This window comes from Ranitomeya variabilis, chromosome 3 (genome assembly GCF_051348905.1).
Source record: "Ranitomeya variabilis isolate aRanVar5 chromosome 3, aRanVar5.hap1, whole genome shotgun sequence".
NCBI lineage: Eukaryota > Metazoa > Chordata > Amphibia > Anura > Dendrobatidae > Ranitomeya > Ranitomeya variabilis.
Genome location: NC_135234.1, coordinates 659,477,128 through 659,621,306, shown reverse-complemented (window position 1 = coordinate 659,621,306; position 144,179 = coordinate 659,477,128). Strand labels below are relative to the sequence as shown.

Genomic DNA, 144,179 nt, shown 5'->3' with positions numbered 1-144,179 from the left:
CGGGAATGGTCTTCCAACAATCTTGAAGGAGTTTGCAGAGATGCTTACCACTTGTTGGCCCTTTTGCCTTCACTCTGCGGTCCAGCTCTGTTGTGAATTCCATTTCTCGGACTCCCTCCTGTGGTCATGAATGGTACTTAGTTCTGCTCTTGGACTCCCTCTGGTGGCTTTGAGCGGAACTGCTGGTCTCTGAGGTTTGCTTTCTCAGCTGCCCTCGTTTATTGTTAGGCTGGCTTCCCTATTTAACTCTACTCAGATCGTTACTTCATGCCAGCTGTCAATGTATCAGTATTGGTTCAGATCTCTCTTGGACTTCTCTGAGGACCTGTCTACTCCAGCAGAAGCTAAGTCCCTGCTAGTTCATTTGTTGTTACTGCTGCCTGAATATATTTCTTAGTACTGCTAAATTCTAGTCCAGCTTGCTATCATGATATTTCCTTGCTAGCTGGAAGCTTTGGGGTGCAGTGTTGCACCTCCACACCGTGAGTCGGTGTGGGGGTCTTTTTGCATACTCTGCGTGGTTTTTGTAGTTTTTTGTGCTGACCGCATAGTTTCCTTTTCTATCCTCTGACTATTTAGTAAGTCTGGCCTCCTTTGCTAAAACCTGTTTCATTCCTGTGTTTGTGACTTTCCTCTTAACTCACAGTCAATATATGTGGGGGGCTGCCTTTACCTTTGGGGAATTTCTCTGAGGCAAGGTTAGGCTTCTATTTCTATCTTTAGGGGTAGTTAGCTCTTAGGCTGTGAAGAGGCGTCTAGGGAGAGTTAGGTACGCTCCACGGCTATTTCTAGTGTGTGTGATAGGAGTAGGGTTTGCGGTCAGCAGAGTTCCCACTTTCCCAGAGCTTGTTCCGATTACTAGTTTACTCATCAGGTCATTCCGGGTGCTCCTAACCACCAGGTCCATAACAGTACAGCTGGCCATCAAAGTGTTAATGCATCTCAAAAGAGGGATAAGAGAAGTTCTGAACCCATTTTTTTTTCTTTGCAGTGTGTTTTGTCTCTCTTTTCCCCTTAATCTCTGGGTGGTTCAGGACTCAGGTGTAGATATGGATATTCAGGGTCTGTCTTCTTGTGTGGATCAACTCACTGCAAGGGTCCAAAGCATTCAAGATTATGTAGTTCAGAATCCGATGTTAGAGCCTAGAATTCCAATTCCTGATTTGTTTTCTGGGGATAGATCTAAGTTTCTGAATTTCAAAAATAATTGTAGACTGTTTCTTGCTTTGAAACCCCGCTCCTCTGGTGACCCCAATCAGCAAGTAAAAATTATTATTTCTTTGTTACATGGCGATGTTCCGATGATGTCAATTTCTTCATCCACTCCTTCTGATGTCCCTGAGTTTCTGTCGGATTACCGGGATGTATTTGATGAGCCCAAATCCAGTATCCTACCCCCTCATAGGGATTGTGATTGTGCTATAAATTTGATCCCTGGTAGTAAGTTTCCTAAGGGCCGACTTTTCAATTTATCCGTGCCAGAACACGCCGCTATGCGGAGTTATATAAAGGAGTCTGTTGTGTATCCGCTTTTTGGGCTCCCCTGGTGGTTGCTGGTGGTACTGGTGACTTGTTTGCACTTTGCTGCTTCTGTTCACCTGCTTCCATCAGTGTTTGGGAGTTTCCTATTTAGCCTTGCTCTCCAGTCATTTCCTTGCCGGTCATCATTGTAACCAGAGCCTTCGGTTGCATGTTCCTGCTACTAGTCTGCTGATCAGCTAAGTGGACTTTGTCCTTTTGTTTTGTACCTTTTGTCCAGTTTGCAGTTTTTGTAATTCTCTGTAGCTGGAAGCTCTTGCGGGCTGAAATTGCCACTCCTGTGTCATGAGTTGACACAGGAGTCTTAAAGTAATTTCAGGATGGTTTTTTGAAAGGGTTTTCAGTTGACCGTGAAGTCCTCTTTTGTATCCTTCTGCTATCTAGTAAGTGGACCTCTCTTTGCTAAATCTACTTTCATACTGTATATGTCTTTTCCTCTTAATTCACCGTTATTACATGTGGGGGGCTGCTATCATCTTTTGGGGTATTTCCCTAGAGGTAAGCCAGGTCTGTTTCTTCCTCTACCAGGCGTAGTTAGTCCTCCGGCTGGCGCGTGGCATCTAGGAAGCCGTAGGTATGCTCCCTGGCTACTGTTAGTTGTGTGGTAGATTTAGCTCACGGTCAACTTGAGTTTCCATCACCCGAGAGCTCGTTCGTTACTTATATGTTTCTTACGTTCCCTTGCCATTGGGAACCATGACAGTATGACCGGCCAGTGTTAAACTTATTGGCAGAAGAAAGGAGAGAAAGAAGAAGTCTGTAATTTTTTTTTTTTTTTTTTTGTTTCCCCTATGCTTGCTCCATAGTTGGATCAGTTGTATTTCAGCTCTAATTACTGCCTTTGCCTTTCTCTCCTTATAATCCTTGAATGGCTCTGAGCTCACCTGTTTAAAGATGGATCCTCAGAGTTTGGCTGCAGGTTTAAATAATCTTGCTACGAAGGTTCAAAATTTACAAGATTTTGTTATGCATACTCCTATTTCTGAACCTAAAATCCCTACACCAGAGGTGTTTTCCGGAGATAGATCTCGGTTTCTGAATTTCAAATATAATTGTAAATTATTCCTTTCTCTCAGACCTCACTCCTCAGGAGATCCTGTCCAGCAGGTTAAGATTGTAATTTCTTTGCTGCGAGGTGACCCTCAAAATTGGGCATTTTCATTGGCACCAGGGGATCCTGCGTTGCTCAATGTGGATGCGTTTTTCCTGGCTTTAGGGTTGCTTTATGAGGAACCTAATTTGGAGATTCAAGCTGAAAAAGCTTTGATAGCCCTATCTCAAGGGCAAGATGAAGCTGAGATATACTGCCAAAAATTTCGTAAATGGTCTGTGCTTACTCAGTGGAATGAGTGCGCCTTAGCGGCAAATTTCAGAGAGGGCCTTTCTGATGCCATTAAAGATGTTATGGTCGGGTTCCCTGCGCCTACAGGTCTGAATGAGTCCATGACAATGGCAATTCAGATTGATCGGCGTTTGCGGGAGCGCAAACCCGTGCACCATTTGGCGGTATCTTCTGAAGAGACGCCAGAGAAAATGCAATGTGACAGAATTATGTCCAGAAGCGAGCGGCAGAATTATAGGCGTAAAAATGGGTTATGCTTCTATTGTGGTGATTCTGCTCATGTTATATCGGCATGCTCTAAACGTACTAGGAAGGTTGACAAGTCTATTTCAATTGGCACTTTACAGTCCAAATTTATTTTGTCTGTAACCTTGATTTGTTCATTATCAGTTATTACCGTGGATGCCTATGTGGACTCTGGCGCCGCTCTGAGTCTTATGGACTGGTCCTTTGCCAGGCGCTGTGGGTTTGATTTAGAGCCTCTGGAAGTCCCTATACCTCTGAAGGGTATTGATTCTACACCTTTGGCTTGTAATAAACCACAGTTCTGGACGCAAGTGACTATGCGTATGACTCCAGACCATCAGGAGGTGATTCGCTTCCTTGTGTTGTACAATTTACATGATGTTTTGGTGCTTGGATTACCATGGTTACAGTCTCATAACCCAGTCCTTGACTGGAAAGCTATGTCTGTGGTAAGCTGGGGATGTCGGGGGGCTCATGGGGACACTCCTTTGGTGTCCATTTCGTCATCTATTCCATCTGAGATTCCGGCATTTTTGTCTGATTATCGTGATATTTTTGAAGAGCCTAAAATTGGTTCACTCCCTCCTCACAGGGATTGTGATTGCGCCATAGATCTGATTCCTGGCAGTAAATTTCCAAAGGGTCGTTTGTTTAACCTATCTGTACCTGAACATGCTGCTATGCGCGAGTATATTAAGGAGTCCCTGGAAAAGGGACATATTCGTCCTTCTTCATCACCTTTAGGAGCCAGTTTTTTCTTTGTCTCTAAAAAGGATGGCTCTCTGAGGCCTTGTATTGATTATCGACTCCTGAATAAAATTACAGTCAAATATAGTATCCGTTGCCTTTGCTGACTGATTTGTTTGCTCGCATAAGGGGGGCTAAGTGGTTCTCTAAGATTGATCTTCGTGGGGCGTATAATTTGGTGCGAATTAAGCAGGGGGATGAGTGGAAAACCGCATTTAATACGCCTGAGGGCCATTTTGAGTATTTGGTAATGCCTTTCGGCCTTTCTAATGCACCTTCTGTCTTTCAGTCCTTAATGCATGATATTTTCCGTGAATATTTGGATAAATTTATGATTGTGTACTTGGATGATATTTTGATTTTTTCTGATGACTGGGAGTCTCATGTTCAGCAGGTCAGGAGGGTTTTTCAGGTTTTGCGGGAGAATTCTTTGTGTGTAAAGGGTTCAAAGTGTGTTTTTGGGGTTCAAAAAATTTCCTTTTTGGGCTACATTTTTTCCCCTTCTTCTATTGAGATGGACCCTGTCAAGGTTCGGGCTATTTACGACTGGACGCAGCCTACTTCTCTGAAAAGTCTTCAGAAATTCTTGGGCTTTGCTAATTTTTATCGTCGATTTATAGCTGGTTTTTCTGGCGTTGCTAAACCTCTGACGGATTTGACTAAAAAGGGTGCTGATGTTGCCAATTGGTCCCCTGCTGCTGTGGAGGCCTTTCGGGAGCTTAAGCGCCGCTTTTTGTCTGCCCCTGTGTTGCGCCAGCCTGATGTTTCTCTTCCCTTTCAGGTTGAGGTCGATGCTTCCGAGATTGGAGCGGGGGCGGTTTTGTCGCAGAGAAGTTCCGACTGCTCAGTGATGAGACCTTGTGCGTTCTTTTCGCGAAAATTTTCGGCCGCCGAGCGAAACTATGATGTTGGTAATCGGGAGCTTTTGGCCATGAAGTGGGCATTTGAGGAGTGGCGTCATTGGCTTGAGGGTGCCAGACATCAGGTGGTAGTTTTGACTGATCACAAGAATTTAATTTATTTGGAGTCTGCCAGGCGCCTGAATCCTAGACAGGCACGTTGGTCGTTGTTCTTTTCCCAGTTTAATTTTGTGGTCTCGTACTTACCGGGTTCTAGGAATGTGAAGGCAGATGCTCTTTCTAGGAGTTTTGAGCCTGACTCTCCTGGGAATTCTGAACCTGCTGGTGTCCTTAAGGATGGGGTGGTTTTGTCTGCTGTCTCTCCAGATCTGCGACGTGCTTTGCAAGAATTTCAGGCGGATAGACCTGATCGTTGTCCGTCTGGTAGACTGTTTGTTCCTGACGATTGGACCACTAGAGTCATCTCGGAAGTTCATTCTTCTACTCTGGCAGGTCATCCGGGAATTTTTGGCACCAGAGATTTGGTGGCTAGATCCTTCTGGTGGCCTTCCCTGTCTCGAGATGTGCGTGTTTTTGTGCAGTCTTGCGATGTGTGTGCTCGGGCCAAGCCTTGTTGTTCTAGGGCTAGTGGGTTGTTGTTGCCCTTGCCTATTCCTAAGAGGCCTTGGACGCACATCTCTATGGACTTTATCTCGGATCTCCCTGTTTCTCAGAAGATGTCTGTCATCTGGGTGGTGTGTGACCGTTTTTCTAAAATGGTTCATTTGGTGCCATTGCCTAAGTTGCCTTCCTCATCTGAGTTGGTCCTTCTGTTTTTTCAAAATGTGGTTCGCTTGCATGGTATTCCGGAAAACATCGTTTCTGACAGGGGTACCCAGTTCGTGTCTAAATTTTGGCGGGCAGTCTGTGCCAGGTTGGGCATTGATTTGTCCTTTTCGTCTGCATTCCATCCTCAGACCAATGGCCAGACGGAGCGAACTAATCAAACTTTGGAGACTTATTTGAGGTGTTTTGTGTCTGCGGATCAGGATGATTGGGTTGCCTTTCTGCCGTTGGCGGAGTTTGCTCTTAATAATCGGGCTAGTTCTGCCACTTTGGTTTCTCCTTTCTTTTGCAATTCAGGGTTTCATCCGCGTTTTTCATCTGGTCAGGTTGAATCTTCGGATTGTCCTGGAGTGGATGCGGTGGTGGATCGGTTGCATCGGATTTGGGGACAAGTGGTGGATAATTTGGAATTGTCCCAGGAGAGGACTCAGCAGTTTGCTAACCGTCGTCGTCGTGTTGGTCCCCACCTTCGCGTTGGGGACTTGGTGTGGTTGTCTTCCCGTTTTGTCCCTATGAGGGTTTCTTCTCCCAAATTTAAGCCTCGGTTCATCGGTCCTTATAGGATTTTGGAGATTCTTAACCCTGTTTCCTTTCGTTTGGACCTCCCGGCATCTTTTGCTATCCATAATGTGTTCCATCGGTCGTTGTTGCGGAGATATGAGGTACCGGTGGTTCCTTCTACTGAACCTCCTGCTCCTGTGCTGGTGGAGGGTGAATTGGAGTACGTCGTAGAAAAGATCTTGGACTCCCGTATTTCCAGACGGAGACTTCAATATCTGGTTAAATGGAAAGGCTATGGTCAGGAAGATAATTCTTGGGTAACTGCCTCTGATGTTCATGCCTCGGATTTGGTTCGTGCCTTTCATAGGGCTCATCCAGATCGCCCTGGCGGTTCTTGTGAGGGTTCGGTGCCCTGTTGTGGATTCTGTTTGTGGGCTCCCTCTGGTGGTTACTGCTGGTACTGGGTGACTTTGGTGGGTTGCGGCCTTTGGTTTCCACCTGTCCATCAGTGGCTGGGTGTTTCCTATTTTACCTGGCCTTTCTGTCATTTCCCTTGCCGGCTATCAATGTATTCAGATGTGCTCTGTTTGGTTCCTGCCTACCTTCTCCCAGATCTTTCAGGATAAGCTAAGTGCTGATTTTCAGTTGTTTGGTTTTTTGTCCAGCTTGCTTATTATGTCTCTATGCTAGCTGGTAGCTCTAGTGGACTGAGGTTCTCCCCATGTGCCATGAGTTGGCACATGGGTTCTTGTAATCTCAGGATGGTTTTTTTGATTAGGGTTTTTTGCTGACCGCTCAGTCCCCTTTTGTATCGTTCTGCTTTCTAGTTTACAGCGGGCCTCAATTTGCTAAAACTATATATATCATCTCTATGTGTGTGCCTTCCTCTCATTTCACCGTCAATACATGTGGGGGGCAACTATATCTTTTGGGGTTCATTCCGCTGGAGGCAAGTGAGGTCTTTATTTTCTCTGCAGTGCTAGTTAGCTCTTAGGCTGGTGCGTGGCGTCTAGAACCAACGTAGGCACGCTCCCTGGCTATCTCTAGTTGCGTTTGTCAGGCGTAGGGCAGCGGTCAGCCCAGGTTCCATCACCCTAGAGCTCGTCCGTAATATATTTGTACTTTGCTTGTCCTGTGCTATCCCTAGCCATTGGGATTCATGACAGTATAGCCGGCCCACAAAGTGTTAATTGTTTGGGCTGAAGCAGGAGAAAGAGAAGTGTTTAAGGGAAATTTTTTTTTTTTTTTTTTTTCCCTTCAGAGTTTTGCTGCCTAGCCCTTAATTGCTGTCTAGCTGCTTCTTACCTCCTCTTAACCCTTGAATGGCTCTGATCTTAGCTGTTTAACATGGATGTCCAGAGTTTGGCTTCCAGCCTGAGTAATCTCGCGGCAAAAGTTCAAAACATACAGGATTTTGTTGTTCACACTCCCATGTCTGAACCTAGAATTCCTATTCCAGAGTTCTTTTCTGGAGATAGATCTACCTTCCTGAATTTCAGGACCAATTGTAAATTGTTTCTTTCTTTAAAATCTCGCTCCTCTGGAGACCCTGCTCAACAGGTCAAGATTGTAATATCTTTTCTGCAGGGCGACCCTCAGAATTGGGCATTTGCATTGGCACCAGGGGATCCTGCATTGCTCAGTGTGGATGCGTTTTTTCTGGCATTGGGATTGCTCTATGAGGAACCTAACCTGGAGATTCAGGCTGAAAAGGCTTTATTAGCCCTCTCTCAGGGGCATGATGAAGCGGAGATATACTGTCAGAAGTTTCGGAAATGGTCGGTGCTTACTCAGTGGAATGAGTGCGCCCTGGCTGCAAACTTCAGAAATGGTCTTTCTGAGGCCATTAAGGATATTATGGTGGGGTTCCCTACGCCTACAGGTCTGAATGAGTCTATGGCTATGGCCATTCAGATTGATCGGCGTTTACGGGAGCGCAAACCCGTGCACCAGTTGGCGGTGTCTTCTGAACAGGCACCTGAGACTATGCAATGTGATAGAATTCAGTCCAGAAGTGAACGGCAAAATTATAGGCGGAAAAATGGATTGTGTTTCTATTGTGGTGATTCAGCTCATGTTATATCAGCATGCTCTAAACGCACAAAAAGGGTTGATAAATCTTTTGCCATTGGTACTCTGCAGCCTAAGTTCATTTTGTCTGTGACTCTGATTTTTTCACTGTTTTCCATTTTTGTCGATGCCTATGTGGATTCGGGCGCTGCCCTGAGTCTTATGGATTGGTCATTTGCTAAACGCTGCGGTTTTAGTCTGGAACCTCTGGAAGTTCCTATTCCTCTGAAGGGAATTGACTCTACACCATTGGCTATGAATAAACCGCAGTATTGGACACAAGTGACCATGCGCATGACTCCCGTTCATCAGGAGGTGATTCGCTTCCTTGTACTTTATAATTTACATGATGTACTAGTGCTTGGTCTGCCATGGTTACAAACTCATAATCCTGTCCTGGACTGGAAAACAATGTCTGTGTTAAGCTGGGGATGTCAGGGGGTTCATGATGATGCACCTCCGATTTCAATCGCTTCATCTACTCCTTCTGAGATCCCTGCGTTTTTGTCTGATTATAGGGATGTTTTTGAGGAGCCTAAGCTCAATTCGCTCCCTCCGCATAGAGATTGTGACTGTGCTATAGAATTGATTCCTGGCAGTAAGTTCCCTAAGGGTCGTTTATTTAATCTGTCACTGCCAGAGCATACTGCTATGCGGAATTATATTAAGGAGTCCTTGGAAAAGGGACATATTCGTCCATCTTCGTCCCCTCTGGGAGCAGGTTTTTTTTTTGTGGCAAAAAAAGATGGTTCCCTGAGGCCTTGTATAGATTATCGCCTTCTGAATAAGATTACAGTCAAGTATCAGTATCCATTGCCATTATTGACTGATTTGTTTGCTCGCATTAAGGGGGCTAGGTGGTTCACTAAGATAGATCTTCGCGGTGCGTATAATCTGGTGCGGATAAAACAGGGTGATGAGTGGAAAACCGCATTTAATACGCCTGAGGGCCATTTTGAGTATTTGGTAATGCCTTTTGGACTCTCCAATGCTCCGTCAGTCTTTCAGTCCTTTATGCACAATATTTTCCGTGAATATCTGGATAAGTTTATGATTGTGTATTTGGATGATATTTTGGTGTTTTCTGATGACTGGGAGTCTCATGTTCTACAGGTCAGGAAGGTGTTTCAGGTTCTGCGGGCCAATTCTCTGTTTGTGAAGGGCTCAAAGTGTCTCTTCGGAGTCCAGAAGATTTCTTTTTTGGGGTACATTTTTTCTCCTTCTACTATTGAGATGGATCCCGTCAAGGTTCAGGCGATTTGTGACTGGACACAACCTACATCTGTTAAGAGCCTTCAGAAGTTCTTGGGGTTTGCTAATTTTTATCGTCGGTTCATTGCTAATTTTTCCAGTATTGTTAAACCTTTGACTGATTTGACTAAAAAGGGTGCTGATGTTGCTGATTGGTCTCCTGCGGCCGTGGAGGCCTTTCAGGAACTTAAGCGCCGGTTTTCTTCTGCTCCTGTGTTGTGTCAACCAGATGTTTCACTTCCTTTTCAGGTTGAGGTTGATGCTTCCGAGATTGGAGCGGGGGCGGTTTTGTCACAGAGAAGTTCTAATGGCTCGGTGATGAAGCCATGTGCATTCTTCTCTAGAAAATTCTCGCCTGCCGAGCGCAATTATGATGTGGGTAATCGGGAGCTTTTGGCCATGAAGTGGGCATTTGAGGAGTGGCGTCATTGGCTTGAGGGTGCTAAACATCGTGTGGTGGTCTTGACTGATCACAAGAATCTCATTTACCTTGAGTCTGCCAGGCGTTTAAATCCTAGACAGGCTCATTGGTCGTTGTTTTTTTCTCGTTTCAATTTCATGGTTTCATACCTGCCAGGTTCAAAGAATGTGAAGGCAGATGCTCTTTCCAGGAGTTTTGTGCCTGACTCTCCTGGAGACTCTGGGCCTACTGGTATCCTTAGGGATGGGGTAATATTGTCCGCCGTATCCCCAGACTTGCGACGTGCATTGCAGGAGTTTCAGGTGGGTAAACCGGATCGTTGTCCACCAGAAAGACTGTTTGTTCCGGATGATTGGACCAGTAGAGTCATCTCCGAGGTCCATTCTTCTGTGTTGGCTGGTCATCCTGGAATATTTGGTACTAGAGACTTGGTGGCCAGGTCTTTTTGGTGGCCTTCCTTGTCTAGGGATGTGCGTACCTTTGTGCAGTCTTGTGAAGTGTGTGCTCGAGCTAAGCCTTGCTGTTCTCAGGCCAGTGGGTTGTTGTTATCCTTGCCCATCCCGAAGAGGCCTTGGACGCACATTTCCATGGATTTTATTTCTGATCTCCCGGTTTCACAGAAAATGTCCGTTATCTGGGTTGTGTGTGACCACTTTTCTAAGATGGTTCATTTGGTGCCCTTGCCTAAGTTGCCTTCCTCCTCTGAGTTGGTCCCTTTATTTTTTCAGAACGTGGTTCGTTTGCATGGGATTCCGGAGAATATCGTTTCTGACAGGGGATCCCAGTTTGTGTCTAGATTTTGGCGGACGTTTTGTGCCAAGATGGGCATTGATTTGTCTTTCTCGTCTGCATTCCATCCTCAGACGAATGGCCAGACGGAGCGAACTAATCAGACCTTGGAAACTTATTTGAGGTGTTTTGTTTCTGCTGATCAAGATGACTGGGTTGCTTTTTTGCCACTGGCCGAATTTGCTCTTAATAATCGGGCTAGTTCGGCCACGTTGGTCTCTCCTTTTTTTTGTAATTCGGGGTTTCATCCTCGTTTTTCCTCTGGTCAGGTGGAGCCTTCGGATTGTCCTGGAGTGGACGTGGTGGTGGACAGGCTACATCAGATTTGGAATCAGGTGGTGGACAATTTGAAGTTATCTCAGGAGAAGACTCAGCAGTTTGCTAATCGCCGTCGCCGCGTGGGTCCCCGACTTCTTGTTGGGGATTTGGTGTGGTTGTCTTCTCGTTTTGTCCCTATGAAGGTCTCTTCTCCTAAGTTCAAGCCTCGGTTCATCGGTCCTTATAGGATCTCGGAGATTCTTAACCCTGTATCTTTTCGTTTGGATCTCCCAGCATCGTTTGCTATTCATAATGTGTTCCATCGGTCGTTGTTGCGGAGGTATGAGGTGCCCGTTGTTCCTTCGGTTGAGCCTCCTGCTCCGGTGCTGGTGGAGGGAGAATTGGAGTATGTTGTTGAGAAGATCTTGGATTCTCGTGTTTCCAGACGCAAACTCCAGTATTTGGTTAAGTGGAAGGGTTATGGTCAGGAGGATAATTCCTGGGTGGTCGCCTCCGATGTTCATGCGACTGATTTGGTCCGCGCCTTCCATAGAGCTCACCCTGATCGCCCTGGGGGTTCTCGTGAGGGTTCGGTGACCCCTCCTCAAGGGGGGGGTACTGTTGTGGATTCTGTTTGTGGGCTCCCTCTGGTGGTTACTGCTGGTACTGGGTGACTTTGGTGGGTTGCGGCCTTTGGTTTCCACCTGTCCATCAGTGGCTGGGTGTTTCCTATTTTACCTGGCCTTTCTGTCATTTCCCTTGCCGGCTATCAATGTATTCAGATGTGCTCTGTTTGGTTCCTGCCTACCTTCTCCCAGATCTTTCAGGATAAGCTAAGTGCTGATTTTCAGTTGTTTGGTTTTTTGTCCAGCTTGCTTATTATGTCTCTATGCTAGCTGGTAGCTCTAGTGGACTGAGGTTCTCCCCATGTGCCATGAGTTGGCACATGGGTTCTTGTAATCTCAGGATGGTTTTTTTGATTAGGGTTTTTTGCTGACCGCTCAGTCCCCTTTTGTATCGTTCTGCTTTCTAGTTTACGCGGGCCTCAATTTGCTAAAACTATATATATCATCTCTATGTGTGTGCCTTCCTCTCATTTCACCGTCAATACATGTGGGGGGCAACTATATCTTTTGGGGTTCATTCCGCTGGAGGCAAGTGAGGTCTTTATTTTCTCTGCAGTGCTAGTTAGCTCTTAGGCTGGTGCGTGGCGTCTAGAACCAACGTAGGCACGCTCCCTGGCTATCTCTAGTTGTGTTTGTCAGGCGTAGGGCAGCGGTCAGCCCAGGTTCCATCACCCTAGAGCTCGTCCGTAATATATTTGTACTTTGCTTGTCCTGTGCTACCCCTAGCCATTGGGATTCATGACAGTGCCCCCTCCTTAAGGGGAGGGTACTGTTGTGTATCCGCTTTTTGGGCTCCCCTGGTGGTTGCTGGTGGTACTGGTGACTTGTTTGCACTTTGCTGCTTCTGTTCACCTGCTTCCATCAGTGTTTGGGAGTTTCCTATTTAGCCTTGCTCTCCAGTCATTTCCTTGCCGGTCATCATTGTAACCAGAGCCTTCGGTTGCATGTTCCTGCTACTAGTCTGCTGATCAGCTAAGTGGACTTTGTCCTTTTGTTTTGTACCTTTTGTCCAGTTTGCAGTTTTTGTAATTCTCTGTAGCTGGAAGCTCTTGCGGGCTGAAATTGCCACTCCTGTGTCATGAGTTGACACAGGAGTCTTAAAGTAATTTCAGGATGGTTTTTTGAAAGGGTTTTCAGTTGACCGTGAAGTCCTCTTTTGTATCCTTCTGCTATCTAGTAAGTGGACCTCTCTTTGCTAAATCTACTTTCATACTGTATATGTCTTTTCCTCTTAATTCACCGTTATTACATGTGGGGGGCTGCTATCATCTTTTGGGGTATTTCCCTAGAGGTAAGCCAGGTCTGTTTCTTCCTCTACCAGGCGTAGTTAGTCCTCCGGCTGGCGCGTGGCATCTAGGAAGCCGTAGGTATGCTCCCTGGCTACTGTTAGTTGTGTGGTAGATTTAGCTCACGGTCAACTTGAGTTTCCATCACCCGAGAGCTCGTTCGTTACTTATATGTTTCTTACGTTCCCTTGCCATTGGGAACCATGACAGGAGTCCTTGGAGAAAGGGCATATTCGCCCGTCTTCATCACTGTTGGGAGCAGGGTTCTTTTTTGTGGCCAAGAAGGATGGTTCTCTGAGACCCTGTATAGACTACCGCCTTCTCAATAAAATCACGGTCAAATTTCAGTACCCTTTGCCTCTGCTGTCTGATTTGTTTGCTCGGATTAAGGGGGCTAGTTGGTTCACCAAGATAGATCTTCGAGGGGCGTATAACCTTGTGCGTATTAAACAGGACGATGAATGGAAAACAGCATTTAATACGCCCGAGGGCCATTTTGAGTACCTGGTGATGCATTCGGGCTTTCTAACGCTCCATCTGTGTTTCAGTCCTTTATGCATGACATCTTCCGAAAGTATCTGGATAGATTCATGATTGTATATTTGGATGATATTTTGGTCTTTTCAGATGATTGGGAGTCTCATGTGAAGCAGGTCAGAATGGTATTTCAGGTCCTTCGTGCTAATTCCTTGTTTGTGAAGGGGTCTAAGTGTCTCTTTGGAGTTCAGAAGGTTTCCTTTTTGGGCTTCATTTTTTCCCCTTCTACTATCGAGATGGATCCTGTTAAAGTTCAGGCCATTTATGATTGGACTCAACCTACATCTGTGAAGAGTCTTCAGAAATTCCTGGGCTTTGCTAATTTTTACCGTCGCTTCATCGCTAATTTTTCTAGTGTGGTTAAACCTTTGACTGATTTGACAAAGAAAGGTGCTGATGTTGTGAATTGGTCCTCTGCGGCCGTGGAGGCTTTTCAGGAGCTGAAACGTCCTTTTTCTTCGGCCCCTGTGTTGCGTCAGCCAGATGTTTCGCTCCCTTTTCAGGTTGAGGTTGATGCTTCTGAGATTGGAGCAGGGGCTGTTTTGTCTCAAAGAAGTTCTGATGGCTCTGTGATGAAGCCATGTGCCTTCTTTTCTAGAAAGTTTTCGCCTGCTGAGCGTAATTATGATGTTGGCAATCGGGAGCTGCTGGCTATGAAGTGGGCATTCGAGGAGTGGCGACATTGGCTTGAGGGAGCCAAGCACCGCGTGGTGGTCTTGACGGATCACAAGAATTTGACTTATATCGAGTCTGCCAAGCGGTTGAATCCTAGACAGGCTCGATGGTCACTGTTTTTCTCCCGTTTCGATTTTGTGGTCTCATACCTTCCGGGTTCTAAGAATGTGAAGGCCGATGCCCTTTCTAGGAGTTTTGTGCCTGATTCTCCGGGAGTCCCTGAGCCGGCTGGTATTCTCAAAGAGGGGGTAATTCTGTCTGCCATCTCCCCTGATTTGCGGCGGGTGCTGCAGGAGTTTCAGGCTGATAGACCTGACCGTTGTCCAGCGGAGAAACTGTTTGTCCCTGATAGATGGACTAGCAGAGTTATTTCTGAGGTTCATTGCTCGGTGTTGGCTGGTCTTCCTGGCATTTTTGGTACCAGGGATTTGGTGGCTAGGTCCTTTTGGTGGCCTTCCTTGTCACGGGATGTGCGTTCTTTTGTGCAGTCTTGTGGGACTTGTGCTCGGGCCAAGCCCTGCTGTTCTCGTGCCAGTGGGTTGCTTTTGCCCTTGCCGGTCCCGAAAAGGCCATGGACGCATGTTTCCATGGATTTTATTTCAGATCTTCCTGTCTCTCAAAGGATGTCTGTCATCTGGGTGGTTTGTGATCGCTTTTCTAAGATGGTCCATTTGGTACCCTTGCCTAAATTACCTTCCTCCTCTGATTTGGTGCCATTATTCTTTCAGCATATGATTCGTTTGCATGGCATTCCGGAGAACATTGTGTCGGACAGAGGGTCCCAGTTTGTCTCTAGGATTTGGCGGTCCTTTTGTGCTAAGATGGGCATTGATTTGTCTTTTTCTTTGGCTTTCCATCCTCAGACAAATGGCCAAACTGAACGAACCAACCAGACTTTGGAAACCTATCTGAGATGCTTTGTTTCTGCTGATCAGGATGATTGGGTGACCTTTTTGCCATTGGCTGAGTTTGCCCTTAATAATCGGGCTAGTTCGGCTACTTTGGTTTCGCCTTTTTTTTGCAATTCCAGTTTTCATCCTCGTTTTTCTTCAGGGGAGGTTGAGCCTTCTGACTGTCCTGGTGTGGATTCTGTGGTGGACAGATTGCAGCAAATTTGGACTCACGTGGTGGACAATTTGACGTTGTCCCAGGAGAAGGCTCAACGATTCGCTAACCGCCGTCGTTGTGTTGGTCCTCGACTTCGTGTTGGGGATTTGGTTTGGTTATCTTCTCGTTATGTTCCTATGAAGGTTTCTTCTCCTAAGTTTAAGCCTCGTTTCATTGGTCCTTATAAGATTTCTGAAATTCTCAACCCTGTGTCATTCCGTTTGGTCCTTCCAGCTTCCTTTGCCATCCATAATGTGTTCCATAGGTCGTTGTTGCGGAGGTATGTGGCGCCTATGGTTCCCTCCGTTGATCCTCCTGCTCCGGTGTTGGTTGAGGGGGAGTTGGGGTATGTGGTGGAAAAAATTTTGGATTCTCGTATTTCGAGATGGAAGCTCCAGTACCTGGTTAAGTGGAAGGGCTATGGTCAGGAGGATAATTCGTGGGTTGTTGCCTCCAATGTCCATGCTGCCGATTTGGTTCGTGCCTTTCATTTGGCTCGTCCTGATCGGCCTGGGGGCCCTGTTGAGGGTTCGGTGACCCCTCCTCAAGGGGGGGTACTGTTGTGAATTCCATTTCTCGGACTCCCTCCTGTGGTCATGAATGGTACTTTGATTAGTTCTGCTCTTGGACTCCCTCTGGTGGCTTTGAGCGGAACTGCTGGTCTCTGAGGTTTGCTTTCTCAGCTGCCCTCGTTTATTGTTAGGCTGGCTTCCCTATTTAACTCTACTCAGATCGTTACTTCATGCCAGCTGTCAATGTATCAGTATTGGTTCAGATCTCTCTTGGACTTCTCTGAGGACCTGTCTACTCCAGCAGAAGCTAAGTCCCTGCTAGTTCATTTGTTGTTACTGCTGCCTGAATATATTTCTTAGTACTGCTAAATTCTAGTCCAGCTTGCTATCATGATATTTCCTTGCTAGCTGCAAGCTCTGAGGTGCAGTGTTGCACCTCCACACCATGAGTCGGTGTGGGGGTCTTTTTGCATACTCTGCGTGGTTTTTGTAGTTTTTTGTGCTGACCGCATAGTTTCCTTTTCTATCCTCTGACTATTTAGTAAGTCTGGCCTCCTTTGCTAAAACCTGTTTCATTCCTGTGTTTGTGACTTTCCTCTTAACTCACAGTCAATATATGTGGGGGGCTGCCTTTACCTTTGGGGAATTTCTCTGAGGCAAGGTTAGGCTTCTATTTCTATCTTTAGGGGTAGTTAGCTCTTAGGCTGTGAAGAGGCGTCTAGGGAGAGTTAGGTACGCTCCACGGCTATTTCTAGTGTGTGTGATAGGAGTAGGGTTTGCGGTCAGCAGAGTTCCCACTTTCCCAGAGCTTGTTCCGATTACTAGTTTACTCATCAGGTCATTCCGGGTGCTCCTAACCACCAGGTCCATAACACAGCTCACCCCAAACCATCTCGATTGGGTTCAGGTCTGGTGACTGTGGAGGCCAGGTCATTTGGCGTAGCACCCCATCACTCTCCTTCTTGGTCAAATAGCCCTTACATAGCCTGGAGGTGTGTTTGGGGTCATTGTCCTGTTGAAAAAGAAATGATGGTCCAACTAAACACAAACCGGATGGAATAGCATGCCGCTGCAAGACGCTGTGGTAGCCATGCTGGTTCAGTATGCCTTCAATTTTTAATAAATCCAAAACAGTGTCACCAGCAAAGCACCCCCACACCATCACACCTCCTCCTCCATGCTTCACGGTGGGAACAAGGCATGTAGAGTCCATCCAATCACCTTTTCTGCTCGCACAAAGACACGGTGGTTGGAACCAAAGATCTCAAATTTGGACTTATCAAACCAAAGCACAGATTTCCACTGGTCTAATGTCCATTACTTGTGTTCTTTAGCCCAAACAAGTCTCTTCTGCTTGTTGCCTGTCCTTAGCAGTGGTTTCCTAGCAGCTATTTTACCATGAAGGCCTGCTGCACAAAGTCTCCTCTTAACAGTTGTTATAGAGATGTGTCTGCTGCTAGAACTCTGTGTGGCATTGACCTGGTCTCTAATCTGAGCTGCTTCTAACCAGCGATTTCTGAGGCTGGTGACTCGGATACACTTATTCTCAGAAGCAGAGGTGACTCTTGGTCTTCCTTTCCTGGGGCGGTCCTCATGTGAGCCAGTTTCTTTGTAGCGCTTGATGGTTTTTGCCACTGCACTTGGGGACACTTTCAAAGTTTTCCCAATTTTTTGGACTGACTGACCTTCATTTCTTAAAGTAATGATGGCCACTCGTTTTTCTTTACTTAGCTGCTTTTTTCTTGCCATAATACAAATTCTAACAGTCTATTCAGTAGGACTATCAGCTGTGTATCCACCAGACTTCTGCACAACACAATTGATGGTCCCAACCCCATTTATAAGGCAAGAAATCCCACTTATTAAACCTGACAGGGCACACCTGTGAAGTGAAAACCATTCCCGGTGACTACCTCTTAAAGCTCATCAAGAGAATGCCAAGAGTGTGCAAAGCAGTCATCAAAGCAAAAGTTGGCTACTTTGAAGAACCTAGAATATAAGACATAATTTCAGTTGTTTCACACTTTTTTGTTAAGTATATAATTCCACATGTGTTAATTCATAGTTTTGATGCCTTCAGCGTGAATGTACAATTTTCATAGTCATGAAAATACAGAAAAATCTTTAAATGAGAAGGTGTGTCCAAACTTTTGCTCTGTACTGTATATATACACACACTGCTTAAAAAAAAGAAAGGAAACACTTAACGCCTTAGCCCCCAAGGGTGGTTTGCATGTTAATGACAGGGCAATTTTTACAATTCTGACCACCGTCCCTTTATGAGGTTATAAATCTGGAATGCTTGCATGCATCCCGGTGATTCTGACACAGTTTTCTCGTGACATATTGTACTTCATGTTAGTGGTAAAATTTTCCAACTTTGAAATTTTGACACCCTTAAATCATAGAGATATGTCATACAAAATACTTAATAAGTAACATTTCCCACATGTCTACTTTACATCAGCACAATTTTGGAAACAACATTTTTATAAGGGTTAAAAGTTGACAAGCGATTTCTCATTTTTACAACACAATTTGTTTTTTTAGGGACCACATCACATTTGAAGTCACTTTGAGGGGTCTATATGATAGAAAATACCCAAAAGTGACACCATTCTAAAAACTGCACACCGCAAGGTGCTCAAAACCACATTCAAAAACTTTATTTACCCTTCAGGTGCTTCACAGTAATTTTTGGAATGTTTAAAAAATGAATTTTTAACTTTTTTTCTCAAAAAATTTAATTCAGATCCAATTTTGGTTTATTTTACCAAGGGTAACAGGAGAAATTGTACCCCAAACGTTGTTGCACAATTTGTCTTGAGTACGCAGTTACCCCATATGTGGGGGAAAACCACTGTTTGGGCGCATGGCAGAGCTCATAAGGGAAGGAGCGCCGTTTGACTTTTCAATGCAAAATTGGCTGGAATTGAGATAGGACGCCATGTCGCGTTTGCAGAGCCCCTAATGTGCCTAAGAAGTGGAAACACCCCACAGGTGACACCATTTTGGAAAGCAGACCCCCTAAGGAACCTATCTAGATGTGTGGTAAGCACTTTGACCACCCAAGTGCTTCACAGAAGTTTATAATGTAGAGCCTTAAAAATAAAATTCATATTTTTTTCACAAACATCATTTTTTGCCCCCAATTTTTTTTCCCAAGGGTAACAGAAGAAATTGGACACCAAACATTGTTGTGCAATTTGTCCTGAGTTCGTTGATACCCCATATGTGGAGGTAAACCACTGTTTGGACGCATGGCAGAGCTCAGAAGGGAAGGAGCGCAGTTTTGGAATGCAGACTTAGATGGAGTGGTCTGCTGGCGTCACTTTGCATTTGCAGAGCCCGATGTGCCTAAATAGTAGAAAACCTCAATAATTGACCCCATATTGGAAACTAGACCCCCTAAGGAACTTATCTAGATGTGTTGTTAGAACTTTGAACCTCCAAGTGTTTCACTACAGTTTATAACGCAGAGCCGTGAAAATAAAAAATATTTTTTTTCCACAAAAATGATTTGTTAGCCCCCAGTTTTGTATTTTCCCAAGGGTAACAGGAGAAATTGTATCCAAAAGTTGTTGTTCAATTTGTCCAGAGTACGCTGATGACCCATATGTGGGGGAACCACCGTTTGGGCTTTCGGCAGAGCTCGGAAGGGAAGGAGCGCCGTTTGGAATGCAGACTTAGATGGAATGGTCTGTGGGCGTCACGTTGCGTTTGCAGAGCCCCTGATGTACTTAAACAGTGGAAACCCCCCAATTCTAACTCCAACCCTAACCTGAACACACCCCTAACCCTAATCCCAACCCTAACAATAACCTTAAAGACACCCCTAACCTGAACACACCCTAACCCTAATCCCAACCCTAACCACACTGTCCCAACCCTAACCACTGTTTTTGCGGCCTCATTGATTTTCAATGGGGGCCTTGTCTGTAGGCCGGGAGAAAGATCGAGCAGGCCATCTTGGATCCGGGGGCCTGCAGGGAGGAGACCCTTGGAACAACGCGATCAAGTGACACTGCCACGGTGCCTTATGGGATTCGGGGACAGCGGCCGGAAGTCCCAACTGGCGATTATTATATAGGAAATATATATATATATATATATACCGTATATACTCGAGTATAAGCCGACCCTAGTATAAGCCAACTCCCCAAATTTTGCCACAAAAAAATGGGAAAACTTAATGACTCGAGTATAAGCCTAGGGTGGGAAATGCAGCAGCTACTGGTAAATTTCAAAAATAAAAATAGATACCAATAAAAGTAAAATTAATTGAGACATCGGTAGGTTACGTGTTTTTGAATATCCATTTTGAATCAGGAGACCCATATAATGCTCCATACAGTTCATGATGGGCCCCATAAGATGCTCCATCTTAAAATGCGCCCCATATAATGCTCATATACAAATGTGCCACATATAAGGCTCCATGCAGTTCATTATGGCCCTGTAATAATTATAGGGGATAACTCAGGAGACTCTTTGCGTGGAACAAGACAACTACAGGACACAGTTTTATAAGTGGAAAAGTCTATATTATCACACGGTGATTCAAACAGGTGCAGAGAGAAACTCAAGTCCACAACACTTGGTGTAAATATTAAACGCAGCTTAGCAGTCTATAGGAATCTTCAGAGGAAAATGCAATCACGCACAAAGTCTATGAAGCACAATTATTCTTGAGGATACTTGACACAAATAAGTCCTTGTTTTAGTCCAAACACAGGTAGATATGCTTATAAGGCAGTTCAAATAATATCTTAGCTCAACCAGGGAGGCCTGGGTAAAAGTCTCAGGTTTTTGCAGAGCAGCAACAGCTTACATGTCCAGCAAATGCAGATGGAAGTAAACATGAGCAGCAGATGAAGGAGGATTACTGGAAACTGGTGTATGCAGCAGGAACTCAGAGCAGAGTAGCAGGATCACCACACAGGTTCACAGGAGCAGGTATATAGCCAGGGAGTCACCAGAGTCAGGAGCTGGATGCAAGGCAGAATACTCTAGCACAGACTGAAGGCTGGGGTGGAGTTTTATAGCAGGAAGACAGTGCACATGAGACCAAAGACGCCATCTTGGAAAAGGGAAGTAATGCACAAAAGGTAATAAAAAATGTTCGGAGTCCTGACAGGCCCCATAAGATAATCAATATACAAATATGCCCCATATAATGCTCCATGCAGTTCATTATGGCCCCATAGATGCTCCATATGCAAATATGCCCCATATAATGCTCCATGCAGTTCATTATGGCCCCATAGATGCTCCATATACAAATATGCCCCATATAATGCTCCATACAGTTCATTATGGCCCCATAGATGCTCCATATACAAATAGGCCCCATATAATGCGCCATACAGTTCATTATAGCCTTATAGACGCTCCATATACAAATATGCCCCATATAATGCTCCATACAGTTCATTATGGCCTCATAGATGCTCCATAGACAAATATGCCCCATATAATGCTCCATACAGTTCATTGTGGCCCCATAGATGCTCCATATAACAATGTGCCACATATAATGCTGCTGCTGCAATGAAAATAAAAAATGACATACTCATCTCTCGTCGCTGCTCCTCAGCGTCCCGTCTCTCCGCACTGACTGTTCAGTGACTGACGATGACGCTGGAACGAGGGACAGGTGAATATGAAATACTCACCTGCTCCTGGGGCGGTCCCTGGCAGCTTCTCCCGGACAGATGGTCTCCGGCGCCCGCAGCTTCTTCCTCTGTCAGCGGTCACTGGTACCGCTCATTACAGGAATGAATATGCGGCTCCACCCATATGGGAGTGGAGTCCATATTCATTACTTTAATGAGCGGTACCACGTGACCGCTGAACACAGGAAGAAGGTGCCGGCACCGGAGACCATGGGACACGCAGAGAATGCGTCAGGAACGCCAGGAGCAGGTGAGTATGTGACCGTCATCGCTCCCCCACACCCGCCGACCCCTCCCGCCTTCCATGACTCGAGTATAAGCCGAGAGGGGCATTTTCAGCCCATTTTTTTGGGCTGAAAATCTCGGCTTATACTCGAGTATATACGGTATATATATATATATATATATATATATATATATATATACACACCTATTCTATGTGTATGTATCTATTCTATTCTAACCTTTTCTATTCTATACCGTACGCAGCAGATCTTTTGCAGGCATTTAATCTATCTGTCTATCTATTATATATATATGGTCCTATAGGATGGTTGCCTATTCCCATAAGAATTTGGATTATGGATGTCCCGTTGACATATGGATTGATTTTACCACATATCTACGCTGCCTGTGCTCTATGTGCATTTACTCATGTATTCTTATTGTTCTGATTTTTATTGGTTATTTATCCCATGTCACTTAACAATTTTTTTAAATAAATATATGTACACTGTTTATGTATTTATATGATATTCACTGCCAATTATTATATTTTACTTAGTAATCATATTTATATGTATTTTGTATACCTGTCCTTGACTAATATGTATTCCTTTTTAACAGGCATTAGTACCACTGCGCACTTTTTCACCATGCACTCTTTCACTTTTTTCGGCTTTTTCACTTTCTGTCTATAAGAGACAGCAATCTGTATATGTAGCCTGTACGGTTCGTTGCGGGTTAGAGCACTCTACATGATCAATTGTGCTATGTTGTTTACATGGTTTTCTTCTCATGTACGGCATATGGCGGATATTATCTCGCTTATTTTGTTTCCATAGTTACAGAAGCCGGACATCGGGGGTAATGCATGACATTCCTGACTGTTACGTCTCTTTGCAGACGCCCCCTCTAATACGGCCTGGCAGTCACCTGATTTGGTTGCTGTTTAGGATAGGATGGATCCGGATACTGCGTTCAAACCACTCGCAATACGAGGATATACCACGCCCCTCTGCATACGTCGCTCTCAGGCGCCGGTTGCTAGGGACTCGGCTTGGTTGCTGGCCTCGCTAGCGTCAAGCCGGATGTCTCGTCTACATCCGGTTTGCTGCTCTCCACCCACGCATCCCATTGGCTGACATCCGGGCGCTTGATTGCGCCGTCCTATTATTCAGATATCTTGATGCTATACCGCGCATGCGCACGCAGCGGTTTTATGTTATGCCTTAATGGCAAAACCAATTCTATTGGACCATTTAGATTTAAATGAGATTGCTGGCGGACACCTAACCACCCCAGACGAAGCATTTCGGTGCGAAACGCGCGTCGGGTGTGGTGGGTCCCCAGGAGCACCTCCTTTGGTAAATATACATGCTGCTTATGCCCTTATAACATGTGTTTTAGATAAGTTGTCGCACACTGGCACTTTACTGGCTTACTTTGCCCCTAGTAGTAATACTATTGATGCTACTATTTACATATGTGTTGTGTATTATTATATATGAGCAATTGCACACTGGCATTTAGCTGGATAATTTTACCTTTACTATTTTCATATATGGTATGTTTTGCTCTTGGTTACCCACCTCTCTGTCCTGTGTCTTAGATGCTTCACCCGCCATTATTTGATTTTAACATGTATGTGTATTGTATGTAAATAAAGATTATATTCTTATTATTTTTTTGGCTCATAAGTGAAGGTTCATTCTTTTGGTGTTTTTGTATGCCTCCCTTCATGGCAAGTTATTGGGGATAATTATAGGAGTTGGCTTTGTTTGTGTCTTGATTTAGGACAACAATAGATCCCGATTGAATATGGATTTTAGAAGCAGAGATGCCTCTAGAACTATGCAAGCGTCTAAAGTCTTTGGTGAGGGAAGCTCTCAGGCACAGGAACCGGTACAAAAGACTGCACTAAGGAGAATTTTTAAAAATTTATTAAACCGCCGCACTCGGATATGGTGGAATAAGATGTCTTTGGATAATTACATACTCAGGAATATCATCCCGAGGGGTCTGAGAGTGCAAATATTTCCTTCCTTTCCTGTGAATGATGTGACCTTTAGAACACGGTGGGAAGAAGCATGTCACATATGTTCTGTGACTTTCATGTCTATCTTGATAGACATTAATACTAAGGCTATCAATGAGTTGAGTCTGGAAATTGATGAGATCCATAAGAAACTCCAGAAGGAATGTACACAGGAGGAGCTGGATCTGTTTAAAAAGGATGTAGATACATCATGTGAGGAATGGGAAAAGGTCATAGCGACCAATAAGAACAAAAAATTCCTGAGGGATCTTCAAGATAAGAATGACAATAAAGTTTACAAATGGAGCCATATGACTGTTCAGGAGAAAAGTGGACCTATATCGGAAGGAGCTAATAACTCTAGCACTGATACATCAGCCTCATCTTCCAATATGGGGGAACAAAGCCATACGAGGTTTAGCCAGAGAAGGAAGGATGATCGTTCTCGCAGATATAACACAAGAAGGAGACTCCAGGCCAATTCAGATGAGGGAGAGGGTGAATCACAAAGGAATCAGATGAAGGTGATTAATCTATCTGATGTGATACTGACTGATGCTCAGATAAGTGTTCTGAGTAAGGGGCTTACGTTTGCCCCGTCTTCAGCACCAGATCATTTCTCAATACTTAAGGATTTGCAACTTTTTATACGTAAGCTATACTTTAAGAGATTATATAACCAACCACCACATGTTGGGTTTTCTCCTATAGAGACAGAAGAAGAAGTACTTCAGATCTTAGAAGATCTAGCTTTGGAGGCGGATAGTACTAAACAATATCCTAAATACCTCCTTCCAAAATCGAAGAAATTCCCACAGATTGGAACTATACCATCGATGGACCTCTTTATTCAGCTGGTGATGAAGGAAATTGAATCGATTCCTGAGACCATTAAGAGGGATAACCTCAGCTTTAAAGAAAGACGAGCTCTCAAAGAGTTGAGAGATCTCAAAGAGGTAATCATAAAACCATCAGATAAAGGCGGGAATGTGGTGATTTGGTCGAAGGTGGCTTACGAGAAAGAAATGATGAGACAATTGAAGGATCCATTGTGCTATAAAAGACTTACGTTTAATCCCTTATCTAAATTTAGGCATGAACTATCTGTCCTTCTGGATGAAGCAGTCACGGCTGGTGTTTTATCACCCAAACAAAGGGATGGCCTCTGGAATGATGATCCAACGGTGGCATGTATCTACCTCTTACCCAAGATCCACAAAGATCCCGTCTCACCCCCAGGTAGGCCGATAGTGTCCGGGGTTGATAGTTTATGTGATTCTCTATCCAAATTTATAGATTTCCATTTGAAATCTATAGTGGAAACACTACCTTCGTTCCTTAAGGACACTACGGATGTCCTGCTCAAACTGGATGGGTTACAACTTGAGGAGAATATGGCTTTGATCACCTGTGATGTCGAATCATTATACACCTCGATTCGACACCAGGATGGTATCGAAGCAGTTTCCTTCTTTCTATCTAGCAGTGGTTTGGACCAGGACTTGGCTTCTTTTTTGATCAGGGCCTTAGACTTTGTACTAACACACAATTTTTTCATATTCCGGGATTTGTTTTTTCTCCAGATGCAGGGCACTGCAATGGGGGCATCTTGTGCGCCCCCATATGCTAACTTGTTTTTAGGACTATGGGAGCGTGACATATTTCAAACTAATCCCCATCCCTTGAGTCAAGGTGTAGTGTCATGGTGGAGATACATCGATGACATTCTGATGGTGTGGCAGGGGACCAAAAAGGATCTGGATGAGTATATCAGTGTACTGAATTTCAATACTAAAAATATAAAACTAACATACAAATATGATACCTAACAGATTGACTTTCTGGATGTCTCCATAAAAGTTGGGGATAATGGGACTATCCACACAGATCTATTCCGGAAGGTCACCTCTGTTAATTCTCTCTTGCATTCCTCCTCACAGCATCCACGACACCTGATCAGAAACATCCCTACAGGACAATTCCTGTGTGCCAGGAGGATCTGCTCTCAGGATGAATCTTTTGAACAACCGGCTCAAGATTTATGGACACGTTTCAGAGATCGGGGGTATGGCAAAAAGACCATCTGCCGGTCATATCAGAGGGCTTATTACAGCCAAAGAAGCACTCTCTTACAAAAACAAAGGAGTGTGAACACTCAAGATCAGGTACGGTGCATCCTGGATTTTAATTCTAGGAGTGAGGAGATTAGAAGGGCGATTACCAAACATTGGCCAGTACTTCTGATGGATAGGACGGTTGCTGGCTGTATTGGGCCTCACCCATCAATCACGTATAGACGCTCTCCGAATTTGAGGGATCAATTGGTACATAGTTATCATGGAGTACCTGGCCCGAAATATATTTTTGGAGCTAAGGGCCCTGCATGGGGTTGTTCCAACTGTGGTAAATGTGTCGCTTGCTGCAACATTGTAGCTGCTCGGGATTTTGCAAACTCTAAGGGTGATAGGATGTATTGCATCACACATACCATCACCTGTACCACCAAAGCGGTTATCTACCATGCCACATGCCCATGTGGCTTGATTTATATAGGCATGACCACACGTGAACTCCGTAGGAGAGTACGGGAACACGTGTTGGATATCGAAGATGCCGCCACTGAGACAGACACCCTTAAATTGAAACCCATAGCACGTCATTTTAAGGCTCTGCATGGGTGTGACCCAACCGGATTACAAGTTAGAGGCATTGATAGGGTTTTTATCGGACTTAGGGGGGGCAATTGGAAAAAGATGCTAGCTCAAAAGGAGGTACGGTGGATTTATAAACTGAGCACCCTTGCACCTCTGGGTCTCAATGAATATAATAGCTTCTCCCCCTTCTTACCTAAATAATACTCACCATGTCCTGACCCCAGGGCCCCCATTGGGTGGACATTGATATATTGATTTTGTTTAATTACATATTCGGTGCGGTATTTATTCATTTTATAATATCTATTTATTTTTAGTGCAGTCTCCTTGTTTTTATTTCTTGTTGTGTTTGGTTTTATTGGTGTCTTTTGTAGTATAATTGTCCTAATTTTTTAATATATCTTTCTGGTCCTATAGGATGGTTGCCTATTCCCATAAGAATTTGGATTATGGATGTCCCGTTGACATATGGATTGATTTTACCACATATCTACGCTGCCTGTGCTCTATGTGCATTTACTCATGTATTCTAATTGTTCTGATTTTTATTGGTTATTTATCCCATGTCACTTAACAATTTTTTTAAATAAATATATGTACACTGTTTATGTATTTATATGATATTCACTGCCAATTATTATATTTTACTTAGTAATCATATTTATATGTATTTTGTATACCTGTCCTTGACTAATATGTATTCCTTTTTAACAGGCATTAGTACCACTGCGCACTTTTTCACCATGCACTCTTTCACTTTTTTCGGCTTTTTCACTTTCTGTCTATAAGAGACAGCAATCTGTATATGTAGCCTGTACGGTTCGTTGCGGGTTAGAGCACTCTACATGATCAATTGTGCTATGTTGTTTACATGGTTTTCTTCTCATGTACGGCATATGGCGGATATTATCTCGCTTATTTTGTTTCCATAGTTACAGAAGCCGGACATCGGGGGTAATGCATGACGTTCCTGACTGTTACGTCTCTTTGCAGACGCCCCCTCTAATACGGCCTGGCAGTCACCTGATTTGGTTGCTGTTTAGGATAGGGTGGATCCGGATACTGCGTTCAAACCACTCGCAATACGAGGATATACCACGCCCCTCTGCATACGTCGCTCTCAGGCGCCGGTTGCTAGGGACTCGGCTTGGTTGCTGGCCTCGCTAGCGTCAAGCCGGATGTCTCGTCTACATCCGGTTTGCTGCTCTCCACCCACGCATCCCATTGGCTGACATCCGGGCGCTTGATTGCGCCGTCCTATTATTCAGATATCTTGATGCTATACCGCGCATGCGCACGCAGCGGTTTTATGTTATGCCTTAATGGCAAAACCAATTCTATTGGACCATTTAGATTTAAATGAGATTGCTGGCGGACACCTAACCACCCCAGACGAAGCATTTCGGTGCGAAACGCGCGTCGGGTGTGGTGGGTCCCCAGGAGCACCTCCTTTGGTAAATATACATGCTGCTTATGCCCTTATAACATGTGTTTTAGATAAGTTGTCGCACACTGGCACTTTACTGGCTTACTTTGCCCCTAGTAGTAATACTATTGATGCTACTATTTACATATGTGTTGTGTATTATTATATATGAGTAATTGCACACTGGCATTTAGCTGGATAATTTTACCTTTACTATTTTCATATATGGTATGTTTTGCTCTTGGTTACCCACCTCTCTGTCCTGTGTCTTAGATGCTTCACCCGCCATTATTTGATTTTAACATGTATGTGTATTGTATGTAAATAAAGATTATATTCTTATTTTTTTGGCTCATAAGTGAAGGTTCATTCTTTTGGTGTTTATCTATTATATATATACAGTATATATAGTGGTGTAGTGACCCCTGTGGCAGCTAGGGGGTGCTGTGTGTGCTCCTTGGGATATGCATGGAGGCATATCTGTTGTGAAAATGGTGGTAAAACAGTGACTGGCAGTGTTGTGAATGGCCGATATGTGTCGCAGAGGGAGTCTGCGTGGTAAGTCTGATGCAATGTTGTTGTTCTGGGACCTGTAGTCCCTGAAGAGTGTGTATATCTATGGTGTAGTTGTAAGGGAGACTTACTAGGCTAGTGGTGTGAGATGGGCGGGACAAACTAGCCACACATCTACACTCCCACCTGTGGGAGTGGTTAGTACTATATAATGTGACTGAGGGATGGTCACATGGGCTCTGAGTGTGGACCTGAATGGTCTGTGCTGGAAGGTCCTGGAGAGAGCCCCATGTGTTGCGAGTGTCGGCTCCCTGAAGAGCACATGGCAGGGGCTCTGGACCTCGCACAGACCAGGCTGTGGAACGGAGAGAGATCCGTGTTGTACTGACCGGGGTCAGAGTGAGAATGTCGGAAGGATGCCTCTGGTGAAGAGAGGTATCTGAGAACCTGTGCAGCAATGGCAGGTAACGAATGGAGATTTGTGTTGTACTGACCGGGGTCAGAGAAAAGGAAAGACAGAGTGAGCATGTTTGAAGGATGCCTCTGAGGAAGAGAGGTATCCGAGAACCTGTGTGGCACCAACAGGTAACGGATGGAGATCCGTGTTGTACTTGTGAAGGAGAAAATGTCTAATGAAATCAATTATTAAACCTTATATAAGTCAGTTCAGATATGGTGAGCAAGATGGCGTCTGTGTCTTTGAAATTGTCTTGAAGATTCTTGAAACGGTCTTGGAAGGAATCTTTGGAATGCAGGAGTGAAGGCATCAATACACCATATTTGGAGATGAAGCTTGGAATGAACCAATTACAAAGTGACTAACTATTCTGAAGTTGTGCGACCTCCCCCATTTCCTGTTCTTTTAGTATGCTCCTTTGTTAAGAATAAACTAGTTGTGAATAAGCCATCACTGAGTGAGGAGTGTGTGTATCGTCTTTGTGAATTTGATACATTCTGGGCCTCAAAGCTAGCACTCAGCTTATATTTGGTCAGGTACAAGCAATCATATTGATCTCACTTTAAGAGATCACCCTCACATACTGACCGGGGTCAGAGTGAAAGAAGAGAGAGACATTGTTTCTGGGGCACCTCTGAGGCCAAGAGGTGTCCAGGAACCCGTGAAGGTTGCCAATGGGTAACGGTCTGAAAATCGTGTGTAATGCTGACCGGGGTCAGAGACGAACTGTGGTGAAGTTGAATACGTCCAGATGGTGTTCAAACTGTTACTAAGTTCCTGTGGATGTGGTTTATGTTGTGAGAAATAAACCTAAAAGACTCTGTTTTGATAGAAAACCGTGCCTGAGTGCGTTAATCCCGTGCCAAGCGAGTGTCCCCCAAGACACGTAGTAGGCGCTATGCTACAATTGGTGGAGAATGCGGGCAAACAGTTCCCTAAGAAGCACATGTGCGGTGCTGGCTAAGCCATAGGAGTCGACGGTCTGACAACCGTGTGATACTGATCGGGATCAGTGAGATAAAGTGTTTGTGCAGTAATGCCTGTAACTCGGCAGGGTTATGAAGGTGACAAGCGTCTTGCTGTAACTCGGCAGGGTTACGAAGGTGACAAGCGTCTTGCTGTGGATCGGCGGGTCCACGAAGTCTGCGGTGGAGCCGTACAGAGCGTTGTGGAGTGCGGCTGCAGTTGCAGCAAGAGGTTCAGCAGCAGCGGCTTGTGATTGCCAGCAGGAGCTGGTGAAGTGTTGGAAAAAAAAAATAATTCTTCTTTCCATGCAGACTCTTAAAGGGCCGGTGCGACCCAAAGAGACGTGTTTTTTTTCTCTGTACTGTGTGAACTGGTACTGTTGGGTGTACCCCAGGGAAGGGGTGGTGTCCCTAAAGGGTAGCATCCCCAAAAATGGGGCGGAAAACCCAAACAGGGATGGTTGCCAAAAAAGGGGCGGAGTCCCAAAAGGGGGTGGTATCCCAAAAGGGAGCAATTGCCCAAAAAGGGGTGGTAACCCTAAAGGGGATGGCGTCCCAAAAGGGAGCGGTAACCCGGGGAATGCCAGTGTCCAAAAAAAGGGCGGAGCCTCCTGAAGTTAAAGGGGTGGCGCAGACCGGTGTCCTAAAAGGTAGTAGTTGCCTAAAAAGGGGTGGGGTTCCGCCGAATGGTGGTGTCCCAAAAGGGGGCGGTAACCCAAAACGTAGTAGTTGCCCAGAAAGGGGTTGTGGCCCAAAAGGGGGTGGAGTCCCGCGTGATGGTGGCTTCCCAAAACAGGGCGGAGCATCCCAAAAGGGTGATTCAGTCGGACTGTTGTCCGGGGCAAATGAATTATTGTGTATGAAAATTGATGCAGAGAATGCACCCCCTATAGTTGACAGTCCTAAGTTAGGCGTGACCAAGGAAAATGGTGGACGGTCCCAACTTACGGACATGACATCACCTGATGTGTGCCACAATATGACTGTTAGTGATGTGGTAGATAAAACGTGTGGAGCTGATGCCCAGAAAGAGTGTGACTTGGGGGTTCGCCATACTGTGAGGTGTGAAACAGACTATGTGAGTGACTGTGACTCTAAGGAAAATAGAGTACAGTAAGGAAGAGGCCACCAAAGGAGTGGGGCCTGAAGTAGAAACCCGGTTAAAGCAAGAGGAGCTTTGGAGACAGGCTGCTGAGTGCCATGTGAGAGCCTAATGGAAGGAATAGTCAAGCCATGCAAGAGATGGTGGATGGGTCTGGAGTGGTGAGGTTGAGAGTAACATAGGTGGGAGACCTTGTTACAAAACTGTGGTGACAAAAGGTCTGTTGACACGGACAGATGGTGACTTGGCAGCTTAAGTTCAAGACTTACATGTTGACCGCTAGGGGCTGGGAAAAAACCTAACAAAGGTGTGATGATGAGGATGGTGTGTGATAAGTGTTCAACCCTACGGGTTTGAAAAGAGGGGGGAATATGTGGTGTAGTGACCCCTGTGGCAGCTAGGGGGCGTTGTGTGTGCTCCTTGGGATATGCATGGAGGCATATCTGTTGTGATAATGGTGGTAAAACAGTGACTGGCAGTGTTGTGAATGGCCGATATGTGTCGCAGAGGGAGTCTGCGTGGTAAGTCTGATGCAATGTTGTTGTTCTGGGACCTGTAGTCCCTGAAGAGTGTGTATATCTATGGTGTAGTTGTAAGGGAGACTTACTAGGCTAGTGGTGTGAGATGGGCGGGACAAACTAGCCACACATCCACACTCCCACCTGTGGGAGTGGTTAGTACTATATAATGTGACTGAGGGATGGTCACATGGGCTCTGAGTGTGGACCTGAATGGTCTGTGCTGGAAGGTCCTGGAGAGAGCCCCATGTGTTGCGAGTGTCGGCTCCCTGAAGAGCACATGGCAGGGGCTCTGGACCTCGCACAGACCAGGCTGTGGAACGGAGGGAGATCCGTGTTGTACTGACCGGGGTCAGAGTGAGAATGTCGGAAGGATGCCTCTGGTGAAGAGAGGTGTCTGAGAACCTGTGCAGCAATGGCAGGTAACGAATGGAGATTTGTGTTGTACTGACCGGGGTCAGAGAAAAGGAAAGACAGAGTGAGCATGTTTGAAGGATGCCTCTGAGGAAGAGAGGTATCCGAGAACCTGTGTGGCACCAACAGGTAACGGATGGAGATCCGTGTTGTACTTGTGAAGGAGAAAATGTCTAATGAAATCAATTATTAAACCTTATATAAGTCAGTTCAGATATGGTGAGCAAGATGGCGTCTGTGTCTTTGAAATTGTCTTGAAGATTCTTGAAACGGTCTTGGAAGGAATCTTTGGAATGCAGGAGTGAAGGCATCAATACACCATGTTTGGAGATGAAGCTTGGAATGAACCAATTACAAAGTGACTAACTATTCTGAAGTTGTGCGACCTCCCCCATTTCCTGTTCTTTTAGTATGCTCCTTTGTTAAGAATAAACTAGTTGTGAATAAGCCATCACTGAGTGAGGAGTGTGTGTATCGTCTTTGTGAATTTGATACATTCTGGGCCTCAAAGCTAGCACTCAGCTTATATTTGGTCAGGTACAAGCAATCATATTGATCTCACTTTAAGAGATCACCCTCACATACTGACCGGGGTCAGAGTGAAAGAAGAGAGAGACATTGTTTCTGGGGCACCTCTGAGGCCAAGAGGTGTCCAGGAACCCGTGAAGGTTGCCAATGGGTAACGGTCTGAAAATCGTGTGTAATGCTGACCGGGGTCAGAGACGAACTGTGGTGAAGTTGAATACGTCCAGATGGTGTTCAAACTGTTACTAAGTTCCTGTGGATGTGGTTTATGTTGTGAGAAATAAACCTAAAAGACTCTGTTTTGATAGAAAACCGTGCCTGAGTGCGTTAATCCCGTGCCAAGCGAGTGTCCCCCAAGACACGTAGTAGGCGCTATGCTACAATTGGTGGAGAATGCGGGCAAACAGTTCCCTAAGAAGCACATGTGCGGTGCTGGCTAAGCCATAGGAGTCGACGGTCTGACAACCGTGTGATACTGATCGGGATCAGTGAGATAAAGTGTTTGTGCAGTAATGCCTGTAACTCGGCAGGGTTATGAAGGTGACAAGCGTCTTGCTGTAACTCGGCAGGGTTACGAAGGTGACAAGCGTCTTGCTGTGGATCGGCGGGTCCACGAAGTCTGCGGTGGAGCCGTACAGAGCGTTGTGGAGTGCGGCTGCAGTTGCAGCAAGAGGTTCAGCAGCAGCGGCTTGTGATTGCCAGCAGGAGCTGGTGAAGTGTTGGAAAAAAAAAATAATTCTTCTTTCCATGCAGACTCTTAAAGGGCCGGTGCGACCCAAAGAGACGTGTTTTTTTTCTCTGTACTGTGTGAACTGGTACTGTTGGGTGTACCCCAGGGAAGGGGTGGTGTCCCTAAAGGGTAGCATCCCCAAAAATGGGGCGGAAAACCCAAACAGGGATGGTTGCCAAAAAAGGGGCGGAGTCCCAAAAGGGGTGGTATCCCAAAAGGGAGTAATTGCCCAAAAAGGGGTGGTAACCCTAAAGGGGATGGCGTCCCAAAAGGGAGCGGTAACCCGGGGAATGCCAGTGTCCAAAAAAAGGGCGGAGCCTCCTGAAGTTAAAGGGGTGGCGCAGACCGGTGTCCTAAAAGGTAGTAGTTGCCTAAAAAGGGGTGGGGTTCCGCCGAATGGTGGTGTCCCAAAAGGGGGCGGTAACCCAAAACGTAGTAGTTGCCCAGAAAGGGGTTGTGGCCCAAAAGGGGGTGGAGTCCCGCGCGATGGTGGTTTCCCAAAACAGGGCGGAGCATCCCAAAAGGGTGATTCAGTCGGACTGTTGTCCGGGGCAAATGAATTATTGTGTATGAAAATTGATGCAGAGAATGCACCCCCTATAGTTGACAGTCCTAAGTTAGGCGTGACCAAGGAAAATGGTGGACGGTCCCAACTTACGGACATGACATCACCTGATGTGTGCCACAATATGACTGTTAGTGATGTGGTAGATAAAACGTGTGGAGCTGATGCCCAGAAAGAGTGTGACTTGGGGGTTCGCCATACTGTGAGGTGTGAAACAGACTATGCGGGTGACTGTGACTCTAAGGAAGATAGAGTACAGTAAGGAAGAGGCCACCAAAGGAGTGGGGCCTGAAGTAGAAACCCGGTTAAAGCAAGAGGAGCTTTGGAGACAGGCTGCTGAGTGCCATGTGAGAGCCTAATGGAAGGAATAGTCAAGCCATGCAAGAGATGGTGGATGGGTCTGGAGTGGTGAGGTTGAGAGTAACATAGGTGGGAGACCTTGTTACAAAACTGTGGTGACGAAAGGTCTGTTGACACGGACAGATGGTGACTTGGCAGCTTAAGTTCAAGACTTACATGTTGACCGCTAGGGGCTGGGAAAAAACCTAACAAAGGTGTGATGATGAGGATGGTGTGTGATAAGTGTTCAACCCTACGGGTTTGAACAGAGGGGGGAATATGTGGTGTAGTGACCCCTGTGGCAGCTAGGGGGCGTTGTGTGTGCTCCTTGGGATATGCATGGAGGCATATCTGTTGTGATAATGGTGGTAAAACAGTGACTGGCAGTGTTGTGAATGGCCGATATGTGTCGCAGAGGGAGTCTGCGTGGTAAGTCTGATGCAATGTTGTTGTTCTGGGACCTGTAGTCCCTGAAGAGTGTGTATATCTATGGTGTAGTTGTAAGGGAGACTTACTAGGCTAGTGGTGTGAGATGGGCGGGACAAACTAGCCACACATCCACACTCCCACCTGTGGGAGTGGTTAGTACTATATAATGTGACTGAGGGATGGTCACATGGGCTCTGAGTGTGGACCTGAATGGTCTGTGCTGGAAGGTCCTGGAGAGAGCCCCATGTGTTGCGAGTGTCGGCTCCCTGAAGAGCACATGGCAGGGGCTCTGGACCTCGCACAGACCAGACTGTGGAACGGAGGGAGATCCGTGTTGTACTGACCGGGGTCAGAGTGAGAATGTCGGAAGGATGCCTCTGGTGAAGAGAGGTATCTGAGAACCTGTGTAGCAATGGCAGGTAACGAATGGAGATTCGTGTTGTACTGACCGGGGTCAGAGAAAAGGAAAGACAGAGTGAGCATGTTTGAAGGATGCCTCTGAGGAAGAGAGGTATCCGAGAACCTGTGTGGCACCAACAGGTAACGGATGGAGATCCGTGTTGTACTGACCGGGGTCAGAGTGAAAGAAGAGAGAGACATTGTGTCTGGGGCACCTCTGAGGCCAAGAGGTGTCCAGGAACCCGTGAAGGTTGCCAACGGGTAACAGTCTGAAAATCGTGTGTAATGCTGACCGGGGTCATGGACGAACTGTGGTGAAGTTTAATACGTCAAGATGGTGTTCAAACTGTTACTAAGTTCCTGTGGATGTGGTTTATGTTGTGAGAAATAAACCTAAAAGACTCTGTTTTGATAGAAAACCGTGCCTGAGTGCGTTAATCCCGTGCCAAGCGAGTGTCCCCCAAGACACGTAGTAGGCGCTATGCTACTATATATATATATATATATATATATATATATATACAGTATATATATATATATGTTTTGATGAATATTTAGTTTGAAAATGATGTGTAAATGACTTAAAGAATTTCTCAATGCAGTCTGATAGCAATCACACTGCATTCGGATGTAAATCGGGTGCTAGGTGTAAAAAATCGGATTGTACTCACACAAAAAACACATGACACTCGCATGACAATTGTATTGCACTCTTCCAACTCTCCTGCATCAAAATCGGAACGATTTTTAATTCGCTAGTGTGTCTCCAGCCTAAAAGTGAAATACAGATGTAAGAATAAACTTCTTACCTTATGCTGCAGCTTTACAATTCACTTTTACTGGAGGAGGGTTCATTCTCACTTAAGATCTGGATGATATAATGCATGTCTGGTCCCAGGACTTTCGGCATCAAATTCTGTGAGTGAAATACACTCTCTTCTATACCTTTCTATCTCCAAATTAATAATATTTGTTTTACATGTGCTCGGTAAATCAATGCAGCACAGCCTTGTATGATGTACTCAGGAATTATGGTTCATTAGCATGTAGGCACTTTAAATAGGATCACAGACAAAAGAAAAGTTCCATCTGAACAATAGGAACTTTAGGGGAGTGAATACAAATGTGAATCTTCCCCACCCATCAGTGTTATTTGATCGTCATTACACAGAAGTTACAAGTAGTGTTGAGCGAACCTGAACAGTAAAGTTCGGGATCTACAAACCCTGGCAAAAATTATGGAATCAGTGGCCTTTTTTATACTTTTTTAAACCAACCATAGGAGAAAAATTATGGAATCACTCAATTCTGAGGAAAAAATTATGGAATTCCCCTGTAAATTTTCATACCCAAAAATAACACCTGCAACAAATTACATCTGCTTCTTAGTCTGCATCTAAAAAGGAATGATCATACCTTGGAGAACTGTTGCACCAAGTGGACTGAGAGATGTCAATTGAAACAAAGGAGAGGATTATCAAACTCTTAAAAGAGGGTAAACCATCACACAATGTTGCAAAAGGTGTTGGTTGTTCACAGTCAGCCGTGTCTAAAATCTGGACCAAATACAAACAACATGGGAAGGTTGTTAAAGTCAACATACTGGTAGACCAAGGAAGACATCAAAGAGTCAACTTAAAGCAATATGTCTCCAAAACAGGAAATGCACAACAAAACAAATGAGGAACGAATGGGTGGAAACTAGAGTCAACGTCTGTGACCAAACTGTAAGAAACCGCATAAAGGAAATGGGATTTACATACAGAAAAGCTAAACGAAAGCCATCATTAACCATTAGCCATCATTAACACCTAAACAGAAAAAAACAAGGTAACAATGGGCTAAGAAAAAGAAATTGTGGACTGTCGATGACTGGATGAAAGTCATATTCAGTGATGAATCGCGAATCTGCATTGGGCAAAGTGATGATGCTGGAACTCTTGTTTGATGCCTTTCCAATGAGATTTATAAAGATGACTGCCTGAAAAGAACATGCAAATTTCCAGTCATTGATGATATGGGGCTGCATGTCAGGTAAAGGCACTGGGGAGATGGCTGTCATTACATCTTCAATAAATGCACAAGTTTATGTTGATATTTTGGACACTTTTCTTATCCCATCAGATAAAAGGATGTTTGGGGATGATGAAATAATTTTTCAAGATGATAATGCATCTTGCCATAGAACAAAAACTGTGAAAACATTCCTTGAAAAAAGACACATAAGGTCAATGTCATGGCCTGCAAATAGTTCGGATCTCAACCAATTAAAAATCTTTGGTGGAAGTTCAAGAAAATGGTCCATGACAAGGCTCCAACCTACAAAGCTGATCTGGCAACAGCAATCAAAGAAAGTTGGAGCCAGATTGATGAAGAGTACTGTTTGACACTCATTAAGTCCATGCCTCAGAGACTGCAAGCTGTTATAAAAGCCAGAGGTGGTGCAACAAAATACTAGTGATTAGTGTTGAGTGATACCGTCCGATACTTGAAAGTATCGGTATCGGAAAGTATCGGCCGATACCGGCAAAGTATCGGATCTAATCCGATACCGATACCCGATACCAATACAAGTCAATGGGACTCATGTATCGGACGGTATTCCTGATGGTTCCCAGGGTCTGAAGGAGAGGAAACTCTCCTTCAGGCCCTGGGAACCATATTAATGTGTAAAAGAAAGAATTAAAATAAAAAATATTGCTATACTCACCTCTCCGACGCAGCCTGCACCTTACCGAGGGAACCGGCAGCGTTGTTTGCTTAAAATTCGCGCTTTAACTTCCTTAAGTGAAGTCCCGGCTTGTGATTGGTCGCGCGCCGCCCATGTGGCCGCGACGCGACCAATCACAGCAAGCCGTGACGTAATTTCAGGTCCTTCAGGATTTTAAAATTACGTTCCGGCGTTGTGATTGGTCGCGTCGCGGTCACATGGGCGACGCGACCAATCACAAGCTGTGACGTCACGGGAGGCTGGACACGCGCACATTTTAAAATGCGCGCGTCTCCTGCCTTCCGTGACGTCACGGCTTGTGATTGGTCGCGTCGCCCATGTGACCGCGACGCGACCAATCACAACGCCGGAACGTAATTTTAAAATCCTGAAGGACCTGAAATTACGTCACGGCTTGCTGTGATTGGTCGCGTCGCGGCCACATGGGCGGCGTGCGACCAATCACAAGCCGGGACTTCACTTAAGGAAGTTAAAGCGCGAATTTTAAGCAAACAACGCTGCCGGTTCCCTCGGTGAGGTCCAGGCTGCGTCGGAGAGGTGAGTATAGCAATATTTTTTATTTTAATTCTTTCTTTTACACATTAATGTTGTTTCGATACCGATACCCGATACCACAAAAGTATCGGATCTCGGTATCGGAATTCCGATACCTGCAAGTATCGGCCGATACCCGATACTTGCGGTATCGGAATGCTCAACACTACTAGTGATGTGTTGGAGTGTTTTTTTGTTTGTTTGTTTTTCATGCTTCCATAATTTTATCCTCAGAATTGAGTGATTCCATAATTTTTCCCCTATGTTTGGTTAAAAAAAGTAACTATTACTGACTACCACAATTTTTGTTCTTGATTTCTTTTAGTGTTTCATAAAGCCAGAAAGTTGCCATTTGAAATTACTTTAGTGTTGTGACATGTCTGTGATCTGCTTTTTTTCTACAAAATTAAACAACTGAATGAACATCCTCCAAGGCCGGTGATTCCATAATTTTTGCCAGGGGTTGTATACCGAACATCTACTGTTCAGGCACAGATCCCGAACATGGACTTCTTCAAGAAGAAATTTTTCACGGTCAACTGTGGTGAACTCACTGAGCTCAGCGCTGCACCATCAGACTTTTTCCTCACAGCATTAGTGGTGATCTCAATTAGATCACCACAGTTACTCGGCTCAGCTCACACTGAAGTGAGCTGGGAATGCAGCCTCAGTGACCTGTGGTAACCTCGATGATGTCACCGCTAGTCAATGATGCTGCGCTCCCAGCTCTTCCCATGGTTTTTAGCCTGGACAGTCTCATCTTGGCACTGTTCAGGTTGAAAACCAGTTATCAGAATGACAGACAAGTGAGGGATAGTGTTGTTTTTTATTTTTGTTTTTTTTTACCGGAGAACAGGGCTTCAATGGAATGGATGTGAGACACCCCAGGAATCTGGCTGTTACAGTTGTATTGCCTTCCTCATGGGGAGGGTGATGCCATGCCTGGAAGTGAGAAGGATCCCCTTAACAGATAAAACTTACATGCAACACTGTTCTGACTCCAGGCCAGAAGGGGGAGCTCTAGACCCGGTTTCAGGGTAGCTTCCCTATATATTATGGCTGGAGGAGGAGTTACCAGTCAGATTGTAGGAGACAGTGAGGGGAGAAGGATCAACAAGAGGGGAGAGAAATTGGAGTGGAGCTGCGAGTGGGCTCCCTCCATGATTAAGAGCAAGAAACCGGACGCCAGGAGTCTGAGGTCGTGTGAGAACTGTATGCCCCACAGCAGAAATTGGCGGGCAGTAAATTCCAAGTCTCTTGACCACAATTACATCCGCTGGCAACACAGCAGGTCAGGAGCCTGGGGCTGCCATTGAGAAGGCAGTGCCCAAGACAGGCTCAGGCTGTCAGCCATATACAGTAGCGTAGCTACGAGGGGGCAGAGGGGGCCATCGCCCCGGGCCCCGTGCTCTGAGGGGGCCCACACGGAGCCACGCTACTGTAACTGCATCGGCGCGCAGCGCGCCGATGCAGTTACATTCTGCGGCAGAGCAGGGAGAATCAATCTCCCTGCTCTGCCGCTATGGGGCCCCTGAGCAGGCGGGGGGGGCGGTGCTAGCAGTGGGCCCCCCGCCGTCATCGCATGGTGAGCTATATCGGCAACTAGCCGATACAGCTCTGTTATGATCCTTAGTGGTTGAGGATCACAGAACTGACGAGCTAAGTAACTGAACATAGAACGAGCTCTAGGGAGGTGGTAACTGGACTGACCGCAATCCTGATCCTAACCAAACACACTAAAGGTAGCCGGTGAACGTGCCTGAATTCCTAGACGTCACGACGCAGCCTGAGAAACTAGCTACCCCTAGAGATAGAAAGTAAGACCTCACTTGCCTCAGAGAAATAACCCCAAAGATATAGAAAGCCCCCAACAAATAATAACAGTGAGGTAAGGGGAAAATACAAACGTAGTAATGAAAACAGATTCAGCAAATGAGGCCCGCTAGTACTAGATAGCAGAAGACAGATAGGAAACTGTGCGGTCAGTAGAAAACCCTATACAAAATATCCACGCTGAGAATTCAAGAACCCCCACACCAACTAACGGTGTGAGGGGAGAAACTCAGCCCTCTAGAGCTACCAGCAAGCAAGGAAATCACATATTAGCAAGCTGGACAAGGACAGATAATAAACCAAGAAACATATTGAACACTGATGATCAAAAAATGAACAAACAGAAACTTAGCTTCTCTTGGAGAGACTGATAACGAAGGTAGTCAGGAGAGATCAAAATAGCACTGAATACATCGACAGCAGGCAACAACTGAAAGTCCAGGTGACCTAAATAGGAAACCAACTAGCAGATAACGAGACAGCTGATCCCAGCCACAGACCTGCAGAATGACAAAAAGAGCCACCAGAGGGAGCCCAAAGATAGCACTCACACAGTACCACTTGTGACCACAAGAGGGAGCCCAAAAACAGTGTTCACAACACAGCTCACCGCATTGATGAGGGAAGGAGTGCTGCGCTGTGCTCCTTCCCTCATCATCCCCCTGTCAGCGTCTGACGTCACTCGCAGACGCCGACACTGACAGTGGGCGCGGTGACATCACCGCCCTGCGCCCGCTGTCAGGACAAGAGCAGGAGCAGGGAGCGCCGCTGGAACAAGGAGGAAGAGAGGTAAGTATTGTGTGTTTTTTTATGGGGCTGCCTAATACACTATAGGATCTGACTATGGGGGGCTGCTGCCTAATACACTATAGGATTTGACTATGGGGGGGCTGCTGCCTAATGCACTACAGGATCTGACTATGGGGGGGCTGCTGCCTAATACACTACATGATCTGACTATGGGGGGGCTGCTGCCTAATACACTTTAGGATCTGACTATGGGGGGGCTGCTATCTAATACACTACAGGATCTGACTATGGGGGGCTGCTGGCTAATACACTACAGGATCTGACTATGGGGGGGCTGCTGCCTAATACACTTTAGGATCTGACTATGGGGGGGCTGCTGCCTAATACACTACAGGATCTGACTATGGGGGGGCTGCTGCCTAATACACTACAGGATCTGACTATGGGGGGGCTGCTGCCTAATACACTACAGGATCTGACTATGGGGGGCTTGTTATGATTTTCCCAATGGCAGGGAAATCAAAATAACAACGGACTAGCTCTCGGGTGATGGGAACTAAAGTGACCGTGACCTGAACCTGACACGACACTGGAAGTAGCCGGGGAGTGTTTCCTACGATGCCCTAGACACCACGCGCCAGCCGGAGATCTAACTACCCCTATCAGAGGAATATACAGGCCTGCCTTACCTCCAGAGATGAACCCCAAAAGGAGATAGCAGCCCCCCACAGATATTGACGGTGAGTCAAGAGGAAAAGACATACGTAGGATGAACAGCAGATTTAGCACAGTGAGGTCCGCTTACTAGATAGCAGAAGTACAGGAAAGAGTCACTTCACGGTCAACTTCAAAACACTACTCAAAAACACCATCCTGAAATTACTTTAAAACTCCAGTGACAACTCATGCCACTGGAGTGGCAATTCCAGTCCACGAGAGCTTCCAGCTACAGAGAGTCACATTGCAAATAGCTGGACAAAAATAGAATAAACTAGAAACAAAATTCAACTTAGCTGAACAGGATCTTGAGGCAGGAGAATGCAACAGAATGCTACTGATACATTGTTGGCCGGCATCAGACCAGCAGCCAAGCAGCCTTAAATAGGAAACTCCCCTAATGGGTGTCAACAGGTGATCAAGGATAGAAGAAGGCAAATAAGTGGCACTACCATAAAACACCACCGGGGGAGCCCACAAACAGAATTCACAACAGTACCCCCCCCTTAAGGAGGGGGCACCGAACCCTCACCAGAACCACCAGGGCGATCTGGATGAGCACTATGAAATGCACGAACCAAATCAGGAGCATGAACATCAGATGCTGTCACCCAAGAATTATCCTCCTGACCATAGCCTTTCCACTTAACCAGATACTGAAGTTTCCGTCTGGAAACACGGGAGTCCAAGATCTTTTCCACCACATACTCCAACTCACCCTCAACCAGCACAGGAGCAGGAGGATCAGCAGACGGAACAACCGGCACCTCATACCTCCGCAACAATGACCGATGAAAAACATTATGAATAGCAAAAGATGCTGGGAGGTCCAAACGAAAGGACACAGGATTGAGAACCTCCAGAATCCTATAAGGACCGATAAACCGAGGCTTAAACTTAGGAGACGAGACCTTCATAGGAACAAATCGAGAAGACAACCAAACCAGGTCCCCAACACAAAGACGAGGACCGACACACCGATGACGATTAGTGAACTGTTGAGTCTTCTCCTGGGACAACTTCAGATTGTCCACAACCTGTCCCCAAATCTGATGCATTCTATCAACCACAGCATCTACTCCAGGACAATCCGAAGACTCCAATTGACCGGACGAAAAGCGAGGGTGAAACCCCGAATTACAAAAAAATGGAGAAACCAGAGTGGCAGAACTGGCCCGATTGTTAAGGGCAAACTCTGCCAATGGCAAAAAATCAAGCCAATCGTCCTGATCAGCGGACACAAAACACCTCAAGTAAGTCTCCAAGGTCTGATTAGTACGCTCAGTCTGGCCATTAGTCTGAGGATGGAATGCAGACGAAAAAGACAAGTCGATGCCCATCCTGGCACAGAATGCCCGCCAAAATCTAGACACAAACTGAGTACCCCTGTCAGACACTATATTCTCAGGAATACCATGCAAACGCACAACATTCTGAAAAAATAAAGGGACCAGCTCAGAGGAGGAGGGCAATTTGGGCAAAGGTACCAAGTGAACCATCTTGGAAAAACGGTCACACACCACCCAGATGACGGACATCCTACGAGAAACAGGAAGGTCAGAAATAAAGTCCATAGAGATGTGCGTCCAAGGCCTCTTAGGAATAGGCAAGGGCAACAACAACCCGCTGGCCCGGGAACAGCAGGGCTTAGCCCGAGCACAAACATCACAAGACTGCACAAATATACGTACATCTCGAGACAAGGAAGGCCACCAGAAGGACCTAGACACCAGATCCCTGGTGCCAAAAATTCCAGGATGACCTGCCAACGCGGAAGAGTGAACCTCCGAAATAACTCTACTGGTCCAGTCATCAGGGACAAACAATCTACCAGGCGGACAGCGATCAGGCCTATCCACCTGAAACTCCTGCAAAGAGCGCCGCAGGTCTGGGGAGACAGCTGACAATATCACCCCATCCTTCAGGATGCCAGTAGGTTCGGAATCACCAGGCAAGTCAGGCTCAAAACTCCTAGAGAGGGCATCCGCCCTCACATTCTTAGACCCAGGCAGATATGAAACCACAAAGTTAAATCGAGAGAAAAACAACGACCAGCGCGCCTGTCTAGGATTCAGACGCCTGGCTGACTCAAGATAAATTAGATTTTTGTGGTCAGTCAAGACCACCACCTGGTGTCTAGCACCCTCAAGCCAATGACGCCACTCCTCAAATGCCCACTTCATGGCCAAGAGCTCCCGATTTCCAACATCATAATTTCGCTCAGCGGGCGAAAACTTTCGAGAGAAAAACGCACATGGTCTCATCACTGAGCAGTCAGGACCTTTCTGCGACAAAACTGCACCTGCTCCGATCTCGGAAGCATCTACTTCAACCTGGAACGGGAGCGAAACATCAGGCTGGCGCAACACAGGAGCAGAAGAAAAGCGGCGCTTAAGCTCCCGAAAGGCCTCCACTGCCGCAGAGGACCAATTAGCAACATCAGCACCCTTCTTGGTCAAATCAGTCAAAGGTTTAGCAATGGCAGAAAAACCCGCTATGAATCGGCGATAGAAATTAGCAAATCCCAAGAATTTCTGAAGACTCTTTAGAGAAGTAGGTTGTACCCAATCACAAATAGCCTGAACCTTAACAGGGTCCATCTCCATAGATGAAGGGGAAAAAATATATCCCAAAAAGGAAATTCTCTGAACCCCAAAAATACACTTTGAGCCCTTCACAAATAGAGAATTAGCTCGTAAAACCTGAAAAACTCTCCTGACCTGTTGAACATGAGATTCCCAGTCCTCCGAAAAAATCAAAATATCATCCAAATACACAATCATAAATTTATCCAGATATTCACGGAAAATATCGTGCATAAAGGACTGAAAAACGGAAGGGGCATTCGCGAGACCGAAAGGCATTACCAAATACTCAAAATGGCCTTCAGGCGTATTAAATGCGGTCTTCCACTCATCCTCCTGCTTAATCCGCACCAAATTATACGCACCACGTAGATCGATCTTAGTGAACCACTTCGCCCCCTTTATGCGAGCAAAAAGATCAGTCAGTAAAGGTAACGGATACTGGTATTTAACTGTAATCTTATTCAGAAGTCGATAGTCGATACAAGGTCTCAATGAACCATCCTTTTTACCCACAAAGAAAAACCCTGCCCCCAGTGGAGACAAAGAGGGGCGAATATGACCCTTTTCCAAAGATTCTCTGATATACTCCCGCATAGCAGTATGTTCAGGTACAGACAAATTAAACAAGCGACCCTTAGGAAATTTACTACCGGGAATCAACTCAATAGCGCAGTCACACTCTCTGTGAGGAGGGAGAGAATCAGTTTTAGGCTCCTGAAAGACATCATAAAAATCTGACAGAAATGCTGGGATCTCAGAGGGAGTAGATGAAGAAATGGGAACCAAAGGTGCATCCCCATGAATCCCCTGACATCCCCAGCTCAGCACAGACATTGATCTCCAGTCCAAGACTGGATTATGAATTTGTAACCATGGTAATCCAAGTACTAATACGTCATGTAGATTATATAACACAAGGAAACGAATAATCTCCTGATGGTCTGGGGACAGATGCATAGTCACTTGTGTCCAATATTGTGGTTTATTGCTAGCCAAAGGTGTAGAATCAATACCCTTTAAGGGAATAGAAACCTCCAGAGGCTCTAAATCAAACCCACAACGCTTGGCAAAGGACCAATCCATGAGACTCAGAGCGGCGCCAGAATCCACATAAGCATCCACAGTAACAGATGATAAAGTACAAATCAATGTCACGGACAAAAGAAATTTAGACTGCAAGGTACCCATAGAAAAAGATTTATCAACCTTTTTATCAACCTTCTTTATGCGTTTAGAGCATGCTGATATAACATGAGCTGGATCTCCACAATAGAAGCACAACCCATTTTTGCGCCTGTAATTCTGTCGTTCGCCTCTAGACAATACACTATCGCATTGCATATGCTCTGGTGCCTTTTCAGAGGTCACCGCCAAATGATGCACAGGTTTTTGCTCAGAAGATACCGCCATATGGTGCACAGGTTTTTGCTCAGAAGATACCGCCATATGGTGCACAGGTTTTTGCTCAAAAGATACCGCCATATGGTGCACAGATTTCTGCTCAGAAGATACCGCCATATGGTGCACAGATTTGCGCTCCCGTAAACGCCGATCAATCTGGATAGCCAATTTCATGGCATCATTCAGACCTGTAGGCACAGGGAACCCCACCATGACATCCTTCACGGCATCAGAGAGACCTTCTCTGAAATTAGCTGCTAGAGCGCACTCATTCCATTTAGTAAGCACCGACCATTTACGAAATTTTTGGCAGTATATCTCAGCTTCATCTTGCCCTTGAGAAAGAGCTATCAAGGCTTTCTCAGCCAAAATCTCTAAATTAGGTTCTTCATAAAGCAACCCCAAAGCCAGAAAAAATGCATCTACATTTAATAACGCAGGATCCCCTGGCGACAATGCAAATGCCCAACTTTGTGGGTCACCCCGCAATAGAGAAATAACAATTTTAACCTGTTGCGCAGGATCACCAGCAGAGTGAGATTTCAGAGACAAAAACAATTTACAATTCTCTCTGAAATTCAAAAAACGGGATCTGTCTCCGGTAAAAAATTCAGGCATAGGGATCTTAGGTTCAGACATTGGAGCACGTATAACAAAATCTTGTAAGTTCTGGACCTTTGTAGCCAGGTTATTCAGACCTGCAACCAAACTCTGTGGATCCATGATTCAAACAGGTGTAACCAAAGCCATTCAGAGATTAACCCCTTCGTGACATGCGCCGTACTAGTACGGCGCTGCCGGCACTGCATTAGTGCCAGCCGCAGTACTAGTACGGCGCCCCGATCACCGCGGTCTCACGCTGAGCGCCGCGGTGATCGGGTGCGGGTGTCAGCTGTATATGACAGCTGACACCCCGCAGCAATGCCCACGATCGGCGCTGTCGCCGATCGCGGGCATTTAACCCCTCTGATGCCGCTGTCAATAGTGACAGCGGCATAGAGGGGGATCGCGCAGGGACGGGGGCTCCCTGCGCTCTCCCACCGGAGCAGCGCGATGAGATCGCACTGCTCCGGTGACCTGGAAGGAGTCCCCGGATCCAAGATGGCCGCGGGACTCCTTCCGGGTCATAAGATGACCCTGCTTGCCGGCGTCTGCTGAGAATCCTCATAGCAGGCGCCGGCAAGCCTCTGTTACGTGCCTGTCACATCGGTGATCAGACCGAGTGCTATGCACACGGTCTGATCACCGATCTGTGATGTCCCCTCCTGGGACAAAGTAAAAAAGTAAAAAAAAAAATTTTCCAAATGTGTAAAAAAAAAAAAAAAAAAAAATTCCTAAATAAAGAAAAAAAAAAAAAAATATATTCCCATAAATACATTTCTTTATCTAAATAAAAAAAACACCACACAATAAAAGTACACATATTTAGTATCGCCGCGTCCGTAACAACCCCACCTATAAAACTATATCACTAGTTAACCCCTTCAGTGAACACCGTAAAAAAAAAAAAAAAAAAACGAGGCAAAAAACAACGCTTTATTCTCATACCGCCAAACAAAAAGTGGAATAACACGCGATCAAAAAGACGGATATAAATAACCATGGTACCGCTGAAAACGTCATCTTGTCCCGCAAAAAAAAAGCCGCCATACAGCATCATCAGCAGAAAAATAAAAAAGTTATAGCTCTCAGAATAAAGCGATGCAAAAACAATTATTTTTTTATATAAAATAGTTTTTATTGTGTAAAAGCGCCAAAACATAAAAAAATTATATAAATGAGGTATCGCTGTAATCGTACTGACCCGAAGAATAAAACTGCTTTATCCTTTTTACCAAGCGCAGAACGGTATAAACGCCCCCCCTAAAAGTATTTCAGGAATTGCTGGTTTTTGTTCATTCCGCCTCCCAAAAATCGGAATAAAAAGCGATCAAAAAATGTCATGTACCCGAAAATGGTACCAATAAAAACGTCAACTCGTCCCGCAAAAAACAAGATCTCACATGACTCTGTGGACCAAAATATGGAAAAATTATAGCTCTCAAAATGTGGTGATGCAAAAACTATTGTTTGCAATAAAAAGCGTCTTTTAGTGTGTGACGGCTGCCAACCATAAAAATCCGCCCAAAAAACGCTATATAAGTAAATCAAATCCCCCTTCATCACCCCCTTAGTTAGGAAAAATAATAAAATTTTAAAAAATATATTTATTTCCATTTTCCCGTTAGGCTACTTTCACACTAGCGTCGGTACGGGGCCGTCGCGCTGCGTCGGCCCGACATACCGACGCATACTGTGCAAGCGCCGCACAACGGGGGCAGCGGATGCTGTTTTTCCACGCATCCGCTGCCCCATTGTGAGGTGCGGGGAGGTGGGGGCGGAGTTCCAGCCGCGCATGCGCGGTCGGAAATGGTGGACCGTCGGCACAAAAAAAGTTACATGTAACGTTTGTTGCTGCCGGCTGTCCGCCACAACACGACGCAACCGTCGCACGACGCTTGCGACGTGTGTCAATACGTCGCTAATGTTAGTCTATGGGGAAAAAACGCATCCTGCAGATGACTTTGCAGGATGCGTTTTTTCGCCAAAACGACGCATTGCGACGTATGCAAAAAAACGCTAGTGTGAAAGTAGCGCTAGGGTTAGGACTAGGGTTAGGGTTGGGGTTAGGGTTTCAGTTAGAATTGGGGAGTTTTCACTGTTTAGGCACATCAGGGGCTCTCCAAATGCGACATGGCGTCCGATCTCAACGCGTTTGTTTGCGTTAAAAACGCATGCGTTTTTATAGAAAAAAAACAGAACACACTGAAAAGTCACCCACCACCATCAAGGTGATAAAGGGATCCAAACCCTAACCCTACCCCTAAACTCATCCCTAACCGTTTAATGAACATTTTCTGACAGTCATAGTGCCACGTATTTCAGTGCCACGTATTTCAGTGCCACGTATTTCAGTGCCACGTATTTCAGTGCCACGTATTTCAGTGCCACGTATTTCAGTGCCACGATATTTCAGTGCCACGATATTTCAGTGCCACGTATTTAAGTGCCACGGTATTTCAGTGAAATACGTGGCACTGAAATATCGTGGCATTTACGTGAAATACGTGGCACTTAAATACGTGGCACTTAAATACGTGGCACTTAAATACGTGGCACTTAAATACGTGGCACTTAAATACGTGGCACTTAAATATCGTGGCATGTACATGAAATACGTGGCACTTATATACGTGGCACTTATATACGTGGCACTTATATACGTGGCACTTATATACGTGGCACTTATATACGTGGCCACTGAAATATCGTGGCACTTATATACGTATATACGTATATACGTATATAAACGTATTTCAGTGCCACGTATTTCAGTGCCACGTATTTCAGGTTAGGGGTAGGGGTAGGGTTAGGGGTAGGGTTAGGGTTTTTTGGTTTTTTCTTGTTTTCTTGTGTTTTTCTATAAAAACGCATGCGTCTAAAAAAACGCATGCGTTTTACCGCGATTACATGCGTTTTTTCACACATGCGTTTTTAAAAAAAACGCAAGTGTGAAACCAGCCTTATCCTTGGAAAAATAAAAACATGGGGGCTAAAATATAATTTTCGTGGAAAAAAATATATTTTTTATTTTCGCGGCTCTGCGTTATAAACTGTAGTGAAGCACTTGGGGGTTCAAAGTTCTCACAACACATCTAGATAAGTTCCGTGGGGGGTCTAGTTTCCAATATGGGGTCACTTGTGGGGGGTTTCTACTGTTTAGGTACATCAGGGGCTCTGCAAATGCAACATGACACCTGCAGACCAATCCATCTAAGTCTGCATTTCAAACGGCGCTCCTTCCCTTCCGAGCTCTGCCGTGCGCCCAAACAGTGGTTTATCCCCATATATGAAGTATCAGCGTACTCAGGACAAATTGGACAACAACTTTTGTTGTCCAATTTCTCCTGTTACCCTTGGGAAAATAAAAATGTGGGGGCTAAAATATAATTTTCGTGGAAAAAAAAAATTTTTTATTTTCATGGCTCTGCGTGATAAACTGTAGTGAAACACTTGTTGGTTCAAAGTTCTCACAACACATCTAGATAAGTTCCGTGGGGGGTCTAGTTTCCAATATGGGGTCACTTGTGGGGGGTTTCTACTGTTTAGGTACATCAGGGGCTCTGCAAATGCAACATGACACCTGCAGACCAATCCATCTAAGTCTGCATTTCAAACGGCGCTCCTTCCCTTCCGAGCTCTGCCGTGCGCCCAAACAGTGGTTCCCCCCAATGTATGGGGTATCAGCGTACTCAGGACAAATTGGACAATAACTTTTGTGGTCCAATTTCTCCTGTTACCCTTGGGGGAAAAAAAATTGCGGGCTAAAACATCATTTTGTGGAAAGAAAAAATGATTTTTTGATTTTCACAGCGCTACATTCTAAACTTTAGTGAAACAACTGGGGGTTAAAAGTGCTCACCACACATCTAAATAAGTTCCTTAGGGGGTCTTCTTTCCAAAATGGTGTCACTTGTGGGGGTTTCCACTGTTTAGGCACGTCAGGGGCTCTCCAAACACGACATGGGTTCCGATCTCAATTCCAGCCAATTTTGCATTGAAAAGTCAAATGGCGCTCCTTCCCTTCCGAGCTCTGCCATGCGCCCAAACAGTGGTTTATCCCCATATATGAAGTATCAGCGTACTCAGGACAAATTGCACAACAACTTTTGGCATCCAATTTATCCTGCTACCCTTGGGAAAATAAAAAATTTGGGGCAAAAAGATCATTTTTTGTGAAAATTAATATTAATTTTTTTTTACGGCTCTACATTATAAACTTCTGTGAAGCACTTGGAGGTTCAAAGTGCTCACCACACATCTAGATAAGTTCCTTAGGGGGTCTTCTTTCCAAAATGGTGTCACTTGTGGGGGTTTCCACTGTTTAGGCACGTCAGGGGCTCTCCAAACACGACATGGGTTCCGATCTCAATTCCAGCCAATTTTGCATTGAAAAGTCAAATGGCGCTCCTTCCCTTCCGAGCTCTGCCATGCGCCCAAACAGTGGTTTATCCCCATATATGAAGTATCAGCGTACTCAGGACAAATTGCACAACAACTTTTGGCATCCAATTTATCCTGCTACCCTTGGGAAAATAAAAAATTTGGGGCAAAAAGATCATTTTTTGTGAAAATTAATATTAATTTTTTTTTACGGCTCTACATTATAAACTTCTGTGAAGCACTTGGAGGTTCAAAGTGCTCACCACACATCTAGATAAGTTCCTTAGGGGGTCTTCTTTCCAAAATGGTGTCACTTGTGGGGGTTTCCACTGTTTAGGCACGTCAGGGGCTCTCCAAACACGACATGGGTTCCGATCTCAATTCCAGCCAATTTTGCATTGAAAAGTCAAATGGCGCTCCTTCCCTTCCGAGCTCTGCCATGCGCCCAAACAGTGGTTTACCCCCACATATGGGGTATCAGCGTACTCAGGACAAATTGCACAACAACTTTTGGGGTCCAATTTATCCTGCTACCCTTGGGAAAATAAAAAATTTGGGGCAAAAAGATCATTTTTTGTGAAAATTAATATTAATTTTTTTTACGGCTCTACATTATAAACTTCTGTGAAGCACTTGGAGGTTCAAAGTGCTCACCACACATCTAGATTAGTTCCTTAGAGGGTCTACTTTCCAAAATGGTGTCACTTGTGGGGGTTTCCACTGTTTAGGCACGTCAGGGGCTCTCCAATCGCGACATGGGCTCCGATCTCAATTCCAGCAAATCTTGCATTGAAAAGTCAAATGGCGCTCCTTCCCTTCCGAGCTCTGCCATGTGCCCAATCAATGGTTTACCCCAACATGTGGGGTATCGGCGTACTCAGGACAAATTGTACAACGACTTTTTTGGTCCAATTTCTCCTGTTACCCTTGGTAAAATAAAACAAATTGGATCTGAAGTAAAAATTTTGTGAAAAAAAAGTTAAATGTTCAATTTTTTTTAAACATTCCAAAAATTCCTGTGAAGCACCTGAAGGGTTAATAAACTTTTTGAATGTGGTTTAGAGTACCTTGAGGGGTGCAGTTTTTAGAATGGTGTCACTTTTGGACATTTTCTGTCATATAGACCCCTCAAAGTCACTTCAAGTGTGAGGTGGTCCGTAAAAAAAATGGTTTTGCAAATTTTGTTGCAAAAATGAGAAATCGCTGGTCAACTTTTAACCCTTATAACTCCCTAACAAAAAAAAATTATGTTTCCAAAATTGTGCTGATGTAAAGCAGACATGTGGGAAATGTTGTTTATTAACTATATTATGTGATATAACTCTCTAATTTAAGGGCATAAAAACGAAAAATTTGAAAATTGCTAAATTTTCATAATTTTCGACAAATTTCTGTTTTTTTCACAAATAAATGCAAGTCATATCGAAGAAGTTTTACCACTAACATGAAGTACAATATGTCACGAGAAAACAATCTCAGAATCACCAGGATCCGTTGAAGCGTTTCAGAGTTATGACCTCATAAAGTGACAGTGGTCAGAATTGTAAAAATTGGCCGTGTCACTTAGGTGAAAACAGGCTTTGGGGTGAAGGGGTTAAGAGGAGAGGAAAAAAAAAAAGGCTGAAGACTGCAGTTTAAGCAAGGAGTACAAATAAGCACTAAGGTGCACTTTCCAAACACAGAAGGAAAAAAAACCTTTTCATATCCTTTCCTGCTTTAGTGCATAGTTTTAACACATGTGGCCGGCCAAACTGTTATGATTTTCCCAATGGCAGGGAAATCAAAATAACAACGGACTAGCTCTCGGGTGATGGGAACTAAAGTGACCGTGACCTGAACCTGACACGACACTGGAAGTAGCCGGGAGTGTTTCCTACGATGCCCTAGACACCATGCGCCAGCCGGAGATCTAACTACCCCTATCAGAGGAATATACAGGCCTGCCTTACCTCCAGAGATGAACCCCAAAAGGAGATAGCAGCCCCCCACAGATATTGACGGTGAGTCAAGAGGAAAAGACATACGTAGGATGAACAGCAGATTTAGCACAGTGAGGTCCGCTTACTAGATAGCAGAAGTACAGGAAAGAGTCACTTCACGGTCAACTTCAAAACACTACTCAAAAACACCATCCTGAAATTACTTTAAAACTCCAGTGACAACTCATGCCACTGGAGTGGCAATTCCAGTCCACGAGAGCTTCCAGCTACAGAGAGTCACATTGCAAATAGCTGGACAAAAATAGAATAAACTAGAAACAAAATTCAACTTAGCTGAACAGGATCTTGAGGCAGGAGAATGCAACAGAATGCTACTGATACATTGTTGGCCGGCATCAGACCAGCAGCCAAGCAGCCTTAAATAGGAAACTCCCCTAATGGGTGTCAACAGGTGATCAAGGATAGAAGAAGGCAAATAAGTGGCACTACCATAAAACACCACCGGGGGAGCCCACAAACAGAATTCACAACAGGGGCTGCTGCCTGATACACTACAGGATCTGACTATGGGAGGGCTGCTGCCTAATACACTACATGATCTGACTATGGGGGGCTGCTGCCTAATACACTACATGATCTGACTATGGGGGGCTGCTGGCTAATACACTACAGGATCTGACTATGGGGGGGCTGCTGCCTAATACACTACAGGATCTGACTATGGGGGAGCTGCTGCCTAATACACCACAGGATCTGAATATGGGGGGGCTGCTGCCTAATACACTACAGGATCTGACTATGGGGGGCTGCTGCCTAATACACTATAGGATCTGACTATGGGGGGGCTGCTGCCTAATACACTACAGGATCTGACTATGGGGGGGCTGCTGCCTAATTCACTATAGGATCTGACTATGGGGGGCTGCTGTCTAATACACTACAGGATCTGACTATGGGGGGCTGCTGCCTAGTACACTATAGGATCTGACTATGGGGGGGATGCTGCCTAAAACACTACAGGATCTGCCTATGGGGGGTGCTGCCTAATACTACAGGATCTGCCTATGGGGGGGGGCTGCCTTATACACTACAGGATCTGCCTATGGGGGGGTGCTGCCTTATACCACAGGGTCTGCCTATAGGGGTACTGCCCTATACTACAGGGTCTGCCTATAGGGGTACTGTCTTGTACTATATTGAGGACTATTTGGCACATTATACTATATGGAGGTTATTTATGGGGCCATCATATAGTGTGGGGCTTACAGTGAAGGGGCCATCATACAGTGTTAAGCCATCAAACAGTTTGGAGTCTACTAAGGGGTCAGTATACTGTGTGGGTGGTACTATACAGTGAGGGAGCATCATGCTGTGTATAGGCATTACTATATTATAGAGGGGGTGCTTTAGAATTTTCACATCAGGTGCAGAAATAGGGGCACACACGGCACCAGCGGCTCAGTATTGGGGTATCAGGGGCAGTAATAGGGACACATACGGCAGCAGCGGCTCAGTATTGGGGTATCAGGTGCAGTAATAGGGACACATACGGCAGCAGCGGCTCAGTATTGTGGTATCAGGTGCAGTAATAAGGACACATACGGCAGCAGCGGCTCAGTATTGGGGTATCAGGTGTAGTAATAGGGACACATACGGCAGCAGCGGCTCAGTATTGGGGTATCAGCAGGCTGAGGAGTTTGTGCAGGTTGGGAATAGATGATGATGAGGCTGGAATGTGAGAAGTGAAATGTGTCTTTGTTGTATTCTCTGCAGACGAGTCCTGGCTGGAAGAAGTTGTCATGTCGGTCTGGGTCAGATGGAAAAGACGGGAAAAGTGAACAATTCCATCAGAAAACATAAGCGGTAAGACATTCTCTGTAACTGTGCTGTGATCTCTTATATGTTTTGTAGGACTGTATTTACCACTGACCGTATGGTGGTAATATCTATGTTGGTTCTCCTCCACTCCTCCACTTTTAGGGCGTGCCACCGTATTGTAATCAAGGTTACCTGGTTAGGGGCCCACTCAGAAGCTTCGCCCCCCCTGAACTAAAACCCTAGCTACGCCTCTGGCCATATAGATTGGAAGAACAGACACAGAGAGCACCTTGTGTGAAGCCTCAGGCAGCAATGGACAGAGAATACAGCGCAGAAAGGAAGGCTTCCAACCCCTCCTGGCTAGGGGGATTCCGAATCGCTTCCAGGCTGCCTGGATTCCAAAGATCACCTGTAACCTGTACTGTTGTGAATTCTATTTTTGGGCTCCCTCTAGTGGTCACAAGCGGTACTGTGTTGTGTTGTCTTTCTGCAGGTTGGCTGCATCAGCTGGTTCGTCATCCTTGGTTGGTTTCCTATTTAGCTCACCTGGAGACTCAGTTCCTTGCCTGCTATCAATGTATTCAGTGCTCTTCAGATTCCTTGTGTCTACCTTGCTCCCAGTCTCTCCAAGACAAGCTGTTTTTGTTTGATCATTTTTTGATTATCAGTGTTCATTATGTTTTTAGTCCAGCTCGCTAAAATGTGATTTCCTCGCTTGCTGGTTGCTCTAGGGGACTGAGTTTCTCCCCCCACACCGTGAGTTGGTGTGGGGGTTCTTGAAATCTCAGTGTGGATATTTTGTAAGGGTTTTTTACTGACCGCATAGATTCCCTTTTCTATTTTCTGCTATCTAGTATTAGTGGGCCTCATTTGCTGAATCTGCTTTCACCCCTGTGTATGTGCCTTCCTCTTACCTCACCGTTATTATCTGTTGGGGGCTTCTATATCTTTGGGGATTATTTCTCTGGAGGCAAGAGAGGTCTTTCTTTCTCTCTAGGGGTAGTTAGTTCCTCAGGCTGGCTCGAGACGTCTAGGATTTTTAGGCACGTTCACCGGCTACTTCTAGTGTGTTTGGATAGGTTCAGATTTGCGGTCAGTCCAGTTTGCCACCTCCCTAGAGCTTGTCCTATGTTTGTTACTTAGCTGGAGTAATTTGTGATCCTCAACCACTAAGGATCATAACAGTATAGCAGGCCTAAAAGTGTTTAATGCATCACAGAAGTGGGATAAAAAAGAAGACCTGAGTACTTTTTTTTTTTTTTCCTCCCGCTTTTCCTTTGCTGCAGTCTGTTTAGCTTCTTTCATCCCCTTGAACTCTGGGTGGTTTTGAGCTCAGCTGCAGACATGAATGGTCAGACTCTGACTTCTAGTGTGGATCATCTTACTGCACGGGTGCAAAGTATTCAGGATTTTGTTATTCATAGCCCTATGTCAGAACCAAAGATACCCATTCCTGAGTTGTTTTCTGGAGATAGATCTAGGTTTCTAAATTTTAAGAATAATTGTAAGTTATTTCTATCTCTGAGACCTCGTTCCTCTGGTGATTCCGCTCAGCAAGTTAAAATTGTTATCTCCTTGTTGCGTGGCGACCCTCAAGATTGGGCTTTCTCTCTGGCGCCAGGAGATCCTGCATTGCTTAATGTAGATGCATTTTTTCTGGCTCTTGGACTGCTTTATGAGGATCCTAATCTTGAGAATCAGGCAGAAAAAGCGTTGCTGGCTATCTCGCAGGGTCAGGATGAAGCAGAGGTGTATTGTCAAAAATTTCGGAAATGGTCGGTGCTTACTCAATGGAATGAGTGTGCCCTGGCTGCAAATTTCAGAGAAGGTCTTTCTGAGGCCGTTAAGAATGTTATGGTGGGGTTTCCCACCCCTGCAAGTCTGAGTGATTCTATGGCTTTAGCCATTCAGGTTGATCGGCGTTTGCGGGAGCGCAAATCTGCTCATCCTTTGGCGGTATTTTCTGAACAGAGACCTGAGTCTATGCAATGTGACCGAACTCTGACCAGAATTGAGCGTCAAAGTCATAGACGTCAAAATGGGTTGTGCTTTTACTGTGGTGATTCTACTCATGTTATCTCAGCATGCTCTAAACGCTTAAAAAAAATCGCTAAACCTGTCACCATTGGTACTATACAGCCTAAATTTATTTTGTCTGTTACTTTGATTTGTTCTTTATCGTCCTACCCGGTTATGGCTTTTGTGGATTCGGGTGCTGCCCTGAATCTGATGGATTTGTCGTTTGCCAGGCGCTGTGGTTTTGTCCTGGAGCCTTTGGAATTTCCTATTCCTCTGAGGGGAATTGATGCTACGCCATTGGCTGAGAATAAGCCTCAGTATTGGACGCAAATGACCATGTGCATGACTCCCGTACATCAGGAGGTGATTCGCTTTCTCGTTCTGCATAATTTGCATGATGTTGTCGTTTTGGGTCTGCCATGGCTGCAAGCTCATAATCCAGTTTTAGATTGGAAAGCTATGTCTGTGTCAAGTTGGGGTTGTCAGGGAATTCATGGCGATACTCCGTTGGTGTCTATTCCTTCTTCTACTCCTTCTGAGGTCCCTGAGTTTTTGTCTGACTACCAGGATGTATTTGATGAGCCCAGGTCCTGTGCCCTGCCTCCTCATAGGGATTGTGACTGTGCTATAAATTTATTTCCTGGTAGTAAATTCCCTAAGGGACGACTTTTTAATTTGTCTATACCAGAGCATGCCGCGATGCGGAGTTATATAAAGGAGTCTTTGGAGAAGGGACATATTCGCCCATCCTCTTCCCGTCTTGGTGCAGGATTTCAGGATTTTTTTTTGTGGCCAAGAAGGACGGTTCTTTGAGACCTTGTATAGATTATCGTCTTCTGAATAAAATCACAGTCAAATTTCAGTATCCTTTGCCACTATTGTCTGATTTGTTTGCTCGGATTAAGGGTGCCAGTTGGTTCACCAAGATAGATCTCCGTGGTGCGTATAACCTTGTGCGCATTAAGCAGGGAGATGAATGGAAAACAGCATTTAATACACCCGAAGGCCATTTTGAGTACTTGGTGATGCCTTTTGGACTCTCTAATGCTCCTTCTGTGTTTCAGTCCTTCATGCATGACATCTTCCGAGAATATCTGGATAAATTTATGATTGTTTATCTGGATGACATTTTGGTCTTTTCTGATGATTGGGAGTCCCATGTGAAGCAGGTTAGGATGGTGTTTCAGGTCCTGCGTGCTAATGCTTTATTTGTGAAGGGCTCAAAATGCCTCTTCGGAGTACAGAAGGTCTCCTTTTTGGGTTTTATTTTTTCTCCTTCTACTGTGGAGATGGACCCAGTCAAGGTCCAGGCTATTCATGACTGGACTCAGCCCACGTCTGTTAAGAGTCTTCAGAAGTTCTTGGGTTTTGCTAATTTTTACCGTCGTTTCATCGCTAATTTTTCTAGCGTGGTTAAACCTTTGACGGATTTGACCAAGAAGGGTTCTGATGTGACTAATTGGTCTCCTGTGGCCGTGGAGGCCTTTCGGGAGCTGAAGCACCAGTTTTCTTCAGCTCCAGTCTTATGTCAGCCAGATGTCTCTCTCCCCTTCCAGGTCGAGGTTGATGCTTCTGAGATTGGAGCAGGGGCTGTTTTGTCGCAGAGAAGCTCTGATGGCTCTGTGATGAAGCCATGTGCTTTCTTTTCAAGAAAGTTTTCGCCTGCCGAGCGGAATTATGATGTTGGTAATCGGGAATTGTTGGCTATGAAGTGGGCATTTGAGGAGTGGCGACATTGGCTCGAAGGAGCTAAGCATCGTGTGGTGGTCTTGACTGATCACAAAAATCTGATTTACCTTGAATCTGCCAAGCGCCTGAATCCTAGACAGGCTCGTTGGTCGTTGTTTTTCTCCCGTTTCAACTTCGTGGTCTCATACCTGCCTGGTTCGAAGAACGTGAAAGCTGATGCACTTTCTAGGAGTTTTGTGCCTGACTCTCCGGGAGTTTCTGAGCCGGCTGGTATTCTCAGAGAGGGAGTGATTTTGTCTGCCATTTCCCCAGATTTGCGACGAGTGCTGCAGAAATTTCAGGTGGATAGACCTGACCGTTGTCCACCAGAAAGACTGTTTGTCCCGGATAGATGGACCAGCAGAGTTATTTCCGAGGTTCATTCTTCGGTGTTGGCGGGTCATCCTGGGATTTTTGGTACCAGAGATTTGGTGGCTAGGTCCTTCTGGTGGCCTTCCTTGTCGCGGGATGTGCGTTCCTTTGTGCAGTCTTGTGGGATTTGTGCTCGGGCTAAGCCTTGCTGTTCTCGTGCCAGCGGTTTGCTTTTGCCTTTGCCTGTTCCGAAAAGGCCTTGGACGCACATTTCCATGGATTTTATTTCGGATCTTCCAGTATCTCAGAAAATGTCTGTCATCTGGGTGGTGTGTGATCGTTTTTCCAAGATGGTCCATTTGGTGCCCTTGCCTAAGTTGCCTCCTTCCTCCGATTTGGTTCCTCTATTTTTTCAGAATGTGGTTCGCTTGCACGGCATTCCTGAAAATATTGTGTCTGATAGAGGATCCCAGTTTGTGTCCAGGTTTTGGCGGACTTTTTGTACTAAGATGGGCATTGATTTGTCTTTTTCGTCGGCCTTCCATCCTCAGACTAATGGCCAAACCGAGCGAACTAATCAGACGTTGGAAACTTATTTGAGATGTTTTGTTTCTGCTGATCAGGATGATTGGGTGACTTTTTTGCCATTGGCCGAGTTTGCCCTTAATAATCGGGCTAGTTCTGCTACTTTGGTTTCGCCTTTTTTCTGCAATTCTGGTTTCCATCCTCGTTTTTCCTCGGGTCAGGTTGAGCCTTCTGACTGTCCTGGGGTGGATTCTGTGGTGGATAGGTTGCAGCAGATTTGGAACCATGTGATGGACAATTTGAGGTTGTCACAGGAGAAGGCTCAGCACTTTGCCAACCGCCGCCGCGGTGTGGGTCCCCGACTTCGTGCTGGGGATTTGGTGTGGCTGTCTTCTCGGTATGTTCCTATGAAGGTCTCCTCTCCTAAATTCAAGCCTCGCTTCATCAGTCCTTATAAGATCTTGGAAATCCTTAACCCGGTGTCTTTTCGTTTGGATCTCCCAGCACCGTTTGCCATTCATAATGTGTTCCATAGGTCTTTGTTGCAGAGGTATGTGGTACCTGTGGTTCCTTCTGTTGAGCCTCCTGCTCCGGTGCTGGTCGAGGGCGAATTGGAGTACGTGGTGGAGAAGATTTTGGATTCTCATATCTCTAGACGGAGGCTTCAGTATTTGGTTAAGTGGAAGGGCTATGGTCAGGAGGATAATTCCTGGGTTGTCGCCTCTGACGTTCATTTGATTTGGTTTGTGCCTTCCACGCGGCTCATCCTGATCGCCCTGGGGGTCTTGATGAGGGTTCGGTGACCCCTCCTCAAGGGGGGGGTACTGTTGTGAATTCTATTTTTGGGCTCCCTCTAGTGGTCACAAGCGGTACTGTGTAGTGTTGTCTTTCTGCAGGTTGGCTGCATCAGCTGGTTCGTTATCCTTGGTTGGTTTCCTATTTAGCTCACCTGGAGACTCAGTTCCTTGCCTGCTATCAATGTATTCAGTGCTCTTCAGATTCCTTGTGTCTACCTTGCTCCCAGTCTCTCCAAGACAAGCTAAGTTTTTGTTTGATCATTTTTTGATTATCAGTGTTCATTATGTTTTTAGTCCAGCTCGCTAAAATGTGATTTCCTCGCTTGCTGGTTGCTCTAGGGGACTGAGTTTCTCCCCCCACACCGTGAGTTGGTGTGGGGGTTCTTGAAATCTCAGTGTGGATATTTTGTAAGGGTTTTTTACTGACTGCATAGATTCCCTTTTCTATTTTCTGCTATCTAGTATTAGTGGGCCTCATTTGCTGAATCTGCTTTCACCCCTGTGTATGTGCCTTCCTCTTACCTCACCGTTATTATCTGTTGGGGGCTTCTATATCTTTGGGGATTATTTCTCTGGAGGCAAGAGAGGTTTTTCTTTCTCTCTAGGGGTAGTTAGTTCCTCAGGCTGGCTCGAGACGTCTAGGATTTTTAGGCACGTTCACCGGCTACTTCTAGTGTGTTTGGATAGGTTCAGATTTGCAGTCAGTCCAGTTTGCCACCTCCCTAGAGCTTGTCCTATGTTTGTTACTTAGCTGGAGTAATTTGTGATCCTCAACCACTAAGGATCATAACACTGTACCTGAACTTCACCAGTAAGAGGTAAAGATACTGCAACCCTGTGTCCTCTAATTCTTTCCTGCACTTCACCATCTATCATCCTTACCAACTGCACCGACAGCCCTGGGGACTAAGCTTTACCTGTGGGGAGCTATACCACCTCTGCCGCAATACCATCATCCCCAATGGACCCCTTTAAGCAGCATTGGCCATACCTAGCCGAGTACCACAGACCACGGACCGGGTCATTGCTGTCGTGACACTTCTCTTTAAGAACTGGCCCGGTTCCAATTACCCCACAGTCCTGGCGGGTGCTCCAACTTGGCATCACGAACACTACTACGTTAGACTTTATTCCCATTTCTGTCAATGCCCCTTTTATTGGATGCCTATGGCCACAAACCGGGTTACTGCCACTGTGACACATTCCTTTAAGAAACAGCCCAGTACCGAGTACCCCATGGTCCTAGTGGGCGCTCTGGACTTAAGGTGAGTATAACTGTGTTTGCTATTTTTAAATGAATTTGTAAAACGGTGTGTATATTTTTCAAATAAAAGACTTTATTCTGGGTGTTTATTATTGACAATACGCCTCTCCATTACAAATTGCTGGGCTTGGCACATGGCAAGTGGGAAGAGCCTGCTCTCACTGTAATTAGCAGCAGCAGGTGTAGGCTCATGGGAGTAGTACTCTCTCATCAGCCGACGCCTCTATGACTGGAGGTAAACTCTTTTTACCTCTGGTCACAGCTGAAGGCTCACGCTGTCATCTGACTGCAGACTGCAGATCTCTGACCGGTGGAAATGATCTCACCGCCAATCAGAGGCAGAGTTTGCTGTGCTGTCATACAGATGAAGGCGTGACAAACAACGGATGTTCGGGTCCTCCATTCATCTGAATGGGGTCTCGGTTCAGGTTCTGGTACCTGAACCAAACATTTTTATAAGTGACTAGCTGAAGAGCCCGGCGTTGCCTGGGCATAGTAAATATCTGTGGTTAGTTATAGCACCTCACTTCTCTTATTTTCCCATCACGCCTCTCATTTTACCCCTCACATCTCTCATTTTCTCCCTTACACCTCTCATTTTCCCCCTCACTTCTCTTATTTTCCCCCTCACTCCTCTCATTCCTCCCTAACACTTGTCATTTTGACCTCACATCTGTCATTTTCCGATCACTCCAGTATTTTCCCTCACTCCTCTCATTTTGCACTCACACCTTTTCATTTTCACCTCACACCCCTCATTTTCACCTCACATCTCTCATTTTCCCCTCAGTCTATACATGTTTGTCATCTCCCTTATATATAGTATACACCTGTATGTCATCTCCTGTATATAGTATATACCTGTATGTCATCTCCCCTGTAAATAGTATATACCTGCTGTATGTCATCTCCTCCTGTATATTGTATATACCTATGTGTCATCTCCTGTATATAGCATATACCTGTATGTCATATCTTCTGTATATACTATATACCTGTATGTCATCTCCTCCTATATATAGTATATACCTGTATGTCATCTCCTGTATATAGTATATACCTGTATGTCATCTCCCCTGTATATAGTATATACCTGCTGTATGTCATCTCCTCTATATACCTATGTGTCATCTTCTCTTTTATATAGTATATACCTGTATGTCATCTCCTGTATATAGTATATACGTGTGTCATCATCTCCTGCATATAGTATATACCTGTAAGTCATCTCCTCCTGTATATAGTATATACCTGTGTGTCATCTGCTCCTGTATATAGTATATACCTGTGTGTTATCTCCTCCTGTATATAGTATGTACCTGTATGTCATCTCCTCCCTCCTCCTGTATATAGTATATACCTGTGTGTCATCTCCTCCTGTATATAGTATATACCTGTATGTCATCTCCTCCTGTATATAGTATGTACCTGTATGTCATCTCCTCCTGTATATAGTATATACCTGTGTGTCATCTCCCCTGTATATGGTATATACCTGTGTGTCATCTCCTCCTGTATATAGTATATACCTGTGTGTCATCTCCTCCTGTATATAGTATATATCTGTGTGCCATCTCCCCTGTATATAGTATGTACCTGTATGTCATCTCCTCCTGTATATAGTATATACCTGTGTGTCATCTCCCCTGTATATAGTATATACCTGTGTGTCATCTCCCCTGTATATAGTATATACATGTGTGTCATCTCCCCTGTATATAGTATGTACCTGTATGTCATCTCCCCTGTATATAGTATATACCTGTATGTCATCTCCTCCTGTATATAGTATATACCTGTGTGTCATCTCCCCTGTATATAGTATATTTGTGTGTGTCATCTCCCCTGTATATAGTATATACCTGTGTGTCATCTCCTCCTGTATATAGTATATATCTGTGTGTCATCTCCTCCTGTATTAGACCTCGTTCACACGTTATTTGCTCAGTATTTTTACCTCAGTATTTGTAAGCTCAATTGGCAGCCTGATAAATCCCCAGCCAACAGGAAGCCCTCCCCCCTGGCAGTATATATTAGCTCACACATACACATAATAGACTGGTCATGTGACTGACAGCTGCCGTATTTCCTATATGGTACAGTTGTTGCTCTTGTAGTTTGCTTATTAATCAGATTTTTATTTTTGAAGGATAATGCCAGACTTGTGTGTGTTTTAGGTCGAGTTTCATGTGTCAAGTTTTGTGTGTTGAGTTGCGTGTGGCGACATGCATGTAGCGACTTTTGTGAGATGAGTTTTGTGTGGCGACATGCGTGTAGCAACTTTTTGTGTGTCGAGTTGCATGTGACAGGTTAGTGTAGCAAGTTGTGTGCAGCAAGTTTTGCGCATGGCGAGTTTTGCGCGTGGCGAGTTTTATGTGTTGTGCGTTTTGAGTATGTGCAAGTTTTGTGTGAGGCAACTTTTGCATGTATTGCAACTTTTGTGCATGTGGCAATTTTTCCACGTGTGCAAGTTTTGCGTGTGGCGAGTTTTCCATGAGGTGAGTTTTGCACGTGTGGCGAGTTTTACGCAAGCCTAGTTTTGCATGTGGCGAGTTTTGAGCGGCGACTTTTGTGTTTCGACTAGCGAGGTTGGTGTATGTGTGGTGAAATGTGCGCTGAGGGTGGTATATGTGTTCACGTGGTAGTGTGTGGCGCATTGTGTGTGTGTGTTCATATCCCCGTGTGTGGTGAGTATCCCATGTTGGGGCCCCACCTTAGCAACTGTATGGTATATACTCTTTGGTGCCATCGCTCTCACTCTTTAAGTCCCCTTTGTTCACATCTGGCAGCTGTCAATTTGCCTCCAACACTTTTCCTTTCACTTTTTCCCCATTATGTAGATAGGGGCAAAATTGTTTGGTGAATCGGAACGCGCGGGGTTAAAATTTCGCCTCACAACATAGCCTATGACACTCTCGGGGTCCAGACGTGTGACTGTGCAAAATTTTGTGGCTGTAGCTGCGACGGTGCAGATGCCAATCCCGGACATACACACATACATACATACATACACACACACATTCAGCTTTATATATTAGATTGGCCAAATCTGCCAGACTGAAACATCCAGGGGTTCTGTTAGCACCATGCCGGATCCCTACTCTGACAAGCAGTGTCTTCAGCGTGTCTCTTCACTCACCCATGCTGCAGTCAGTGCTTCCCTTCCCCATGCTCTGCATGCTTCCAGCCAGACCTCCACCCATGTCCTTAGGACAAGCGCACGCGCGCTCCCGCCCTCTTACAGTGCCAACGCGTGCAATTATAATTTCCTCCCCAGTCAATGGCTCTGGGACATTATGCATATATTGCTTCCTCCCCACTGGGGACATGCCTGAGCAACCTTCCTGTTTTGCAGTCTTTGTTGTGTGTTGTGTAAGGTTGCATACCAGTCCCTGCTGCACTCTGGTGCTCGCTTAGTCACGCCCCTACAAGCTCTCCTCAGTCCGTGGCACAGTGGTTCCACAAACCATGTCAGTGACAGGTTCGCCCATCACTAGATACAAGACAAAAAGGATACTACATAGTCAAAATGGATAATTTATTTTCTCTAACAACATAAAGAGTTTTGATGATTAGAAAAAAAAGTATTTCTGCTACATGATAAACTTCAGGACCCTTGACCTTCTCCTTGTGAATGGTCTAATGACGAACTTTCCATGTGCCCAGCAAGATGTCCAAGAAATTCTGCTTCAGTTGCTGCTCCTGCTGGAAAAACTGCATGGCAGAACTCGCATATCTGGGAGCTCAGTCCAACATCTGAGCTGACATTGACACATTGGCCAAAAGGACAGTCTTCTGACAGACAGCCTGGACTCCATGATGACTGCAAGAAACAGAACAAGACTGACATAAATATTGGAGATCTAAATGTAAGTTTAAATTTTCCTTCCTTGCATTTAAATGAAAATATGTTAAAGGGAACCTGTCACCCCCCAGGCGTTTTTAACTAAAAGAGCCACCTTGTGCAGCACTAATGCTGCATTCTGTCAAGGTGGCTCTTTTAGTTCGGGTCCCTGCAAACGCTGAAATAATCACTTTTATAATGTGCCCCTCATACCTGAATTTGTCAGGGGGGCATGTCTTTTCCCCCCTGACACAAACGCCTCCCAGCCGTCACTCAGGGCCTCCGGGCGCCGCCTTAATTTCCTTCATGTACGCCCCTGGCGCCTGCGCTGTAAGTTCGAAGGGCAGCACAAACTGCGCATGCCTGAAAAAAACTTACAGCGCAGGTGCCAGGGACGTTCACGAAGGAAATGGAGGTGGCGCCTGGCCCACGGAGGCCCTGAGTGACGGCTGGGAGGCGTTTGTGTCAGGGGGGGAAAAGACATGCCCCCCTGACAAATTCAGGTATGAGGGGCACATTATAAAAGTTATTATTTCAGCATTTGCAGGGACCCGAACTAAAAGAGCCACCTTGACAGAATGCAGCATTAATGCTGCACAAGATGGCTCTTTTAGTTAAAAACGCCTGGGGGGGTGACAGGTTCCCTTTAAGAAGCAATATAATCTTTCCCTCAAATAACATCTACCTATCTAATCTACTGTATCTATGTAAAAAAACAGACCGTATTCCAGCATATTTGGTTAAGAAAGTAGCAAATTTTGTGGTCGCTGCTTCAGGAGGTCGGCAGCAGCAACAGAAGTGGGGCAATGCTTCTTGCCCCATCCTCTCAGAAGATGTTGGTGCCGGTGAGCGGAGGTCCCCTCTCCCATACATCTCCCATACATCTTCTGAGAGGACAGGACCTGCAGCATCTTCCCACGCCTCCTGCCGCCGACCTATGAATCAGTGACCCTGGCTCCTGTGACCCGGCTCTTCCACTGCCACCCCAGGTAAGATACCTTCAGATTATATGATGCACCACCTTTTTCCTCCCAAATATGGAGGGAAAAAAGTGCGTCTTTTAATCTAAAATAATATGATAGCTTTTTCTATTTGCCCATCTGCTATCCAAGCTGTTTGAAGTATTATTACTATGTCTTTTTATTCCAAGCTCAGCATAATAGATATGAGACCAAATTAACAAGTCCAAAGGATTTTCCAGAACTTTTATGTTAATGACCTGTACTTTTCAAAAATATTAGTGCAGTAGGGGTCTGACCCCCGGCATTTCCATTGGTCAGTTGATTGAAGAGGCTGTTATGCACCAGACTTAGCACAGGTCCTTACTTTGTATTGTGGCCCTGAATGGTACTGCAGATCTCACTCACTTAATAATAATAATAATAATAATAATTTTATTTATATAGCGCCAACATATTCCGCAGCGCTTTACAAATTATAGAGGGGACTTGTACAGACAATAGACATTACAGAATAACAGACATCACAGTTCAAATCAGATACCAGTAGGAATGAGGGCCCTGCTCGCAAGCTTACAAACTATGAGGAAGAGGGGAGACACGAGAGGTGGATGGTAACAATTGCTTTAGTTATTTGGACCAGACATAGTGTAAGGCTCGGGTGTTCATGTAAAGCTGCATGAACCAGTTAACTGCCTAAGTATGTAGCAGTACAGACACAGAGGGCTATTAACTGCATAAAGTGTATGAGAACATAATGCGAGGAACCTGATTATGTTTTTTTTTGTTTGTTTGTTTTTTTCGAATGGGCCACACAGGGATGGTTAGGTAAATGCATTGAGGCGGTAGGCCAGTCTGAACAAATGAGTTTTTAGGGCTCGCTTAAAACTGTGGGGATTGGGGATTAATCGTATTAACCTGGGTAGTGCATTCCAAAGAATCGGCGCAGCACGTGTAAAGTCTTGGAGACGGGAGTGGGAGGTTCTGATTATTGAGGATGCTAACCTGAAGTCATTAGCGGAGCGGAGGGCACGGGTAGGGTGGTAGACTGAGACCAGAGAGGAGATGTAGGGTGGTGCTGAGCCATGGAGTGCTTTGTGGATGAGGGTAGTAGTTTTGTACTGGATTCTGGAGTGGATGGGTAGCCAGTGTAATGACTGGCACAAGGTAGAGGCATCGGTGTAACGGTTGGTGAGGAATATGATCCTGGCAGCAGCATTCAGGACAGATTGGAGCGGGGACAGTTTGGTAAGAGGGAGACCGATTAGTAGAGTTACAATAGTCCAGACGGGAATGAATAAGTGAGACAGTAAGAGTTTTTGCAGAGTCAAAAGTAAGAAAAGGGCGAATTCTAGAAATGTTTTTGAGATGCAGATAAGAAGAGCGAGCCAGTGATCGGATGTGGGGGGTGAATGAAAGCTCGGAATCAAGGATGACCCCAAGACAGCGGGCATGTTGCTTTGGAGTAATGATGGAACCGCACACGGAGATGGCAATGTCAGGCAAAGGTAGGTTAGTAGAGGGAGAGAACACGAGGAGTTCAGTTTTTGACAGGTTCAGTTTCAGATAGAGGGAGGACATGATGTTAGAGACAGCGGTAAGACAATCACTGGTGTTTTCTAAAAAGGTCGGCGTGATAGCAGGAGAAGAGGTGTATAATTGGGTGTCGTCAGCATAGAGATGGTACTGGAAACCAAATCTACTGATTGTTTGTCCAATAGGGGCAATAGGGGCGGTATACAAAGAGAAGAGGAGGGGGCCTAGGACTGATCCTTGAGGAACCCCAACAGTAAGGGGAAGGTGAGAGGAGGAGGAACCAGCAAAAGATACAGTGAAGGAGCAGTCAGAGAGATAGGAGGAGAACCAAGAGAGAACGGTGTCCTTGAGGCCGATGGAGCGGAGCATAGTGAGAAGGAGCTGATGATCCACAGTATCAAATGCTGCAGAGAGATCCAAGAGAATTAGCATGGAGTAGTGACTAGGGTTGAGCGACCTTTACTTTTATAGGATCGGGTCGGGTTTCACGAAAACCGACTTTTTCAAAAGTCGGGTCGAGTGAAATCGGCCGATCCTATAAAAAAGTCGGGGTCGGGGTCGGCCGAAACTCGAAACCCAATGCAGTGCATTGGGTTTCCAATGGTTCCCAGGGTCTGAAGGAGCGGAAACTCTCCTTCAGGCCCTGGGATCCATATTTAAGTGTAAAATAAAGAATTAAAATAAAAAATATCGCTATACTTACCCTCTGACGGGCCCTGGTACTAACCGGGAACCTTCCTTCCTTAGAATCAGCCTTCCAGGACCTTGCGGTGACGTCGCGGTGACGTCGCGGCTTGTGATTGGTCGCGCGGCCGCCCATGTGACCGCTCGCGCAACCAATCAGAAGCCACGACGTCACCGTGACGTCACCGAAGGTCCTGGAAGGGCTGATTCTTAGGAAGGAAGGCTGCCGGAAAGAAGCAGGGCGTGTCCGAGGGTGAGTATATACCTAATAGGAATATACTCACCCTCGGCTTCGTTCCGGCAGCCTTCCTTCCTAAGAATCAGCCCTTCCAGGACCTTCGGTGACGTCACAGTGACGTCGCGGCTTGTGATTGGTCGCGCGAGCGGTCACATGGGCGGCCGCGCGACCAATCACAAGCCGCGACGTCACCGCGACGTCACCGCAAGGTCCTGGAAGGCTGATTCTAAGGAAGGAAGGTTCCCGGTTAGTACCAGGGCCCGTCAGAGGGTAAGTATAGCGATATTTTTTATTTTAATTCTTTATTTTACACTTAAATCTGAATTCCGATACCAATTCCCGATATCTTAAACATATCGGGAATCGGTATCGGAATTCCGATTCCAGATTCAGAAGATCGCCGACTTCATGGCCGACCCCACACAGGGGTCAGGTCGGGTTTCATGAAACCCGACTTTGCCAAAAGTCGGCGACTTCTGAAAATTGCCGACCCGTTTCGCTCAACCCTAGTAGTGACCATTAGATTTAGCTGTTAGTAGGTCATTAGAGACTTTAGTGAGGGCAGTTTCAGTAGAGTGTAAAGAGCGGAAGCCAGATTGAAGAGGGTCGAGAAGAGAGTTATCTGAGCAATAGCGGGTAAGACGGGAGTGGACCAGGCGTTCGAGGAGTTTAGAACTTGATGAGGGAGAAATAATGTACCACAGGTACAAATTACATAATGTATAGAGCTATGCCAATTATTCTGTGCTGCAGTTCCTCCACCAATTTTGTGGGGTCACAGCACACAGAAACAGGAACAGCTCAGTACATTGTGCAGTGGAGTATCTGTGGATAGGTCCTTAATATTTGTCATTGAGAAGACCGTGTGGGTCCAGTCAGCAGTGATACACCCAAAAGGAGGAGAAGACCTAAGAGGAGCCAATGAGAGGACTGAACTGACAGCATCAGTTTAGAAACTGGTATGGAGAGGGCCAAAGACAGGTGAGCATAACCTTTTTTAATCCTTTCCCGGTGGATTTAACTTGCATTAAATTTATTTGATGTGCATAGAATCTCACCTCCACTCATCCCCCAAAGTTAGTAATTTTGTTCAAATCAAATTTCGATATTCAACTCTAGTCATCAGTTTTGGATACCACCTTAAAGACCTTTTGTAGGAAGTGAGATACAATCCGTTACCATAAGAGAGGAAATAGAATCAAAGCATTAGATTATTCAATTTTTTGTGATGTAGTGATTAATGGAAGACAAATTCAACTCAGTTTTTTTATATATTAAGCATACAGAATACTGGAGAAACTTTTGTCTTTTATCCTATAACGTACAATAATGGATCTACAGTTTATAACGTAATCACCACGCTTTTCTTTAATCCATTAAAAAACCTACATCCCAAAATCGGTCATTTTTCTGTATACTATGTGAATAGAGAATATATAACAGTGCATAATCGCGTCCACTTATCCTCAGTCAGCAACACGTACCCACTCGTTTAAAGAGGATCACCAACACTAAGCTGCATTTTGACCCTTGAGTCACATATTGTAATAATCCTTTCACAGATGTTGATGCTTGTCCCATATGTTCATAGTAAACATTGTAAACATTTGGGCTTTATAAGATAAGACATATTCAAAGTAAAATCAAGGATTATATAATGATCATATATCATCATATATCATAAATCCCTGTATACCAGGGGAGGGCAATTAATTTTCCTGAGGTGCCACATAAGAGACCGTGACTGTTGTGGAGGGCCGAACCAATACTCTGAAATTACTTCTACTCAATATTAATGTTGATATATTATAATTATTATATTATTGATAATTATATTAATATTAATTATATCACTTAATATTGAGCAGTATTAAGTATGCTGACATCCCCCTATATATCGTTTGAACCCGAGTACAGCCCCTTCTGTATATCATATGAGCCCCCTAACAGCCCCTCACATGCGGCATGAGTCCCACACAGCCTCCACCATATGCGGCATGAGCCCCCAAACCTCCCCATATGAGGCATGAGCCCCACACAGCCTCCCTATATAAACTGCATGAGCCCCACACAGCCTCCCTATGCACACTGCATGAGGACCCCATAGCCTCCCCATATATTGCATGAGGCCCCCATAGCTTCCCCATGTGCAGCATGATGCCACCATAGCCTCCCCGTGTGCAGCATATTGCCCCGTAGCCTCACCATATGCTGCATGACACCCCCATGTGAAGCATGTTGCCCCCATATGCATCACAATGTGCAGCATGTCGCCCCCATATGCAGCACAATGTGCAGCATTTCACCCCCATAGGCAGCAGCATGTAACCCCTCCTGTGCAGCACCATGTGCACCATGTCACCCCCATATGCAGAATGTCACCCCCATATGCAGAATGTCACCCCCATATGCAGCATCATGTGCAACATGTCACCCCATGAGCAGCATGTCACCCCCATATGCAGTACCATGTGCAGCATGTCACCTCCATGTGCAGCACCATACGCATGTCACCCTATATGCAGCATGTCACCCCCATATGCAGCACCATGTGCAGCATGTCACCCCCATAGCGTTCCCATGCTCACCCAAACATCCCATACACATGAAGAAAAAAACTACCACATACTCACCTCCATCCCATTCCCTGGCGTCCCGTTCCCCAGCCCTCTGCTTCTGTCTTCCTGCCTCCAGTGTGCTGACTCTCCGCAGTACACAGCTGACATGATGTCATTGCGTCAACTGTTTCAAATGCTGATTGGTGGAGGAATTGGCCAGAGGCCCCTCCTCCACCAATAAAGACAGCGCAGATGGAGACAGCGAGTGGGCGGGCACGGTGCAGCCCGTGGGCCTCTGGTTTCTAGCCCCACTGCTGTCTCGGTCTGCGGGCCGGACTGAGACAGCCAGAGGGCCGGATATGGCCCGCACTTTACCCACATCTGCTGTATACTATTCTTGTACCAAAGCAAATATGCAAATTGCCTCTTCAGAGAGAAAGAGGACTAGAACTCTAGTGCCACCTATAGGAAGTAGCAATCCTAGAAGTCAATATCAACCCTTTAACGAGCCTTGTCACATGACTTAGGATAAAAGCCAAAACCAGAATCTTAATTTGCAGACACTGTGTTTTGGGGTACTGCACAGGATAAATGTGATTCAAAATGTTATGTAAAATGTTCTTAATAAAAGCTTCAAGTCAAACCACAAAAGAAGCAAGCCCCCACTCAGGTCTGTCATCTGTCAATGGAAATGTAGGGGGCTTATATTTTACTGGTAGGACAAAGGCTCTGGAAGAGTGCTATGGTTCCTCCTCAAAAAAGAAATCCAGAGAATTCTGCACTCCCAAATTCAAATCTCCCCCTTCTGAGCCCCACAGGGTTACTAAACCACATTTAGTGTCTACATGTATGGCATTTCTGTAGCGATCAGAGCCCGATTAATTTACGGTGCATGTCCCCTGAAGCACGAGTTGGGCACAATGTACCGGCACTACAATGTATTGGGCACTATTGGTAGATTTGCAATTTTCACTCGGCAACATCCACTGCTCCATCCCTCCCTCCTGAGTCTGGCTGTGTGACTAAGCAGTACTGTGTAGACACATATGGGGTATTGCCACATTCAGCAGAAATTGTGTGACAAATTTTGGTGCCATTTTTACCCATTAGCCTGTGTTAAAATCTAAAATTTGGAGCTAAAACAACATTTTTGTGGTAAAAATAATTTTTTCTTCATTGACCAATGGTACAAAATTCTGTGACACACTCGTCGTGTCAATATAATCAGTGCACCATTAGATTAATTCATTGAGAGGCGTAGTTTGTAAAATGGGATCACTTATGAGGGGGTTCTGCTGTACTGGCACCTCAGGGGCTCTTTCAATGGGTCATGGCACCTGCAAATCTTAATTTGTAATATACACCAACCTTGCGGATATAGTTAATAGAAGAATCCCTTCTAAACGGTGTGCCCATTGCACACCATTGGAAAAAGGGGGAAGGGGGACCAAACTCCCACATCATGGACTAAATAGATAAAAGAGAGCAAATGCCCCAAAGCAAAAAATACTAAGCATAATCAATAGTTATGCAAAAATAGTAACTTTATTGGTAACAATACAAAAATAAAGAAAGACAATGGTGATTTGAGAATAAGGTGTATGACTCATAAGACACCTGCATGGAAGTAAACACGTGCAATGTACTAAGAGTATAGTGGTAAGACTCTGATTGTTATATGTGTTTCCTAACCCTAGTCCGGGCAATAAAGTGCAAAGTGCAGGCACACATGTAATGGACACAGGGGTATTTTAAGGTACTGTGACCAAGATACCTCAACAGAGGAAAACCCCCTAACACCCACCACCCCCTGCACCTATTGCAACATGCCCGGAGATAATGATAGTAAATAATGTAAGTAAACCATAGGTCATAAGCTGAGCTTACCAATATGTGCTATCTTCAATGCAGGATGTCCACAAAATGAAGCCCCTTTTGACGCACGTTTCGCGTAAATCGCTTCTTCGGGAGGCTATGTGACTGTGGTTAAAACATTGGGGTTTTTTATATCATTCTCACAGCTGTTCCTAATTGCCGCTGTGTGTTCACGGCGCATGCGGGAGAGCTCAAACCGCAGTGTCGCGCTCCTTCCGGCAAACACAGAGGCGCCCAGAGAGGGGAAATATCCCCGTGACGTCATATCGTCTGGGCGTCGCTGAATGACGATGCCATTGGAGGCGCGGCCCGCCGGGAGGCTCACTACGCATGCGCACCACTCAGCGGCCATTTTGGAAAAGGGAGAAGGTGCTGGCAAGACCGAAGATACAGGTAAAATATGAGAAGCGAGAACATTGCATCAATTATATACATATTTTAACAGGAACGCATGAGAACCACTCCATATTAAGGTACAGTTGCATCACATAAATGTCCAAATGTGTGTCCCAGCATGATCCATCGTACTCAAAGGATGCAGTAAAAAATAGGAATGTTTGCCGCTTCCCCTTTAAGATGTTTATTCCAACAAAGATCCTCTTGGCATGAAAACAGCCACCTCCACACACATGAAATAATCTCCCCAAACGAAGGGTATAAATATAATATAAACTAAAAAATCAATATAAGAGAAGAAAAAGGGGAAAAAAAGGAACAATAATTAAAACCACACAAATAAAACAAGAAAAAACAGAGGAGTATATATTAAACCAATAAGAGCGCCTATAAGTACGGAACAAAGGATAGTTTCTCATTTAGGCCATTTGGGGCCATAGTTCCCAGGGTCACTATCCAGTGGCATTCAACTTGTGCTAGGGTGCGTTTTAAATCGCCACCCCTACTTCCTGAGTGAACCTGGTCAATTCCCCGGACCTTGAATGTATCAGGATTACAATTATGGTATAATTTATAATGTCTTGGAATTGTTTTAAGTTCCAAGACATTATCTACATCCCTGGCTGCCATGATATCCCTAACGTGTTCTCGGACCCTGACACGAAGCTCCCGAGATGTAAGGCCTATGTAGGTTAAATTACAACCACAGGTGGCATAATACACCACGTAGGTGGTACTGCATGATATATAACTTGTGATCCGGTAATCTCTACCCCCCCCCACCGCAGAAAAAGAAGTAGCTCGGATGATGTTACTACATGCTTTACAAGAGCCGCATGGGAAACAGCCTACTCTCTGTGGTCCCGAGCCAAAAATTCTAGAAGGGGCAGGGACATAGTGACTCTTAACCAGTTGATCTTTTAAGCTTTTACCCCTTCTAGCTGTAAGGAGGGGGCGTTCCGACAAAATGTTATTTAGGGTGGGCTCTGTTTTCAGAACTGGCCAGTGTCTCTGCAGGACCTCCCGAATATCCTCCCACCTATTGTTGAAGGTGGAAATGAACCTAAGAGGTTGTTCTCTCTTGTGGGGGATCACTACGGGAGGTCTGCAGAGCAACTGGTCCCTCGAAGAATTCTTGGCACGTAAATAGCCCTTCTTGATGGTTCTTCTGCTATAGCCCCGATCCTGGAACCGATCAGCAAGGTCCCGAGCCTGGCGCTCAAAGATTCCTTCCCCAGAGCAGACTCTCTTCATTCTTAAAAACTGACCCACCGGAATGGCCCTGATAGTAGATCTTGTATGTGCTGAATTTGAGTGTAATAAAGCATTAACCGACGTTTCCTTGCGGAATACGTCAGTCTGTATCACGCCGTCATCGCATCTTATAATTTTAATATCTAAAAAATCTATGTTGTCAGTGGCCACACGGTGGGTGAGTCGGATGTTACGAGTATTCTGATTAAGCCCATGGATGAAATCCAAGAGGGCCGGCTCGGGACCCTGCCAAATCAACAACACGTCATCAATATAACGATACCAGCACTGCACATGGGAAGCGGCGCATGCGTCCTCCCCAAAAACCTCCCTTTCCCAAAGGCCAAGGAAGAGGTTAGCGTACGAGGGCGCACACGCCGCGCCCATGGCAGTGCCGCGGTTCTGTAAAAAGTAACGATCTTTGAACAAAAAGAAATTATGTGTTAAGATGAAGTGAAGTAGCTCCAGGATCAGGGCCCGCATCAATGGGTCTAGATTACTCATGCCCAAAAAGAACTCTGCTGCCTCCAACCCATCGACATGCTTAATGCTGGTATAAAGAGACTCCACGTCAATGGTGGCAAAGATCATATCTGGCTCGAGAGTAAGACCATCCAGTTTTCTTAGGACGTCAGTAGTGTCCCTGACATAGGAGGGCAGCGACTCTACTAGTGGGTGCAGATAGAATTCAATAAATTTGCAAACCGGGTCGCATAGCCCTCCTATGCCAGAGACAATCGGACGTCCTGGAGGCTCTAATGGATCCTTGTGGATTTTTGGTAGGAGGTAGAGGGTAGGGATCACCGGATTTTCCACAAATAGACCCTCAAATACTTTCTTTGATATAATGCCTCGTGTCAGGGCCCGATCAAGGATCTCAAACAAAATCCTTGAAAAGCCAGACAGAGGACTACATGTGAGAGATGTATAGGACTCACGGTCCCTCAGCTGATGGAAGGCCTCCCTCTCATACTTTACTGTCGGCCAAATGACCACATTCCCCCCCTTATCTGCAGGTTTGATAACAATATCCTGCATAGACCTCAATTCCCTCAGGGCCCCACACTGTGCAGGTGTGAGGTTGTTACCCCTCTTATCACTTGGGATTTTCTTAAGGTCCTCCAGCACTAACTTATTAAAAATATCAATTTGGGGACAGAGTGAAAAAGGGGGGAATGTGGTACATTTGCGCACGGCAGAAGCAGGGAAGATACCTGTAATCGATGAATCAGTCTCTCCTGCAAGTTCTTCCAAAGCAGATAATGCCTCCTGTTCCAGAGTAGTCTCAGGTATAAAGGTGTCCAGAGGCTTAGAGTGTAATTTACGTAGGAGGACCTTCCTTAAAAATAATTGTGTATCTTTCATGGCTGTGAAGTAATTGAATTTGTTAGTCGGGACAAAAGTTAATCCTAAACTTAAAACATCCAATTGATCTTTCGATAGTATATGGTCTGACAGATTAATTACCTCTAGGGGATTCGTGGGTTTAGATTTTTTCTCCACAGATTGTGGTGGGGTAACCCAACGTTTATTCTTGCCTTTACGGCTCCCTGCTTTCCCCAATCCCAGCCTTTCAGTATGCACACTGTTCATTTGACTGCTACTGGCTGCTTCCTCTTCCATCGATGATATGGATGAGAAGGAATTACGGTGTATTGGTGGTTTTGATTGGATAGATTGTTTCTTCCTCCACCTATACACATGATTATTCTTATAATCCATTACATCTCTTTGATATTTCTTAGTTTTTGATGCAACGATATCCTTCTCCCATTTCACAAAATCCCCCTCCAATTCATCATTAAGTTTGTTTTTAGCGGTCACTGACAGGGTGTTATATAGGGACTCTTGTAGGGAACTAATCTCCTTCTCCACCTCTTGTAGGGAGTTAGTATTCGATTTAACCAATAGTTCCATATAGCCTCTTGAACAGTTGGTGGACAATCCTTCCCATTCCTTTCTGAGGCATTCATCCTCTACATTAAAAGAAGGAAAAACTTGTACCCTTAATCCCCTTGGGATCAGACCCTTTGCTAGGTAACGTTCCAGGAATGCCCTGTTCCACCATAGGCGCGTTTTCTTATTAAATAAAAATTTCAATCTAGTTACAGAATCCTCTGTTTCTCTTGAATTAAAAACCACGCTTGAGTCATCACCAAATAGAGGGCTTCATTTTGTGGACATCCTGCATTGAAGATAGCACATATGGGTAAGCTCAGCTTATGACCTATGGTTTACTTACATTATTTACTATCATTATCTCCGGGCATGTTGCAATAGGTGCAGGGGGTGGTGGGTGTTAGGGGGTTTTCCTCTGTTGAGGTATCTTGGTCACAGTACCTTAAAATACCCCTGCGTCCATTACATGTGTGCCTGCACTTTGCACTTTATTGCCCGGACTAGGGTTAGGAAACACATATAACAATCAGAGTCTTACCACTATACTCTTAGTACATTGCACGTGTTTACTTCCATGCAGGTGTCTTATGAGTCATACACCTTATTCTCAAATCACCATTGTCTTTCTTTATTTTTGTATTGTTACCAATAAAGTTACTATTTTTGCATAACTATTGATTATGCTTAGTATTTTTTGCTTTGGGGCATTTGCTCTCTTTTATCTATTTAGTCCACCTGCAAATCTTAACAGCAAAATTTGCACTACAATATGGCTCTCCTTCCCTTCTGAGCTTTCGTCTGTTTCAGAAAAGTATTTCCTGATTACATACAGAATATTGGCGCACTTAGGTGGCTCTCACTCAAAATCTTTAGAGGGTCATCAGGCGGCCTTCACTCAAAATATTTATAGGGTCGTCATGAGGCCCTCACTCAAAATCAGCAAGGCCTGGATTGGCCCAGACTTCTTAACCCCACCGTATGACAGAGGAACACAAAGCCAATTCAAACATAGGACCATCAGGCGGCCTTGAGTCAAAACCTTTATAGGGTCATCATGCACTCACTCAAAATGAACAAGGCCTAGATTGGCCCACATTTCTCAACTCCCCCGGATGACAGCAGCGGAACATAAAGCCAATTCAAATATAGGGTCATCGTGGGGCCTTCACTCCAAATTTTTAGAGGGTCATTATAAGTTAGTATCTCCAAATTTTTAGAGGGTAATTTTAAGTCACTCTCTCCAAAATTTTAGCGGGTCATTATGAGTCACTCTCTCCAAATTTGTATAATGTCATTATGCGTTACTCTCTCCAAATTTTTAAAGGGTAATTATGCTTCACTTTCACCCAATTTTTCGAGGGTCATTAAGTTTCACACTCTCTCAATTTTTCGAGGGTCATTACACTCACTTTCCGAAATTTTAGAAGGTCATTATATGTCACTCTCTCCAAATTTTTAGAGGGTCGATACGCAGCACTCGTTCCAAATTTTTTGTCTTCCAGTGTACATTGGAGTCTCTCATTCTAATTTTAGGCAGCCCTTTTTCTTATTGTATAGGCTTTATGAGTCTAGGAGTCCTACTACCCAACAATTTTAACAGAATGTGTATGAGGCCCTCCTTTATGTCCAACACAGAGTGTATGGGAGTCCATCTTCCTTCTAATTTTTGGCAGTTCTTGCATTTTCAGCATAAGCTTTGCAAATTTCAAAATCACCTCTTCATAAAAACCATGTCACACACACTCCATGCCAAGATAAGGTAGTAAAATTTTAAAATTACATTTATTGGTGACTACTGCTAGGTGTAGTTTTGCTTCCTCCTTTACTAGGTCATCTACTGTAGTCATAGGTGACGTGGAAATATGGTGAGGAGGAGGCTTTTTTTCTCTCTACGTATTTAATTTTGCCTTATATACAAGTCATTACACACGAAAGAATGTTTCCTAAAATTTTCTCCTGTAAAATCCATTTTATCTTTGGTTCTGTATGTTCTATTGTCAGTCCGTAAAAATGGAGTAATACTCTGACAACATTGTTCCCAGCAGTGACCTGGCAGTCAGATGCATCCAGGCGTCTTCCCCATGCTGTTCCCATTCCATTTGAGTGCTGTTTCCATCCATTTCAGCGATCTTCCTACCCCCCCAGCCCTCCGTTTAGGGTTTTCTGGAAAAATGCTTGAGTTTCCCATTGACTTCCCTTATACTTGTTACTCAAGTCGACTGTTCGAGCGTCTGACCTGCTCTAGTCGAGTACCAAGCACGCAATCATTTTAGTGCTCGATCATTACTAGTTTTTACACAATGAAAACTATTTTATATAAAAAAATAATTGTTTTTGTAACGCTATATTCTGAGAGCTATAACTTTTTTTTTTCTCTGCTGACTGAGCTGTATTGCAGTTTGTTTTTTGCAGGACAAGGTGACATTTTCAGCTAAACCATTGTTATTTCCATTTAATTTTTTACAGTGTTCACTGAAGGGTTTAACTGGTGTGATAGTTTTATAGGTTGGGTCGTTTTGAAGGTGGCTATACCAAATAAGTGTACTTTTTTATTTTTTTACATAAGGAAGCAACATCGACACGAAACTCACATTGGGGAATGTGGCCGCAGTCCAGACAGGACAGACACAATGGGTGAATACTAGTGATGAGCGAGTATGCTCGTTACTAGAGTTTCTCCGAGCATGCTCTGGTGGTCTTTGAGTATTTCAGTGTGTTCACATATTTAGTTTATGTCGATGCAGCTGCATGATTTGTGGCTGCTAGACAGCTTGAATACATGTGGGGATTGCCTAACAAACAAGAGACCATCCGAGTATGCTCGGAGAAACTCAAGTAACGAGCATACTCGCTCATCACTAGTGAATACCTTTATAATTTACTGCTTTTGTAATATGTGTTATCTAACAATCATTGATAGACATTAGCCTACGGTCCCATTAGATGGACACAGTATACATGTTATCCTTAGGCAACATAGTGCATCAATTTAGTTTGGGGCAATTTTATTGATATGTCTTTCATTATCATATGAACATATAACACTAGAAGAATTCTCATCTGGTTAATTTACAACTTATCACGCCCTGATCTATTCTCCGGCCTTTTTACCTAGGGATCAAATCACTGATTCACATATGTACCCTTAATATTCATATACTATTATTCATTTACTTTGATTGTAATTTTGTGTAAAAATAAAATTTTGTAATAATTTTTAGCACATTTGACTCTGATTCTCCTTGCAAATCTTGTGTATTTATTGGTATAATATTTTAAAAGATAAATCCTTCTTTATTTTGTTATTTTTTTAAAATATTGTTACTTTTTTTATTTCTTTACTTAGTCTCTCTATGGGACTTTAGCTTATTTTTACTCTGATAACTGGTTTAATGCATTGCAGTGCATTACAGTGGCATGTAAAAGTTTGGATATTCTTGGTCAAAATTACTGTTATTGTGAACAGTTATGCAAGTTGAAGATGAAATTATCTTTAAAAGGCCTAAAGTTAAAGAATATAAAAAAAACTGACAGTCACATCCAAACATAAATCAGATCTGAACAGGGGCTTACCTAGAGTCGCCAACTCATATAAAATGAAACAGATAAGGCATCAATCTGTAGTGTTATAGCATGCAAATATAAAATATGAAAATTGAATTCCATTGCTGAACTAGAAATATGAAAAATTGAGAATGCTTAGCGCATAAATTGGCCAATTCATGTGTACCTGGCAGCCACGTTAAGGCGATTTTCATTGCCAGGACCTAATGCCAATCCTATTTTAGACAGACTACATATCTCTGGGAACCTAATGTCCCAATGTGAATCCTCTCTTGGACTGAAGTCTATATCTCTGTGGAGGGGTAGAATCCTGCTGCAATTTAAACACCTAGGGCTAAAGGGAGGAGTGCTCAGTCTGAAGGCTACATACAAATATAAAAAAAACTGACAGTCACATCCAAACATAAATCAGGTCTGAACAGGTGCTTACCTAGAGTCACCAACTCATATACAATGAAACAGATAAGGCAGCACTCTGTAGTTCTATAGCATGCTATAGCGCTACAGAGTGCTGCCTTATCTGTTGCATTTAAAGTTAAAGAAGACACATTTCCTTTGTCTTTTAGGCAAAAATATATTTATATTGTAGTTTTTTACATTTTCAAATTTACAAAAAGGAAAATGTTCCCGATCCAATGAAAAAGTTTGGGCATCTTGGAGATTTGTGTGCTCAGATAACTTTGACCAAGGTTTCAGACCTTAATTAGCCTGTTTGGGTTATAGCTTGTTCACTATTATTATTAGGAAAGGCTAGGTGATGCAATTTTCCCAGCTTAATAAAAACCTATCCTCCTCTAACATTGTGTAAAAATGTATTCTTCTAAGCAGCTGCCTAGACCTCTGAAAATGAAAATATTTAAGGCCCACAAAGCAGGAGAAGGCTATGAGAAGATAGCAAAGTGATTTCAAGTTGCCTTTTCCTCAGTTCGAAATGTAATTAAGAAATGGCAATTAACAGAAACAAGGTCTGGAAGACCAAGCAAAATTTCAGTGAGAGCTGCTCATCATATTGCAAAAGACCTTCAGAAAGATTTTACAGACTTTGGAGTTGTGGTACATTGTTCTACTGTTCAGAGACACCAGCACAAATATGGCCTTCGTGGAAGAGTCATTAGAAGAAAACCTCTCCTGCGTCCTCACCTTAAAACTTAGCCTCACAAATATACAAGAACATCTAAATAATACCGATTCATTTTGGAAACAAGTCATGTAGTTAAAATAGAACTCTTTAGCCACAATGGTCAAAGGTATATGTGGACTAAAAAAGGCACAGAATTTCAGGAAAATAACATCTTGCCAACTATTAAGCATGGGGGTGAAACATTCATGCTTTCGGGTTGTGTTGCAGCCAATGGCACGAGAAACATTTCACGGGTAGAGGGAAGATTGGTTTCAATGACATTTTAAGAAATTCTTGATGCAAATATAACACCATCTGTAAAATAAGCTGAAGTTGAAGAGGATGGCATCTACAAATGGATAATGATCCTAAACACACATCAAAATTCACAATAGACTACCTCAAAAGGTGCAATCTGAATGTTTTGCAATAGCCCTCACAGTCCCTTGATCTGAACATCATTGAACATCTGTGGCTAGACCTTAAAATAGCAGTGCATGCAAGACGACGCTGGAATCTCACAGGAGTGGAGACATTTTCTAAGGAAGAAAGGATGAAAATTCCTCAAACAAGAATTGAAAGCATTTCCAAGCTGTGACACTTTCAAAAGGGGGTGCTACTAGGCACTAGCCGTACAGAAAGACAATGGATGAAAAGGAAGGCACAAGTAGTTATTATCAAAAACCATTTGTATGAAGAAGAAAAAGAAAAAAAATGTCTTTACAAAAAAAATGAAAACATTTTTTCTTTTTTCCCTGCATTTTTAAACTTTGCACTAAAAAGGTCGTTGCAGAATTTGCATTTTTTTTCACCACCTGTTTTTGACAGGAGCTGGAAATATCTTTTTTTTTCTATTTTTCCTCACCTTGGAAGCTGCAAATTGTCTTTCTCTAGATTTTAAGCCCATCTGGTTGCTTTCCTCAGCATAGCACGGTTGGTGAGTTATTATGTTCCCTTGAAGGAACAGGGCATATGTGTCCAAATCTGCGCTGCTGATAAAGATGAATGGCGGACTATATTCTTGAAAACTTTATTTCAAACAGGTTAATAGTCAACGCGTTTCGAGGTCATGCAGGACCTCTTCCTCAGGAAAAAACTTTACAAGTGGATTGTCAGATCTGCACATTTTTATATGCTGTCTCATTTTTTTCCCTTTCTTTTTTCTCTCAAAAGAAAAAACGCCATACCGGGCACAAGACAAGTCAAAATTCATAAAGAGAAAATATCACAAACAATAATTAAATACAATACAAATAAACAGGCCATGTATGTAACAAATCTACGAATAAAAAGAACCATCCAGAGAAATAAAAATATGAAAACAAGTATTTATATAAAAATGTATAAAAATGATTGCTGAATAAATAACTTCTTTCTCAAAACATGTGTATTTGTCTTGGAGAAACATCTCACCCAAGATACAAACTCATGTTCAAATGACCTGAAGTTACCAAGCCTGTGTCATTAGGGCAGGAGCCACTCAAACCACTTATGTTTTGATCAATGGTAAGAATGTGTAAACCGCATCAGGTCACCAGGAACATACACATTGAGTTGCCTACTGGCTCCGTGCATAAGGCATCTGAAAAAAAAGCATCTGTGAGCAGGGATGGGGTCTGTTGGACTGAGTTCCCTTACCAGGAGTGTCCTGGTGAGTATTTTATATTATACTAGATGGCAGCCCGATTCTAAAGAATCGGGAGTCTAGAATCCATATATACTTTATTTATTCAAATGTAAGAATAATACAATTAATAAATAATAGTAAGAAAGAACAAAAAATGGCTGCACTCACCAGCTCTTGACAATTCTTGACAGTACGGCACATTTCTGATTGGTCGCTCGCGGCAGGCGGCAACCAATCAGAAAAGTGCCGCGCACCACGAAGGCATATATCTTTGTCCACCCTGAGCGGGTGTAGGACGCTGGTGACGTCACTTACCTCCGGACATTATCTCCGGACAAAGCCACGGAAGTTGGCACAAATTGCCGGAAGTAGTATTCTAGGCAATTATATATTAGATTTTAATGTTATCAGTGTTTACCTTTGAACGTTTATATTGTATTGTCCTGTCACCAGCCATGTGTACGATTATCGGCCGAAAGCCTCTCTGGAACCAATAATCACCCCATGTAAAGGTATCTTTATAAGTTAAAGATTCAGAATACTATGACTTTTATCATATCCTGAACAGTCAAGTTTTTTATGAACCGTTAAGGTTTTCTGGTTGAAGTAAAAAAAACTCTGAGTGTTTACAGTTTGAAACCATAAAATGTTGAAAAATTATGTCATTCTTGAGTATATCACTCAATGGTGCTCATAAACGTGTCAAATTTGATCTATAATATACTTTAATATACGTTACTTTAATCTTTAATATACTTAAGAACAGGGCCCCAGACATCACACAGGGGGTCTGAAACACCGCACAGTGGTCCAAAATATCGCTGTGCTCTGCCTGGGGCCCCATATGCTGCCTGGGGCCCCTGTGCTCTGCCTGGGGCCCCTGTGCTCTGCCTGGGGCCCCATGTTCTGCCTGGGGCCCCTGTGCTCTGCCTGGGGCCACTGTGCTCTGCCTGGGGCCCCATATGCTGCCTGGGGCCCCTGTGCTCTGCCTGGGGCCCCATAGGCTGCCTGGGGCCCCTGTGCTCTACCTGGGACCACTGTGCTCTGCCTGGGGCCCCATATGCTGCCTGGGGCCCCTGTGCTCTGCCTGGGGCCCCTGTGCTCTGCCTGGGGCCCCATGTTCTGCCTGGGGCCACTGTGCTCTGCCTGGGGCCCCATAGGCTGCATGGGGCCCCTGTGCTCTGCCTGGGACCACTGTGCTCTGCCTGGGGCCCCATATGCTGCCTGAGGCCCCTGTGCTCTGCCTGGGGCCACTGTGCTCTGCCTGGGGCCCCATATGCTGCCTGGGGCCCCTGTGCTCTGCCTGGGGCCCCATATGCTGCCTGGGGCCCCTGTGCTCTGCCTGGGGCCCCATGTTCTGCCTGGGGCCCCATGTTCTGCCTGGGGCCCCTGTGCTCTGCCTGGGGCCACTGTGCTCTGCCTGGGGCCCCTTGTTCTGCCTGGGGCCACTGTGCTCTGCCTGGGGCCCCATAAGCTGCCTGGGGCCCCTGTGCTCTGCCTGGGACCACTGTGCTCTGCCTGGGGCCCCATATGCTGCCTGGGGCCCCTGTGCTCTGCCTGGGGCCACTGTGCTCTGCCTGGGGCCCCATATGCTGCCTGGGGCCACTGTGCTCTGCCTGGGGCCCCATATGCTGCCTGGGGCCCCTGTGCTCTGCCTGGGGCCCCATATTCTGCCTGGGGCCCCTGTGCTCTGCCTGGGGCCTCTGTGCTCTGTCTGGGGCCCCATATGCTGCCTGGGGCCCCTGTGCTCTGCCTGGGGCCCCATATGCTGCCTGGGGCCCCTATGCTCTGCCTGGGGCCCCATAGGCTGCCTGGGGCCCCTGTGCTCTACCTGGGACCACTGTGCTCTGCCTGGGGCCCCATATGCTGCCTGGGGCCCCTGTGCTCTGCCTGGGGCCCCTGTGCTCTGCCTGGGGCCCCTGTGCTCTGCCTGGGGCCCCATAGGCTGCCTGGGGCCCCTGTGCTCTGCCTGGGACCACTGTGCTCTGCCTGGGGCCCCATATGCTGCCTGGGGCCCCTGTGCTCTGCCTGGGGCCACTGTGCTCTGCCTGGGGCCCCTGTGCTCTGCCTGGGGCCCCATATGCTGCCTGGGGCCCCTGTGCTCTGCCTGGGGCCCCTGTGCTCTGCCTGGGGCCCCATGTTCTGCCTGGGGCCCCTGTGCTCTGCCTGGGGCCACTGTGCTCTGCCTGGGGCCCCATGTTCTGCCTGGGGCCACTGTGCTCTGCCTGGGGCCCCATAAGCTGCCTGGGGCCCCTGTGCTCTGCCTGGGGCCCCTGTGCTCTGCCTGGGGCCACTGTGCTCTGCCTGGGGCCCCATATGCTGCCTGGGGCCACTGTGCTCTCCCTGGGGCCCCATATGCTGCCTGGGGCCCCTGTGCTCTGCTGGGGCCCCATATGCTGCCTGGGGCCCCTGTGCTCTGCCTGGGGCCCCTGTGCTCTGCCTGGGGCCCCATGTTCTGCCTGGGGCCCCTGTGCTCTGCCTGGGGCCACTGTGCTCTGCCTGGGGCCCATATGCTGCCTGGGGCCCCTGTGCTCTGCCTGGGGCCCCATATGCTGCCTGGAGCCCCTGTGCTCTGCCTGGGGCCCCTGTACTCTGCCTGGGGCCCCTGTGCTCTGCCTGGGGCCCCATGTTCTGCCTGGGGCCCCATATGCTGCCTGGGGCCCCTGTGCTCTGCCTGGGGCCCCTGTGCTCTGCCTGGGGCCCCATGTTCTGCCTGGGGCCCCATGTTCTGCCTGGGGCCCCTGTGCTCTGCCTGGGGCCACTGTGCTCTGCCTGGGGCCCCATGTTCTGCCTGGGGCCACTGTGCTCTGCCTGGGGCCCCATAAGCTGCCTGGGGCCCCTGTGCTCTGCCTGGGACCACTGTGCTCTGCCTGGGGCCCCATATGCTGCCTGGGGCCCCTGTGCTCTGCCTGGGGCCACTGTGCTCTGCCTGGGGCCCCATATGCTGCCTGGGGCCACTGTGCTCTGCCTGGGGCCCCATATGCTGCCTGGGGCCCCTGTGCTCTGCCTGGGGCCCCATGTTCTGCCTGGGGCCCCTGTGCTCTGCCTGGGGCCCCTGTGCTCTGCCTGGGGCCCCATATGCTGCCTGGGGCCCCTGTGCTCTGCCTGGGGCCCCATAGGCTGCCTGGGGCCCCTGTGCTCTGCCTGGGGCCCCTGTGCTCTGCCTGGGACCCCATATGCTGCCTGGGGCCCCTGTGCTCTGCCTGGGGCCACTGTGCTCTGCCTGGGGCCCCATGTTCTGCCTGGGGCCACTGTGCTCTGCCTGGGGCCCCATAAGCTGCCTGGGGCCCCTGTGCTCTGCCTGGGACCACTGTGCTCTGCCTGGGGCCCCATATGCTGCCTGGGGCCCCTGTGCTCTGCCTGGGGCCACTGTGCTCTGCCTGGGGCCCCATATGCTGCCTGGGGCCACTGTGCTCTGCCTGGGGCCCCATATGCTGCCTGGGGCCCCTGTGCTCTGCCTGGGGCCCCATATGCTGCCTGGGGCCCCTGTGCTCTGCCTGGGGCCCCTGTGCTCTGCCTGGGGCCCCATGTTCTGCCTGGGGCCCCTGTGCTCTGCCTGGGGCCACTGTGCTCTGCCTGGGGCCCCATATGCTGCCTGGGGCCCCTGCGCTCTGCCTGGGGCCCCTGTGCTCTGCCTGGGGCCCCTGTGCTCTGCCTGGGGTCCCTGTGCTCTGCCTGGGGCCCCTGTGCTCTGCCTGGGGCCCCTGTCCTCTGCCTGGGGCCCCTGTGCTCTGCCTGGGGCCCCATGTTCTGCCTGGGGCCCCTGTGCTCTGCCTGGGGCCCCTTTGCTTTGCCTGGGGCCCCTGTGCTCTGCCTGGGGCCCCTGTGCTCTGCCTGGGGCCCCATATGCTGCCTGGGGCCCCTGTGCTCTGCCTGGGGCCACTGTGCTCTGCCTGGGGCCCCATATGCTGCCTGGGGCCCCTGTGCTCTGCCTGGGTGTAGGACACTGGTGACGTCACTTATCTCCGGACATTAGCTCCGGACATTAGCTCCGGACATTAGCTCCGGACATTATCTCCGGACATTAGCTCCGGACATTATCTCCGGACATTTGCTCTGGACAAAGCCACGGAAGTTGGCACAAATTGCAGGAAGTAGTATTCTAGGCAATTATATATTAGATACATACGTGGGAGGGGAAAAATATAAGGAAAAAAGAGCACTGTATAAATGATCGCCACCTGGTTTCCCGTGTGCCCTCAAAAATAGAATCTCCTCAGGGTCGGAACAAGAACTGAAGGCCCCAAGGGTGCCGCCTCCTGTTTGAAATAAAGCTTTGAAGAATATCGTCCGCCATTCATCTTTATCAGCAGCACAGATTTGGCACATACACCCTGTTCCACCATTATCCTCGGTCTCTGGACCCGTGTCCTGCAGAAGCTGATCCAAGCTTTCTACATGTTGCTTAGTTGAAACAAAACAAGGTGAGCATAACTCTCCCCGCTGCACCCCATGTTTTTAACCAGTTAAGACCCTATTTGCGCTTTATTTGCTCTCCGGATGTTCTACTTCTATGTTCCCTTGTTAGCGCTCTCCGTATTGTCTGTCGCAGCTGCTCTGTTCTTCATGATATCTTATTGAACAGTCTCTTCTACCGCCATTTGCCATGTTACGGTATGTAATTATGTTGTGTGTGTCCTGTTCCATACGTAATACTACTGTATGTACAGTTGTGCTCAAGAGTTTACATACCCCGGCAGAATTTACCATCTGAGAAAATAAAGAACCTCATCCACAACTACCACAAAAGACTTAAAGCTGTCATTGAGGTTAGAGGGGGCAATACACGGTATTAAGAAATGGGGTATGTGAACTTTTTATCAGGGTCATTTGGATGTTTTGGGTTGTCATTATGATTTAGAAAGAGAAAACACAGTAGTTTGACAATAAATGGCTTTACCCAACCACTAACCATGAGTGGAGAAAAAGTTTTGGTGTTATCTAATATATAATTGCCTAGAATACTACTTCCTGCAATTTGTGCCAACTTCCGTGGCTTTGTCCGGAGCTATTGTCCGGAGATAATGTCCGGAGCTAATGTCCGGAGCTAATGTCCGTAGCTAATGTCCGGAGCTAATGTCCGGAGATAAGTGACGTCACCAGTGTCCTACACCCAGGCAGAGCACAGTGGCCCCAGGCAGAGCACAGGGGCCCCAGGCAGAGCACAGGGGCCCCAGGCAGAACATGGGGCCCCAGGCAGAGCACAGGGGCCCCAGGCAGAGCACAGGGGCCCCAGGCAGCATATGGGGCCCCAGGCAGAGCACAGGGGCCCCAGGCAGCATATGGGCCCCAGGCAGAGCACAGTGGCCCCAGGCAGAGCACACACCAAATCGGAGGCCGAGGGGCCCCGCCAACCAAATCGGAGGCCGAGGAGCCCCGCCCACCAAATCGAAGGCCGAGCGGCCTCGCTCACCAAAGCGGAGGCCGAGGGGCCCCGACCACCACATCGGAGGCCGAGGGGCCCCGCCCACCAAATCGGAGGCCGAGGGTCCCCGCCCACCAAATCGGAGGCCGAGGGTCCCCGCCCACCAAATCGGAGGCCGAGGGTCCCCGCCCACCAAATCGGAGGCCGAGGGTCCCCGCCCACCAAATCGGAGGCCGAGGGTCCACACCATCCAAATCGGAGGCCGAGGGGCCCCGTCCACCAAATCGGAGGCCGACGGGCCCCCCCACCAAAGCGGAGGCCGAGGGTCCCCGCCCACCAAATCGGAGGCCGAGGGTCCCCGCCCACCAAATCGAAGGTCGAGGGGCCCCGCCCACGAAAGCGGAGGCCGAGGGTCCCCGCACACCAATTCGGAGGCAGAGGGACCCCGCCCACCAAATCGGAGGATAAGGGGCCCCGCCAACCAAATCGGAGGCCGAGGGGCCCCGCCAACCAAATCGGAGGCCGAGGAGCCCCGCCCAACAAATCGAAGGCCGAGCGGCCCCGCCCACCAAAGCAGAGGCCGAGGGGCCCGGCCCCGCCCACCAAAGCGGAGGCCGAGGGGCCCCGACCACCACATCGGAGGCCGAGGGGCCCCGCCCACCAAATCGGAGGCCAAGGGGCCCCGCCCACCAAATCGGAGGCCGAAGGTCCCCGCTTACCAAATCGGAGGCCGAGGGTCCCCGCCCACCAAATCGGAGGCCGAGGGTCCCCGCCCACCAAATCGGAGGCCGAGGGGCCCCGCCTACCAAATCGGAGGCCGAGGGTCCCCGCCCACCAAATCGGAGGCCGAGGGTGCCCGCCCACCAAATTGGAGGCCGAGGGGCCCCGCCCACCAAATCGGAGGCGGGGGTCCCCGCACACCAAATCGGAGGCAGAGGGTGCCCGCCCACCAAATTGGAGGCCTAGGGGCCCCGCCCACCAAATCGGAGGCGGGGGTCCCCGCCCACCAAATCGGAGGCCGAGGGGCCCCGCCCACCACATCGGAGGCCGATGGGCCCCGCCCACCAAATCGGAGGCCGAGGGTCTCCGCCCACCAAATCGGAGGCCGAGGGTCCCCGCCCACCAAATCGGAGGATAAGGGGCCCCGCCAACCAAATCGGAGGCCGAGGGGCCCCGCCAACCAAATCTGAGGCCGAGGAGCCCCGCCCAACAAATCGAAGGCCGAGCGGCCCCGCCCACCAAAGCAGAGGCCGAGGGGCCCGGCCCCGCCCACCAAAGCGGAGGCCGAGGGGCCCCGACCACCACATCGGAGGCCGAGGGGCCCCGCCCACCAAATCGGAGGCCGAGGGGCCCCGCCCACCAAATCGGAGGCCGAGGGTCCCCGCTTACCAAATCGGAGGCCGAGGGTCCCCGCCCACCAAATCGGAGGCCGAGGGTCCCCGCCCACCAAATCGGAGGCCGAGGGGCCCCGCCTACCAAATCGGAGGCCGAGGGTCCCCGCCCACCAAATCGGAGGCCGAGGGTGCCCGCCCACCAAATTGGAGGCCTAGGGGCCCCGCCCACCAAATCGGAGGCGGGGGTCCCCGCCCACCAAATCGGAGGCCGAGGGGCCCCGCCCACCACATCGGAGGCCGATGGGCCCCGCCCACCAAATCGGAGGCCGAGGGTCTCCGCCCACCAAATCGGAGGCCGAGGGTCCCCGCCCACCAAATCGGAGGCCGAGGGTCCACACCAACCAAATCGGAGGCCGAGGGGCCCCGCCCACCAAATCGAAGGCCGAGGGGCCCCGCCCACCAAAGCGGAGGCCGAGGGTCCCCGCACACCAAATCGGAGGCAGAGGGACCCCGCCCACCAAATCGGAGGCCGAGGGGCCCCGCCCACCAAATCGGAGGCCGAGGGTCCCCGCCCACCAAATCGGAGGCCGAGGGTCCCTGCCCACCAAATCGGAGGCCGAGGGTCCCCGCCCACCAAATCGGAGGCCGAGGGTCCCCACCCACCAAATCGGAGGCCGAGAGTCCCCGCCCACCAAATCGGAGGCCGAGGGGCCCCGCCAACCAAATCGGAGGCCGAGGGGCCCCGCCAATCAAATCGGAGGCCGAGGAGCCCCGCCCACCAAATCGAAGGCCGAGCGGCCCCGCCCACCAAATCGGAGGCCGAGGGGCCCGGCCCCGCCCACCAAAGCGGAGGCCGAGGGGCCCGGCCCCGCCCACCAAAGCGGAGGCCGAGGGGCCCCGCCCACCACATCGGAGGCCGAGGGGCCCCGCCCACCAAATCGGAGGCCGAGGGTCCCCACCCACCAAATCGGAGGCCGAGGGTCCCCGCCCACCAAATCGGAGGCCGAGGGTCCCCGCCCACCAAATCGGAGGCCGAGGGTCCCCGCCCACCAAATCGGAGGCCGAGGGTCCCCGCCCACCAAATCGGAGGCCGAGGGTCCCCGCCCACCAAATCGGAGGCCGAGGGTCCCCGCCCAGCAAATCGGAGGCCGAGGGTCCACACCAACCAAATCGGAGGCCGAGGGGCCCCGCCCACCAAATCGAAGGCCGAGGGGCCCCGCCCACCAAAGCGGAGTCCGAGGGTCCCCGCACACCAAATCGGAGGCAGAGGGACCCCGCCCACCAAATCGGAGGCCGAGGGTCCCCGCCCACCAAATTGGAGGCCGAGGGTCCCCGCCCACCAAATCGGAGGCCGAGGGTCCCCGCCCACCAAATCGGAGGCCGAGGGTCCCTGCCCACCAAATCGGAGGCCGAGGGGCCCCGCCAACCAAATCGGAGGCCGAGGGGCCCCGCCCACCAAATCGGAGGCCGAGGGGCCCCGCCCACCAAATTGGAGGCCGAGGGTCCCCACCCACCAAATCGGAGGATAAGGGGCCCCGCCCACCAAATCAGAGGACGAGGGGACCCACCAACCAAATCGGAGGCCGAGGAGCCCCGCCCACCAAATCGAAGGCCGAGCGGCCCTGCCCACCAAAGCGGAGGCAGAGGGACCCCGCCCACCAAATCGGAGGCCGTGGGGCCCCGTCAACCAAAGCGGAGGCCGAGGGTCCCCGCCCACCAAATCAGAGGCAGAGGGACCCCGCCCACCAAATCGGAGGCCGAGGGTCCCCGCCCACCAAAGCGGAGGCCGAGGGTCCCCGCCCACCAAATCGGAGGTCGAGGGTCCCCGCCCACCAAATCGGAGGCCGAGGGTCCCCGCCCACCAAATCGGAGGCCGGTCCCCGCCCACCAAATCGGAGGCCGAGGGTCCCCACCCACCAAATCGGAGGACGAGGGGCCCCACCAACCAAATCGGAGGCCGAGGAGCCCCGCCCACCAAAAGTAAGTGCGGCCCCAAAAGTAAGTGCGCCCCCGGGTGCAAAAGTAAGTGCGCCCCCGGGTGCAAAAGTAAGTGCGCCCCCGGGTGCAAAAGTATGTGCGCCCCCGGGTGCAAAAGTAAGTGCGCCCCCGGGTGCAAAAGTAAGTGCGCCCCCGGGTGCAAAAGTAAGTGCGCCCCCGGGTGCAAAAGTAAGTGCGCCCCCGGGTGCAAAAGTAAGTGCGCCCCCGGGTGCAAAAGTGCGCCTCCGGGTGCAAAAGTAAGTGCACCCCCGGGTGCAAAAGTATGCGCGCCCCCCAGTCCCGTGTGTGAAAAGTGCTGCTGTAAAGCTGGTAGCGCTGTTCAAGCACCATGTATTTCCTTCAGGAAATGCCCATCTAATATATAATTGCCTAGAATACTACTTCCTGCAATTTGTGCCAACTTCCGTGGCTTTGTTCGGAGCTAATGTCCGGAGATAATGTCCGGAGCTAATGTCCGGAGATAATGTCCGGAGCTAATGTCCGGAGCTAATGTCCGGAAATAAGTGACTTCACCAGTGTCCTACACCCAGGCAGAGCACAGGGGCCCCAGGCAGCATATGGGGCCCCAGGCAGAGCACAGTGGCCCCAGGCAGAGCACAGGGGCCCCAGGCAGCATATGGGGCCCCAGGCAGAGCACAGTGGTCCTAGGCAGAGCACAGGGGCCCCAGGCAGCCTATGGGGCCCCAGGCAGAGCACAGTGGCCCCAGGCAGAGCACAGGGGCCCCAGGCAGCATATGGGGCCCCAGGCAGAGCACAGGGGCCCCAGGCAGCATATGGGGCCCCAGGCAGAGCACAGTGGCCCCAGGCAGAGCACAGGGGCCCCAGGCAGAACATGGGGCCCCAGGCAGAGCACAGGGGCCCCAGGCAGAGCACAGGGGCCCCAGGCAGCATATGGGGCCCCAGGCAGAGCACAGGGGCCCCAGGCAGCATATGGGGCCCCAGGCAGAGCACAGTGGCCCCCGGCAGAGCACAGGGGCCCCAGGCAGAAAATGGGGCCCCAGGCAGAGCACAGGGGCCCCAGGCAGAGCACAGGGGCCCCAGGCAGCATATGGGGCCCCAGGCAGAGCACAGGGGCCCCAGGCAGCATATGGGGCCCCAGGCAGAGCACAGTGGCCCTAGGCAGAGCACAGGGGCCCCAGGCAGCCTATGGGGCCCCAGGCAGAGCACAGTGGCCCCAGGCAGAGCACAGGGGCCCCAGGCAGCATATGGGGCCCCAGGCAGAGCACAGTGGTCCCAGGCAGAGCACAGGGGCCCCAGGCAGCTTATGGGGCCCCAGGCAGAGCACAGTGGCCCCAGGCAGAACATGGGGCCCCAGGCAGAGCACAGTGGCCCCAGGCAGAGCACAGGGGCCCCAGGCAGAACATGGGGCCCCAGGCAGAGCACAGGGGCCCCAAGCAGAGCACAGGGGCCCCAGGCAGCATATGGGGCCCCAGGCAGAGCACAGGGGCCCCAGGCAGCATATGGGGCCCCAGGCAGAGCACAGTGGCCCCAGGCAGAGCACAGGGGCCCCAGGCAGCATATGGGGCCCCAGGCAGAGCACAGTGGTCCCAGGCAGAGCACAGGGGCCCCAGGCAGCCTATGGGGCCCCAGGCAGAGCACAGTGGCCCCAGGCAGAACATGGGGCCCCAGGCAGAGCACAGGGGCCCCAGGCAGCATATGGGGCCCCAGGCAGAGCACAGTGGTCCCAGGTAGAGCACAGGGGCCCCAGGCAGCCTATGGGGCCCCAGGCAGAGCACAGGGGCCCCAGGCAGCATATGGGGCCCCAGGCAGAGCACAGGGGCCCCAGGCAGCATATGGGGCCCCAGGCAGAGCACAGTGGCCCCAGGCAGAGCACAGGGGCCCCAGGCAGAACATGGGGCCCCAGGCAGAGCACTGGGGCCCCAGGCAGCATATGGGGCCCCAGGCAGAGCACAGGGGCCCCAGGCAGCATATGGGGCCCCAGGCAGAGCACAGCGATATTTTGGACCACTGTGCGGTGTTTCAGACCCCCTGTGTGATGTCTGGGGCCCTGTTCTTAAGTATATTAAAGATTAAAGTAACGTATATTAAAGTATATTATAGATCAAATTTGACACGTTTATGAGCACCATTGAGTGATATACTCAAGAATGACATAATTTTTCAACATTTTATGGTTTCAAACTGTAAACACTCAGAGTTTTTTTTACTTCAACCAGAAAACCTTAACGGTTCATAAAAAACTTGACTGTTCAGGATATGATAAAAGTCATAGTATTCTGAATCTTTAACTTATAAAGATACCTTTACATGGGGTGATTATTGGTTCCAGAGAGGCTTTCGGCCGATAATCGTACACATGGCTGGTGACAGGACAATACAATATAAACGTTCAAAGGTAAACACTGATAACATTAAAATCTAATATATAATTGCCTAGAATACTACTTCCGGCAATTTGTGCCAACTTCTGTGGCTTTGTCCGGAGATAATGTCCGGAGATAAGTGACGTCACCAGCGTCCTACACCCGCTCAGGGTGGACAAAGATATATGCCTTCGTGGTGCGCGGCACTTTTCTGATTGGTTGCCGCCTGCCGCGAGCGACCAATCAGAAATGTGCCGTACTGTCAAGAATTGTCAAGAGCTGGTGAGTGCAGCCATTTTTTGTTCTTTCTTACTATTATTTATTAATTGTATTATTCTTACATTTGAATAAATAAAGTATATATGGATTCTAGACTCCCGATTCTTTAGAATCGGGCTGCCATCTAGTCATTCATATTCTCTGAAAAAAGGCCAAGAAAGAAAAAATTCTGCTGGGGTATGTAAACATTTGAGCACAACTGTACCTCAGATATGCTGTATGCTTTGTAAAGAGTACTTTCATTTTTCTTGTTTCTTGTAGATTTACACTGATCCCATCAATAAAAGTTGTAGAAGGACCCCCTACGTCTATCTCTATGCATCGATAGGAAAGAGTTTTGCTGTCTGTTAACTCATTCTCCCGGAACAGAGTGAGGGTTTTAGAACAGTTTTAACTACTAGTATAGAAAGGGGTTGAAGCACAGACACCTGCTTCTATCAGCAAGCAATCAAGCAGCATACAGATGCCAGATAGAGGACATGAAGAATAAGCAACATACTCCCAAGTAAGGCTGCTTTCACACTAGCGTCGGCACGGGGCCGTCGCTATGCGTCGGCTCGACGTGCCGACGCGCATTGTGAAACTAATGCCCGACGTGGGCAGCAGAAGCAGTCTTACAATGCTTCTGCTGCCCCATTGTAAGGTCCGGGGAGGAGGGGGCAGAGTTTCGGCCGCGCATGCGCGGTCGAAAATGGCAGACACGACGCGCAAAAAAGTTACATGTAACTTTTTTGTGCTGACGGTCCGCCAAAACATGACGCAACCGTCGCATGACGGTTGCGATGTGTGGCGATACGTCGCAATGTGTTGGTAATGTAAGTCTATGGGGAAAAAACGTATCCTACAGACAACTTTGCAGGATGCGTTTTTTCTCCTAAACGGCGCATTGCGACGTATTGCAAACGACGCTAGTGTGAAAGTAGCCTAAGCTCAACAGCTTCAAGGAAGTCTGTGAGCAGCACCACTATTAGCTCTGCCAAGGCAAAGGCAGAAGCTGCCTTCACTGTAAAGGAGTCGAAACTAAAGAAGGTACAAGCACATCTAGAAGCTGACCGTCCAAAACTTGCTGTAGACAAGGAAGCAGCAGCAGAAGCTGAGGCACAGGCTTTAGAACAAGCAGCACGCTGCACTAGGGAAAATTCCAGCATAAGAACAGGACCTAAACTTAGTCATCATGATATCTCGTTACACACTTCAGATTACTGTATGTGCTACAGTATGCCTTCAAGACAATTACCTATATTCAGCTCCAAGAGCGAGACCAAACCCTGCCGATTATCAGCAACAAGATCTTGCCATTCAGTCATCGACTCCCATGTACCAATTGCCCCACATTAAGGTACCTTCACACTGAACAACTTAACAACAATAACGATAGCGATCCGTGACGTTGCAGCGTCCTGGATAGCGATATCTTTGAGTTTGACACGCAGCAGCGATCAGGATCCTGCTGTGACATCGTTGGTCGGAGCTAGAAGGCCAGCACCTTATTTCGTTGCTGGATCACCCGCTGACATCGCTGAATCGGTGTGTGTGACGCGGATTCAGTGATGTCTTCACTGGTAACCAGGGTAAATATCGGGTTACTAAGCGCAGGGCCGCGCTTAGTAACCCGATATTTATCCTGGTTACCATTGTAAATGTAAAACAAAACAAACACTGCATACTTACATTCCGGTGTCTGTCAGGTCCCCCGGCGTCCACTTCCCTGCACTGTGTCAGCGCCGGCCGGCCGTAAAGCAGAGCACAGCGGTGACGTCACAGTGCAGGGAAGCGGACGCCGGGGGACCCGATAGACACCGGAATGTAAGTATGTAGTGTTTGTTTGTTTTTACATTTACACTGGTAACCAGGGTAAACATCGGGTTACTAAGCGCGGCTCAGCGCTTAGTAACCCGATGTTTACCCTGGTTACCCGGGGACTTCGGCATCGTTGGTCGCTGGAGAGCTGTCTGTGTGACAGCTCTCCAGCGACCACACAATGACGAAACAGCGACGCTGCAGCGATCGGCATCGTTGTCTATATCGCTGCAGCGTCGCTTAATGTGACGGTACCTTTAGGCATGAGTCTTGCCATGGAAGGTCTCTGGTCTGTTACCACACGTCATACTATGGGAGGACATGCAAACAGCAAGCACTGGGCTGTCTTATTCACATATTTGAGTATTAGAGCTGTGCAAATAGAGGTCGTCGAGGCAATGGACACGTCTAGCTTCATAAATGCCCTCAGATGCTTCATTTCTCTAAGAGGATGTGTAAAGCATAGGATCTAACTTTGTTGGAGCTTGTGGTGAACTAAAGATTCCCTCAAACCTGGATGTTAACCCAGTAGAAAGATGTCTTTCCAAATTCGGTTGGGTCTCATATCGAAGTCTTTTACGAGCACATGATTGGTTACCAAAGTCTTTCCAAGCCATGATGGAAAGGTCAGGAAGGTGGAAATCAAGATCCCCAAGCAAAGCGGAAAGTTATTTCTTTAACCCGTTTCTGAACGTATTCTTTTGCTCTCTAGCTGAATTTTTTCATCCGGTGTATTCCAGACAAGGATGTCATGCCTTCACAGAAATGCATATGACTAACTTACTTTGTAACATCTTGAGATAATTTTACCAACACTGCCATCTGTTGTCATGGTTCTCTCATTGCAACCTGTTTATTTCTGCCTCATTTGTTACCTGTGCAGTCTAACTTTTGCTCCTTAGGCCACGGTAATTTTCAATCAGCCTCTTCACTAGCCTCACCCATTCCCTTTTACAGCTGCCATCTTCACCCCTTGGAAGCGGAAATGCTGATTGTCTGTCTCTAGATTTTCAGTCATTCTGGTTGCTTACCTTGACATAGTACAGTTGGTGAGTTATTATGTTCCCTTGCTAGCTCTCACAGTATTGTCTGCTGCAGCTGCTCTGTTCTTCATGATGTCTTATTGAATAGTCTCTTCTGATTTCATTTTCCTTGTATTTTTACACTGATCGTATCAATAAAATGTAATAATTATAGGGGATAACTCAGGAGACTCTTTGCGTGGAACAAGACAACTACAGGACACAGTTTTATAAGTGGTAAAGTCTATATTATCACACGGTGATTCAAACAGGTGCAGGGAGAAACTCAAGTCCACAACACTTGGTGTAAATATTAAACGCAGCTTAAACAGTCTATAGGGAACTTCAGAGGAAAATGCAATCACGCAGAGTCTATGAAGCACAGTTATTCTTGAGGATACTTGACACGAATAAGTCCTTGTTATAGTCCAAACATAGATAGATATGCTTATAAGGAAGTTCAAGCAATGTCTTATCTCAACCAGGAAGGCCTGGGTGATAATCTCAGGGTTAAGCAGAGCAGCAACAGCTTACATGTCCAGCAAATGCAGATGGGAGTAAACACGAGCAGCAGATGAAGGAGGATTACTGGAAACTGGTGTATGCAGCAGGAACTCAGAGCAGAGTAGTAGGATAACCACACAGGTTCACAGGAACAGGTATATAGCCAGGGAGTCATCAGAGTCAGGAGCTCGATGCAAGGCAGAATACTCTAGCACAGACTGAAGGCTGGGGTGGAGTTTTATAGCAGGAAGACACAGTGCACATGAGAACAAAGACGCCATCTTGGAAAAGGGCTGTAATGCACAAAAGGTAATACAAATATTCAGAGTCCTGACATAAAAGCTGTAAAGCTCACCCTGCATCTGCCTCAATGCATCCAGAGAAAAGAGTTTAGCTGTCTGTCAACTCATTCTCACTGAAAAGAGTAAGGGTATGTGCACACGTTCAGGAATTTTCACGTTTTTTTCGCGATAAAAACGCATTAAAAACGCATACATATGCATCCTATCATTTAGAATGCATTCCTCAATTTTTGTGCACATGATGCGTTTTTTTCCGCAAAAAAAACGCATTCCGGTAAAAAAGCAGCATGTTCATTAATTTTGCAGATTTTTTGCGTTTTTACCGCTATTTAATGCATTGGGAAAAGCCGCGAAAAAATAAACGTGCAAAAATGCGTAAAAAACGCGTGAAAAAAACGCATGCGGATTTCTGGCAGAAATGTCCATTTTTTGTGAGGAAATTTCTGCAAGAAATCCTGACGTGTGCACATAGCCTGAGGGTGTCAGAACACAGGGCCCCTGGCAGTTTAGATGGCGCCCCATCCGATGTATTATATGACATGCCACATGAATCTCTGAATGTGATAGGTCATGGTGCACACCTGTATATGCAAAATAACAAAGACAGATTTTTGTTTTTCCTTTATGAACAGCGCTATAAATAACATAGCACTATACATAATAGAGGATAGTAGTATGTAATAGGAAATATACTGTATATGATAAGAGGACGTTATATATAATACAAGAAGGTGCAATACATAACAGAAGGGAATCTTATATAATAAGGTGGCACACATGGTTCGTGGACCCACTGTGCCACGGGGTCGAGCTCACCTAGGATGGGTGTAACAAAGGGCCTATCACTCCTAGGTAGTCGCTGTTACAGCAGCTGCTGACACCAAGGGGTCAGATATGCTGATAGGGACTGGATTTAGAGTCACAGACAAGGCTGGATTCGTTCAGACTGGTGCGGCTTCAGGGTTCGGGTACCATCAGAGCGGCTTTACGTTCAGGGTTCACCAGTGTGGCTTCAGAGTTCGGGTACCGCCGGAGCTGCTTCAGGGTAACCGAACTAACTTGAACTAGGATGAGGGACCTGGCAACAAACAGTTGTACACACACAACGTAGGGAAACTACAGGGGTTGCTCAGGCACCTCCCTAATGGGGAGGGTGACTTTTATACAAAATGTCGCTCAGCCATTTGCTGGGAGCATTTTTCAAAGTGCAAGTTCAGCCCCTTTAAGAATAGGAAAACATGCACATCATAGGAGTGGCGCCAGAAGCCTGTGCAACATGCACAGAAGACAGGGAGGAGGAAGAAGGAAGCGAGTACACCGTCATGGCAGGGGCAGTGAGTATGTCAGGGTACCTGCCAGGAGGAGGGAGAGGGACCACGCAGGGATTCTGGTGCTACAATGGGACAGCGCTGTATATAACAACGGGGGATGCTAAATAATATGGAATGGATTGCTCAGTGCACATGATTTCAAGGGGTGATCCGAAAATAAATTTTGTTTTCAAACTAAACTCTTATCTAATTAAAAATTCCATATCCTTCCCTAACTAAACAGTCTAACTCCATTTTTTTTCTACTCCTTCCTCTTTGATAACGCTTAGTTTGAGAACCTCCAGTGTATACTGGGATACTCAAATAAAGTATTATCTGAAATGATCTCCATTTCAGCAGTTGGGCTACAACCCGATATTACCCGCTCTACTGAGCATGCATTGGTTTTCAATTCCGATCAGTGTGAACTGTTGTTCTCAGTGCACAGTGACAATGCGCTCTCTCGCCGGCTCTAACTAGAAATGACAAGCCGGCAACAGACCGCACTATCATTGCACAGTTTAAGTAAAGAATAAGTGAGCAGAGACCAGAATCTCCTCCAAAAGTGAGGTAATTTCCTCTCCCACACCTGCCCTCAATTCCTTATAAATTCGTCTCTCCCACCCCCACCCTGAATTCATTATAATTTCCTCTCTCCCACCCCCACCCTGAATTCTATATAAAATAATGTCCTCTCTCCAACCAACCTTTTAATTCATTATAATTTCTGCTCTCCCACCCACATTTCATATATTTTTATATTTTATTGAAAAATAAAATGTTAACACTTATGTCTCCATACAATCTCCAGCAGCCCTACTTCTTCTTGTGGCCAGCGCGTACATGCTGGCGCGAAGACGTCATTGCTCTGGCATGTCACAGAAAAGATGATAGGAGCTCCCCTGGAGCTGCGCTGACATTCTGTATTGCTGGAATTAGAGCTTCAGAAAAGCTCCCTGCCTGGAGATAAGTGTAACTGATGGTGGCACACAAAACACTGCAATGAAGCAATCTGGCCATGGGCCCCCCAGGAGTCTTGGGCCCACACAGGTTGCCTCCATTATATTTAGCCTATGTTTTCATGTACTGCTACTAATTATTTATTTACTTACTGCAGGGTATTTGCTAATTGTGTTTATCCTAGGTTTTGACTAACTGGACACATCCTATCATTTAGGCTAAGGTCAGGCTGCCGTATATTCTCTCATCCTAAAGAATCGGGCCAATTAAGCAAACGGCACTCTAATCAATTTGTGATCAGAGTGTCAGCATAGTGTGATTCAATTCTCTTGGATGAGAAAAAGATGGAGAACAACATTTCTCCATATTCTCCATTGTGTCAGTGTGCACGTACCCTAAATGTAATGATATTCCACATTTTTAAATGTATTCACACATTTCCAAATGAAATAGCAGAAGATTGGCACAACATAGAGAAAAGATGCATTACTATTTCATAGGTTATTAGCGTATTCAAGTATTTATTGAAATAAAAATTATCAGGATATCTGAGAAGTCTATCACTATGGTACGCAGTAGGAAATTATTTCCATACCTGGGCTGGTCCTCGCACTCCATTACAATTCTTATGTTGTTCCAAGAATGCTTCAGGCGGTATGTCCTTTGAATGCAGGAAACTTAAATCTTCTTCATACATGTTTGATAAGCTAAAATTATGATCTCTAGTCAAAAAGTCAAGATATAATTTTGCAGGGGCAATTTTATCTCCCACATTGTCCATAGCCAAAAATTTTGGAGTGTAATTTTGGATAAACAAAGCATAGTTAGAAGTTACTCCTTTTTTATCCAAGGTGATATCTGGACATGGTATACCAACAGTTGCCTCGTGTTTATCCGTCGCACTGGCCAGGAAATTGTATTGGTCCTCACATGGTGGAAACCGTACATCTAAGTCCAACAGTAGACTGGAACGTTCTTTTGGATCTGAAGGCACAAGCACACCGTTGGCTCTACTCTTGGAGGCTTCGACACACTGGTCGTCTTTCACGTTCAACCTGAAGAACGGACTTTCAGAGCACGCGTCGCCCCCTGTGTCGGTGCACTGAATTGGTTTTGAAACAGGCATTTCTGCAATATGAAACATGATGTTACCCTTGGTATAGGTTGTTAAGGTAGTAAGTAGTTCAAGCACCGAACATTAAATAATACTATGTTGTGCTAAAGCCCCGGTCACTTCTGTTATAATAACTTAGCATTTGTCATGTGATAGTGTCAAATTCAGATGAACCATTTTGAATTTTTTTTTTTTATACACAGTAAGGGAAAAGAACAATGACCTATTGGGGCATATCAGGCAGACTTGGCCCGGGGTGTCAACACAGTAGATATCGCTGTAGGGTATAAGGACTATTATAGAAAAACAAAATTCATCAGCTCACCACTGTCTATCAGGAAAAGTTGCATATTTTGATAGTCTCTGTGTCTGGTGGATGGTCTAGAGCTGCAGTAGTACAAGTACTATTGCATGATGTGTTGTAGTAGTTAAAACTGTGACTATGTAGTTAGACTGGGACTCAGGTACATAGCGGCAGCTAGTTAGTGGGACATGTAACCCTTGTGACATGCAAGAACGGTATGTCATCAAACAAGTAAATTTTTTAAATAAAAAATTAAGTCTAAAACTCGTGATTAAAGGGAACCTGTCAGCAGTTTTCGCTGATATAAGATGCGGCCACCACCTTTCAGGGCTTATCTACAGCACTCTATAATGCTGTAGATAAGCCCATGGTCCGACCTGCAAGATAAGAAAAATAAGTTTTATTATAGTCACCTGGGGGGGCGGTCCGTTGCGATCTGGTCTGATGGGTGCTGCAGGTCCAGGTCCGACGCCTCCCATCTTCTTGCAAAGCCGCCTTCCTGCTTGATTTGTGGCTCCCCGGCATTGCGCTCCTGCGCAGGCGTACTTATCTGCCCTGTTGAGGGCAGAGCAAAGGACTGTAGTGCGCAGGCGCCGGGAAAGGTCAGAGAGGTCCAGCGCCTGCGCACTGAAGTAATTTACTCTGCCCTCAACATGGCAGATAAGCACGCCTGCGCAGCCAGGGAGCCACGAATCAAGCAGGAAGGCGGCGGCGCAAGAAGATGGGAGGCGCCGGACCCGGACCTGAGACACCCATCGGACCGGATCACACCGGACCGCCTCCCGGGTGAGTATAATAAAAATTATTTTTCTTATCTTGCAGGTCAGACTGGGGGCTTATTTACAGCATTATAGAATGCTGTAGATAAGCCCTGAAAGGTGGTGGCCGTATCTTATAACAGCGAAAACTGCTGACAGGTTCGCCTTAAGTCCCAGCAGTGTGGCCCCCAAGGGACATTTAATAACCTTCTTGAGGATAGGTGATGCTAGAATTTTTTTTTATATCCTAGCCAATTTTAGTTTTTCATATAACAGACTCAGGGCAAAGAGTTGTAGACTTCAGAGCAAAATTTTTTTCTAAGGCATAATTTCAAGGATGCTTGGAATTGCAACATTTTTTTCTGGCTAACACTGTAACACAAAATATTGGGGTATACATAAGAAAAATAATGTGTCAGATATTTTATTTAAAAATGTATTTATTTAAAAGCTATTTTTCTAATACTTTTTAGAACTTCACTTGGTCAGCCATATTAGAAATACACTTTCTTCCTTTCCATAAAGACTGCACTCATGGTGTGTGCTAAAAGGCAAATGCAACAAATGGGAGTCAATTGACAGAGAAATGTCTATGCCATAAAATATCACAGTTTACAGGAAGTACAACCACCTCCTCCAGTAAAAACAACACCGCTTCTCTTGAAGACATTTGTCTTACCATTAGTGTCACCTTTTTTTGAAAGCAATGTTTGGAGAAGTTCAGCCTGTTTGGAGCATATAATTTGCAACTTTTTGAATTCTTGGTACAGTTGTAAAAAAGCATCTTCCATCTTATATTACCTAAAAACAAGGAAAACAACTTTTATCCAAATACTATTTTGAGAAATGCTCCTTACTGGTCTACTTTCAGTAGGGAATGTTTTTCTAACAATTGTACAGTAAATGTTATCAAAAGTATTCTTAAAATGTCAAGGAGCAGCTTTCTGCATTTTTGTTAGGAATTGTTCCGTGCACCCACCTGGGAATGGTTAGGGTCCGCTGCTACGCTGCTCCAGTCGCAATCGATGCCATTGTCCTGACCATGGAAGCGGAGCTACCACGCGTTTATGAAAACTGCTCCAATCTCTTACAGCATTGCATTCTGGAGTAGTTGGATGCGTGGGGATGCGGGACGCCATATCTTCCACGGATTTCTCTGCCCGGGGAACCTGGCATGCTGTGTTCCCCGGTAGCCAGGCAACACAGGACACTGCTGTGGCTGGTACTAGGCAGTGGTGGGATTGTGTCCATTCTGTTGTGCAAGTTAGCACAGAGTGGTTGTCTGGGGATGATTGGGAGGTATTCATCATCAGGCCTTTGCTGTTTATTACAGTTCCTATGTGCTGTGGAGGTGAGTGTTGCTGGCAATATTGGTAGCTATCTTTTCAGTGTTTTCCTTAGGGTTCTTCCTCTTGTCTCTTTGTGCTTCACTCCCAATGTTTCTTGCAGAGGTAACCACCTGGTTCTTGACTAGGCACCGGCCGCGTCACCAGATGCCAGCTGCGAGGTGACAGTGGGCCAGGGAAGGGATCTGCCAGAGTCCTCCTTCCATCTCTGGAATCTAGGAGAAGAATAGTTCCGGCCCTCAGGGGCCTGCTTGCGCCAAGTGCAACTGTGACTGTGCTTTTGCTGATTTGGTGAGAGTCTTGCTGGTTCTCTCTACGTAGCACATAACAATTTTGCCTCTCCATCATTTCTGTCAATAATGATTGTGACAGAGTCACTGGTGTCGTACATGACAGGTTGCTTTCCTGTGTGATGTGAACGTTATAAGTGTTTTCTCCAGCATGATATGTGCTGAGAGCAATCTAGTCACCTTATGGGCATGGCTTTTATTGGGGGTAGATCAGAGATGGGCAGGAAGCCTACCCACTATACCTCCACCTCCAGGGTATGGTTGGAGAAATGTTGTGAATTTGGATTCTGGGCTCCCCCGGTGGCTACTGGTGGAATTGAACTTGTGACATCATCTTCCCTGTTCACCTGTTCTGATTAGATCTGGGTGTCGCTATATAACCTGGCTTCTCTGTTAGATGCTTGCCGGTCAACAATGTTATCAGAAGCCTCTCTGTGCTTGTTCCTGCTCCCAGACATCTACTAGATAAGTTGGACATTCGTCCATGTTTTGTTTTTGTATTTTGGTTCCAGTTCACAGCTGCAGTTTCGTTACTGTGTCTGGAAAGCTCTTGTTGATCAGGAATTGCCACTCTGGTATTATGAGTTAATGCCAGAGTCCTAAAGTAATTTCTGGATGTGTTTTGTTAGGGTTTTCTACTGACCATGAAAGTATGCTTTCTGTCTTCTGCTATCTAGAAAGCGGACCTCAAATTTGCTAAAACTATTTTCCTGCTGCGTTTGTTGTTTCATCTCATATCACCGCCAATATATGTGGGGGGCTTCTGTCTCCTTTTTTGGGCATTTCTCTAGAGGTGAGTCAGGTCTTATATTTCCCTCTGCTAGCATTATTTAGTTCTCCGGCCGGCGCTGGGCATATAGGGATAAAAAGTAGGACATGCTACCTGGCTACTTCTAGATGATGCGGTAGGTTTAGTTCATGGTCAGTACAGTTACATCTTCCAAGAGCTTGTTCCTATTGAGGCTTATGCTAGTTCTCTGGCCATGGAGATCATGACAGTTTGACCGGCCCACTAAAGGGTTAAAATCCTTGGCTGAGAAAGGAGAGAAATAAGAAGTCTGCTGAAAATTTTTTTTTTTTTTTTTTTTTTCTCTAGTAGTTAGTGTGCTCTTAATTGGATCACTTGCCAGTCTGTCTATGCTGCAGTCTTTCTTTTTTTTCTCTCTCCTTCTAATCTTTGAATGGCTCTATGTTCACCTGTCTATAATGGATCTACAGAGTGTAACTGCAGGTTTGAATAATCTCGCCACGAAAGTACAAAGTTTGCAAGATTTTGTTGTTCATGCTCCGGTATCAGAGCCGAGAATTCCTTTGCCGGAATTCTTCTCAGGGAATAGATCTAGCTTTCAGAATTTTAGAAATAATTGTAAGTTATTTTTGTCCCTGAAATCTCGTTCTGCTGGAGACCCTGCACAGCAGGTTGGGATTGTGATTTCCTTGCTCCGCGGCGACCCTCAAGATTGGGCTTTTGCATTGGCACCAGGGGATCCTGCGTTGCGCAATGTGGATGCGTTTTTTCTGGCCTTGGGCTTGCTTTATGAGGAACCTCATTTGGAACTTCAGGCAGAAAAAACTTTGATGTCCCTATCGCAGGGGCAAGATGAAGCTGAAATTTACTGCCAAAGATTCCGTAAATGGTCTGTGCTTACTCAGTGGAATGAGTGTGCCTTGGCGGCTACTTTCAGAGAGGGTCTTTCTGATGCCATTAAGGATGTTATGGTGGGGTTCCCTGTGCCTGCAAGTCTGAATGAGTCCATGACAATGGCCATTCAGATCGATAGGCGTCTGCGGGAGCGCAAACCAGTGCACCATCTGGCGGTGTCCGCCTGATAGGTTGTTTGTTCCTGATGATTGGACCAGTAGAGTCATCTCTGAGGTACATTCTTCTGCATTGGCAGGTCATCCTGGAATTTTTGGTACCAGGGATTTGGTGGCAAGATCCTTCTGGTGGCCTTCCCTGTCACGAGATGTGCGAGGCTTTGTGCAGTCTTGTGACGTTTGTGCTCGGGCCAAGTCTTGTTGTTCTCGGGCTAGTGGATTATTGTTGCCCTTGCCTATTCCTAAGAGGCCTTGGACACACATCTCGATGGATTTTATTTCAGATCTGCCTGTTTCTCAGAAGATGTCTGTCATCTGGGTGGTGTGTGACCGTTTTTCTAAGATGGTCCATTTGGTTCCCCTGCCCAAATTGCCTTCTTCTTCCGAGTTGGTGCCCCTGTTTTTTCAAAATGTTGTTCGTTTGCATGGTATTCCTGAGAATATCGTTTCTGACAGAGGAACCCAATTTGTGTCTAGATTTTGGCGGGCATTCTGTGCTAGGATGGGCATAGATTTGTCTTTTTCGTCTGCTTTTCACCCTCAGACTAATGGCCAGACCGAGCGGACTAATCAGACCCTGGAGACATATCTGAGGTGTTTTGTGTCTGCTGACCAGGATGATTGGGTTGCTTTTTTGCCATTGGCGGAGTTCGCCCTCAATAATCGGGCCAGCTCTGCCACTTTGGTGTCCCCGTTTTTCTGTAATTCGGGGTTCCACCCTCGATTTTCCTCCGGTCAGATGGAATCCTCGGATTGTCCTGGAGTGGATGCGGTGGTGGAGAGATTGCATCATATCTGGGGGCAGGTGATGGACAATTTAAAGTTGTCCCAGGAGAAGACTCAGCTTTTTGCCAACCGTCACCGTCGTGTTGGTCCTCGGCTTTGTGTTGGAGATTTGGTGTGGTTGTCTTCTCGTTTTGTCCCTATGAGGGTCTCATCTCCTAAGTTTAAGCCTCGGTTCATCGGTCCGTATAAAATATTGGAGATTCTTAACCCTGTTTCCTTCCGTTTGGACCTCCCTGCATCCTTTTCTATTCATAACGTTTTTCATCGGTCGTTATTGCGCAGGTATGAGGCACCGGTTGTGCCTTCCGTTGAGCCTCCTGCTCCGGTGTTGGTTGAGGGTGAGTTGGAGTACGTTGTGGAAAAAATCCTAGACTCCCGTGTTTCCAGACGGAGACTCCAGTATCTGGTCAAGTGGAAGGGATACGGCCAGGAGGATAATTCTTGGGTCACTGCATCTGATGTTCATGCCTCTGATCTGGTTCGTGCCTTTCATAGGGCCCATCCTGATCGCCCTGGTGGTTCTGGTGAGGGTTCGGTGCCCCCTCCTTGAGGGGGGGGTACTGTTGTGAATTTGGATTCTGGGCTCCCCCGGTGGCTACTGGTGGAATTGAACTTGTGACATCATCTTCCCTGTTCACCTGTTCTGATTAGATCTGGGTGTCGCTATATAACCTGGCTTCTCTGTTAGATGCTTGCCGGTCAACAATGTTATCAGAAGCCTCTCTGTGCTTGTTCCTGCTCCCAGACATCTACTAGATAAGTTGGACATTCGTCCATGTTTTGTTTTTGTATTTTGGTTCCAGTTCACAGCTGCAGTTTCGTTACTGTGTCTGGAAAGCTCTTGTTGATCAGGAATTGCCACTCTGGTATTATGAGTTAATGCCAGAGTCCTAAAGTAATTTCTGGATGTGTTTTGTTAGGGTTTTCTACTGACCATGAAAGTATGCTTTCTGTCTTCTGCTATCTAGAAAGCGGACCTCAAATTTGCTAAAACTATTTTCCTGCTGCGTTTGTTGTTTCTTCTCATATCACCGCCAATATATGTGGGGGGCTTCTGTCTCCTTTTTTGGGCATTTCTCTAGAGGTGAGTCAGGTCTTATATTTCCCTCTGCTAGCATTATTTAGTTCTCCGGCCGGCGCTGGGCATATAGGGATAAAAAGTAGGACATGCTACCTGGCTACTTCTAGATGATGCGGTAGGTTTAGTTCATGGTCAGTACAGTTACATCTTCCAAGAGCTTGTTCCTATTGAGGCTTATGCTAGTTCTCTGGCCATGGAGATCATGACAGAGAAAGTTAAATTTCCAGCTAGTTTTTTTTCTCTATCTGTGTGTAGTGTGGAAGAAGGAAGCCTCCAGACTGCTAGCTCCTGCGAAAGCTGCCATATGTGTTGTCCCAGAAGTACTGGGCAGGACGTTGTATGAACTATTTACTTTCTTTTGAGCCAGACAGGCTGTTTTTCTGTTACCAGTTTGGGTTTTTGGTTTATGATGCAATAAACCACCCAGAGATTTTAACCAAACCTGTGCCTGTGTCTACCTTTAGGAGCAGCTAAGTGAGCCGACCTTGCACAAGTGGTTTCGGATGCGGGCAACATTCCAGTAACACGTGTAGCAGCGGTGGATAAACCATATGTCCTGGGTGATGTCTACAGGGATGGAACAACGATCAGACAAAATGAAGGAGTTACTCAAGCACCTGATCCTGAACCAACACCAGCAGCACCAGGTACAGCAGGAGACTAACACAGCAAATTCAACAACAAAGGCAGAAGGAACTCCTGGCGGAAGATGTCTGCGGCAGAGAAATCGCTCCTCCCCCACATCAAGGTGATGACTCCTGCCTCCAGAAAGTGGTAAGACAAGTCATGCAAAAGATGTCCCCAGGGGATGATATAGAGGCGTTTTTCACTGTGTTCGAGCGGGTGGCGGAGAGTGTGAAGCTACCACCAGAGCAGTGGGCAGAGGTACTAGCCCCCTATTTGACTGGTGAGCTCCAGAAAGCCTATTATGATTTGACATTACAGGATGCCCAGGAATATGCCAAGTTGAAAACGGAGATATTGGCACTCTCAGGGGTCACTGTGTCTGTCAGAGCCCGAAGGGTTCATCACTGGGCGTATTATGGTGATAAACCTCCCCACTTGCAAATGTTTGACTTGTTGCATTTGGTCCAGAAATGGATGCAGCCGAAGTCCTCCGCTCCAGCCCAGATGTGATTTTCTGGATTTTATTATTCATATTCTATCTCTCAATGTTAAACTTAACCTATCCTTAAAATTATAAACTGTTCATGTCTTTGTCAGTAGACAAACTTACAAAATCAGCAAGGGATCAAATACTTATTTCCCCCACTGTAACTAACCATAAAATTATATAAAAGGCAAGTAAGGTTACATACATTGGAACCAATTCATCAAAGCAATTATGCCATAATTTTTACACATACAGAGTTACATAAAATGTATAGTCTTTTGGCATTTTCACAACAGTTTCACCTAGCTTCACAAAAATGGGTGAAGCAGGGGCAGGGCTGGGGTGTGATGTCACAGCTAATCTAATTCATTACAAGCTGTGGCATGCCTTACACCAGAAATCATACTTCATTCTCAAACTGGAGTAAGATTTGTGGTGAGGAACTGTCATGATCCAGATCGGGTTTTGAGTCCTGTTTTCCCATTTTCCCGGTCTGGTCATGTCAAGAGTTAACCTTTCTCAGTCTCTGTCTGGGTTCAGGTTGGCTATTTATCACTGCTGCTTCCTGCAGGCAATGTCAGTTATAGTTTTTGCCTAGTGTTGCTGTAGCTGACTCTGATTGCTCTGCTTTGTCCTGCGCTTTGCTGTCTGAACCCGTGTCTCTGTTTTTTTCCTATTCCCATCTTGACTCCGTGTTTCCCTTTAATGTGCTGACTCCCTGGTTTTGACTTGGTTTGTATCCTGACCTGCTTCTGTCTTTTGGCTTATCCGCTGTTAACTGTTACTGACTCCCTGGCTTGTCTCTGACCGTGAGTTTTCTTATTCCTTTGGTACTGCGCTACAGCCTAGGATTTTACCCAGCTTGTTTGACTATTCTGCTGCCACCTGTGGTAGCCTCACTAGTGCACTGCAGGCCAGTTCTCTAGAGGTGCAGTCCTGCTTCCACTCTACTGCCATCTAGTGGACATGGAGAACCACATAGAAGACGACCAAACTGGGTGCTAATACAAAAACATCTTTATTACTAATCAACATTAACAAGTTTTTAAAAAAGCCTAATTAGGCTCAAGACAAAAGACAGAACAAGGTGCAGTAATGGTGGCAATTACCCCATCCAGTCGCCACTGTGCCTGGAAAACGTGCGGACCAGTATCCTAAGGCTACCCTCTCCAGAAATGCATGGAATCTATATCACATATGTCACTCCCCCATGGAGTGGTGCTCGTGTGGGACCGGTCCGGGCTTCCTTCCAAACATCCCCCTGTCTACAGGTAAACTCCCGGCCGCAGTTGCGGCGACTAGTCCTGGTTTTTTCCGGGCATTTACATGGCGAGTCGTGCGGTCTTAGAGGACCATGGGGGAGTGACATATGTGATATAGATTCCATGCATTTCTGGAGAGGGTAGCCTTAGGTTACTGGTCCGCACGTTTTCCAGGCACAGTGGCGACTGGATGGGGTAATTGCCACCATTACTGCACCTTGTTCTGTCTTTTGTCTTGAGCCTAATTAGGCTTTTTTAAAAACTTGTTAATGTTGATTAGTAATAAAGATGTTTTTGTATTAGCACCCAGTTTGGTCGTCTTCTATGTGGTTCTCCACATTCCCGTCTTATGTAATGCTATACGACTGGGTTTATATATATCCATTATAGGGCAATATTAATGTTTATGTAGATTTCGATAATGTTGCCATTTAATACCTTTATCTCTCTGCCATCTAGTGGAGCCTGCACCTACCGGCATTGCAGCAGTGTGATATTATAACTGAACAAAAAAACCAAAAACAACAAGGATCCCTAAAATATAACTTTTAATAAATAAAGCTAAAATCTATTTGTTCCAAATTTGAAAAACATTGGTGTATAAATCTATAACAATATTAACACAGGAATGTACACGATGGGGACTGTCAGACCCTGTCAGGTGCCTACTGGTCCCTACCTGACAGCGGAGGTTGGCACCCTAAGTTTCAGCGGTAGGCGCCCCCACTCCACGACGGCTGGCCCTGATAGCCCTATACACACCCTGCGATTCCTAAAAAACATCCAAGTGTAATCAATACCCAAAAATGAAAAAAATATAAAAAATCAGAAAAATGGGAAAAATAAACAAGAAAAAATTAAAAAAACTGAACACAGCAAAAAAAAATAAAAAATTAGTTAATTACCCCAAACAACACCCCTAATAGGGAATAGTAGACAAATATAGTAACTCATTGGGTAGAAACACAATACCAATATCTCGTTTATCCAAAATATAAAATGAAAAAAGGGGCCACTCCAACTGATTCACATGATGTTTAAATCAGCCCTATGGTCACATATATCCAACATTTCAACTGGCAAAATGACCAATGGTATATGGATACTCCTAATGGAGTGGTGACCCTAAAAGTAAAAATAACAATAGCAAAGCATCCCAAGAGGGGGCCCAGAGCATAATGTCAACCACAGCCATATACATAACACTCCATTATGACAGTCCCCATCGTGTACACTCCTGTGTTAATATTGTTATAGATTTATACACCAATGTTTTTCAAATTTGGAACAAATAGATTTTAGCTTTATTTATTAAAAGTTATATTTTAGGGATCCTTGTTGTTTTTGCTTTTTTTGTTCTAGTCTAGGATCCTAATTGGATAGTGCTTTGGCGGTCTAGTGCTGATATTATAACTGACCAGAAACAGACAGGTTTTTTTCTCTGCTCTGCTTTCTATGTATCTGCTCCATACCTTGGCAGATCAAATGACTAGTTTGACACAAATGATGCAGGATCTGTCTGTGGAACATAGGACCTTGGCCACGTCTCATAACCACCTGCAAAGAGAGCTTTCTGACATGGTAAAATCTTTGCAGGGATCTTCTTCCCAGTCTGTCTGTAAGCACTCTGACACTGTTGAGGTCTCATTGCACTCTCTTGAACCTATGGTCAGGCTCCCAGATACCTTCTCTGGGGAAAAGGAGAGATTCCGTACGTTTAAGGACAGTTGCAAGCTATTGTTTTCTCTTAGACCCTGATCTTCCGGAGATGAGAGTCAGCGAGTGGGGATAATCATTTCCTTACTTCGGGAGGGACCTCAATAGTGGGCCTCTCTTTACCTGCTGCTGACCCTGAATGTATGTCTGTGGACAGGTTCTTTGAGGCTCTAGGACTTATTTTTGATGAGCCTGACCGGGCGAGAGTGGCAGAGGACACAAACATGAGTCTCTTTCAGGGTAAGCTCTCGGCTGCATAGTATAGCTCTGATTTCCGTTGATGGTCCACTGAAGTGTCTTGGGTTGACTGTGCGCTGAGATGTCAGTTCAGGAGAGGACGGTTGGATCACCTGAAGGACGCTCTGGCTCTCCATCCACCACCCAGCTCTTTGGAGGAGGCTATGACTCAGGCTATCCGTATGGATCGGAGGCTTTTGGAGAGGTGTTACACAGCGAGAGATTCCTTTGCTCCTCGCTAATCCCATTGTTTTGCCACTGTCTGAACCTATGGAGGTGGGGGCCACCAACCTCAAGGAGAAGGAGAGGAGACAGCGATGTGAAGGAAAGCTGTGTTTTTACTGCGGAGATCCCGGACATTGAAAAAAGGAGTGTTCCTCCTGCCCACCGAATAACAAGCCGCTGAGTCTGGGTGATTGTCAAGGAGGTCACCCAAACTCTCAGATACCTTTTTCCTCATTCTCTAAAGTATTGTTTGAAGTGGAACTTAGTTGTGGGAGTTGCTTCACGCCCACTTCTGCCTTCGTTGACTGCGGTTCATCCATGAACTTTATTGACTCTGACTTGGTGACCAAGTGTAAGTTAGGGACAGTTAGGCTGGAGATTCCTATTCATATTATTGCCATTGACAAAACACCACTGGCTAAGAATGTCATTAAATTTGTCTCGGAGGAGTTTCTCCTTAAAGTAGGTTCCTTGCACCAGGAATGTATTTCATGTTTTGTTCTGGACAACCTGCCTACAGGACTGGTGTTGGGGTTCGTCTGGTTACAGTTACATAACCTTGTGATAGATTGGGAATCTCTGGACATTGTCAAATGGGGTCCTAATTGTGTCAAAAATTGCCTTACTACAGTACTTGTATCATAAGTTATTCTGGAAGGTATTCCAGAGTACCTAATGGATTTTGAGGATGTTTTTTTCCGAAAAGGAGGCCCAGGTCTTACCACCACACCGTCCTTTTGACTGTACTATTAATCTGGTTCCTGGTGCTAAACTGCCCAAGGCCCGTTTGTACAATCTCTCTGGCCCAGAGCGAACCGCTATGAAGGAGTGTATTTCTGAAAGCCTACGTAAAGGCCACATCTGTCCCTCTGTCTCTACTGTGGCAGCTGGATTATTTTTTGTAAAAAAAAAAGATGGTGGTCTGCCCCGTGCCTCGATTTTCAGGAATTAAATAAGATCACAGTGAGAAATACCTATCCCCTTCAGCTCATCCCTGATTTGTACAATCAATTATCGGGGGCCAAATGGTTTTCTAAATCGGACCTCAGGGGAGCATATAATCTAATCCGTGTTCAGGAGGGGGATGAGTGGAAAACGGCATTTCTCACTTCTGAAGGGTTATTTGAGAATTTGATTATGCCCTTTGGTCTCACTAATGTGCCAGCTGTTTTTCAGAATTTTATCAACCATGTATTTTCTGATTTTATTGGGTGCTTTATGGTGGTATATTTAGATGATATCCTTGTGTTTTCATCTAACAAACAAGTTCACATGGCTCAACTACGTGCGGTTCTCCAGAGGTTATGGGAAAACTCGCTCTTTGCAAAACCTGAAAAATGCACATTTTGTGTCCAAGAATTGTTCTTTCTGGGGTTCATTCTGTCTGACAAGGGGTTTTGTATGGGCCCTGGGAAGGTATGGGCCATTGTGGATTGGATGCAACCCAGAGACTTAAAGGGTCTTCAACGTTTCCTGGGGTTTGCAAGCTATTATAGGAAATTCATTAAGGGGTTTTCACAGGTGGTCAAGCCCCTCACTGATCTGACTCGTAAGGGGGCTGATCTCAAAAACTGGTCAGCTCCGGGTGTGGAGGTGTTTGCTTTATTAAAGAAATGCTTTATGTCTGCCCCTGTTTTGGTCCAGCCTTATCTGTCTGAACCGTTCATCATTGAGGTGTATGCGTCGGTTGTGGGGGTGGGGACGGTGCTATCCCAAGGACCCGACACTTTGACTAACCTGAAGCCCTGTGCCTTCTTCTCGAAAAAATTCTCTCCTGCTGAGAGAAATTACAATGTTGGGAATCAGGAGCTTTTAGCTATCAAGATGGCCTTTGAAGAATGGAGGCACTTTTTGGAGGGGTTGTTCATCGGTTCACGGTGATTACGGACCACAAGAATCTGCCTTATATTGAGTTGGCCAAACATTTGACTCCCAGAGGGGAGGTGGTTGCTTTTTTTCATGCTTAAATTTTTCTATCACCTTTCGGCCTGGTTCCATGAATGTCAAGGCGGATGCCCTATCTGGCAGCTTGGATCCGATATCACCTCCTGAACCTCCTTCCTCCATTCCTCAGCATGGGGTGGTTGTGACAGCAGTGTCCTCAGAATTGGAGTGGGAGATTCGTCTCTTGATCCTCCGTCTTTGCCTGACAGCAAACTCTTTGCCTTGTTCAGTACCGGTTGAGGGTGCTCCAGGAATTCCAAGATTCTGCTCTTAGCGGGCATCCTGGAAACTCGGCCACTCGTATAGCTATTGCTAGGCTGTTTTGGTGGACCTCTATGGCTTCTGATGTCACCATGTTCATGCCTTCCTGTGATACTTGTGCCCATGCAAAAAGCTATCATAACCTGCGGGGAATTGGTGCTATTGCCAATTCCGGATAGACCTTGGACTCATTTGTCCATGGACTTTATCACTGATCTCCCTCCTTCCAATGGCAAAACTGTGGTCTGGGTGGTGGTGGATAGATTCCGTAAACAGGCGCATTTTGTTCTTTTGGCGGGACTGCCTAATGCTGAAACACTTTCTAGGTTTTTTGTTGAGCATGTGGTGCGATTGCATGGTGTGCCTTTGAATGTGGTTTCAGATAGGGTGGTACAATTTGTGTCCAAATTTTGGAGGGCTTTTTTAAAAAGGTTAGGTATTACTTTGGCATTCTCCTCGGTCTATCATCTCGAAACCAATGGTCAGATGGAGAGGACCAATCAGTTTCTAGAACAAATTTAGCGGTGTCTTGCCACGTCCCAGCAGGATGATTGATGTTCTTTGTTACCAGTGGCTGAGTTTGCCTTTAATAGTTGTATTAATCAGTCCATGGGCACCTCTCCGCTCTTTTTTAATTATGGCTTTCACCCCATTTTGGTGAGTTTTGCAGGATGGACTCAGGGAGTCCAGGTGCAGATTCGGCCATTCAGCGGCTGAGGGACGTATGGAGAGAGGTCCAGAGGAACATTGGGAAAGCTCAAGGCAAACATAAACGGTTTGCGGATAAGTGACGATGTACAGGACCCATATTCCTGGTGAGAGATAAAGTTTGGGTGCCTACCAAGAACATTCAGCTGAAAGATCCTTCCGCTAAGCTAGGTGCCAGGTTTATAGGTCCTTATGAGGTAATTGAGGTTGTCAATCCAGTTGCCTTTCACTTACATCCAAGTACGTTGCTTCGGATCCCCAATGTGTTCTATAAGTCTCTCCTAAAGCCATTTGTACCTTCCTCTGATGGGGCTTCATCCCCTCCGCCTCTGGTTTGTGTGGATAGGCAGATGGAGTATGAGGTGGAACGGATTGTGGATTCGCACATGGTCTGCAGTTCGCTGTAGTATTTGGTCCATTGGAGGGGTTACGATCCTGAGGATTGATCCTGGGTCCCGGCGTGATGGGTTCATGCTGATCGATTGGTTCAGGTATTTCATGCACAGTATCCTGGGAAACCTGGGGGTCCGGTGGCCCCCTTGAAAGGAGGGTACTGTCATGATCCAGACCGGGTTTTGAGACCTGCTTTTCGTTTTTCCCGGTCTGGTCATGTCAAGAGTTAATCTTTCCCAGCCTCTGTCTTGGTTCAGGTTGGCTATTTATTGCTGCTGCTTCCTGCAAGCGATGTCAGTTATAATTTTTGCCTAGTGCTGCTGTAGCTGACTCTGATTGCTCTGATTTGTCCTGCTGCATTTGCTGTCTGAAACTGTGCCCCTATGTTTTCCCCTATTCCCGTCTTGACTCCGTCTTTCCCTTTGTTGTGCTGATTTCCTGGTTTTGACTTGGCTTGTATCCTGACCTGCTTCTGTCTTTTATCTTTTGGCTTATCCACTCCTGACCGTTACTGACTCCCTGGCTTGTCTCGGACCATGTGTTTGCTTATTCTTTTTGTACTGCGCTACAGTCTAGTATTTGACATGGCCTGGTCCAGCTTCAGCGGGAACTGGGTGTCACCTGGCAAGTGGTAATTCCAGAAGTTATCCAAGGTGGCCACTTATTTGCTGTTATTCAAGGTGGCCACAGAGGCACATGAAAGAGGAGCTCACTTCGGCCAAGAGAAAACTTTTCAGTGGCTGTAAAGATTAGTTTATCATCCATGGCTGAAGGCCGTAGTGGAAGAGACCTGCAGGCTATGTCAAAGTTGTGAGTTAGCGAAACCTCCAGAACAAAGGGCTCCCACACAAACCATAGTGACTTCTGCCCCTCTGGAAGTGCTGATGATAGACTATCTGACTATTGGGCCGGCTTATCAAGGATATGACCATTGCCTGGTAATGACCAAGTGATCAGACTGCTGAATTCGCTGCACATGCCATTTGTATAAATTTCATTCAAGTGTACGGCTGTCCGAAGTGAATCCACTCAGATCAGGGTGCCTGTGTTCTTGGAAAAGTGATGGAAGAGCTACACCATCTGTACCAAATCAATAAATCTCGCAAAACACCTTACCACCCTCAGGGAAATGGGACTTGTGAATGTTTCAACCGTACCCTAATCCAGATGTTGAGAACACTGGAGGAAGACTGAAAGGCCCCATGGCCTGAGTTCGTGGCTGAGCTAGTGTGGGTATACAACAACCGAATCGACCGACCCACTGGTTATACTCCATATACTCTGCTGTGTTGCCACCCAGGGAAAGATATTACCGAGCTGGAACTAGATCCAGAGGAGGACTACCTGCGGACGGGTATGTCCACCTGGGTCCGAGAACATCGTCAACGCCTGCAGACTCTACATCGACTGGTGCAGACCAGATTGCAAGAACTGGAACATTCAGAAATAGCTCCTCTGCGAGGGACAGCTCTCCAAGCTGGGGACCGCATTTTAGTTCGAGATAAACGTCCTCGAGTTAAACTGGAAAATTGGTGGGAAAAGAACCTGTATCAGGTAAAACAGAGAATTAACTCTGAAGGGCCCATCTACAAGATTCAGCCTGAAGAAGAAGAGAACGTTTCCACTAGAATTGTTCACCGGAATATGCTACAACCCTGTCTGTCAAAAGATCCTGATCAAATGGAGGAGAAGCAAGATGCTCCTGAGGCACCACCGCTGATTATAGTAGATTATGAAGAGGAAGAATACCCCGTACAGCCGCCTAAAGGTTTAAGGGAGAGACAAGGGCCTGAAGCTCCTGAAATATCTGTCCTGGGGAAGCAGGCGTGTCCCCGCCCTCACTTATGCAGCCTGACTCGACCACCCAATGCTACTCGGCTACTCCTTCTGACTTACGGCGCTCCAGACGAACAACAGCCGGAATATCCCGTAATCGATACAATCAGGAACAATTTATTTGGCAACAACTCATACAAGGGATAGAATAGTGTCAACGTGTATTACAAGAACTCTCGCCCGTGAAATGGCAAGCAAAAGGAGAGGGGGAGTGTAGGAAGATGGACCGGACCGGGGGTATCTCTCTGGTGCCGGTGCCGGAACTGTCGGGTTGTCACCATTGTTCCCGGGGGGAGAGCTTTCTGGCCTGGACGGACCTCTGACCTTAACAGCAGGGGGCGTGTCAGGCATAAAAGGGGCTGTGCACAGGAAAGCGGGACCCTTGGCGTGAAGGAAGAGTGTGCGGCAGGGGAAGGTTGGTGCTCTGCTCTGTGTGAGGTGTGGTAGCGCAGGCTCGTGCGGTATTCCCCCGGCCTTTGCACAGATGGGCTGTGAGCAGCAGTTGGCTGTGTACCCGCTTCTTCCCGTGACTGAGAAGCTGACCCGCACTGTCCTGCTAATTGCCGCTAGCGTGCGGCCTAAGGCTGAATGGGTAACCCCTTCAAAGACTGAACGGGTGATCCATACAGAGCCAGGTAGGTTCTTCCCCACTTACAATTCCGAACTGAGTCACACTCCGGCGGTACCACAGACTGTGCCACTTCACACAGGATGAACCGTGAACACAGGACCCTGCCTAGGACAAGCCGGATACGCCGCCTCCGTCAGGAGCTGGATCCTTAACATCTTCAGGACCACGCCATAGACTTCACATGCCACGTGTGCGGGCGCCACCGTGGGATTGCAAGCCTCAACAGCCAGGAGATCAACATACTGATAAGTTTGTTTCATTAATTGTTGTTCCTTTCTGTTCTTCATTTTCAACACCCCCTTGCTTAATCCTTTATCTCCCTTTGTGGAGTATCCCCTATTATAAATCCATTAACTCTTGCTCTGCCTCAGACCGTTACTGCATCCTGCGTTTCCTGCGATTCTACAGTCCAACCACCAAAAAAAGCAGAGTGGAGCACTAAGCAGACCCATGGAAAATGAACGTAATAATTTTCGGACATGTACACTCCTGATCCATTCAAATAAGGATAAGATGAAAAAGTGCCCCATTCTCCTGATCAGTGTGGATCCCTGAAGTCAGACCCCTAATGATCTATAAGTTATTACCCGTCCAATAGATAGGTGATAATACAGTATATCTTCACTGGACGACCCCTTTAAGTTTAGTTTCTACTAAATACCATTTTAAAATATACAGCTCTGTCAAAAATTAAGAGACCACCACATCAAAACCCTGTCATGGGCAGCCCAATCTCCAGACCTGAATCCTATTGAAAACCTCTGGAATGTAATCAAGAGGATGATGGATAGTCACAATCCATCAAACAAAGAAGAACTGTGTCATGCCCTCAGCCGCAGGCCCTGTCTCCACTGCGCAGGGAGACCGGCACCTATCACGCAGCTCCACTGGTACTACTCACCCTGTCCGTGGCTCCAGTCGATCAGCGTCTCCTTTCTCTGCTAAGAACCTGCATCCTCTGGCAGGCCTCCTGGAAATGCTCGCTTCCTGCACATACTTAAAACTGCAAGGCATCAGTTCTCTATTAGGGCTGTCTGTGCTGTGATGCTCTGTGCATAAAAGGCATCCTCCCCTTAAGCGTGGTGCCTGGGCAATGTGTTCATTCTCTGGGATTGTTTCCTCAGCTTCAGGCCACGCTCTGCACTATACGGATGTCTTTTCACAGAATCCACTTCTGGCGATCCCTCTGGTCACTCCGGTTCCCACTCCAAGCTGACTTAGCCTCTCCTCACGGAACCCTCCAGATACTGCTACCAGGGGGTTCAGCCTTTCTGGGATTTCATGAAGCTTCCGGGATTCCACCAGCAGAGCCAAGTATTCCACAGTGTTTCTAGTCTGTCAATATGGGTCATCCCCTGGTCCTGGATTCGCGGCATTCAGGCCACCTGGTGTTGTGACGAGGAAATCCCTGTATAGGGGTACACCTTGCTCGGTGCTCCACTACGTGTTAAAGTGCCGTGATCCAGAGGTTCCTTCCCTCTGTCACCTTTTTCCCTTTTTGTTTAACCTTGTTAATAAATATCTTTTGGTTTATGAGATCCACTCTCCTGTCTTTGGAGTATCGGTTGTACAGCCGCCACTGCACCATCAGTTGTCTAGTGAGTCCACTATACATTATCACGCCCTGTGGGCGTTACAAACTGCTTAAATTTTTGACCCAGAAGCAGTGTGAAAGACTGGTGGAAAGCATGCCAAGACGCATGAAAGCTGTGACTAAAAATCATGGTATTCCACAAAATATTGATTTCTGAACTCCTCCTGAGTCCTGAGTTAAAATATTAGTATTGTTGTTTCCAAATGATTATGAACTTGTTTTCTTTGCATTATTTGGGGTCTGAAAGCACTGGGTATTTTTTGAAATTTTGACCACTTCTCCTGTTCAGAAAAAAATACAAAATGTATTGCTTGGAAATTCGGAGACATGTTGTCAGTAGTTTATAGAATAAAAGAACAATTTACATTTTACTCAAAAATATACCTATAAAAAATGGAAAAACAGGCAAAACATTTGGACAGAAATTTTAGAGGTCTCCTTTATCCATTAGTACCGGTTAGCACTTTCTACTTCATCCTAAGTATGTGGATAAAATTAAGCTTGTGGAGGGTAGGGATAAAGAACAAAGCCACAACCTAGCCTCCTTACTTAAGGTACCTTCACACGAAGCGACGCTGCAGCGATAGCGACAACGATGCCGATCGCTGCAGCGTCGCTGTTTGATCGCTGGAGAGCTGTCACACAGACCGCTCTCCAGCGACCAACTATGCCGAGGTCCCCGGGTAACCAGGGTAAACATCGGGTTGCTAAGCGCAGGGCCGCGCTTAGTAACCCGATGTTTACCCTGGTTACCAGCGTAAAAGTAAAAAAAACAAACAGTACATGCTCACCTGCTCGTCCTCCAGTGTCTGCTTCCTGACACTGACTGAGCTCCGGCCCTAACAGCACAGCGGTGACGTCACCGCTGTGCTTTCACTTTCGGGCCGGTGCTCAGTCAGTGTCAGGAAGCAGACGCTGGAGGACGAGCAGGTGAGCATGTACTGTTTGTTTTTTTTACTTTTACGCTGGTAACCAGGGTAAACATCGGGTTACTAAGCGCGGCCCTGCGCTTGGTAACCCGATGTTTACCCTGGTTACCAGTGTAAAACATCGCTGGTATCGTTGCTTTTGCTTTCAAACACAACGATACACGGCGATCGGACGACCAAATAAAGTTCTGGACTTTATTCAGCGACCAGCGACATCACAGCAGGATCCTGATCGCTGCTGCGTGTCAAACGAAACGATATCGCTAGCCAGGACGCTGCAACGTCACGGATCGCTAGCGATGTCGTTTCGTGTGAAGGTACCTTAAGTCAGTGGGACAATAAGGCCTGGGACAGGAAGCTCTAATGATAAGGCTTGTTCACAACTGGCAGAACCACTTAGATTTTCCATCCAGATTTTTTTTTTACCAGAAAATCCACAGCAGAATACAATAGCTGCCAAGTAGATGAGATATGAACAAATTCCATCCATGTAGTGCCAGGATTTCCATGCAGAAGTTGTCCTAAGGTACAGATTTTTAAATTGAGAGTATGTAATTTCTTATATGAATTGAGCATGGTTTTGGTTTAATAGTTTTCAACTATTGTAAATTTTGCTGCTGATTATTTTAGAAAAATATGCAAGTATATTTTACAATGCTTAAAATCAAAGGCCACAGAGGTCAGATGGAAAAACCAACATTGCAGGAGGCTGGATAACACAGAGAACAGCAAGGGAATCACCAGGGGAGGCTCTGAAGTACTGAGATCTTCTGCACGGACATAAAATGAAAATTAGAAGTCAAATCTGTAAAATGGGGAGGATTTGCCGATAATTTATTTAACAGTATCGCGATTTATATATACAGTTTTTGCTATTTTTTTGGATCTGATGCTTGTGAACTTACCTATCATCCAGCCATGGCAACAGTATATAACATGATTTCATGTAACGCAGGGTCATTACAGAAATAAAGCAAAATACTCACAAAACTGCTCAAGTTTGATTTACATTTGACCTAAATCACAAAGCTTTTTGGTTGAAATTTTTGGGTGGTTTTCTCTTTATGTAATTTTTTTATTTCTTCATATACTCAGTGCAGCAGATTTTATGTTACTGTAGAATTGTTTATTGTTGCTGTGTCAGTTCCTCTTCAGTCAGATAAGGGATGGTAGATATGTGTAAGAGCTTCCACGGTAGGAAGGTAAAGAGGAAGTAATGTGAAATATTCCAAAAGCTTTAATGCAAAAGAAAATTCCGAAAAAAAACAAGTAAAAAAAAAAAATAAAATAAAAAGAATAAAAAATGAATGCTCACATACTACTAAAGAAGACATTTAGTTTTAAAAGTTGGCCAAGATAAAAGTTTAATATTTGCCACACAAACGTTTTTGGTTCATCTTTGGATGTTGTTCTCCATTTATATGGTGCATCCTGAGAGCTGCATCCTGGCTAAGGCCACATTCACACGTTCTGTATTTGGTCAGTATTTTACCTCAGTATTTGTAAGCCAAAACCAGGAGTGGAACAATCAGAGGAAAAGTTTCATAGAAACATATGCACCACTTCTGTATTTATCACCCACTCCTGGTTTTGGCTTACAAATACTGAGGTAAAATACTGACCAAATACTGACATTATTATTAGTGGATAAGTATACAGTAGATTGGATGACAAAGAAAAAACTTCTATGCGTTTCAGGTGCTCATCATGACTAAGGTAGTTTTATACTTATACACTAATAAAAAAGATTGCATGATCGTGGAACTGGATGACATTTTTTTCCAACTTGAATATACCTTTTTCTGAACTTTGGGGTTATACTAATCACAAGATGTCCTGCTAGTTGAACTCTTACTTAGGGTATGTTTCCACTGGGCGTATTACATCAGGATTTGCTGCAGATTGGACACTGCATACAGCCGCAGCGTCCAATCCGCAGCATCCAGATGTTACAGGATAGTGGAGGGGATTTTATGAAATCCTGTCTCTACTATGTGCGCAGGGCCGCATCCGGCGGCCCTGCGTATCCGGACATGTGGCGCGTCTTTATAGACCGCAGCATGTCTATTTATCTTGCGGAGACGCTCCGTCTCCGCAAGATAATTACCTCAGTCAATGAATACGATGCGGTGATTCTGCATGTGCTCAATGAACACATCTGGAATCACCGGGCGTACAACAGGGGCGGCGCTTTGGGCGGAGCGGGGTATCCGCTGCATCCAAAGCGCTGGGTTTCCTGAACGTGGAAACATACCCTTCTAATCTATTGGCAAATCAAGTAACAAGGGTTCAATACCTCTGCAGCGCCACTACAGGAGAAATTAGGCATTACACAGCTCCCAATGAAATTTTTGGGCTGTCTGTTTAACTCATGGACATGATACTGTACGTCCACGTCAGAAATGCTCTTTGTTCCACTGGCTAATAAATGAATGCTGAATTCACTAATAAGGTATCAAAATGGCGCTTTTATCTATGACACAGGTGTATAATTCTATATGGGAGCTTACAGTTGTACAATTAAATGTTTATTTTAGGTAATGAGAGATGATTTTTGTATTTTGTAAATCCATGACATTTTCTCATTTCATTCTACAGCAGTCAGTGAAATTAATTTTTGCAATAATGGTGAATCCACTGGTGATCGCAATCACAATATGGAGCTGGCACAGGATATTGTCACACAAAAATCAAGTACTCACATAGCTATGTTAAAGGAAGAATAAAAAAGTTATTGCATTTGGAAGAGGGGAGGTAAAAACAAAAGCGCAAAGATAAAAAAAATTGCCCAGGTTTTAAAATGTTTGTCGTCTTTCAATTAAATTTCTCCCCAATTGCTATAAAGAAAAAAACACGCTATATTCACCTTTCCCAGGTCTACAGTTCTTCAAAAGCATAACAGCCAATCAATGAGCTCAGCACCTCTGAATGGGGCATTCTATCTATACAGGAACGCCCCACTAGAGCCACGGAGCTTACTGATTGGCTGTCCTGCTGTCAAGGTGGAGTCAGAACCACACCCAATGCCAACGTAATAAAAAAACTTGGTACTAAAAATGTATCGTGCCAATGCCATAGACCCTGCGCCAGAACACATGGTTTATTCATCAAGTCAGAATATATAACAGGTTATCCTATTAAGCCTAACCGCTACACCGGACTACATTTCCCCGGTCTGTTTATCAGACCCACGGCACTGGTAACTTTCCCTGTACTAGGATACGTGGTTCCCTAAACAAGCAGCATACGGTTTCTGATGAAGGTCTACACCTAGAGCGAAAACTTTAATTGATCACTGTATGCAAAATAAATTGGAACCTTTTTTTCAACACAATACATTTTGAGTGCCGAGTTATTTACTTATATTGATTTTGGGATGGATGCCCTACTTGAGCACCTATTCTAATGACTTTATGAGTGCCGTATACAATCCATTGCCACATCCAATGCCAGTCACCAAGACCTGCAGTGGATATCCGGCGGTGGACCCAGGAAGGAGAGTTGTTTTTTTTTTCTCTTTTTATAGCAAACTGTAGCTAGGGTAGAAATTTTATTGAAAGGAACAATCCAAATGGTATCAATATATAGCATATATACAGTTATATGAAAAAGTTAGGGCACCCCTATTAATCTTAAGCTTAATGTTTTATAAAAATTGTTTTTTTTGCAACAGCTATTTCAGTTTCATATATCTAATAACTGTTGGACACAGTAATGTTTCTGCCTTGAAATGAGGTTTATTCTACTAACAGAAAATGTGCAATCTGCATTTAAACAAAATTTGACAGGTGCATAAGTATGGGCACCTCACCAGAAAAGTGACATTAATATTTAGTAGATCCTCCTTTTGCAAAAATAACAGCCTCTAGTTGCTTCCTGTAGCTTTTAATGAGTTCCTGGATCCTGGATGAAGGTATTTTTGACCATTCCTCTTTACAAAACAATTCCAGTTCAGTTAAGTTTGATGGTCGCCGAGCATGGACAGCCCTCTTCAAATGATCCCACAGATGTTCAATGATATTCAGGTCTGGGGACTGGGATGGCCATTCCAGAACAGTGTAATTGTTCCACTGCATGAATGCCTGAGTAGATTTGGAGCGGTGTTTTGGATCATTGTCTTGCTGAAAGATCCATCCCCTGCGTAACTTCAACTTTGTCACTGATTCGTGAACATTATTGTCAAGAATCTGCTGATACTGAGAGGAATCCATGCGTCCCTCAACTTTAACAAAATTCCCGATGTCGGCATTGGCCACACAGCCCCAAAGCATGATGGAACCTCCACCAAATTTTACTGTGGGTAGCAAGTGTTTTTCTTGGAATGCTGTGTTTTTTGGCCGCCATGCATAACGCCTTTTTGTATGACTAAACAACTCAATCTTGGTTTTATCAGTCCACAGGACCTTCTTCCAAAAAGAAATTGGCTTCTCCAAATGTGCTTTTGCATACCTCAGCCGACTCTGTTTGTGGCGTGCTTGCAGAAATGGCTTCTTTCGCATCACTCTCCCATACAGCTTCTCCTTGTGCAAAGTGCGTTGCATAGTTGACCGATGCACAGTGACACTATCTGCAGCAAGTTGATGCTGCAGCTCTCTGGAGGTGGTCTGAGGATTGTCCTTGACTGATCTCACCATTCTTCTTCTCTGCCTTTCTGATGTTTTTTTTGGCCTGCCACTTCTGGCCTTAACAAGAACTGTACCTGTGTTCTTCCATTTCCTTACTATGTTCCTCACAGTGGAAATTGACAGGTTAAATCTCTGAGACAGCTTTTTGTATCCTTCCCCTGAACAACTATGTTGAATAATCTTTGTTTTCAGATTATTTGACAGTTGTTTTGAGGAGCCCATGATGCCACTCTTCGGAGGAGATTCAAACAGGAGAACAACTTGCAAGTGGCCACTTTATGTAGCTTTTCTCATGATTGCATACACCTGGCTATGAAGTTCAGAGCTCAATGAGGTTACAAAACAAAAAAAAGTGCTTTAGTAAGTCAGTAAAAAGTAGGTAGGAGTATTTAAAAGTAGAAAATGATAAGGGTGCCCATACTTATGCACCTGTCAAATTTTGTTTGAATGCAGATTGCACATTTTCTGTTAGTACAATAAACCTCATTTCAAGGCAGAAACATTACTGTGTCCAACAGTTATTAGATATATGAAACTGAAATAGCTATTGCAAAAAAAAACAATTTTTATAAAACATTAAGCTTAAGATTAATAGGGGTGCCCAAACTTTTTCATATAAGTGTACATAGGTAGCAAGTTGGCCATATGTGGAGTACTTAACATTACTTATTTCATGTAAACCATCAGCATTTTCCTATCAGCCAAGTAACCTACTAAAATACTTGATCAAGATCATACACTGTGCTACAATCCATTCCCAATGAAAGTTATGACACCCTACCACTGTGTGACAGATAACATAAGTGGAGAACCTAAATTTAGAAAAATATGGATTTCTCACACTTACCATCAAGATCCCAAAACTTCAAATTTTTCAGTTTTGAGTGACCCTGTAAAAATGCTCCAAGAAGCAATTATGATGAGATTCCATGTACAGTTGTGTCCAGGAGCAGCCAAACGAAGAAGACACTTGCAGTAAAATGAATGTGAGGAGATTTTAGGTTTCTCCCTTAGTGCAGCTGTACGTGACCCTTTGCTTGCTGTAAATCTGCTGTTGCAATAGAACCTGTTTTGAGAGCTGTCTGCTTCTCTAAGGGGAAATTCCCAGCTTCATTACACTGAAAATGAAACCTGCAACCCCCACAAAAACAGGAAACATGAAAACTTTCTTGATAACATTGACTTTTGTAATGGATTCACTTAGTGACATAACTAGAGTCTGATGGGCCCCAGTGCAAAATGTTGGACCTGAGCCACCAGCTGCATGATGATCAGATGTATGGGCCCTTATAGGATTCTGGGTCCTATAAAGACATACAAGTTTTGCATTCACCCCCATGTAATAATGCCCCCCACCTTGTAATAATGTCCCCAATTCTGGCCCCTTCCTGTTATAATTTCCCCCATACTTCGCCCCTTCCTGTAATAATGTTCCCTTTAATGGGCCCCTTCCTTGTACAATTTCCACAATAATGAATCCTTTCCTGATGTAATGTTCCCCATCCTGGGCCCTTCCTGGTATAATCTCTACAATTCTGGACCCCTTCCAGTAATAACATCCCCTATCCTGAGCCCCTTTCTGGTGTAATATTCCCAACCCTGGGACCCTTCCAGTAAAAATATTCCCATTCCTGAGACCTTTTCTGATATAATGTCCCTTATCCTGGGCCTCTTCCTGGTAAAATGTTCCCCATCCTTGGCCTCTTCCTGGTATAATGTACGCTGCTGCTCTTCTTACCTTCCTTTGCTTTGATGATGTGCGGAGCCTTGTTCCATAGTTGGCAGTTAACTTAAGCGTGCCCACAATGTGCAGCACACTATTTCACTGCCATGCACCACCCGTGACGGGCAAGCCAGAGTCAGCTGCCGGTTTCAGATTGTCCGGCATCTTGTATTGCAGTGCAGTGAGCTGTCGGGTCTCTGTGCTGCACTAAATTTCATCTGAATGTGCTGAAATAGGTAATGGTGTCAGTGGGCCCCCCTCCTGCACGTGCACAGTCACAGTTATACCCTCTGTAACCACGATCATTACTCCCCTGGATTCTCTCATATCTTCTTCTGATAAGGTAGAATGTTAGATATTAGAGCCAGGAAGAGTTGACAACATGAATGGCAAGTCCACTAGCCAGTGTAAACTGTCAGAGGATGAAATGCAGTGGTTTTCCATATCATCTTAATCGAAACTGGTGACAGTGCTCTGCCAAGGGGCAGAAATCCTTTATTCTTACCTGAGTATTTCTGTACCCCAATCACAGTTTGCTGTCATAAATGACATTTGTTCATTTTACATTCAGGCACAGTACAGCGCTCTAGAAAACATTACAAATGTATCGGAGATTAATTCAAATAATAAAGATGCCCTGTCATTAGATTAATGCTGCTGGGAGCTTGTGCAACATGAATTGGAGCGTTGCTGAGGAATTGCAGCCAGGTACAGTATGTTTTACTCTGAAACACTGCAGCATTTCAGAGAGAATAGTAGTAAAAGGCAGCCGCGTCTCATTGAGTGGTTTGTGTGTATCAGCAGACTTGTGTGATGTGGTCCTGTTGAATTCTTTTTAGTCTGCTCCAGTTGATTGACAGGACAGGTCTCACCCTATGTAAACACATGGTAGAGACCTATCAATCCACTGGAAAGAACTTGGAGGGAAGTCATTAGAGGACATCATCGGACAGGTATGTCCCTACTGTCCCCGTTCAGCTTATAAAGCTTTGTTTTCCCTTCACCTATGACAGCATACCTGAGAGAGGGATCTGCCCAGCCAGGACAAGAAAACTACTGAAATAAAATTGCGGTACCTGTCCCCTGCTTCAGTTGGTTTCCTGTCCTGAACGGTTACCCTCGTGCTGAAACCCAGGAGGGTTGAAGAGTTTGCTATTTTCTTGTACATATCCACTCCTGTCCCGGTACTGGAAGAGCAGGTGGTATGCGTGTGGCTGGCCTTCATGCGATGGGAGCGCCATCCACGGGTCCAGGTAGGGCCTTAGTGTAAGTGCGGACAGCACAGACATTATGCTTTGCATGTCTGAATCTGCTGCACCGCCCTCCATCCTCCATCTTCCGGCCGCAGTCTCCATAATGAATCAGGCTTCCGTTGGTGAGCTCCATTGGCGTCACGGGCAAGGCACACTGGGAATGGGAATGCTCGAGTGTTGTCAGAGTGGCTGAGCCAAAAGCAGGATGGTGGCATCCTGGGCGAGAATGCCCGACGGGACATGTGGGGATTCAGCATGTCCTGGCGAGGGCAGTGTGGAAGGGTTTTTTGGGGGGTCCGGAGGAGGCGGATCTGAGGAGAAGCGTTGTGGATCCCACATAAAAGGAAGGAATGACCACAAGAAGGAGCTTATGTCTAAAAGCTCACTCCATCATGGATAACTTAAGAAGACAGGAGCATCAGCCGAAGCAGCCATTGCAGCAGCATTCACCACTACTGGTGCCCATTCACCAGCACGGGTATGCTAAAGGGAGCAGTCGCTCAAGTGGCAGAAGTGGCAGCCAACCCAGTAAAGGAGTGGAAGATCGCAGGTCTCCTCGGTATCCAGAAGGGAAGTCGCATGTACCCCTGATCAGCCTCTGAATCCAGTACCTTTGATGTGACAGCGGGTTGTGAGTTATGTACGTGAATGTCAACTTTTTTAATAAGGGCCTTTTTCTTGCTTAAATCATTAGGGACCTAGGAAGGCTAGCACCAAGAAGAAAAATAGAGAGTGTGCCCTATGGAAGACCCTGCTGGCAGTCCACTGGCAGAAGTGTCTCTGCTTGGACTGCATCCAGAAAACTATCCTGGATGAGATCCCTAAGTTCGCCTTAGATCTGTGATTAAGGCTGAGTTTGAATGTTCCTTAAAGACCCTGTTAACCCCTTAAGGTTAGGTTCACATTGCATTAACAGCAGCCCGTTCAACACATGCGTTAATGGGCTGCTGTTAAACAAGTGCCTGTAGAAAAGCCACGGAGACACCATCACGTGTTTCTCAATGCAAGCAATGAATAGCCAGGTCTTTCACCGGGAAGGAACAACCACGGGAAGGGCAGCATCCAATAAAGGAAAACCACCTATGCCAAAACATGGTATCCATCCTCAGACAGCTGTTTTGGGGTATTTGCCCCTCATCAGTGTGGAGTAGGAAACTGGCTATTAGTAGCAGTGCCTAGTGAAAAGACTATAGACATAAGGGTGAATGACCTCGGGGAGGTCACATTGCGTTTGCAGAGCCCCTGATGTACCTAAACAGTAGAAACCCCCCACATCTAGATGTGTTGTGAGAACTTTGAACCCACAAGTGTTTCACTGCAGTTTATAACGCAGAGCCGTGAAAATAAAAAATATTTTTTTCCCACAAAAATTTATTTTAGCCCCAGTTTTGTATTTTCCCAAGGGTAACAGGAGAAATTGGACCCCACAAGCTGTCCAATTTGTCCTGAGTATGCTGATACCCCATATGTGGGGGGAACCACCGTTTGGGCGCATGGCAGAGCTTGGAAGGGAAGGAGCGCTGTTTGGAATGCAGACTAAAGGTACCTTCACACTAAACAACTTTCCAACGAGAACGACAACGATCCGTGACGTTGCAGCGTCCTGGATAGCGATCTCGTTGTGTTTGACATGCAGCAGCGATCTGGATCCCGCTGTGATATCGCTGGTCGGAGCTAGAAGTCCAGAACTTTATTTGGTCATCAGATCGGCGTGTATCGTCGTGTTTGACAGCAAAAGCAACGATGCCTGCAATGTTTCTTCATGGAGCGAACTGGAGCGAACAACCAGCGAGAACGATAAGTACGTCACTGGATCGTTCCTGCATCGTTCTGCTGTTGCCGGTGTCTGACGTCTCCTAGCGACCTAAACAGCGACACTGCAGCAATCGACTCGTTGTCTATATCGCTGCAGCGTCGCTTAATGTGACGGTACCTTTAGATGGAATGGTCTGCAGGCGTCACATTGCGTTTGCAGAGCCCCTGATGTGCCTAAACAGTAGAAACCCCCCACAAGTGACCCCATATTGGAAACTAGACCCCCTAAAGAACCTATCTAGATGTGTTGTGAGAACTTTGAACCACCAAGTGTTTCACTACAGTTTATAACGCAGAGGCATGAAAATAAAAAATCATTTTATTCCACAAAAAATATTTTTTAGCCCCCAGTTCTGTATTTTTCCAAAGGGTAACAGGAGAAATTGGACCCCAAAAGTTGTTGTCCAATTTGTCCTGAGTATGCTGATAACCCATATGTGGGGGGGAGCCACTGTTTGGTCGCATGGCAGAGCTCGGACGCCATGTCACGTTTGGAGAGCCCCTGATGTGCCTAAACAGTGGAAACCCCCCAATTCTAACTGAAACCCTAACCCAAACACACCCCTAACCCTAATTCCTACCCTAACCATAACCCTAACCACACCCCTAACCCGAACATGCCCCTAACCCTAATCCCAACCACACCCCTAACTCCAACACACCCCTAACCCTAATCCCAACCATAACCCTAACCACACCCCTAACCATGACACACCCCTAACCCTAATCCCAACCCTAATCCCAACCGTAAATGTAATCCAAACCCTAACTTTAGCCCCAACCCTAACTTTAGCCCCAACCCTAACCCTAACTTTAGCCCCAACCCTAACCCTTACTTCAGCCCCAACCCTAACCCTTAGGCCAGGATAACACATGCGTGAAATACGTCCGAGTCTCGCTTGGTAATACCCGGCTCTGCCGCTGTCTCTCTGGAGCAGAGCGTGCAGCTCCATGTATTGCTATGCGGCCGCACTCTCCGCTCCTGAGTGATGGCAGCAATGCCAGGTATTACCATGCGAGACTGGGACATATTTCTCACATGTGTGATCCCGGCCTAACTTTAGCCTCAACCCTAACCCTAACTTTAGCCCCAACCCTAACCCTAATGGGAAAATGGAAATAAATACATTTTTTAAAATGTTATTATATTTCCCTAACTAAGGGGGTGATGAAGTGGGTTTGATTAACTTTTATAGCGGGTTTTTTAGCGGATTTTTATTATTATGATTGGCAGCTGTTACACACTAAAAGACTCTTTTTATTGCAAAAAATAGTTTTTGGGTCTCCACATTTTGAGAGCTATAATTTTTCCATACTTTGGTCCACAGAATCATGTGAGGTCTTGTTTCTTGAGGGATGAGTTAACGTTTTTATTGGTACCATTTTCGGGCACGTGACATTTTTTGATCGCTTTTTATTTCGATTTTTGTGAGGCATAATGAACAAAAACCAGCAATTCGTGAATTTCTTTTGAGGGGGGGCGTTTATACCGTTCCACGTTTGATAAAATTAATAAAGCACTTTTATTCTTCGGGTCAGTAGTATTACAGCGATGCCTCATTTATATAATTTTTTAATGTTTTGGCGCTTTTATACGACAAAATCTATTTTATATAAAAAATAATTATTTTTGCATCGCTTTAATCTGAGGACTATAACTTTTTTATTCTTTGCTGATGATGCTGTATGGTGGCTCGTTCTTTTGCGGGACAAGATGACGTTTTAAACGGTACCATGTTTATTTATATTCGTCTTTTTGATCGCGTGTCATTCCACTTTTTGTTCGGCGGTATGATAACAAAGCTTTTTTTGCCTCGTTTTTTTTTTTACGGTGATCACTGAAGGGGTTAACTAGTGGGACAGTTTTATAGGTCGGGTAATTACGAATGCGGCGATACTAAATATGTGTACTTTTATTGCTTTTTTTTATTTAAACAAAGAAATGTATTTATTGGAACAATATTTTTTTTTTTCATTATTTAGGAATTTTGCAAAGCACTGTGTCAGATCAGCGATCTGACAGGCAGTGCTCCAGGCTTGCCGACGCCTGCTCTGAGAAGGTCCTTGCAGGACCCAGAAGGAGCCCCACGGCCATTTTGGATCTGGGGCCTGCAGGGAGGAGGAGGGAGAAGACCCTCTGAACAATGCGATCACATCACGTTGTTCCGAGGGTCTCAGGGAAGCACGCAGGGAGCCCCCTCCCTGCGTGATGCTTCCCTATGCCGCCGGAATGCTGCGATTATGTTTGATCGCAGTGTTCTGGGGGTTAATATGCTGGGAGCGGTCCGTGACCACTCCTGGCACATAGTGCCGGATGTCAGCTGTAATAATCAGCTGACACCCGGGGGCGATCGGCCGTGCTTCCCCCGTGAGCACGGCCGATCGCCTATGACGTACTATTCCGTCCATGGGAATTAGGGCCTGGGTCACATGGACGGAATAGTACGTCTAATGGCAGAAAGGGGTTAAAGAAGTGGAGTAAGAGAGCTCAGGAGGTTGCTACGGAGTCTGATGTCTCTCCGCGGTCTGTGGGAGAATATCATAGTAAATCCCCATCCTCCTCCTCCTCCTCGGACAGTGATATAGGGGCAGTCCATGCTTTCCTGCTGAGGATATGGATAGGCTGGTCAGAGCGGTTAGGTTAACAATGGGACTAAAGGAGCAGAGAACATCTAAGTCTCTGGAGGATATAATGTTCGAAGGCTTGGAGGAAAGGAAAAAAAACACATTTCCGGTTAATACCAGGTGTAGGGCAGTAGGGCTCGTGCAGTTCGACAGATAGGCAGAGACCACAGAAAGTTAAACATAAACAGTGTCTTTATTTCCAGAACTCACACATAGGAGTGATATCCTTCGGATCGCAGCTGGGTTTCCACAAACACAGTCCAGACCTCAAAACCCGTTGTCGGAGACAATGTCACTGCCGTGTCCTTTGGGTGCGTTGGCTGCCTGGAGGACCCTGGCTCTGTGTTAGCTCCACACAGACCTGGGTTGCACAGAGCCACCTGCTCTTCAGCTTGCAAACTCCAACACTAACACACCTAAGGCAAAACTGACAGATTTAAGGAAAAATTAAAAAACCTGGAGTGGAGAGAAGGATTCGCCCCACTACCAAACCTGCAAATCCCACTAAAAATAAAAGCCCTTAATGGGTTTTCCTAAAAATCTGTCACTACTTGGACCCAATCCATTCTTTCTTTTATTTCGCCCCGTGACTCACAGGCATCCTGCTGTGAACACAAGGCACTCCAGTGGGTTTAATAGGACTCCGCATCCTGGGTGACACATATCGACTAGAGATGAGCAAATAATTCAATGTTCGGTTCAGATTACAATTACCGAATTTGCAATATTTGCAGATTAATTCATCAAATATTCGCCGAACATAACCGAACACCATTCATGCCAATGGGAGGAAAAAACAAATGCATGCACAACACCTTATAATGCCCTAAATGCTGCCATAACACATCAAATGAGGAACAGACACCAGGAAAGTGGCCTCAATTCACCCACAGTACAAATTGTAGCATGGCATTGCAGCAATCAGCCAGGCATGAGGTATCGGGGTCTGGGGCAGCATTTACAGCTTTAACGTCACAGTAAGATGAGGTGGGTGAAGGATCAGTGTAGACCTCCTTTGCTGGGAGCCCTGATACCACATGCAAAACCTCTACCTGCTTTTTCATGGTGAACCATGCTCAGGTGGCACAAATATCAGTTTTGTAGGCTACCATTGTCAGAAAAGTTTAAGAATAGTAACACGGGTAGTTGGGTCGAAGGAAGTGTAGGCTGTCATGAATCCCAATGGCTAGGGATAGCAAGGGACAAGCAAAGTAATACAAAATATCGGACGAGCTCTAGGGTGATGGAACCTGGGCTGACCGCTGCCCTACGCCTGACAAACGCAACTAGAGATAGCCAGGGAGCGTGCCTACGTTGGTTCTAGACGCCACGCACCAGCCTAAGAGCTAACTAGTACTGCAGAGAAAATAAGACCTCACTTGCCTCCAGAGGAATGAACCCCAAAAGGTATAGTTGCCCCCCACATGTATTGACGGTGAAATGAGAGGAAGGCACACACATAGAGATGATATATATAGGTTCAGCAAATTGAGGCCCGCTGTAAACTAGAAAGCAGAACGATACAAAAGGGGTCTGAGCGGTCAGCAAAAAACCCTAATCAAAAAACCATCCTGAGATTACAAGAACCCATGTGCCAACTCATGGCACATGGGGAGAACCTCAGTCCACTAGAGCTACCAGCTAGCATAGAGACATAATAAGCAAGCTGGACAAAAAACCAAACAACTGAAAATCAGCACTTAGCTTATCCTGAAAGATCTGGGAGCAGGTAGGCAGGAACCAAACAGAGCACATCTGAATACATTGATAGCCGGCAAGGGAATGACAGAAAGGCCAGGTAAAATAGGAAACACCCAGCCTCTGATGGACAGGTGGAAACCAAAGGCCGCAACCCACCAAAGTCACCCAGTACCAGCAGTAACCACCAGAGGGAGCCCACAAACAGAATCCACAACAGTACCCCCCCCTTGAGGAGGGGTCACCGAACCCTCACGAGAACCCCCAGGGCGATCAGGGTGAGCTCTATGGAAGGCGCGGACCAAATCAGTCGCATGAACATCGGAGGCGACCACCCAGGAATTATCCTCCTGACCATAACCCTTCCACTTAACCAAATACTGGAGTTTGCGTCTGGAAACACGAGAATCCAAGATCTTCTCAACAACATACTCCAATTCTCCCTCCACCAGCACCGGAGCAGGAGGCTCAACCGAAGGAACAACGGGCACCTCATACCTCCGCAACAACGACCGATGGAACACATTATGAATAGCAAACGATGCTGGGAGATCCAAACGAAAAGATACAGGGTTAAGAATCTCCGAGATCCTATAAGGACCGATAAACCGAGGCTTGAACTTAGGAGAAGAGACCTTCATAGGGACAAAACGAGAAGACAACCACACCAAATCCCCAACAAGAAGTCGGGGACCCACGCGGCGACGGCGATTAGCAAACTGCTGAGTCTTCTCCTGAGATAACTTCAAATTGTCCACCACCTGATTCCAAATCTGATGTAGCCTGTCCACCACCACGTCCACTCCAGGACAATCCGAAGACTCCACCTGACCAGAGGAAAAACGAGGATGAAACCCCGAATTACAAAAAAAAGGAGAGACCAACGTGGCAGAACTAGCCCGATTATTAAGAGCAAATTCGGCCAGCGGCAAAAAAGCAACCCAGTCATCTTGATCAGCAGAAACAAAACACCTCAAATAAGTTTCCAAGGTCTGATTAGTTCGCTCCGTCTGGCCATTCGTCTGAGGATGGAATGCAGACGAGAAAGACAAATCAATGCCCATCTTGGCACAAAACGTCCGCCAAAATCTAGACACAAACTGGGATCCCCTGTCAGAAACGATATTCTCCGGAATCCCATGCAAACGAACCACGTTCTGAAAAAATAAAGGGACCAACTCAGAGGAGGAAGGCAACTTAGGCAAGGGCACCAAATCAACCATCTTAGAAAAGCGGTCACACACCACCCAGATAACGGACATTTTCTGTGAAACCGGGAGATCAGAAATAAAATCCATGGAAATGTGCGTCCAAGGCCTCTTCGGGATGGGCAAGGATAACAACAACCCACTGGCCCGAGAACAGCAAGGCTTAGCTCGAGCACACACTTCACAAGACTGCACAAAGGTACGCACATCCCTAGACAAGGAAGGCCACCAAAAAGACCTGGCCACCAAGTCTCTAGTACCAAATATTCCAGGATGACCAGCCAACACAGAAGAATGGACCTCGGAGATGACTCTACTGGTCCAATCATCCGGAACAAACAGTCTTTCTGGTGGACAACGATCCGGTTTATCCACCTGAAACTCCTGCAATGCACGTCGCAAGTCTGGGGATACGGCGGACAATATTACCCCATCCCTAAGGATACCAGTAGGCCCAGAGTCTCCAGGAGAGTCAGGCACAAAACTCCTGGAAAGAGCATCTGCCTTCACATTCTTTGAACCTGGCAGGTATGAAACCACGAAATTGAAACGAGAAAAAAACAACGACCAACGAGCCTGTCTAGGATTCAAACGCCTGGCAGACTCAAGGTAAATGAGATTCTTGTGATCAGTCAAGACCACCACACGATGTTTAGCACCCTCAAGCCAATGACGCCACTCCTCAAATGCCCACTTCATGGCCAAAAGCTCCCGATTACCCACATCATAATTGCGCTCGGCGGGCGAGAATTTTCTAGAGAAGAATGCACATGGCTTCATCACCGAGCCATTAGAACTTCTCTGTGACAAAACCGCCCCCGCTCCAATCTCGGAAGCATCAACCTCAACCTGAAAAGGAAGTGAAACATCTGGTTGACACAACACAGGAGCAGAAGAAAACCGGCGCTTAAGTTCCTGAAAGGCCTCCACGGCCGCAGGAGACCAATCAGCAACATCAGCACCCTTTTTAGTCAAATCAGTCAAAGGTTTAACAATACTGGAAAAATTAGCAATGAACCGACGATAAAAATTAGCAAACCCCAAGAACTTCTGAAGGCTCTTAACAGATGTAGGTTGTGTCCAGTCACAAATCGCCTGAACCTTGACGGGATCCATCTCAATAGTAGAAGGAGAAAAAATGTACCCCAAAAAAGAAATCTTCTGGACTCCGAAGAGACACTTTGAGCCCTTCACAAACAGAGAATTGGCCCGCAGAACCTGAAACACCTTCCTGACCTGTAAAACATGAGACTCCCAGTCATCAGAAAACACCAAAATATCATCCAAATACACAATCATAAACTTATCCAGATATTCACGGAAAATATTGTGCATAAAGGACTGAAAGACTGACGGAGCATTGGAGAGTCCAAAAGGCATTACCAAATACTCAAAATGGCCCTCAGGCGTATTAAATGCGGTTTTCCACTCGTCACCCTGTTTTATCCGCACCAGATTATACGCACCGCGAAGATCTATCTTAGTGAACCACCTAGCCCCCTTAATGCGAGCAAACAAATCAGTCAATAATGGCAGTGGATACTGATATTTGACTGTAATCTTATTCAGAAGGCGATAATCTATACAAGGCCTCAGGGAACCATCTTTTTTTGCCACGAAAAAAAAAACCTGCTCCCAGAGGGGACGAAGATGGACGAATATGTCCCTTTTCCAAGGACTCCTTAATATAATTCCGCATAGCAGTATGCTCTGGCAGTGACAGATTAAATAAACGACCCTTAGGGAACTTACTGCCAGGAATCAATTCTATAGCACAGTCACAATCTCTATGAGGAGGGAGCGAATTGAGCTTAGGCTCCTCAAAAACATCCCTATAGTCAGACAAAAACACAGGGATCTCAGAAGGAGTAGATGAAGCGATTGAAATCGGAGGTGCATAATCATGAAACCCCTGACATCCCCAGCTTAACACAGACATTGTTTTCCAGTCCAGGACAGGATTATGAGTTTGTAACCATGGCAGACCAAGCACTAGTACATCATGTAAATTATACAGTACAAGGAAGCGAATCACCTCCTGATGAACGGGAGTCATGCGCATGGTCACTTGTGTCCAATACTGCGGCTTATTCATAGCCAATGGTGTAGAGTCAATTCCCTTCAGAGGGATAGGAACTTCCAGAGGCTCCAGACTAAAACCGCAGCGTTTAGCAAATGACCAATCCATAAGACTCAGGGCAGCGCCTGAATCCACATAGGCATCGACGGAAATGGAAGACAGTGAAAAAATCAGAGTCACAGACAAAATGAACTTAGATTGCAGAGTACCAATGGCAAAAGATTTATCAACCCTTTTTGTGCGTTTAGAGCATACTGATATAACATGAGCTGAATCACCACAATAAAAACACAATCCATTTTTCCGCCTATAATTTTGCCGTTCACTTCTGGACTGAATTCTATCACATTGCATAGTCTCAGGTGCCTGTTCAGAAGACACCGCCAACTGGTGCACGGGTTTGCGCTCCCGTAAACGCCGATCAATCTGAATGGCCATAGCCATCGACTCATTCAGACCTGTAGGCGTAGGGAACCCCACCATAATATCCTTAATGGCCTCGGAAAGACCATTTCTGAAGTTAGCAGCCAGGGCGCACTCATTCCACTGAGTAAGCACCGACCATTTCCGAAATTTTTGACAATATATTTCCGCTTCATCATGCCCCTGAGAGAGGGCTAATAAAGCCTTTTCAGCCTGAATCTCCAGGTTGGGTTCCTCATAGAGCAATCCCAATGCCAGAAAAAACGCATCCACATTGAGCAATGCAGGATCCCCTGGTGCCAATGCAAATGCCCAATTCTGAGGGTCGCCCCGCAGGAAAGATATTACAATCTTGACCTGTTGAGCAGGGTCTCCAGAGGAGCGAGATTTTAAAGAAAGAAACAATTTACAATTGTTCCTGAAATTCAGGAAGGTAGATCTATCTCCAGAAAAGAACTCTGGAATAGGAATTCTAGGTTCAGACATGGGAGTGTGAACAACAAAATCCTGTATGTTTTGAACTTTTGCCGTGAGATTACTCAGGCTGGAAGCCAAACTCTGGACATCCATGTTAAACAGCTAATATCAGAGCCATTCAAGGGTTAAGAGGAGGTAAGAAGCAGCTAGACAGCAATTAAGGGCTAGGCAGCAAAACTCTGAAGGAAAAAAAAAAAAAAAAATTTCCCTTAAACACTTCTTTTTCTCCTGCTTCAGCCCAAACAATTAACACTTTGTGGGCCGGCTATACTGTCATGAATCCCAATGGCTAGGGATAGCAAGGGACAAGCAAAGTAATACAAAATATCGGACGAGCTCTAGGGTGATGGAACCTGGGCTGACCGCTGCCCTACGCCTGACAAATGCAACTAGAGATAGCCAGGGAGCGTGCCTACGTTGGTTCTAGACGCCACGCACCAGCCTAAGAGCTAACTAGTACTGCAGAGAAAATAAGACCTCACTTGCCTCCAGAGGAATGAACCCCAAAAGGTATAGTTGCCCCCCACATGTATTGACGGTGAAATGAGAGGAAGGCACACACATAGAGATGATATATATAGGTTCAGCAAATTGAGGCCCGCTGTAAACTAGAAAGCAGAACGATACAAAAGGGGTCTGAGCGGTCAGCAAAAAACCCTAATCAAAAAACCATCCTGAGATTACAAGAACCCATGTGCCAACTCATGGCACATGGGGAGAACCTCAGTCCACTAGAGCTACCAGCTAGCATAGAGACATAATAAGCAAGCTGGACAAAAAACCAAACAACTGAAAATCAGCACTTAGCTTATCCTGAAAGATCTGGGAGCAGGTAGGCAGGAACCAAACAGAGCACATCTGAATACATTGATAGCCGGCAAGGGAATGACAGAAAGGCCAGGTAAAATAGGAAACACCCAGCCTCTGATGGACAGGTGGAAACCAAAGGCCGCAACCCACCAAAGTCACCCAGTACCAGCAGTAACCACCAGAGGGAGCCCACAAACAGAATCCACAACAGTAGGCCTGACGGTCTCAGAGGCCTACTGCTACAGGCAACATGCATGAAGGAGACCCAACCAGGAGTGTTCACATTTCCAAAAATTATTGGCATACAATACCAAAGTGGCATCAATTTCACCACAGTATAGATAGTATAATAGGAACTGACAGGTCTTCCACTACACCAAATCCAGCAGATGGACACCCAACCAGGAATGTTCACATTTAAACCAATGAGGGCCTTACACCACACAAGTGGCATCAATTTTACCACAGTAGAAATAGTATAATAGGGACCGGCAGGTCTTCCACTACACCCAATCCAGCAGATGGATACCCAACTAGGAGTGTTCACATTTTAAAAAATGAGGGCCTGACACCACCGAAGTGGAATAACTGCCACGAGAATAGAAAAAGTATAATTGGGACTGACACGTCTTCCACTACAGCTAACCCAGCAACCATGACTGTTCACATTTCCACAAATTTATGTTAACAGCAGCAGCAGCCACAGTAGGCACAGAAGCCACACTATAGATATTACAGAGTGCAGTTACATGACATTAATGCATCACACTAAAAAATGCAATTTCACCTAGTCTGTACAGTCTGCGATTGGGGGCAAAATTCCTCTGAGATCCATGACTTGTTCATCTGGATGAAAGTTAGGTGGTCTACACTTTCAGGGGACAGCCGGCTGTGCTTATCAGTTAGGACACCACCAGCAGCGCTGAAGACAAGTTCTGAGAGAACGCTAGCTGCCGGGCACGATAAAACCTAAAAGGCGTGTGAGGCGATCTCAGGCGACTCATCTAATTTGGAAGACCAAAATGTGAAAGGGTCCAAACTCTCCCTGATGGTATTGATATTCAGTTCTAGATACTCCTGCACCATCCTCTCCATTCGATCACCACGTGAGGACTCACAGAAATTGCTTCTTCCAATTACACCACTGCTGCTGCTAATGTTGTGGCATCGACAAATTGAAGTGCTGGAGGTTGGACGTCTAGAGCTGTGATGCGAACTGTGTGCTTCACTGCTGTCTTGGGTAAAAGCTCTCTAAGGCTATGTGCCCACGTACAGGAATGTATGCAAATTTTCCACTTGCATTTTTGCGCGTTTTTATCGCAGATTTTTCGCTTTTTTTTCAGAAGTTTCCAATGCAATAATATAGCGGCAAATCCGCAGATTTTCTGCAAAATTAATGAACATGCTGCGTTTTTTTCTGCAAAAAACACAGCATGGGCACAAAAATTGCGGAATGCAGTAAAATGATGGGATGCTTATTTTAAGCATTTTTAAGCTTATTTGCAGCGGAAAACCGCCGAAAAAACGCAAAAAAATCTTGAACGTGTGCACATAGCCTTAAGGTTGTGTAAAAGCATGTTTCCATACTCATTTGCAGGTCCCTTTCCGAGGCAGCAAGCGTCTGGCACAATTTGGTTTTATAATGTGGATCTAACATAGTGGCAATCCAGTAGTCAGCAGTATTCCTAATCATAACTATACAGGGATCATGTTGCAGATAGTGCAGCAAGAAGACACTCATATGTCGGGCTCTACCATGAGGTCCAAGCTCATTCTGTGTTGGTGGCTGGGTAACAATGAGGCTCCTTTACTCCGTCTCCTCCCGCCAATCATGAACAACAGAGAGGGGAGGATTATCCTCTTCATCTGACAGTTGCTCGCCCATCACCTCTTCCTCCTCCATTTGTTCCTCGGATCTTGCACCTTCAATAACAGAATGTCTGTTATCACCAGCCCCCTCGATTGCAGTAATCCACACTCCCTTGGCACCCACTTGTGTTACGACAGTCTGGAACTTAGGGTACCGTCACACATTGAAATTTCCATCGCTACGACGTTACGATTCGTGACGTTCTAGCGATATCGTTACGATATCGCTGTGTCTGACACGCTACTGCGATCAGACACCCTGCTGAGAATCGTACGTCGTAGCACATCGTTTGGAACTTTCTTTCGTCGCTTGATCACCCGCTGACATCGCTGGATCGTTGTGTGTGACAGCGATCCAGCGATGTCTTCGCTTGTAACCAGGGTAAACATCGGGTAACTAAGCGCAGGGCCGCGCTTAGTAACCCGATGTTTACCCTGGTTACCAGCGTAAACGTAAAAAAACAAACCGTACATACTCACCCGTCGGTGTCCTTCAGGTCCCTTGCCGTCTGCTTCCTGCTCTGAGTGCCGGCCGGAAAGTGAGAGCAGATCACAGCGGTGCTGCGCTCTGCGCCTCTCACTGTACGGCTGCACTCAGTCAGAGCAGGAAGCAGACGGCAAGGGACCTGAAGGACACCGACGGGTGAGTATGTACTGTTTGTTTTTTTACGTTTACGCTGGTAACCAGGGTAAACATCGGGTTACTAAGCGCGGCCCTGCGCTTAGTTACCCGATGTGTACCCTGGTTACCCGGGGACTTCGGCATCGCTCCAGCGCCGTGATTGCAACGTGTGACCGCAGTCTACGACGCTGGAGCGATGATTATACGACGCTGCGACGTCACGAATCGTGCCGTCGCAGCGATGAAAATTTCAATGTGTGACGGTACCCTTAGAGACAATGTTATCCCTTCTGCATCCTCTTCTACTCCCTCCTCTTCTTCTGGGACCACCATCTCCTCCCACAGGCTATTCAAAGTCTGCTCCAGCATATAGATGACCGGAATAATAATGCTGATGACGGCGGCGGCGTCAGCGCTAACCATCTTAGTAGCCATTTCAAAACTGTGCAGAAGGGTGCAGAGGTCCTTAATCTGTGCCTACTCTGCAAATGTGATATGCGCTACATCCATACTGCATTGGCCCAGGCTATACAACATGATATACTGTGTCAGGGCTCCTTGCTGCTTCCACAGTCGCTGCAACATATGCAGAGTGGAATTCCACTGTGTCGGCACATAGCATATCAACCTGTTAACTTTCATGAACAAAGAACTCTGTATCGATGCAAGTCAATGACCTGAGGGGTGTGAACGGTGTGAATGAGCACACAGCTTACGTGCTTTCTGGAGCAGCTCACCCAGGCCAAGATAGTGGTGGCGAAAACGCTGTACCACTAGGTTAAGGACGTGAGCCATGCAAGGCACGTATGTGAGCTTGCCTCGCCATAGGGCCGCCACCAGGTCGCACAGTTATCAGACACAGGTTTAGTGGAGACAGCCATTGATCAAACTCTGCCTGGAGAGCTGTCCACAATTTTTCAGCTGTATGACTGCGATCTCCAAGGCATATAAATTTTAATATTGCCTGATTGCGGTGAGCCGTAGCTGCGCAGTACGGAGGTGGTGGGGATTCGCTCTGCACTGTTGGAACACGTGACTCATTAAGGCAGGGGTTGAGGGCGCAGGTGGAGGCCCTAGAGGAGATAGAAAAAGAGGCAGAAGCATAGGAGAAAGTGTTAAATGGAGAGGTTTGTCCTACAAGCCTTGGGTATTCCAAGACTTGTGGAGCATCGCCTACCCCCACAGCCACTAGAGTCATCCAGTGCCCAGTCAGTGAGATGTAATGCCCTTGGCCATGCTTACTCGTCCAAGTGTTTGTGGTGAAATGCACCCTGGCAGACAGAGATTTAGTCATGGAATGGGTGATGTTGTCTGCGACATGCTGGTGTAGCGCAGGCACAGCTTTCTTAGAAAAGTAATGGTGGATTGAGAAAGTTGTGGTATCCTCGTTTTCTGAGATCGGTAAAAAACCAGCAGGCATGCCCTCTTCCGTTATAGCTGATGGCAGGCTCTCAGTCAGAGTGACTGGAGTGGGTAAAGAACCAGAGGTTCTGCGATTAAAGACCTGTGTCTCAATAGTTGGCACGGTAACAGGGAGGAGGAAGAAGAAGCAGCTGATGCGATTGATGGGGTAGCTGATGGTGGTTGTGCTTCACTTATCTGCATTTTTTCGCAGTGGGGTTCCCACAGTAACGCATGTTGATTGCGAATGTGAAGGTTCATACATGAAGTAGTCAAATTATTGCACTTTTTACCTCTACTCAGTTTTTTCTGCAAAGTTGACAGATTACGTGAGTTGGATCGTCCTTTGTGTAACGTCGGTGGGTTTGTACCTTGTTTCTCAGGTGTTACTCTGCATGTCTCTGCTTTAAGCCTTTGCTCCTCTCCCCCGAACTAGCAGGGATACTGTTGTCTGTTACCTGTATGGATGCTGCTCAGTTCTCTGCTCCGCTGCGTAGCTGTACATATGTTGTGATGTCTTTGATCCGCTGCATGACCATCCACATGCGCGTTCCCTGGCTGCTGCTGTGGAAGCTATCCACGGGTAACAAGGTCCTCTGCAGCTGGTGCATGATTTTTCATGTGTGTCCATGCTTGCAGCCACTGCCAGGTGCCCTAAGCCTCAGTTCCTGTGCTGAATTTGCTGTAATGGTTTCTGTTTGTGCTTAGGGTGCGCGGTGTGCGGTGTGTGCACCTGAGTGCGTGGTGTGTGCACCTGAGTTGCTTTCCTCAGCCTCGGGTGCTGAGGGGCACCTCCTATATAAACTCTTTCTTTCCTGTTCTGCGCTGCCAGAGCTTTGCATTATGTCCAGCCTGTGTCCTGATGTTCAGCCTGTGTCCCGATGTTCCGCTGGTTCCCTGGGGTCCACCCTGTGATGACTTCTGTACTGGGTCGGTGTCTGATGTTGTCCATGCCCGTGCCAGATGACCCTGGACTGCATCAACCCATGATGACCCCTGCAATCATCTGATATCTGTCAAAGGTCGGTGTCTGATGTTCTCCTGCTGAGCCTGTGCCACGCCTGAGGTCTGAGAGAGAGGCCGTCCTAGTATGCCCGTGCCAGATGACCCTGGACTGCATCAACATGTGATGTCCTCATGCCTTAGTCTGTTTCTCGGAGACGTGTACCCCTTCTTGATGTGCAGAATCAGGAGCCTGGCATAGTTATGTTCTGTTTATGTACTGTGATTTTGTTTAAGTAAACTTTGTTTCTTCATACCTGAAGTTGTGCGGTGTTATCTAGTTCTGCATGCCACCATCTTGTCTGCAAGCTCAGCTGCCACAGACCCTGCTCGCTTCCCTTCACTAGTCTGGGTAGGCCTAGTTTCCCTTCTGTGGTCCAGTGGGTGCACATTCCGTTCCCACCTGGGATGTTCGCCCCATGTCATCATGCTCTGGCGACGTGGAGGCGTCGGCTGTGCCACATCTTCGGTTGCAGCCATTACACTTTGCAGTGTCAAAAAAGGCCCAGGCTAGGCAACCCTTGCCACCCTTGCAAGCTGGAGACCTGTGGACGGTGCTGGTCATAGCCACAGTTGTGGCTATGGATGCATTGCTCATGGTGGCTGCATCACTACGTCTCTGCGATGTATGGCACAACGTATCCTCCTCGTCTTCCTCCTCACATTACCTACTCAGCTGTGTGCCTCTATGTTCACGCCAACTGGGATCTAACATCTCATCATCATCATCCTCTGTGTTATTACATTCCTCACCCTTGGAGTCACCCTCCTCCTCTTCCTGCCCTGACAGCACAGTACAGTCTGCATGATCCTCAGATATCTGAATCTCATCAGGGTCACCTCCGCCCAGGGGTTAGCAGCTGATGACGAGGGTCAGGATGCTGTTCGGACCCTACTTTATCCTGCCCTGGATCCAAGCTAAAAAAAATTTGGCCATTGGAGCAGATTT

The 144,179-nt window shown here is 46.4% G+C and overlaps 1 protein-coding gene across 2 annotated transcripts; it reads right to left on the bottom strand.

The window, feature by feature from the left end:
- Positions 1-64,029: 64,029 nt before the first annotated feature.
- On the bottom strand, positions 64,030-125,287 carry LOC143818473 (TRAF family member-associated NF-kappa-B activator-like). Of its 2 annotated transcripts, XM_077299768.1 has the most exons (4): positions 125,072-125,287; positions 102,108-102,229; positions 99,848-100,380; positions 64,030-64,323 (listed from the first exon to the last, which is right to left on the bottom strand). In XM_077299768.1, exons 2-4 carry the CDS (start codon positions 102,217-102,219, stop codon positions 64,108-64,110), a joined length of 861 nt encoding a protein of 286 aa, XP_077155883.1. In that variant the 5' UTR covers positions 102,220-102,229; positions 125,072-125,287; the 3' UTR covers positions 64,030-64,107. The 2 variants fall into 2 exon arrangements, with proteins under 2 accessions (XP_077155883.1, XP_077155885.1); XM_077299770.1 differs by lacking the exon at positions 102,108-102,229.
- Positions 125,288-144,179: the final 18,892 nt, after the last annotated feature.

Coding starts and splice junctions, on each gene's coding strand:
- LOC143818473 (XM_077299768.1), bottom strand. CDS start 102,219: ATGGAAGATGCTTTTTTACAACTGTACCAAGAATTCAAAAAGTTGCAA. Junction 100,381..102,107: donor AAAAAAAGGTGACACTAATG/GTAAGACAAATG, acceptor TTCATATTGCAG/AAATGCCTGTTTCAAAACCA. Junction 64,324..99,847: donor GAGTGCGAGGACCAGCCCAG/GTATGGAAATAA, acceptor TGTTTCTTGCAG/TCATCATGGAGTCCAGGCTG.